General features: G+C 54.1%; 1 protein-coding gene across 3 annotated transcripts; it reads left to right on the plus strand.

Moving 5' to 3' along the window:
- Window positions 1-12,127: 12,127 nt before the first annotated feature.
- Window positions 12,128-82,336, plus strand: SPSB1 (splA/ryanodine receptor domain and SOCS box containing 1). Of its 3 annotated transcripts, none has more exons than XM_036831664.1 (3): window positions 12,128-12,261; window positions 71,617-72,459; window positions 80,310-82,336. In XM_036831664.1, exons 2-3 carry the CDS (start codon window positions 71,766-71,768, stop codon window positions 80,435-80,437), a joined length of 822 nt encoding a protein of 273 aa, XP_036687559.1. In that variant the 5' UTR covers window positions 12,128-12,261; window positions 71,617-71,765; the 3' UTR covers window positions 80,438-82,336. The 3 variants fall into 3 exon arrangements, with proteins under 3 accessions (XP_036687559.1, XP_036687568.1, XP_036687576.1); XM_036831673.1 differs by lacking the exon at window positions 12,128-12,261 and adding an exon at window positions 29,022-29,218; XM_036831681.1 differs by lacking the exon at window positions 12,128-12,261 and adding an exon at window positions 54,119-54,394.
- The last annotated feature ends 58,726 nt before the right edge of the window (window positions 82,337-141,062 follow it).

The following is a 141,062-nucleotide window of genomic DNA, read 5'->3' on the forward strand; positions in this document are numbered from 1 at the left end:
AATGGTTCTCTCTCGGGCCCTGGCAGCCCTGATGGGATGTAACTCCCAGGCCTCCCCAGGGTCCTGGAGGACCTACTCCTACTTATGGCCTGGAAGCCCTTGGAAAGCACAGGGCCTTCACAGGGTGTCGCTATGGAGGCCGATTTACCAGCAAATCTCTCCATCCAGCAGCCCAGCCCGGGCGGGGGCCACCCAGCCCCCCCTCAGCACTTGCCTTGCCCATGTGCCCAGACCTTCACCTCCCCGGGGGCACCCAGAGGCCGGAAGCCCCTAAGGGGAGATGGATCTTCTCTCTTGGGCCTTGTCTGTAGTCCCTGTGTCCTTCCCAGCCACCCCGGGGGACAGAGGAGACCTCCACACGTGCACAAGCTACAGAGTCATTGGAGAAGCTTCTTGCAACTGGCCCTGCTGGGCGCAGAGAAACGCAGGTTGACAATCCCGCAGACGGCCCTGGCTTCAGGCGTCCGCAGCAGAGTGTCTCCCAGATGTGGCTTCCACACAGCTCAGCTCACTCTTGGTACGTGCCAGCCGCCTGGGTGGTCTGGTATCAGAATGAAATCCAGAGGCCAGAAGGAGCCTGGGTTCAAATTGCCACTAATTTCCTGAAAGTTCCTTCTGGAGCTCCAGACAAACCCACTGGCTGAGTGGGGAAAAAAAGAGACCCTTCACTTAAAACCAGATGTCAGCATGTGTCCTGAACCAGCCCAGGAAGCTGGACACCACCCTGCCTTCCTCTCCCCGTCCCAACTCCGCAGGCTGGGTCAGACACCTCCCCGCCACACAGCAGACGAAGACCCTGTTCAGAGGAAGCAGCTTCTTAGCCGGCACCTAAAAATATTGACTTGGGTTTTTTTCTTTAAATAGAAAGGAAACTCAGCTCACTCCACCCCAGTCCTCCTCCTTCTGGGTAGTGAGTGGGCACCCTGGGGACCTCACCCAGACTCAGCTTCCCCAACACTGAGCGGTCAGGGGGATGGAACAAGGACAGGGTGGGGGACAGCGAGGGGCCCGCCCACTCCTGAGGGCAGATTCCTGGGGCAGGGCGGACCCAATGTCCCAGAGTGCCATCCATCCTGAGAGGCACTGGGCATCTCTGTGACACCTACAAGTCAGAGGACAAAGGCAACCAGGCGACCCATAAAATGCGAAGGGGGCTCTGATGCCCCGGGCCGCCTGGCTTACTGACCTCACCTCCCCTAGATCCTCCATGGGCCTGGAGGCCGGGCAGGAGCTCTCCTTCTGTGTCAGACACCCGGGCTCTGAGCTCTGCCTGGACCTGACAGCCCTGCTCCCATGTCTGGGTGGCTGGCTTCATGTGGATCCTCAGGCACTTGGGGAAGAGCTCTCCTGGGGCCCCCTCCAGCCGGGACACCTGTCCTGATTCCGAGCCACAGTGGAACACAATGGAGAGATGCTAGTGCCTGGACTGGACCATCTCCGAGAGAGAAGCAAAGGGAGAGAGCCGTGTGTGGTACGCAGCCCCCAGGTGAGAGCACAAACAGGTCTGGATGACACACAGGAAGCTGGCCAGAGGGTTGCCTTGGGGGAGGAGACTGGGGATCCCTTTTGTACTGTTTGAAGCTCCTTTTTTGGACTTGATTTGTATTTTAATCAAAATAATGCATGCAAATAGTTTTTAAAATATCAGAGTAAAGTAAAACAAGTAAAACAAAAAAACCCCAGCAATTTCCTGTCCCGCCCCTCCCCAGGCGCAGTTGCTACACCCAAGAGGTGGCTACTTGCAATTATTTTTAGCTGTTTCTTCTGAAATTTAGAACTGTATTTCTCAACAGCTTGCTAATACTATTGTTTCATTTCTTTTTTCACTTATAACATCATCCAAATGTCTAAAATCTAAGAAACTACATAGAATAATGGTTAAGATGCTGACTTTTGAGCCAGATTACCTGGGTTCAAATCCAGGCTCTGCACTTCCTAGTAGAACAACCATGAACAAGTTATTTATCTCATCATGCCTCAGTTTCCTTATCTATAATGTGGGATACTAGTACCTACCCCGTGGGGCTCATGTGAGGAGGAAATGGACCAACACATGTACTTTGGACCTGGCACGTAAGACTCTCTCAATAAGTGTTGGCCATCAACATCATCATGATTTTTACTGTTATTATTATCTTCCATCTATGAGAGATGAGAATCCACATTCTTTTCCTTCCAACTTCATAATTTAGTTATATCACCATTTTGATTAAATAAACATTTATTGTATCTATGGTAATGAGTATCCAAATATCATTTACAGCTGAGCCACATTGTATACTATTCCTTTCTGGTATGGATTTTGTTATGTTTTTCCTGTAGTTAATTATTGCCTTGTCTTTTAATTTCCTGTCACTAATTCTTCCCTTCAAATCCCTGAGAAAACTGTGACTCTCCTCTCAACACCGTCATCCACCAGCTCCACTTCTGGAGCCTTCCAGACTCCTGCTCCAAGCCAGCACGGTTGCTCCCTGAGCAGGGGTCCAGCATGGGCAAGGGCCCGGGAGAATGAACACCCAGATCCTGCGTTCTAAATATCCCTCTCCTGCAAGAGGAATCAGGGCTCCTTGGAGAAATGGCTGGTTGCAGGGTAAGCATAAAATGAGCCTGGAACATCTCGCTGCGTAGGAAAGGAAATGTTCAGAGAATGGTGGAGATTTGTCAAAAGGACATTACAGAAGACAGCTTGATGGGGGTCCCATTGGCCAAATAGGCACAATTTGAGCATTAAAATAAATCATGATAGTAATGGATTGTAATCCTCTGAAGTAGGAATCCATGAGTTCATACCAATATAAACAGAGAAATAAAATGAAAGTTTGACCAGAAATGGAATCTTTACATTGTCTCAAAGCACCTACCCACAAAATATGTGTTAATTCCAAAGGGGAAAAGAGTAACTTTACAATAGAAAAGTCTGGCAGACACTACCTTAATTACATGGTCAAAGTTAATGTCACCAGTAATGGGACAAATAAAAACCAAGCGCCACCTGACGGGAGGCCACGAGAGGCATCATTTCTGTGATCTTCCTGGCAAAGAGGCCCAACTTGAACTTAGCCGTGAGGAAACTGACAAACCCAGATGGAGGGACATCCGCAAAATAACTGGCCTGTCATCTTCCAAAGGGGCCAGGTCATGAGACTCAAGGAGAGATAGAAGGGAGCCAAAGAGATGCAACCACTAAAGGTGACACGTAATTGTGAACTGGGATTTCTGCTCTGAAGGCCATCATTGAGACAACTGGCAGAACTCGTAGGGTCTGAGGATGAGATGTGCTCACATCCCAAAGTGAGGTTCCTGATTCAGATGGATGTCTTGTGGTTAGGCAGGGGAGAAGCCTTCTTTTGGGAGTGATGAGGCATCATGCCAGAACTCTCAAGTGGTTCAAGAAAAAAAATTCTTTACACTGTTCCTGCAACTTTTCTGTAAGTTTCAGGTCATTGAAAAACAACAACCAAGGCGCAGTGGTTGAGAATCTGCCTGCCAATGCAGGGGACACGGGTTCGAGCCCTGGTCTGGGAAGATCCCACATGCCGTGGAGCAACTGGGCCTGTGAGCCACAACTACTGAGCCTGGGCATCTGGAGCCTGTGTTCCACAACAAGAGAGGCCGCGATAGTGAGAGGCCCGCACACCGCGATGAAGAGTGGCCCCCGCTCACCGCAACTAGAGAAAGCCCTCGCACAGAAACAAAGACCCAACACAGCCATAAATCAATCAATCAATCAATCAATCAATCAATCAATCAATCAATCCTCCTCTGGGTTAAAAAAAAAAAAGAAAAACAACAACCAAAATTATTGATAAGGGTAGAGAGTCATTACGGAAATGATCGTGCCTTCTCTTTGCTACAGCAGCCCACAGATGATGGAGGCCCCACTGGTCTGGGTCCCTTAGTGAGGGCAACATGGAGCAGAGCTTCCCTACAGTGAGATGAACAGGGAGTGTGGACGAGAAATCAATGCTCTGAGCTGTGGGGAGCTGGGTACCATCATAGCCTCGCCTCTCCTGACCGAATCAGAGACTCTGCTCAGATGTCTGTCATCCTTGGCTCCCCTTCCTGTTTGAAAGTGAGGCTTAGAAAGCTGATGGAAACTCAGAGTATGTGTGGGGTGGGGGGATGGGACGGTGGAGGTGGTGCTCATCGACTGTGGAGTGCCCTTGTTTGTCGAGGACCCTCAAATGTGAGGATCTGCAGGTCTTTGCTTTTGGACAGGTTAGCTTCCCCAAAAAAGCTCCCTCTAGTCTCTTGTCTGTGGGGAAAAACCTTGGTCACCAGTGCCCTGGGAGCTGGTGAAGGGGGCAGGGGTCCCACTGTTACCAAACCAAACCTGGCTTCGCTCGCCTGCCTGCTCGCAGTAAAGCCCGTCTACTGACACCAGGTTGTGGTGAAGGAAAGCACAATGTTTATTGCAGGTGTCAAGCAAGGAGTCCAGGCAGCTGGCGCTTAAAAGGCCTGAACTCCCCGAAAGCTTTCAGGGAAAGGTTTTTAAAGACAGGGTGAGGGAGGGGGGTTGTGGGGTGTGTGATCAGCTTGTGGACATTGTTCTGATTGGTTGGTGGTGAGGTAATCAGGAGTCAGAATCATCAACCTTCTGGTTCCAACTGGTCTGGGGTCTACATGCCTGTGGGCAGCATGCACTTAATTTCTTCCACCTGGTGGGGGCTTCAGTACCTGCAAAACAGCTCAAAGAACATGGCTCAGAATATTATGTAGAGTCCTTGAGGAGCAACTAAAGGTCCTTGACTTTGTTTAATGGCTAAACTATTATTATTTTGTCTTGCTTGACTGTTTTCCTCCCATCTGATTCCCACTCAGCAGTGGAAGTGATATTTGCAAAATGTGTATCAGAATTCTTAATGTGCCCACAAAGCTCTAGGCAGTCTGCCTTCTGCCTGTCTCTTCAGCCTGCATGGACGACCCCCCTCCCCCTCACCACACCTCTCCTGGCTCCTTCCTTCTACAGCTCCTCCAAGTGCCGTGCTCCCTCCTGCCATGAAGTGTTGCCCCAAGGCCTCTCTGACTGGATTTCCCTTCCTTGCCTTCTTCTCATAGTCATCCCCTGCTTCTCCTCCAGCTCCCAGCTCCCATCCTATCCAGCCTGATCCTATTTTCCCATTGCACACTATCCCATGTACCCCTTCCTCTGTACACTTGTCACAGGAGTTAGTTTCACTCTTACTTATCTCAGAACTTGGTACACCATAGGCTCTTGTATCAGTCAGCTGTTGCTGCATAATAAACCACCCCAAAACACAGTGGCTTCAAGCCACAACCATTTCTTCTCACTCACATGTCTGCAGGGTGGCTGGGGGCCAGCTGGTCCCACCAGGCTTGACTGGGTGACTCTGCTTTGGGCTCTAGGGCTCCCTGATGTGGCTCACAGCTGTGTTCTATGCACTCATCCCAGGGAAGAAGGGGAAGCGGAAACCCCTGGGAAGCTCTTCTCCTGGTTGTCACAGAGGTGCCAAGAAGGAAAGCCCAATGGTGCAAGCTCATTTCAGTGTCTGTTTGAGTTGCACATCTGCTCACTTCCCATTGGCCACACCAAGTCTGAGCTCCAGGTCACAGGGTGGGGAAGGACTGTCTCCAGTGGCTGGGGTGGAGGACAATAAGTATTTCTCTCCTGCAGTTTTCAAGCAATATTTGCTTGAGCAAGATTAGTCATGGGGAAATAAAGGGATGCAGAATTCCAGGAGGGCCCTGAATGCTTTGCAAGTTTGATATACCCAGTGCTGGCCCTCAGGAGAGTGTTTCTGGGAGACCTTGCAAAGGTCAGAGTTAAGATCCCGTGGAAGAGCGTAGAGATGCCGGTCCAACTTCATCACGGTGTGGCCACAGAGGGAGACCCTGGGGGTGGACTCGCCCTTCTCTTTCCTCACTGCTCCGGTGGTCTCTCCCCTCATTACACTGGCCCTGCTGATGTCTCACAGCTCACAGCTGGCCAGCGGTCAGCCCTGGATGCACTTCTCCAGAGAACGTGCTGCCCCGCTGGCCACACCAGCAGTGCCCTGCTCTCCCCTGCCTCCTTGTGATGACAGACGGCATGTTCCCGTGTCTGGGAGTTACCCCGCAGACCCCGTCCCCAGAGGCAGGCAGGAGGCCTACTGATGCTTCCCTGCTCAGCCTGGAACTTCGGCTGGGCAGACTTCCACTCTCAGAATCCTCGTCTGTGATCATGCTATAGGTTTGGATGCCTTAATTCTTTCTTCTTCCAACCTGATGCCTCCTGGAGAGGAAAATGCAGAGCATCCCCAATGAGGAAATAGGCCACCCAGAACGAGCATCACCAATTCCCAGCCAGAAAGTGCCGGGCTTTGTGCAGAAGGGTGGTAGGCCTGATGCTCTAAGCTCTTGGAGGTATTTTCCAGGAGTGAGGCAGAATGGGAGCTGATTCAGCATGGGAGCTGATTCATCTCATTCTCCAAACTGGTCCCTGTGGGATCAATGCTAACCTTAGAAGCTCCCAGCACAGAATGGGAGCTCACTCCCACTAAATGTTTGCTTAATGAATGTGGCAGCTGACCCCCTGGCTGGAAGATGGGGCATCCTGTGACGAGGATGGAGTAGAGAGGCCAGACCTGTGAGTTTGGACTCATTTTCAAGGTGTCTACCAAACATGGTAAACTGCTGTGGGGGACAGGAAGGAGATATGAATCCCTGACTATCGGAGGTCTGTGATCTGTCATTTGGGACAGAAGGGTTACCTTTCTAGAATCTTTACATAGAGTCTTTTTTTTAAAAAAAAATAATTAATTAATTAATTTTTGGCTGTGCTGGGTCTTCATTGCTGCGCACGGGCTTTCTCTAGTTGCAGCGAGCGGGGGCTACTCTTCGCTGCGGTGCACGGGCTTCTCATTGCGGTGGCTTCTCTTGCTGTGGAGCACGGGCTGTAGGTGTGCGGGCTTCAATAGTCGTGGCACGCGGGCTCAGTAGTTGTGGCTCACGGGCTCTAGAGCGCAGGCTCAGTAGTTGGGGCACACGGGCTTAGTTGCTCCATGGCATGTGGGATCTTCCTGGACCAGGGCTCGAACCCATGTCCCCTTCATTGGCAGGTGAATTCTTAATCACTGCACCACCAGGGAAGCCCATAAAATGATTCTTTATTATCACTTATTACTCTCTGAAATGATCTCATTTACTGTTTATTGTCTGTCTCCCTCACTTAACATGGAAATGGCCAGGAGTCTGGTCCATTTTGTTTACTACTTTCTCTTCAGCCTGCAGAAGAGTGCTGTTCGATATTTATTCATTCAGTTCCTCAATATTTAGTAAAAAATAAAATAAAACAAATACTTGGAGGGGTGCTTCACTTGTACTGTAGTTTTACTATAATATTGAAGATGTTCCCATGGGAAAAATAATACACTGAAGGACTATTGAAAACATCCAGGGAAGAGTCAAGATAGGCATTGAGGTCTCAGCTGGCTCACTTTTAAGTCACTGAAAGTGTTTTTGAATAACTTTACAATAATTATTGTCACAAGTCCAAGGTCATCTCTTTATTAATTTCTTCTCAAGGCCATAGGAAGTCTCCTCAAGCTTGGTTGCCACCCAGTGTCTCATTTAAAGCGTCTGAAACTTTGCTCAGCATCATCCCTTTGTTCTGATGACCGGCAATGTCTGATAGAGCTATGCTGCAATATCACACTCTGCCAGCAGGTGTCCCTGTCTACTAATTATGTGATCAAGAGTGAACCCCACAGATCTTTTAAGGCGGAAGAGTCTAAGAATCCGTGTACTAATTCATGAATGCTTTAAGATCAGAGTTCTGAAAGACAAGGTCTACTCTACTTCAGTTTCACTTCATGAACTAAGTATATGTCGTGTTAGGGATGCAAAATGGGCTTAAATTTTTAAAAATATGCCTCAGCGTTCTTTCTGTTTTGGTGGATCTTGCCACAATTTTGTGTTACGGATCCCATGCTTTTTTAGGAAACCTCTTTTTCTTGTTGTCAACAATAATATCTAAAATGTGTCTATTATCCTGACATTCCTCCAAACCCTCTGGATTTCATTTTAGCACGATACCTTGCACATGTTGTACTCAATGAATATTTGTGGAATGACTGCTACTCTTCCTTCCCCCGCCACCAAATCCTGGAAAACTTGTAGAGCCATTCTACAGGTGAGAAAACTGAGTCCCAGAAAGATTAAGTAACTTGCCCAAGCTCACACAAGCTGGTGAATGGCAGCACCGGGGTTTGCCCTAGGCTTGTCTAATCCCAAATCCCTTGCCCATTCACTCCAATCAACAAAAGGGGCTCAAAGACAATGGGAGCCCCCAGGAGGCAGGAGCTTGTGAGGGCAGCAGGATTCTGCTCTCAAGGCTCGAAGTGTGTCTGAGACATCATCTCTGGACAGACTTTTCATCATCAGAAAAAGCAGCTGATAGCTAATTTGCTGTCTAATAATTTCTCCCCATCATTTTCCCGAAACAGATTAGAGAGGTGAGCAAACAGTGCTGATGTAAGTGATGAAATGTTGAGTGGAGGTGGAGGTGGAGTTGTGGGGGGAGATGACACTACGAGGAGCCAGAGCCGCCCCTCTCCCTACTCACCCCTGTGGAACACAGATACTTGGTTTAAGACTTGAGTCAGTCTTCAAACTCCTGGATGGTGTTTATCAGCTGAGGTCACAATATGACAAGTTTATGTATCTTTTTAACAACAGTATCAGTGCTGATAGCATGAGTATACACCCCTTTCACACAATCTGGTCTCCACAATTGCTCAACGCTGTTCCAGGTCACTGCTGGATGACCAGCTTCCCAGCATCGATAGGCTTACCTGCCCATGCCCTGGTGGAGAGGAAGGCTCACTCCCCAGGGATTGCTCTGAGAAATTTAGGTCAGCAGGAGCTAATTAGCCAACTGGATCAGAGCTGAGAGGTCCAGATTAATGCTGAAGGAGGGTGGGGTGGGAGTGCTGCGGACTTCTGATTGGGAACGGTCTGTTTCAGGGCCCTCACATCAGAAGTGGGGCTCTGGTCCCAAATGGACGGACTCTGCCACTTGAATTACACTTGGTCTGCCCTGGAAGGTCAATAATAACATCTAAATATCGTCCAGGCTAAGGGCGAGGCCTGGAGGAGCTGCCCTCAGGAAGGCTGACAGCCTCACGGTCCCAGGCTGTGTGGCTGAAGCACCAGCCTCCCCCCACCCCCTGTCCCGGCCAGGAAAGCTCCTAGCGAGAGGTGCCCACTTCCCACATAACACACTGACTATGGTCATTCTTTAGAGGGAGAGGAATGAAGCACAGAGGCCATAGAGGCAGCTGTACTTTCCAGGGATTAGGCTACTCTGCGGTACACCAGGAACTCGGAAAGACTTCCTGCCACCCTGGATGTTTTTGAAACAGGGGGGAAGGCGGCAGGGCACAACCTTTAAAAGAATGACATAGCCATAGGACACAGTATAAATTGGTTAGAACCAACTAGGTCCAAGATGGTGGACGAGTCCACTTTCACTTGACCTTGAGCCTACACACTCACTGTAACACATACACTCACTGTACATACACTCACTGTAACACATCATACACTCACTGTAACACATCAGCAAGCTAAATGACACACCCACAGATGCCATGACAGTTCCAAGGCTGACCATAAAGGTCAAAAAGTGGGCAGTGGCCCAATTTCTGGAAATCCCCACTCCTTCCCCCAAATAGCTGGAACACTCCTCCCACTCACTAGCCTATGAAATTACCCACCCCTATAAAAACTGACAACCCCATACCCTGGGGCGGCTCTCGCCTTCTGAGATGGCCCACACTCTGTCCGTGAAGTGTCCTTCTCTCTAAATAAATCCACTTCTTACCCATCACTTTGTCTCTCACTGAATTCTTTCTGTGATGAGACATCAAGAACCTGAGCGTCATTCATTAAGTCCTGAGACCAGGTGTGATCTCAGTTAAAAGACCGTGGGTTCAAGTCCCAACCTGAATTACAAGGTTTCATTTTCATGGTTCTCCCAAGTCCCATTTCATCTTCGGACAACTAACAGTTCTCAAATTGCAAGCGGCTAAAGGGAGTCCGGTGCTCTTTTTAAATGCAAAGCACCCCTGGGGTGCTGGCAGTGGCTCCCTGCCTGCCAGGCCTGGGTTCAAGATACTAGACAACTCAGACCCAGAGTGTTAACCGAGGCCAGAACACAGGCCGGCCCTGCCCGTGACTGCTACTTGAGCCTCAGTATTTTTTAAATTCAAAACAAAACAAAACTGACTTTCAGCACCAGTGAGGTGAAAAGACAACAAACTCTGGGATCTCACAGAGTCCAGCTGGGCCCCAAGCGCTGCTACAGCAGGGCCTTTCACCAGTTACTGCTGATGCCGAAAGCTCAGCCTCTGTACACTGGTGCCGAATTGAATCTCCGAGACAGAGTTTTGGGTGAAGTAGAAAAGAATAGCTTTATTGCTTTGCCAGGCAAAGGAGGCCACAGCAGGCTCCTGCCCTCGAAAAATATGTGTCCCGACCCGGGAGGATTTGGTGAGGAGTTTTATAGCAATAGTTCAAAGGGTGGGGTTGCTGATAAGATTAGGGTGTGTGCAGGACCTGCACTGCTTTAATCTGGTCTCAGGTAATCTTTTATTTATTTTTAAATTTTTCGGCCGCACCACAAGGCATGTGGGATCTCAGTTTCCTGACCAGGGATCGAATCCACACCCCCTGCGGTGGAAGAGCGAGTCTTAACCACTGGACCGCCAGGGAAGCCCCTCAGGTAACCTTCTTGATGAGCTTCTCTGGTTCCTTTAGTCTGGCCTCAGGTGGTCTTCTCTGCTGTGGAGAACGCTGGCATCTTCCATTTGTTGGGTTTTAATTCCATAAAAAGGGTTTAAAGATATTATTCTGTGTGTCCCTTGAGGTGGAACCAGGACCCTGCCCCAAGGCTTTACGACTATTTCTTGGCTGTTCCTCCCTTGACTCTGCATGCCTTCTCTTCCCGGATTAGCAACTGTTCAAATCTGCTCTTTGGAACTCAGAGAAGGTCATGGAGGCTGCACAGAAAGGCTCCCTACACCCCGGAGCCCCTACAGGGTCCTGCTCGGTTTCACTGCTTCATCTTTGCAATCGGTGTAACAGTCCCGCCCTTATAGTTACGGTAGAGATGAAATAACTGTGGAGCCATGTTCTTCCCAACAGCTTCTCCAATTATGTTAATTCTCCATTCCCTTCCAGGGACACTACACACAACGAGGGGTGGAGGAATGTAGAGAGATTCTGGTCTTTGAAACCTTCTTTCCTTACAATCTTCCCAGTTCTAGGGTGCAACTGACTGCTCTGTTGAGGGCAGGGGAGGAATTTCTTTGGTGACCTAGAGAAGTCTTGGCGGAGTTGGGGGTGGTGGGTACCTTCCTTCCTTCATTCATTCAACAAACACTCATGCGAAGCCGCCTGCTCTATGCCCAGAGCCATCAAGGAGCTGGGGATGCCAAGGTGCCGGGCCCCCAAGGTCTGGGAGTCCCAAGACCCCTGTCCTTGTGGGTACCGAGACGGAAATGCGTCCGGGGACTCCGGCACGGCGGGGAGTCCCTGGGTTATCTGCCGGCCCAGGAACTCCTCTCCTATGCTCTAGAATTACGGAACTTTAAGCTGCTGGGAATTTGAAATGAGGCAAGCAAGGCCTTGCTCCCGAGGTTATTGAAACAACACTGATCCTCCCAAGAGATTACAAAAATTATTATTAGTAAGCCCCCCGCCCCCACTCCGGGCCCAGCGCCGCCGCGGCCCTCCGGGTGTTGCAACTCCGGCCTCTTGCCCAGCGGAGGCTGCCCGGCGTTTCCCAAAGACGCCTCCGGAGGGACCACAGCTTCGGCGCCGCCCCGCGCGGCAGCTCGGCCGCAGCCCCGCGCGCCCCGAGGGCCTCCGGGTGGGGCGGCGGCTGGGGCGGCCGAGCGAGCGCCGGGCACGTGACACACCGCCCTTCCCGCGCCCCCGCCGCCGCCCCCGCTGCCGCGCTCAGCGCCCCGCGAGCCGTAGCCCGAGCCGGAGCCGGAGCCGGAGCCGGGGGGCGGGGCGGGGCGGGGCGGGGCGGGGTGGGGCGGCCCCGCCCCCCGGCGCTTTCCTTTTTTTTCACTTTAAAGGCTACGGGCGCTTTTCCTTATTCGCACAGAAGTCGCGCTCGGCAGCCCGCGCGCTTGCAGGAACCAGGCTCCAGGCGCTGGCGCCGGGGCCGCGGGGAGGAGGCGGCTTCTCTCCCGGCGGCGGGAGCCTCCTCGGCCCCGGAGAGCGGGCGGCGGCGGCGGCCTCCCCGGAACGGTAGGCAGGGTCAGGCACGGGGACTGGGTGGGTGGATGGGGGGCCGGGCCGGGTGCGCGCGGGGATCGCACTGGGGGACCGAGTGGGCACCCGGGCGCGGGGCCGGGCAGTGGGGACCGGGTGGGGTCCCGGCTGGGGACCCGGTAGGGGTGCGCGGGGAGCCCTTCTCTCGCCGCGGGTCCCAGGAGAGGGGGCCGGGGCGCCGCCCAGCGCCGCTGCCGCCGCTGTCGCCGCAGGCGCGGGCAGGTCGCGCGGCCCCGGGTCCCACCTGGGGGGACGAGACGGGGCGGGAGTCCCGGCGGCCCCGGCGACCGTCGCACCCGGGATTGAGCCTCGGCGGCTGCAGGCCCAGGAAGGGGCTCGGGACGCGCGGCGGCCCCCGCCGACTTGTAGGTGCCGGCACTCGCGGGGGCCTCCGTTCCCGGGACCATCCCTGCGGCCGAGGCGGGGGGCAGCGCGACCCCGCTCCGCGAAGTTACTTTCGCTTTTCCCGCCATCCGGGGTCGCAGCGCAGCCCGACCAGCCCCCTCGGGGCTCCCCAGCTCTGCCCGCAGCGCCTACCCCGGGGAGCCCGCCGGGCAACACCCCGGGCGGTGCCGCCCTCCCCGCCGGCCCGGAGCCGCCGCGGCTTCTCGCGGCCACCAAGGGAGAGCCGAAGGGTTCGGTCAGGAAATCGATTAAAACGGAAAAACCGGAGAAGCCTGGGGCCGTCGGCGGTAATTGTCCTGTTCAAGTTCAAGGCAAAGGCTCCTCGGCATGCTCACGGCCCTGGCGGCGCGGTGGCTTGGTCTGCGGGGAGAGACTGCGAGTTGTATGTGTGAGTGTGTGGTGTGTGCTGAGTGTACGTGTGTGTGTGAGAGGGCTGTGTGAGAGTGTGTCTGTGTGAGCCCGTCTCTGTGTGTGTGTGCGCGTGAATACGTGTATGAATGCATATGTGCTAGAGTGTGCCTGTGTGTCTGAGTGCATGTGTGAGTGTGTCCCTGTGTGAGTTGGTGTGCCCCTCTGAGTGCCTCTGTGTGTGTGTCTGTGTGTGGTGAGTGTGTCTCTGAGTGTGTGTGTGCGTGTGTGCCATCCATGGTAATCTGGCAGGGGGGCTGCTGGCTCCTGAGATCTGCTTACCTTGACTTTCCCTGCTTGGTTCTCAAAAGAGCGCTGCGCTGGACCCGGGTACAGGGGCCTCGGGCAGTTCTGCTGGTACCAGCTGAGGAGGGCTCAGGCTCCTCCCTCCCTCTCTCTTTTTCTCTGAAAATGAACTGTACGGTTTGGAGGTGAGTTGGCAGGGGCTGCTTCCTGAGTGAGTAATATTTAATTAAATGCTCCAGCCAGTATCAGAAACTGGTCATGAGTTGAGTTTTGACAGGTGTTGATGGTAAAAATGCCATCTCTGCTGACTAAAGGTTGGTATCCTTGGAAGAATTCTCTCCTGGGCAGAACATTCTGGGGGGAGGCAGACCTGTAACCTTGGTCTGGGTGTGTGGATAGCGAGCAAGGGAGGGGGCGGGGCTGCCCCTACCTTCTCTGCTGCGCCCCCTCCCGACACTTCCCCCACTCCCGCCGTGGGAAGCGTGCTGGATTAAGTGTCAGCGGTATAGGCAGACTTCTCCCCCACTGAGGGGTCATGGGGCTAGGGAAGCCCTATGTTACTTATAGGGCATTCATCCGGGCCAACCCTTCCTTTCCCTGCAGAGGCGCAGAGAGGGTGGCTGGCTTACCCATACTGTACAGCCAGGGGCTGTGGACCAAAGTCTCCAGAGCCCTAAGCTGTTGCCTTTGGTTACTGTCACCAGTGCTGAGGTCATGGGCCAGGCACTTCTTATCTCCCCAGCTGTAAAGTGATGGGCTGGATTAGATCATTTTAAACACTTCTCTTGTTCCCTTACTGCTTTGTTTTCTAGTAGATGGAGAGAGAGAGAAAGTTCTCTCCAGTAGATGGAGAGAGAGAGAAAGAAAGAGAGATAGATGGGGAGGTGTGGAGTGGCCTAATGCAATAACTTTACAAACTTCCTTTTCTTTCCCGGTCTGGCTACCACCAGGGAAGCAGAGAGAATAAAAGCAGTGGCACGTTGACCACAGTGGCTCTGACAGCCAAGAGCAGGGGCAGGCCTGGCTTCAGGGAGGTCGGGGCTCTAGGAAGAATCAGTGGGTTCTGGGGGTTCCAGGCCTCTTAGGGAGAAGTGGTCCTGCCCGGGGTCCCGGGTGATGTCACTTTGGAGCTGGGCGAGGCTGCGTTCCTTGGGCTGCTCCAGTAAGGCTGAAACCACCCGTCAGTGGGCTCCCTTGGGTTGCCTGGTAAAACCCTGACACCCCCTGGGGAATCATCTTCCTATGGGTCGGGGGAGCGTGGTGGGTGTCCAGCTGGTGGAGGCCCGCGCTGCCCACTGCTCGCTGAGGATGAAGGATGCCGCGCTCCCCCGTGCTGCGCCTGTCCTTTCTCGCACCTTCCTCCTCCTCCTGGGTGAGCAGAGACTTGCCTGCTCATGCGTTTTCACACTTAGCAAAACCTGTGATTCTTACGGTGTTCAAGAGCTTAGTCTGGGAATTTTGCAACAGTTCTTCCCAAGAACTAGGTGGTGGCTGTTTTTCATGACCGATTTATCTTTTAGTTCCTGAAAAGTTTGAGAATGAGCATCTTTATCAGACAGAAGCGCAGAGCAGGTATAGGTGCGCCTCGGTCCACCTAGAGGTGGACCTCATCCTTCCCCCACGAGCCTGACTGATGAAATCCAGGCTTACAAGGACCTTTATTTTGGACTTTCAGCCGAGTGCTCTCCCATTTCCCTGTTATCTGATAGCATCCCTCCCAATCTAAGAGTGAAAATTCTGCTTTAGTAAGTGCCAGGCACTGTGCTGTAAGTGCTTTGTGGGTACCACCTTGTTTGGTGATGATGATGATGGTGATAACAATAATGATAATAACGACAGAGGGAAACAGTGTTACAGCCCTGCGCCAGTAGCAGACTCTGAGCTGAGTCCTTAACCCTTGTCCTCTTCCTAAGAACCCAGGGCAGTGAGTGGGTTTCCCCATCGTCCACCTTCTACTGAGGCTGGAACAGCCACGTGACTTGGCCAAGGTTAGAGTTTTGCTAAACCTGATTTTGGCACCCAGACCCTTAACCAGTAGTCTCCCACCTCCATCACCTTAGCCTTTTCTTCAGGAAGCATTTGTTAATTTTTTAATGAAAAATTGTTATTATTACGGAAAATTTCAAACATATACCAAAGTTGCGAGAAATATAAGGTTCCCTCGCCAGCTTCAAGCGTCAGCACACATACACACATACGTATGTGCACGCACACATGCCCACGCCCACACATGCACACACATGCACACACATGCACACATGCCCACGCCCACACATGCACACACATGCACACACGCATCCTGGGTCATTTGGAAGCAAATCTCAGACGTGATGTCAGTCACCTGTAAGTACTTTCTAAAAAGCATTTAGGGGAAGCATTAAGTCTCCAAGAGGTAGACTTTGGAGGGCAAGTCGGGGTAAGGGTACTCTTCCGGACTTGGAGCTCAGGGTCCTTCCTGGCAGTGCCGAGGGGAGGATGGCTCACGACAGGGGATCTGTCTTGTTGCCACCAAAGCTCCCACCCGCCAAAGCCTTTGGGAAGCTTCCTGCTGTTTTGTGTTTTAAAAATTCTCTTCGTTGCCCAACATAACAAATAAATGAGTCTGCTGGTCAGAAGACAGAGCACGCAGGCTCCCTGGGCCTCCCTTGGAGAAGCCACCAAGGCTGTGTGTCGTCCGTGTCCCCCCACTGAGGCTGGGCCCTTGCAAGGCAGGCATGGGCTTCAAGGCAGGCTGGGCGTCAGGGATGCGGAAATCGTCGGTCCACAAGCGCTGCCCCCAGCGTAAACCCAAGCTGAACCGTCTTGAACTCCCCCTGTGGATGATGGTGGGTGGGGGGCATGTGGGAGCATTGGCCGCCCTCGGGGTGCCTCTGGGGAAATGAAAGAGGCGGTGGGCGTTATGCGCCCAAGGCTGAGGGCGTAGCGCCACGCTGAGTAGGAATCTAGGGTCGACCTGGTGACACGGTCTCAACAGCTGCTCCAGCTGTGAACAGCCCTCGCCAGACAGGCTGCTTGTGGCCACACACAGCTGCCGGCTCTGCTCTCGGGGCCTCTGACTGTTAAAAATGTTTCCTTGGGTTACGCTGCGTCTGTTTTCCTGCCGGGCGGGGTGGAGGTGGCGTTTTCAGGGTGGAGTTGGAAGGTTTGGTAACTAGTTGGACGTGGGGTGTTAAAGAAGGGGGAAGAATTGTGGATGTCTGTTGGGGGGTCAGAGTGGACGGTGACCCTATAGCGAGGGCTGGGGGCTAAGGACACAGATGTGCCTTGAACCTGTCCCAGGTGGAAATGGTCTATGCCGATGTGTCCAGAGGGCAGCTAGGCCTGGGGCTCGAGAGAGAGGCCTGGGCTGGAGATAGAAACTTTGGAACCTTCTTTTAAAGGAGGTTAATGCCATCAGCAAGAGAGCATTTGGCATGAGATGAGGCACGCAGAGGGCATGGAACCCTCATTCCTGGCATTTCCACCTAGAACCAGGGAAGAGACCCTGGCACTAGAGCCCTCGGCCTAGTGCTCCTGTCTGGGCCTGCATGTCCTGGGAGGGTCCATCTCTGACAAAGAGGGTGTGTGCTGGGGTCTCCACAGTGGGCGTCAGGGTGCCCAAAGGCCATCTGGGGAGCTTTCTCTTGGCTTAGGGGTTTGATGCTTCTCTCTCTCTTTTCTTAATCATGGTAAAATACACATGACATCAAAATTACATCTTAACCATTTTTAAGTGTGTAGTTCAGTGGGATTAAGTACATTCACTTTGTTCTGCAGCGATCACCACCTCCACCTCCAGAACTCTTTTCATCTTGCAAAACTAAAACTCTGTCCCCATTAAACACTAACACCCCATCTCCCCCCTCTCTCTCCAGCCCCTGGCAATAACCCTTCTACCTTCTGTCTCTGTGAAGTTGACTACTTTAGGTCCATCATATAACTGGAATCGTACAGGATTGTCCTTCTGTGACTGGCTTATTTCACTTAGCATGATGTCTTCAAGGTTCATCCGTGCTGTAGCCCGTGTCAGAATCTCCTGCCTTTTTAAGGCTGAATAACATTCCACTGTATGCATGGACCACATCTTGCTTATCCATTCATCTGCCGTGGACACTTGGTCTCTGGTGTTTCATTGCTCTCCCTGAGAGTTACAGGCTCCAGGGAGGGGCCTCATCGTGGGCCTTTGGGGTCCCTGTGGGGATGAGGAAGGAGGGGGCTCTGATGGTGGGCTTTGGGGCTCTTGAGCCGCCATGATGTGACTGGCCCAGCCTCACAGCCTGCTGCCCCCTCCAGCTGGTCAGAGGTAAAGTGAGGCCCCTTGTGGGGACTTGCAGGGACCGGCGAGCCAGGGTTGCAGCAGGGAGGGGCCCCAGGGCTCAGGCTTCACTTGGCTGCGAGCCCCCAGAGGTGCTATCAGGGTGGGAGATGCGGCCCCTCCAGCCGCCATCCAGCCTCTCGTTCCCAGGGCAACACACACCTGGCTTCCACTTCCTCACTTCCCTGGCACTTCTAGGTCTTCCCAGCAGCCCCTGGAGGTCACCATCCTAACTGCCCTGGCTCGCGAGGACCTTTCAGTTCACGTCCACTCGCCATCCCTGCTGCTTTGGTTGCCCCTCTTTCCTGCGTAGAGAGAGCTCTTCCCCCCGCCCCGGCCACTGCTGCGCCCCTCCTGCTTCTGCTGCTGCCTCCTGGCCCTTCCTGCCATGCCTCCCCCACAGACCCCTCCCACCCGCGCGCATACCCCCTCCTCACATCTCCTCACTCAGGTCCCGCTCGCCCCTCCCAGCTTCAGTCACCTGCATCTGTATCCTGTTGACCCCTCCTGGACTCTCGTCACGGGGCCTGACTGCCAAGTTTTCAATTCACAGACCAGAATTTGCCCCATGGCTCTGTGGAAGGTCAGGAACTCCAAAACAGGTCTCTTCTCGTGAGCTGTTGTTGGACCGCTGGTGTTCATTCTTTCATTCAGACATTTTCTGAGCACCTACAGTATGCAGCCAGTCTGCTGGGGCTGAGGATACAAAGGATGGAAGGGGGGAATCTCGCTCTCAGAGACCTGTCTGTCTAGTGGGAGATGTAGGCCTGTCTCCCGTGATGACCTAACACCAGGACGTAGGGAGACACTGACAGGGAGAAGGTGGCTGGGAGGCAGGTGGGTATTTCAGGTGGAAGGATGGCAGGTGTGGAAGGTGAGCATGGACCAGTGTGTGGCTGGAGTGGGGCTGAATGCGGGCAGAGAGGCTGGAGAACACCAGGAGATGGGCCTCTGGGGAGAGGGGCCAGCACATTGGGGGATGCTCCCATGGGGAGGGGGAGGACATGGGGGATGCTCCCATGGGGAGGGGGAGGACATTGGGGGATGCTCTTATGGGGAGGGCGAGGACATTGGGGGATGCTCCCATGGGGAGGGGGAGGACATTGGGGGATGCTCCCATGGGGAGGGCGAGGACATTGGGGGATGCTCTTATGGGGAGGGAGAGGACATGGGGGGATGCTCCCATGGGGAGGGGGAGGACATGGGGGATGCTCCCATGGGGAGGGTGAGGACATTGGGGGATGCTCTTATGGGGAGGGGGAGGACATGGGGGGATGCTCCCATGGGGAGGGGGAGGACATTGGGGGATGCTCCCATGGGGAGGGCGAGGACATTGGGGGATGCTCTTATGGGGAGGGAGAGGACATGGGGAGATGCTCCCATGGGGAGGGGGAGGACATGGGGGATGCTCCCATGGGGAGGGCGAGGACATTGGGGGATGCTCCCATGGGGAGGGGCGAGGACATTGGGGGATGCTCCCATGGGGAGGGGGAGGACATTGGGGGATGCTCCCATGGGGAGGGGGAGGACATTGGGGGATGCTCCCATGGGGAGGGGGAGGACATGGGGGATGCTCCCATGGGGAGGGGGAGGACATTGGGGGATGCTCCCATGGGGAGGGCGAGGACATTGGGGGATGCTCTTATGGGGAGGGAGAGGACATGGGGGGATGCTCCCATGGGGAGGGGGAGGACATGGGGGATGCTCCCATGGGGAGGGGGAGGACATTGGGGGATGCTCCCATGGGGAGGGGGAGGACATTGGGGGATGCTCCCATGGGGAGGGGGAGGACATTGGGGGATGCTCCCATGGGGAGGGGGAGGACATTGGGGGATGCTCCCATGGGGAGGGGGAGGACATGGGGGATGCTCCCATGGGGAGGGGGAGGACATTGGGGGATGCTCCCATGGGGAGGGCGAGGACATTGGGGGATGCTCCCATCGAGGGGCTGGGACCCAGGGGAGGCACCTGGAGGGTGTGCTCTGACTTGAACCCCTCAGGGCACTGGCTGAGCGCCTCAGGGCAATGCCTGGTTCCTCTTGGCTGTCTTCACCTTCTTGGCCTTGGGTCCCTGCAGCGGGATGGCTGACTCTCATGGCAGATGCTACTTCCTGCTGCAGTTTGCTCATTAGGTCTTCACTATAAGTAGGCAAACTTTGACCGTGGAGAGGACTCTGGGCACAGCAGAACTGGTGTGTGTGTCGGAAGAGAACCCGTTTTCCTGCAGGATGCCTCCTATCCTGTAGCCCAGATGCGGGAGGGAGTGCGGGAGATGTGAGGGTAGGTGGATGGGCAGGATGGGCTTAGGGGCACTTGAACGCCAAGCTGGACACTTTGGACGGGTTGGAGTCACCAATGTAGGAAGAAGAGCCACACACAAGAGATCAGGTAGAGAAGGGGCAGCGTGAATGCAGGCATAGGCTGGGCTCGGAGCACGGTCACAACAGCCACCTAACGGAGGCTGGCTTGTGCGGGCGCACTCCCAGGGGCCGTGTGTGCGTGAAGTCGCTCAGTCTTCATAATGTCAGTGAGGCCTGTAGGGCAGGTAGATGCTGCCCCATTTTACAGATGAGGAAACTGAGATGAGTTCAGGGCTGCCCAGTAGCTGGGAGCTGAACCCTGCAGCTTGGCTCTCCTGGGTCTACACCCTTCATCACCAAGCTCTGCCACAAAGAAGGAAAGCAGCAGAAACGAGTGAGCTGAGAGACAGGCCAGAGGGTCAGATGTCTCCTGTGGCCTGATGCATAGGGTGTAGGGGGCTGATGTGACTCAGAAGTGGCTCCAGGTTTGAGGGGAAATGGTGACACCCCCCCAGCAGAAAAGGGATTGGTGGCTCCAGACTTCAGGAGGTCTCCATATGCTGATGTGCTCTGTGATATTGGCTGACTGTGGGGTTTGTTTTGTTTTGTTTTGTTTTTGTTTTTTTAATTAATTAATTTATTTTCGGCTGCGTTGGGTCTTTGTTGCTGTGCGTGGGCTTTAGTTGCAGTGAGCGGGGGCTATTCTTCGTTGCGGTGCGCGGGCTTCTCATTGCGGTGGCTTCTCTTGTTGCGGAGCACGGGCTCTAGGTACGCAGGCTTCGGTAGTTGTGGCTCACGGGCTTCAGTAGTTGTGGCTCGCGGGCTGTAGAGCGCAGGCTCAGCAGTTGTGGTGCATGGGCTTAGTTGCTGCACGGCATGTGGGATCTTCCCGGACCCATGTCCCCTTCCCGGACCCATGTCCCCTGCATCGGCAGGCGGATTCTTAACCACTGCGCCCACAGAGAAGCCCCTATGGGTTTTTTTTTTTAATTGAGGTGAAGTCCACATAACATAAAATTAGCCGTTTTAAAGCAAGCAATTCAGTGGCGTTTAGTACATTCACCATGCTGTGCACCCACCTCCATCTGGTTCCAGAACGTTTTTCTCACTCCAACCGGAAACCTTGTACCCATTAAGCAGTCACTTCCCGTGCCCCTCCCCCAGTCCCTGGCAAGCACCAGTCTGCGTTCTGTCTCTGTGGATTTGCCGATTCCGTACATTTCCTATAAATGGAATCATCCACTCTGGGACCTTTTGTGTCTGGCTTCTGGCTAATTATGTTGGGCACAGCACATTGAAGTGTTCCCTAGAAGGAAGCTGGATTTCCCCTCCTGGCTCACTTGGGGGCTACTCGAAAGTGGAAGTAAGAGCTTGTCTTAAAACATTCACCGGGAAAAAGCAGGAAACTGCAGATACCTGCCTTTCCCCCTGTATCCATAGCCACCAAAGACCCAGCCACTGCCCTCTTGCAGGCAGCGAACTTTTTCATTGTTCCTCATTTTTTCCATTTTTTAAAAACCAGGTATTTATTTATTTATTTATTTTAATTTATTTATTTGGCTGCATTGGGTCTTCGTTGCTGCGCGCGGGCTTTCTGTACTTGTGGCGAGCGGGCTTCTCATTGCGGTGGCTTCTCTTGTTGCAGAGCACGGGCTCTAGGCGCGCGGGCTTCAGTAGTTGCAGCACGCGGGTCAGTAGTTGCAGCACACAGGCTCAGTAGTTGTGGCACATGGGCTTAGTTGCTCTGCGGCACGTGGGATCTTCCTGGACCAGGGATCGAACCCGTGTCCCTTGCATTGGCAGGTGGATTCTTAACCACTGCACCACCAGGGAAGTCCCTCCACTGATCTTTTAAAAGTGAGCACCTGACAATGTCAACTTCCTTCTTAAAGCCCATCAACAGCATCCGTTGCTCTTAGGGTGAATTCCCAAGCCCGTGACGTGGCCTTCAGGGAGTGACCTGGTCTCAAGCTCACTTTGTGCACCTCCCCCTCCCCACCCCCGCCCCATCTCAGGCAGCGATGCCACATGTGTCTTTGTGGACCAGCTCAGAGGCTGGGGGTCATGGCGTGCCTTCTCCCCCAGCCGCCCCAGGTGGAAGCTGTTTCCAGGATTGGTCTCTGACAGCGTTGCAATTTGGTGCCACTTTCAAATCCTGTTGGCCCGTCTGGGAGCAGAGCTTCAGCTTTAGCCAGGCACTTTCTCTTCCCCTTTCCTCCCAGTTTTCTGAGACCTGACTGTCTCTGTCTCATCTGCGGTGTGACCGAGAGCTTCCTGCCCTGCTTTGGGGCAGTGATGCCCTGACCGGTGTCCACGAACAGTGGGGCCATTTGCTCTATGTCCATCCTTGACTAGGTCCTCGGCCATGGTGCCATGACTGTGGGTGAGGAGACACTTTGTAGACAGGCACAGAGGCCAGGCCGGGGGCGGGGGGAGGGAAACTTGCGCTGTCACTGCCCGAGAGCGCACTGGCCCTGTAGTTGTAGGAGCCCTCTGACAACATTTTCCTGCCTTTTCCTCCCATTCTTGTGCCAACACCTAGTTGAGGGTGTCTTGACTCCCGTCTGCTCTGTGTGTGACTCTACCAGAAATGGTCTCAGTTTATATCGAATGCCTCCCATGTGCCAGGCACTGTACTTTCTGCCTTAGATGGATTTCTCATCCTTCAAACAACCCGTGAGCAGGTATGACCTCCCCATTCACAGATGAGAAAAGTGAGCGTCAGAGACATTTTCTGTGCCGCCGGAGGTGACACGGCTCTGTGGATGATAGAAGGTTGGCCTGATCCACAGCTGTGTTCTTTCTACTGTGACTGCTGAACACATCGCGTCGTTTATTGGGCGCTTAATCTTTGCCAGACATCACGCTGGAGGTGTGGGACGCAGCCCTGGGCTCTCAAGAGTCTGGGGTCGAGCAGGTAGAGGTGACAGGTGTGTGCAGGAAACACTGGCTTGTTGCCGGGTGTGCTGAGTCGGCGCAGAGGGCCTCCTGTGGCTGTCCACAAGGGTTTGCTCTAGGCTGGGGGGTTTTCACAGAGTGACCCCGATGAGGACGTACTGGCTGGCACGAGGAGGATCACGGGAACGCTGCTGTGTGGGAGGGAGCCCTGAATGCCGGGTCCATGGGTTGTCAGTGGGTACGGGGTGACCTTGCAGCCCCGCCCCCATTTGCCCCAAACATTGCTCCTGTGAAGTGTGCATGAACAAGACACTTTGTCTCCATTTGCTGTGGGGTCAGCGCTCTGACCAGTGCCTCTTAAGAGCGTCAGTTCAGTGCCCCAGTCCTTTTGCCCGGATGCGCTGGGCGCCCACCGGGCAGATCATCAACCGTCTGCTTGGCGATTTGGCTGCAGGTCTGACTGAGGTTGGGGCTTCTGGCTGGGGTGGTGCTGCTCCTCTGTGGTCCTGCACCTTCCCTCGGGAGTGGGGGCTGATGGGGAGACCCCGTGAGCTCCCACACCCATGTGGGAAGGCCACACGGGAAACGGGCCTCGATGGTGGATCTGCCTGTTGGGTTGATGGCAGGGAGCCTCATGCAACCCCGAGATTAAACCGAGGATTCAGAGGAAGGCAGATTTTCAGAGGGGAGGGGCCCTGCCAAGTGCTGGGGGCACCTCTGTGGATTTCTGGAGGAGGGAGGGGTTTTGCTTGTCTGAGGGTCTCAGTTTGGAGCTTTTAAGAAGCTGTAATGAGACCGGTCACCCTGCCTTTGTGAAGCTTGGCAGGATCATCCTTAGGGGCGACACCAATGTGAAATCTGTTCTAATTACGTATAAATTATATATAAATGTCAGGGTCCCCTTAAAAAATCTTCCTCATCTTTGGAGAAGTGTGAGGTTCAAAAGATAGGGCTTTCCCGCCCCCCCCCCCGCCCCCCGCCCGTTCCTTGCAGTTCCAGCGTATTGGGCCAATTTTGAGCCGTTTTGTATATTTTATATCTTTGTCTCTTTGCCCCGCACCCCCTGCCTTGTGCCCTCCAAGGCCCCAGAAAGCCCATCTTCCTCACCATTGTGTCACTCTCAGGGGTGTCTAGACAGCTTGGGATAAAGGGTTTTTAAATCCCTTCCTCATTCACCAGTCTTCCCTGAATGCCCCCTCTGTCTCGGCTGCCACGGTGCCTGCCCTGGAAGGGGTCCAGACAGCGCCGACCCGGAAGCCGTGTCTGAGCCGCGTCCCGAGCCGTGACCGGGGTGTCTCCCCCTCCTCACCCCCAGGGCGTCTCACTCTGCTGAGGTTCTGCTTTGCAGTCAGTGTTTACATGTATTTTTTAATGGAAAAAAATTTTTTTAAATAAATTTATTTATTTATTTATTTTTGGCTGCGTTGGGTCTTCGTTGCTGCACGCGGGCTTTCTCTAGTTGCAGCGAGCGGGGGCCACTCTTGGTTGTGGTGCACGGGCTTCTCATTGCGGTGGCTTCTCTTGCTGCGGAGCACGGGCTCTAGGTGCGCGGGCTTCAGTAGTTGTGGCACGCGGGCTCAGTAGTTGTGGCGCACGGGCTTAGTTGCTCCGCGGCATGTGGGATCTTCCCGGACCAGGGCTCGAACCCGTGTCCCCTGCCTTGGCAGGCGGATTCTTAACCACTGCGCCGCCAGGGAAGCCCTAATGGAAAAATGTGAACACAGGCAAGGGCAGAGGCCAGTGTCTGGAGCCCCGCTTCCGCATCACACTGGCAGTGGGCACCACCCAATCATTCGGCTCAGCTGCGCGCAGGAACACATCCTCCTTTCTGGACAGATTGGGCTGAGGGATGACAATGAAGCCCCAGGAGGGTCAGATGGGGCTCTTGTGCTTTGGGGGGTTAAAACTGTGCTCTTGTTTCCTCGGCGGCTCTGACAAGGGGCACTGGGCGTCCCGGGACCCCCTGCTCGGGAGGCTGTGCAGGGCTCCGTCCCATGCCTGTGTGGACACCGCCTCCCCAGCCCCTGATTTCCCACAGAGCCTCAGGAACGCCACACAGAGCAGGAAGGCCGTTTGAACAGAGCACTTCAACTTTTCTCTTTTCTTTTTTTCTTGAGCGGGGTAGAGTTTTGTACAAGGCTTAATTTGGGGGGGAAATCATTGGAGCTGCTGAAAATAATTTTGGGAGCCACTCTCCTAGAGGCAGATTAGGGGTGGTCTTCTCCCACCCACTCCTGCCTCTGCCCTCCCTGCAACATGCGTCAGTAGACCTGTAGGAATAGATAAATGTCGGGACCAGGGTGAGCTGCAGCACCCAAGATGGTTCTGCCCGAGTTACCGCGTGTTGGGCACAAGATGTGGTTTTATCCACCATGTTATGGGTTTGAGGATGGGATCTCTGTTTTCTTCCCAGGAAGGTAGGTTTGGAGCCTCCATGGGGACTTCTCTCCTTGGATTGAACCACACTTCAATCCTAGCCAGATAAAATAGCTGTGTTCAGACAAAGTCGAAAAGTGGGGCTGGCTTTCCCTTCTTCAGTCACGGGAGACTCTTGAGGACCATATGTTGTGTTGGTGTAACTGCTTCCCCTGAATTCTTTATAAGACAAAGCAGGTAGTACCCAGCCTTTCTGGATATTGTAGCAGTGGGAGGCTGTCTCTTCGAGGCTCAGAGTGTAAACCGTAGGAGCTAATGCAGGATTCATTTCTCTGCAGGTAGGACCGAGGTAGGGGGATTGCAGTTTTCCTGATTCCGTAAGTGCTGGTAGCGATGTAGGCAGGTACGATCATGGAGGTTTCTTGGGCAAGCAGCTCATGAGCTGAGTTTTTTTTAAATTTATTTATTTTATTTATTTAGTTTTGGCTGCGTTGGGTCTTCGTTGCTGCGCGTGGGCTTTCTTTTGTTGCGGTGCGCGGGCTTCTCACTGCGGTGGCTTCTCTTGTTGTGGTTCACGGGCTCTAGGCGCGTGGGCTTTAGTAGTTGTGGTGCACGGGCTTAGTTGCTCCGTAGCATGTGGGATCTTCCCGGACCAGGGCTCGAACCCGTGTCCCCTGCATTGGCAGGCAGATTCTTAACCACTGTGCCCCCAGGGAAGCCCATGAGCTGAGTTTTGAGGACTGGACGACCTCACGTCTCGTCATCTCACGGAAGCGGTGCGGTTTTGGAAAGAACCTATTGAAGGCTGCTCAGGTGGAGTTTTGGGCTGTGTGGAGGATGCCAAGGTGAGGTGACCAGGGACAGTGAGTGCCAGTTGCTCAAACTGGGCTCAAGGCTGTGCGTATCCCCAGCAGACGTGCGCACATGGACCACTCTTTCCTCCTGTGTTTAGACCAGTTTGCTTAATGTTTACTGAGCATCTGCTATGTTCCAGGCATCGTTCTCGGCACTTTCCGTGCATTAACTTATACTGCTCCCAAGAACCCCGTTGAGTGGGGATTATTATGCCCATTTTACAGATGGGAAAACTGAAGCACACACAAGAAAACAAATCATTTGCCTGGGATCACACAGAGCCAAGAAGTCAAGCTGGACGCAGACCCAGTCTGTGCTCTGCTCTGAATCACTGCCCCACATGGCCTCAGGGCGTAAGGAGGCTCATGATCTGGCGGGGATGGGGAGTGGGTCAGGAGGCAGCAGTCACCGGGAGACCGCACAGTGGAAGTTCTGTGATACGGGTGTGCCTGCGGTGCTCCAGGGGGATGGTGGGGGAGAAACCTTTCTGGAGGAGAGAAGCCTTAGCCAAGCAAAGGAGAGGGCCCATGAAGGGTGCCCCAGGTGGAGGAGGCACGAGAGCCAAGGCAAGGAGGGGAGAACGGGTTCATGTGATGCTGCAATGCGGGGTCGAGGCAGGTCCAGCCTCGCCCTGCTGTGTCGCCATGGCTGGCCCTTTGCAGTGGAGGCTGAATTTGCCAAGTGTCATTGGTGAGGCAGGGAAACGGGAGATCCTGAGTCTTGACTTCTCCCTTCAGGAGGGACCCAGACAACTTGAAAATATCCTCAAACGTCCACTAGACAGTTTCAGCATCTCTGCTGAGCTGTGAGTAGGCTCAGCCGTGTCTGCTGAATCCTCTCTCTCCTGCCCCCTTAAATAAATGAAATAGCCACCCAGCTCGGAAAGCTGGGGGCTCCCCGTCCTGTGAGCAGCTGTGCTGGAACCCTCCTAAAGGGTCCTTGTCAGCGTCTTGACCCACTGCCCACCTTCTGCACATCCAGAGGGGCGAGATCCGACGAGTGAGCCCTCTTTGGCTTCAGAAGCCAAAGGAGAGGGAGGGAAGTTCGGGCAGTGAAGGACAGGACCCTGGACACATGCTTCTGCTCTTTTTCTAGTAAATCCCGTAAAGAATTTCAGCAAACTACTGCCCCCTGCCTGGGTTTCCCCTGGCCACAGTGGGGCATAAGTCTTCTTACATTGTCATGTCTTTCTCTGAGAAAAACCAGTCTTAAGCATCAGACTTTAATTACCTTCCCCAGGGACACTTCCTGTGGATATTTCCAGTGACAAGTGGCTGAGGTTGTGCTCCTAAATAAAATTAGGGTTTTAAACCGGGTCACAAACTCAGATGGCCCCAGGGACCAGGAAGGAGGTGCAAATGAAGCAGCCAGTGGAAGGCTATAGGGCGGAATGAGGACTGTGGCACAGAGCATGCGTGTGTCCTGTAGAGGCGGGGGCCTCTCCCACCCAGAGATGTGGAGTCCAGGGCACTATAGCGTCCACTTCTTTCTCCCCTAAGAGAAGCCAGGAATCCAGAATTTTTTTTTTTTAAAGTAGGCAAATAACTTAAATAACTTAGTGGGTTTTTTGTTTGTTTGTTCTTAAAGAAACAACACAGAATAGAATGTTTGTGCCCTTTCTGTACAGATGAGAGAGGCAGGGCCAAGGAACCCAGTGGAATCACACAGCTTGGGGCTTATTTATTTACTTATTTTTGGCTGTGTTGGGTCTTCGTTGCTGAGCGCGGGCTTTCTCTAGTTGCAGCGAGCGGGGACTACTCTTCGTTGCGGTACGTGGGCTTCTCATTGCGGTGGCTTCTCTTGCTGCAGAGCACAGGCTCTAGGTGCGCGGGCTTCAGTAGTTGCAGCACGTGGGCTCAGTAGTTGTGGCACGCAGGCTCAGTAGTTGTGGCTCACAGGCTCTAGAGCGCAGGCTCAGTAGTTGTGGCTCACGGGCTTAGTTGCTCCATGGCATGTGGGATCTTCCCGGACCAGGACTCGAACCCGTGTCCCCTGCATTGGCAGGCGGATTCTTAACCACTGCGCCACCAGGGAAGTCCCCAGCTTGGGGCTTAGGGTGCTGGGACTAGACCTGTACCTCCTGGCATCTGGCCTGTCCCAGTTCCCACTTGGCTGTGCCACAGCCTGGATAAAGCAACAGGGCTGGGAACCAGCTCAGCAAATTCCACTGCACCAAGAGGGACAGAGCTCCAAGGAACAGAACCCTAAGACAGTCACGTCGGTGCCCTCCTTAGCTCCCCAACGAAAGGCACCTTCTCAAGAGTCAGCATTTATGGCTGCCTCTCTAGCGCCAGGCACAAAGAACTTCCCCTAGATTGTCTCTGGTGATCTGACAACGCACCTGGCACCTTCTGTAATCCTCATTTTACAGATGAGGAAACTGAGACCTGGAGGTTCAACTCACTGCAGGGGGTGGGATTTGGAAGTGAGCCTGACCCTGAGCCTGGGCTTATCACCATTGCCCGTGTACAGTAGTGAGAAGTGCATTTCACCCTCCACCTGGTGCCAGTGGACTCACCCTCAGATGGCGAGGCATTCTCATGCTGACCCACCCCCAGGGCATCACCTGGACTTTGGAGAACCTGGCATGGAGGTCAGTGCTGCCCTGCTCCCCTTCTGGACAGGAACCTGGAGAGCACAGGCAGTTCCACCCACAGAGGGACCGCTCCTCTGCTCACAAGGTTGCTGACTAATTCTCTTTGCAAACGGTTCAGTTTCACATGCTTCAGTTTCCAGTAACTACGTGGGTGGATTTGTTTCATTTAAGGGGAAAACAAAACAAAACAAAACATGGAGGGGGTTTTCTTTCCCAAGAAGAGGACTCGCCAATTATGGGTTTACTGCGTGTGGCTCCGGGCATCCTGGTGCCGATCCGCGGCCAGCGGGGCCTCTTGCCAGGCGGGCTCCGAGGTGGAAATCGCTTAGTCATTTACCAGTGGGGACCAGGTGCGGGAGGTCAGGGAGGTGCAGCGGCCACTGGGTCCTGCAGGCTCTTCCCCGTTCAGCCCTGTCCCGCAGGGTTGGGGAGGGGGACCTGGGGAAGGTGCCAGGTGAGACAGCCGTCCTCGCCGGCCCTGGGGCTGGCTGCATCTCCCAAGGGACTGGGCCTGGGAAAGAGACACTGCCCAGATGGCCAGGCCACCTGCTTCAGGTGAGTTGGAGGTGGTGGTGTGCCCAGTCACGGTAGATTCTGCTGGGGAAGGGGTGAGAGGCAGCCCCCAGGGGCAAGGGGTGTGTGTGTGTGTGTGTGTGTGTCTGTGTGTGTGTGTCTGTGTCTGCCCACGCAGGCTCCACCGTGTGATGTCTGCATGCTGGTTTGGCGTGGGCACTGGCCAAGCAGAGCAGACTTGGCATTGAGGTTGGGTCCTGGGGCTCCTGCCATGCCAGTTGGTGAGGAGGCACGGGCTGTGGCAAAGGGGCTGATCAATGCAGGGGGCATCCAGGGCCTCAGAGAAGTCGCTGCTTCCCAACAGGTCTGGGAGTGTTTGGGGATCACAGAGCCCCCACGTGTCCCTGTGCCTCAGAGCACAAACGCAGGTGCTCTGCTGCCTGGTGTCTCTGGCCCACGGTTTCTTCTCTGGAGGATGCCGCCCCAGAAGCCGCGTCTAGTCTGGATGCGGGGGCTGGAGCAGTTATGAACCTGGCTTCGGAGTCAGATAGAGGTGGCCGGAGTCCTCCTGTGGTACTTCCTGCCTCTCTGACCTGGGCCTCAGTTTCCCATCTGTGAAAGGGGGGGTGTCAGAGGACCCCATGGATGGAATGGGTTGACGTGGGTGAACTGCCAGGTGCTGTCCTTTCTATAACTGGGCTCCAAGGCCTGAGGTGGGGTGGGGGCCTTACCATCCATGCGCTTTCCTGCTCCGAGGAGGGAACATGCCTTGGAATTTACAATCCTTAATCCTGGCCTTTGAGAGCTTGCTTCGTGTGCTTTCTGGAAGGGAAAAAGGGCAAATATACTGATAACTCTCAAACAATATCATGTTAGGCAGCGGGTAATAAAGGCAATGAGAGGTGAGTGGAGTTCTGGAGGATTTTGATGAGGTCAGAAGGTGAATCCAGGAAGGCTTCCTGGAGGAGGTGACACTGAAGCTGGCCGTTCAGATGTGTAAGAACTGGAGAGAGAGGAGGAAGGGAAGAAGGGAAGTGATCTTTCACTGGTGGCAGGGGATGTGCATATGCTTAGGAGCTTAGATGGTCCCCAGTGTGCAGTAAGCGCTTAATAAATACCATCATCAAAATCAACAGGACTCCAGGGTTTTCACTTTAGGTGTCTGGTATTTGGTGTCTGGTATTAGGTGTCTGGTATTTCAGTTTAGGTATTTTTATAGATGTGGGAACTGAGGCTCAAAGAAGCTGAGTAATTTGTCCAGGATCCAGGGTGGAAGGCAGAATACAAACTCATTGCCTTCGCAAGTCAAGAGGTGAAGGGGTGAAGTGTGTGTGTGTGTGTGCACGTGCGCGCATGCACGTGCGCAGGTGTGGGGTAGAGATTTTCAGGCCACCGTGTGGGAAAAGACGGTTTAGAAGCCGCACGCAGCTGATTTCCTGTGGCAAAAGGGGACCGATGTTTTTTTGAGCCCTCACAGATCCGTGGGCTTCTTGGGTGGATGCTTTTTATTCTCCATTGACCTTCCGGCCTCTGTCCATGTGCCGGGCTCCGTCCTGCCCTGGTCGCACAGACAGGAAGCGGGGGACACAGGCGAAAGCCTGAGGGGAGTCCCAACCGTTGTTGGGTTTTTGCGCCCAGGCTCTTCTGGGACTTCCCGGTGCCCCGGGCCTGCCCTGGAGCGTCCGGGGCGGGTGGGAGGGTCTGACCAAGCGTCCCCCGGGAGCCAGCGGGGAGCCAGGGGATGCCGTGGACGGTCGCACCCCTGACAGCCAGGTGGGGACCACAGGAAGCCTCTGCTCTCCCGCTTCCTTTCCGGGAAGATGCTGCGTGTGTGTATGGTGGGCAGGGGGGAGCCGGCGCTTCCTGTGGCCTGGTGAGGGCGGGGCCAGGGGGTCTGGGTTGATGCGGTGAGGGGCGAAGATGGACGTGGGAACCCAGAGGCCCTTGATGGCCCTGGGTCCTTGGCCGGGGAGGTGGCCGCGCGTGCCTCCCCCAGTCTGGCCCCCCTGGGTCTGCACTGCCCGTGCGGTCCATCCCCTCTGGCCCCTGCCTCCTCTCTGTGCTCCCCCCCCAGCTGTGTAGGCCCTGCCTGAGGCAAGGCATCTCCAGGCAGCGGTGGGACAGGAGGTAGGACGCGAGGCCCTCCAGCCATGTTCCTCTTTGTCCCCAAGGCCACCCTCGCCTCTGCTGTCAGGCTTCCAGCAGCCTGGGAAGACCATGAGTTTTGATTCTGGCTTTCATCCTGGATCCTGGGTAGGTGACTTAGCCTCTTTGAGCCTCAGTTTACACGTGTGTAAGAATGGGCGTGAGGATCACCGCAAGGACAAAAGGAAGGACTTAATTACCTGCGGCTGGTGCCTCGGAGGCCGTTGTTTCCTTCATTCACAGAACTGATCTTTGGTCGTCTGGCAATTCGGGCGGCTCGCCCAGGTCAGTGTCTCTGCCGGGCTCTGGACACAGCAGGGACCCCTGAGGATTTTCCGTCCGTGGTGGGGACAGTCATGTGAGCTGTAATCATAACACAGCATGACTGGTGCAGGACCAGCTCCAAGGAGGGACCAACCGTTGTTGGGTTTTTGCGCCCAGGCTCTTCTGGGACCTCCCGGTGCCCTGGGCCTGCCCTGGAGCATCTGGGTGGGCGGGAGGGTCCGGCCGCCCCCGGCAGGGTGGGCTGCAGCGCATCCTGGAGGGTAGGTGGGGACTGGGAGGTGGGAACCGAGCGGACAGTGCAGAGAAGACACCAAGCAGCAGCGGCACGTGGGCTGCAGGCAGAGGGTGGACCCGGCAGGCTGGCGAGAGAGACGGACAGGGCCACCACGGCCAGGTGCCGTTCACCCTGCCCGTGGGACACACCGCACCTCCCTCAGGACAGGGCTTCACCCCCAGTGGCTACTCCTCATCTGGGGCCTTGGACTGCAGGAGAGGAGGCCGTCTGGGAGGACGAGGACAGTGCACCCCCCTCCCCCCTCGGGACCCCGGGCTGACGCTGTCCCCCTCTGAAGTTGGGGAGGAGGTGGGGGCCACCCGGGGTTAGGAGCTTGGTGAAGTCCTGGCCTGCGAGGCTGATTGTGAGTGGGGAGAAGGCCTCAGGTGTCCACCCGGCTCAGAGAGAGGGGCTCGCAGGGGCTGGGAAGGGGCAGAGCACAGCTGGATTTCAGTGGCAGCGGGTGATGGATTTTCTGGGGCTTTGAAGTGCAGGCTTCCCCCAGGCCCAGGCGTGTCTGGTGTGGTTAGGGTCAGGGGTGATGTTGGTAGGGCCACTTCTCGAAGGGCGGGGCTTCAAAGCACTGTCCAGCCTGGTGGGCGGAGACAGGACAGCCCAGTTGGAGCGAGCTCCTGAGTCCACACCCGCTAGTGTGGCCACCCGAGCTGCTGCCTCCCCGCCTTTCCTGTCCCCGAGCATCCACCCCCAGACCTCCTGGGAGGACCCTGGCTGGGCCTGGCCCCGGGCTGGCCACCTGCCTGCTTGGTGCTGGAGTCGGAGGTAGGACTCTCAGAAGGGTGGAGAGGAGTCCGTACTTCACGCCCGTTGGGTCAGGTGACTTCTTTTGCACAGCCAGACTTACCTGCTCAGGACAGGGCCAGAGGTCTCCGCCAAGGCCTCCAGACGTCCAGGTGGGTGTCTGATTCTCACTGTTTCTGGGCATCCCCCCACCCATCTTTGGTTTCTGTTTGCCTCCCTCTTAAATTTACATGGCAGAAACCTCCTTCTATAAATATTTACTGAGCACCCACTATGTCCTGGCCATTGTTCTAGGCAGGGAGGTTATAGCAGCAATAAGATAGATTGGAGGGTGATAATTAACCATTATTGTTTCTCCGCCAGGACTGCCCTCTGTATGTTGGGTGCATCTCTATCTTCAGGGTCGACCCGTAACACCTCCTCCCTCCCTCCCTCCCTCCCTCCCCCAGCCAGGTGGATTCACCCCACGTCACCCTGGGAACTGGTGATACAGAGCTGGGCCTTGGGGTTTGTAAGGAATCCAGGAGGGGCCGTGGGAGTCTTGGGGGATGTGGTGGGAGCCCCTGAAACACCCTCCAGGGCGAGATCTCGGTTATCATGGTCCGGTCCTGGTGCCTGCCTAGCGCACTGGCTGGGACCTGGTGGGGCCTCAGTGGGAACTTGTTGGAGGAATGAATGAATGAATGAGCTAGCCAGCCTCTTCACTGACCATGGGAAAGTTAGCATCTTTGATCTAATCAGCTCATATTGGCTCAGATTCTGTGGACTGTCTGTCTCCACGAGGACGGGGGCTCCATCTACGTAGTTAGGCAGCCCGGCACCTAAGACAGTGCCTGGAACACGATGGGGCTGAATCAGCTGATTCGTTTTCAGCCATCACTTTATCCCGGCCGCAGGGTCTGACTGCACCCCTGTGTGGCTGCCCCCCACTCCCACTGATCACGTCTTTCCTTTTGACGGTGCCCTGGATGGTGGGCTCCGTGTCTCTTGTTTCCTTGTGGGGACTTTTCGTTTATATCACTGGTGTTTTTGAAGCCACACCTCCCACCGTGGCTGGTTTTCGTAGAACGGAATTACAGGAAGCTCTGCTCATGAAAGGCTGGCATGACCGGGAGGGGTCAGGCTCCAGTGGAAGACCGTCCTCACCTTTAAAAATAGTCATCTTGCTTCTCCTCTGCTCTGTTCACGTCTCAGTTCCTGAGTCCCTGACCCCCTCCCCAGGCCGAGGCAGTGGGACAGGTAGCAGTGTAATTGCAGGTACTGGAAATAGTCCTATTTTCTTTTGAACCTTCTTCTACACACACACACACACACACACACACACACACACACACACAGCTGAAAAAGGCTCTTAAACCTCCTCAGTTTAGTCTGCAGAGACATCACAGGCGGTGGGCCTTAAACATTTGCATTCCTTGGGCTTAGCCGATTCTTCAGAGTGTCGAGTTTCTGGGTTAGTGGTACATGAAGGGTGAAGCCAGAAGTCTTGACAAAGAAAGCACGTGTGTGTGGTGGAATTCCAAATATCCTGGATGGCACAGAATGGCCTCCAAGTACCTGGGCCCTTTCTCGGGGGGCAGCAGGCCCTGCACTTGATCTAAACTCCCCCTGACCTGTCAGGCATCACCTTGGTACCCGAGAGAGAGGTGTTCCAGCAGTTTGGTTCTCAGACCTTTAGTGAACACTGACTATTCAGCCAAAAATGGGTAAGAGAGCTGTTGCAGAAGCTCACGAACCAGTGCGGGAGACAGACACGGGCCGCTCGTTGATGCTGTATTTCATCACATCTATGACCCATCGAGAGGAAGGTTCACCATTCTGTAATGAGCTTCTGATTGTTGCTGTAACGAGCCATGGACTTCCACACTAGCCTAATCTCAGCGGTGTTACGATGTGAATCATGCTGAGTGGTGAGAGACAGGAATGGGGGCATTGTCCTGGCCAGGGGCATTGCCGAGTTCACGGGAGAGGTTTGTTCAGCTGCAGCGGGTACCTTGGGGGACAGTCCCTGGGCAGAGTGGGGCTGGGGATGCGGCAGCAGCAAGATCAGTGCCAGTGGGCACTGCTGACCAAGTGCTCGCTGTGTGGCCCTGTTCTGGGCCCTCACTCTTCATTTGTTCACTGCAGCCTCTCCCCCGCTGGGGAAGCAGCCACGATGAGTCTTGTCTCACAGGTGGGCAAAGGCCATCCCCGGTAACTCACACCTAGGAACGGCATCAGGCAGGGGGTTTCAGTGCCTGCTCTTCCTGAGCTCCCATCCTGTGAGGGTCCTGAGTGGCTCTTTACTAACGACCCAGACCCCTGGGGCTTAGTCCCTGGTGCCTGGGCTCCTTCTTCTTTGTCTTGGCCCCATCTCTGTAGCTTGTCATTAGCGAGCGCTCGGCGTGTACCAGGCGCTGGGACGCGTGTGTCCCGGCATCGTCCAAACCCTCAGACCCTCCCTGTGAGACAGGTGGTTACATCCTTGCTTTGCAGCTGGGGAAACTGAGGCCCAGAACATCTCAGGTCATAGCTGGGGACGGGTCAGAGCTGGGATTTGAGCTCCGGGCTGTCAAATCCAAAGCCCACGCCCGTCTCTCACTTTCACAAGTTGTCGACAGATTCTCATTTGTTATTCTTCCCCAGTTTGTATCGTGATGTGACCTCTTGGCAAAGTGGGATTTCAAAGTTCTGACCTGATGGTTGATTGAGAAGGGGTTTCTGTGAATAAGACCCAGGGTGACGCGTGTTTCTCAAAGCCTTGTGAGAGGTGGCATAATTGCTGGGGGGAGATGCGCTTGTGAGGTTCTGCGCCGAATTCTGGAGAGGCCAGGACCACCTCTGCTTCCACGGAGTATAAAAAGTGGCAGAATAATCCAGAGGGTCAGGAGAGCTAATGCAGGCGGGGGTGTACATCCGGTCCGGCTGCTCCGATGGTCAGCAGGAGGCCGAGCTGCAGCGGTGGGGGGGGCCCGTGATGGAGGGGCGTGCCGCGTTGGACCATCAGACACCTCCAGCCCTCCCCGCCAGCCCCCTGTCCTTTGTTGTCTGGCTGCGTCAGACGTCTGGGTTTGCAGGGAGGTTCCTGAATGGGCCTTGGACACAGGTCACTCCCTTCCCGTGCTGCCGGCACTGACCCCCGTGTGACCTTCCCCACGGTGACAGTGCCTGGCCGTCATTCTTTGATGCTGTCTGCGGAGGGGCAGCGCATGTTGGGGGGCAGGCGGGCGGCCCCTCCCCTCGCTGGCCTTCGAGGACTCTGTCGCCCCTGCAGCAGCGCCTGCCGGATGCGCCTGCCGGTGGCCCTCCTTCCCCTGGCCGCATCAGAGAGAGGAAATCCACACTCCCGACCCTCGGTCTGAGCATCCGACCTTTTCCGCTCCCTGAAGTGTCCTAGCTGGGCTGGCAGCTTTGACTGTCTAGATGGAACAGACTGATTCCTGCTGGGCTGAAGCCGAGGGCATGCTCCTTCCGCAGAATCGCTGGGGTTTTTCTGTTTCTCCCCCTGGCTGGCCTGGGGGGCCATCCCTCAGGGCCTGCTGGCAGAGATCATGGGGGGTCTTGGAAGAGGCTTGCTGTGTGGCCCGGGCGCAAGGCTGACCCCGACGTCGCCTGGTGCCCAGAGTCAGTGCTGGGCGGCATTGCCCCTCCCCCGGGCCTGGAACCCTGTCTGCCACAGAGGGCTTAACTTGGGCTTAATTTTCAGGCTTCATGGAACCCAGATGCGCACAGAGCAGAGAAGGGAGAACGCCAGGCCCATCTCCCTCCAAGGAGGTGGTTTCTTTCTCGCACCTGGCCGCCCCTGGGTCGTTGGGCACCAGGAGCCCAAGCTGGGCAGATTCTGGGGAAGTGGCCTTTGCAGATCCTTAAAGCACCCTGGGCCTGTGCAAGACAATTGATGATGTCCTCACCATCGACATCCCGCTGCTGGGCTCCCATGGTGATGAGCAATACCTTTCTGCTGCAGTGCTCGCAGACGGCAGGGGCCGAGCGCCAGACCTCAGAACCGTGGGACTGTGGACCTCTTGCCTCCCTCCTCTCGGATCCTTCCTCCCTGTGGCCAGTGGGAAATTCGGGGGGAGACTTTTCCTGCAAGAAGGAGAACCAGGATACAGACCCCAGAGAGGGGTTCGCGTGCAGGCTTGACGTGTACCAGCTCCCCTCGGCCGCCTGAATTCTTCCCCGGGGCATCCTGGTTGCTCCATTCGGTCACAATTCCTAGGGTTTTTTCCATTTCTTTTTTCCTAGGTTTTTTAGGCCATATCTTTTTTGTGTACCGAAGTAGGGGGCTGAAGCCCTGCTGGGTAATCACACGTTCATGCTTTTCTTAACTAGCTGGTGTGTCGGATGCAGTTGAAAGGGGCTCCAGGTGGACGGCGCTTTGCAGGTACAGCACCAGCACGTAGTGGGGCTCTCAGCAATTCCCAGCATCAGTGAATTGGCCTAATTAGCTTTGTCACATCTGCCACCCTCCTCTGTAGCAGGTTCCACTGCGATTCCGTTGCTCAGTGCATAGTAGGTCCTCGGTGAGGTTTTGGTGGGGAACATCCCTTGTGCTGTCTTCGGTGGTGTGTGTTGGTGCCCAGCCTCGGAAGGGTCAGCTTGGAAGGGCTTGAGTCCTGGACGCCGTGTACCCAGCAAGGAGGCCAGCCCCGGTGGGGATGGGCAAAGTCAAGACAAAGGCCCGGTTGTGCCCTCAGAGAAAACCCAAACCTGAGTTTCCCTGAGGCCGAAACTGCCAGTGCCCGGGCCCGCCTTGTTCCCATAAAGGGAACTTTGTGTGTGGTTCCCGGCGGTGGACAGGCAGCCAGCATCGCGCCCGGCGCCCAGACGCTCCCTGGGAAACGGGCGTGACCGCCTCGGAGCCACAGCTCTCTGGGACGATAACTCCTGTGACCCCTGACCTCTTAGAGCCGACGTGGGGCCAGACAACGTCCAGACAGTCGTGTTTGGGACAAGTCTGTTCTCCGTGTCTCGGGGCCGGCATTGTCGGGGCCAGACCAGACACGTTCTTTCTTGGAAAACCAAGTGGGTGAGGGCGGCAGGGATGGGGCTGTGATGGGAGGCATCTCGTGAGCCAGTCTGTGCCAGCGGGCAGTGGGGGGCCGCGGGAGCCCCGTCTGGGAGCCAGCGCCCCGCCCCGCCGGCTGCTGCCCCCTGAATGGAGGGCTTATGTGGACAGTGGGAGCTGGGGCGCCGGGGCTCGGGATGTATAGCTGGCGGAGCTGCTTCTGCCCCGGGTTTCCAGCAGAGAGGACCCGGTGCGGGAGGAGGGAAGGGACCGAGGCTGCCCCTGTCTCTGGGTACCAGCCGGCCGGGCACACTGAGGATGGTTTGGGCTGTGAAGGAATGAGCTCTTGCCGTGTTTGGGGACTGAGTTCTCAAGGAATAAGGGGTCTGCAGGTCAGTTGGGGGAAGGTTCCAGAGCAGGTCAGGGGCAGATATATAGGTGCCTGACCACCCCATTTAGGAAAGTGGTGTAGGAGGGGACCCTAGACCCTGCTTCTGCGGAGCATGGTGGTGAGGGCAAGTGGCTTCTCAGAACGGAAAGAGCCACTCTCATTCAACAGGTATTCCCTGAGCACCTACTGTGTGCCAGGCGCTGCTCCAGGCCCTGGGACACAGCAGTGAACAAGACACCTGTCCTCATGAGGCAGGTGTTCTTACAGGGGGACAGGTCCTAAGCAGACAACCAAGTGGATGTCACTGGAAAGTGTGGAGGCAGGAGTTCTGGGGGCAAAGAACGGTGGCCATTTAAAGTAGCGTGGCTGGAAAAGGTCTCTGTGATGAGGCGTCCTGAGCAGAGGCCTGATGGAAGTGAGGGAATAGCCATCTGGGTACCCAGCCTCAGTGTACCAGGCAGAGGACTTGGGAAGTGCAAAGGCCCTGAGGTAGGAGCTTGGCATGTGGCAGGAACAGCCAGAAGGCCAGTGAGGCAGGACACAGCGTGGGAGGGTCAGGGGGGAGGAACAAGGAGGTGCAGGAGGCGGGGCTGTGAGGCACCTCCTCCCCCCTGCCCTCCCCCCAGCAAAACCACAGGGCAGTCAGGGCAGAGGAAGCTGGTGCTGGGGCCAGGGAGGGAGCAGCGAGGTGGTGAGGGTGGCCGGGTTCTGGATAGATGGATGGTCCGGGGTTTGCTCCTGGACGGGCTTGGATTTCTGCCCCTTCATCGCACACAATGCGGCCGTGGATAAGGTACACCACCGAGAGGCAGGGTTGCTCCCTCCTTCTGCAGACATTATCCTGCTGTGTGCCCAGTGAGAGCAGCCTGGTCCCTGCCTGCAAGGAGGGCGGGACAGGTGAGAAAATCAGTAGTCACAGCATCTCTCCACCTGGACCGAGCTGACTGAGGGCCAGGGCTTGGCTGTCCAGCACATATTTGAGGAACTCGTGAACAGACAGAAAGAGCACATGGGTGCAACAGCGTAAGACACAGCATAGGGGCATCGAAATGACACCGGGGAGAGGTTGGGAAGGCTTTCCAGAGGGAATCTGAGTCCAATCTCAAAGTACACATGGGAAAAAGCCTGATAAGAAAGCCTGGACGTTCCAGGTGGAAGAAACAGCATGAGCAAAAAAGTGGAGTCTTTAAAAAGCTTGGCTTTTTGGGTCGGTTAGAACTTTCCAGTTGCAAGAGATAAAAAAACTCAATCCACACAGCCTAAGCAAAAGGCAAGTGGTTTGCTGAACTGTAAGCGGCTAAAAAGTCAAGGGATTTCAGGCGCAGCTGGATCCAGAAGCTCAAACCCTGGCATCAGTAATTACCTCTCTCTGTTTAAGCATCTGTTTTCTTTCTTCCTGGCCTCATTCTCAGAAGGTCATTTGAGCAAAAAAAGTTTCAGGACTGGCTCTGACTGGCCTGCATACTCACTGTCACAAGGGTGGGTGATGTCCCCATGCAGCAGACCGAGGCTGTGTACCCACCCCTAGAGGCCGGGGGCAGGAGTGGGGTCAGGGAGTCCAAGACAGAATCGAGCTGCATCACCAGAACAAGAGAAGCCCGGTGCTGGGCAGACGGCTCAGCTGCCCACCCCAACTTGTTAGGGACAGCGTGCATATTTTCTTCTGGTGGGTGTTCGGGAAGGGCAGGGGCAGGGAAGGGGGCCGGGATGAGGCCAGGAAGGCAGTCAGAACCGGGTCATAAAACGCCTTCATATGTGAGAGTTTGACCATCATCCTTGAGGTGGCCCCGTGCCTGGTACATAGCAGGCACTTGGTAAACTTGCCTAGGTGACCTGTGTGTCTCGTGGATGCCCTCCAGATGGTTTTAATCAGGGAAGCAGTGCAATCAGATGAGCGTTTGGGAAGACCCCTAGCGAAGCCTGGGCCGGGCTGGGCTGGAGGCCGGCTGGGAAGGGGCCTGGGGCCAGGACCTCAGGTGGGCCCAGCGCAGAGCCTGGCCCCGGGCCCTGGGCGTGGGGTGGGGGGAGCCCCTTCGCCCTCCCGCTTCGTCCTGTGACAGCCTGGCATGCTCACCCCCGCGGCCCTCTCCACATGAGGCTGTCTGGACACATTTGGGTGGCGGAGTTGGATCCTATCATTAGCTTTGCCCCCAGCATCCTCTCAGCCCTCGTCTTATCCGGAGAGCTGTTTCGTTCACTTCCCTCTTTTAGCTGCCGACTAATGTTTGTGGCGGACGAGCAGGGTGTGTTTCTAAAAGCAGCTGGCTGCCCGGTGAGGCCGCCTTTTCACTTGGGTGGCCCTGCTTCCTGGGCTGGCACAAAACTCCCTGCGGTTGAATTTTTTTTCTCCATAAAAACTCGAGGGAAGAGGTATCCGGATCCCCTCGTCTGCCCTGGCTCCTCCCAGGAGCAGAGAAGATGCTACAAGGAGTCTGAGGTCTGTGTGGTCATAGTAACCCGCCCGCCACCCCCCGCACCTCCTGTGTCCCGTCTGTCGCCAGGAGCGCGGCTGGGCTGGCGGCTGGCATTGGAGCGGTCCAGCAGAGTATTCTCTGTGGGGCTGAATTTGCTCTGCCTGCCTTTGGTTGCTTGGGGGGGGGCTTTGGAGCTCATGAGATTTCTTGGGTAAGGAAGCATCACCCCTCGGAGCCGCCCAACGTGCCGGCAGAAAGTCAGTGGGTGGGGTCTGAATGGTGGCCCCAATGGCCCCCTGAGCAGTGGCTAAGAAGGTGAGATGGGACCTCCCTCCTCTAGGGTCACTGCCTGCCTCTGGCCCAGTGTTTTCCTGGTGGACGGGCTGGCCTGGAATGATGGGAGTGAGGGGTGGGGGCCCCAGCCCAGGAATGGGGGGGGCGAGTCTGAGGACCCTCAAAGCTGCCGTGCCCACTGGCTCTCTTGCAGCTGCGGTGCCCACCTTCCAGAAAGGAGCCGCTGGGCAAGGTCACCCTTGCTCCCCTGCCCCCGGCTCCCCAGCCCCGCCGGCAGCCGTCTCCCCTCCCACTCGCCTGGCGGTGGTAACCCCCCGCCGACGGTTTGGAAGGGGCTTTCCTCATTACTGCAGTTTAGTCTGCGTTGGTTTAATTTGAAAGACTTATTGCCTCTGAGTCAAAACATAAAAATCCCCCTGGATGCGCCGTGGTGTTCACTGCCTTGGGAGCTGCTGGCGCCTTCTCTGGGGGGGTCCTTAATCCTTCCCTTCCTGCTGCAGCCAGGTGGGCGAGGCTCCTGGGTGCTGAGATCCCAGGCCTCCCCCACCCGGGTCTTCTGGGGCAGACGCTCAGGGCTGGGTGTCAGGATGAGTCCTTATCCTTATCTGCTGCCGCTGGTTGGGGAAGAGCGTAGCCCCCTTGTCTGAGTGCTGAGCGCCTGGGGGCGCCGAGTGACACCGTGAGCCAGCCGCCTCCAGAGTGGCCGCTTCTAAGATGGTCTGCCAGGGTGTGGGTAGAAATTTGTAGCTTTATTTTTTTTTTTTTTTTTTTTTTTTTTTTTTTTTATTTATTTATTATTTATGGCTGTGTTGGGTCCTCGGCTCGCGCGAGGGCCCTCCCCAGCCGCGGCAAGTGGGGACCACTGTTCATCGCGGTGCGGGGACCGCTCCTCATCGCGGTGCGCGGGCCTCTCACCATCGCGGACCCTCCCGTTGCGGGGCACAGGCTCCAGACGCGCATGCTCAGTAGTTGTGGCTCACGGGCCCAGCCGCTCCGCGGCATGTGGGATCTTCCCAGACCAGGGCTCGAACCCGCGTCCCCTGCATTAGCAGGCAGACTCCCAACCACTGCGCCACCAGGGAAGCCCTGTAGCTTTATTTTTACTTTTATTTCCTCCTGTTTAATTTCTGTCTTTTTGGGTGTGTGTTTCATAATGCATGTCATCTATTGATACAGAAGCATGTGAGTATAATGCATGCACAATATATGTCTTTCAGAGGATACGTGCTTAAAAGTTGGCAAATGGGGTGCATAACCAAGAAAAGGCTGATATATTGTGCTGTAAATGAGCTCTGGTTTGTGAAGGGAGGGGCATCACTGGGGTCCAGGGGAGGCTGTGGCGGAGGACATGCGGGTGCAGGGGACGGATGGCGTGGGCGTGGGGTGGGCAGACGACAGGATCCTGGCTCTTCTTTCCCGTGCTTTGGTCACTGTGTGTCATCCAGGTACACGTGGACACGAGGGCCTGGGGATGGTAGAACAGGCTCTTGGAGGAGTTTGGGGGAGAAGTTTGGCCCCTGTAGACACCATGGTAGACACCATTTCTTAAGGTCTAGATCAAAGGTTCACAAACTCTAAGGGCCAGATAGTAAATATTTAGGCCTGTTGCAACTACTTGACTCTGCTGGTATAGCGGGCGAGAAGGAATGCCAGAGGCAACCTGTAAACCAAAGGGAGTGGCTGTGTGCCAATAAAACTTTATTTACAAAAACAGGCCGTGGGCCAGATTGGCCCATGGCATCATCGTTTGCCAAACCCTGGGCTAGATTAAGAGGACAGGCCCAGCGAGGCACAGAACCAGCCAAGATGACCCACCAAAAAAGCAAGCCCTTGACCTTGGTCCACTACCCTCGGGGGTCTTGGGGGCAGGGGCGGCCCCACAGAGAGTTGGCAGAGCAGGAAGCAGCCCCTTGTATCACCCTGTAGAACATGCAGCTCGGCAGCACGCTTCCACGCCTCCTTTAGAGCCAGAGAAACATGGCTATGGGAGGAGGCGGGGCCCTGCTCATTGTAGAATCGAGAAGCAGCAGAGCCAAGAGAGATTCAGAGGCCCTCCAAACTGCTGTCCCTCAGGATGTGGCAGGGAAATGTGTGGGAAGAACGTCCCCTTCTCTAACAGGGCGGGAACCACTAGAGTTGAAATCTGCCAAGCTCCTCGCCTGCAAGACTTCTCAGAGCCTTTAAGACGCGGATGGGCCCTGGGAGTCTCTAGGAGGGGGTATAATATTTCCCCAAACTCAGAAACAGTTTTTCAGGTGCTTAAGGATCTGTCCAGACCACTTTGGGGAAGAGCTGATCTCCTTCGACTCTTTGTTTTATAGACGTGGAAACCTCATGCCCGAATGCGAGAGGCCGAATGTCTTGCTCAGGATGACAGGGGAGGCTGGTGACAGTGTTGGGATGTGTACTGAGTTCCTACTCAGCCGCCTCCCTCCAGGTGTGGCCTTGCCCTGACACAGAGTCACAGATACGGGTGTCCGGGGTTGTGCTTCTGGCCACACGAAGGCGGTTTTGTCCCAGGGATGCACTGCATCCTTTCATCCGAAGCCCACTCTGTCTCTGGCTTTCTCAACCTTGCACTGTTGACCTTACGGGCAGGATAATTTTTTTGCAGCATCCCAGGCCTCCACCCACTGGATGTCACCCCGGTTGTGACCACCAAAAATGTCCCCAGACCTGGCCAAATATCCCCTGGGGGTAAAATCACCCCTGTTAAGAACCACTGTTCTATCTTAAGCCAGCACGTGTGGAGCCTGCATTTCCTGGAGTTGTCGGTAAATGGTAGAAAGATTTGCCCAAGCACTGATGGAGTGCAGGAGAGTTCTCAGGGGCGGGGGCACGGGGCGGTGGGGGAGGCGTCCCAGGCAGGTTGCTGGAAGAGTTCCGAGGGTGTGAAGAAGGACAGGGGGAACCAGAGGTGGTTCAGTTCTGCATTAGGGTCGGGTGGCCCCAGCTGAGGGGTTCCCAGGGCGAGGGGGGCGTGCAGGTAGAGAGGAAGGCAAAGGTGAGATCCCAAGTGGATGGAGGGTGTGTGCCCCGCGGTCAGAGGACTTCATGCCAGACCAGGAGGGGAACGACCCTGTGGGTGGGGAGTGTTCTGGAAAGGCGATGGGGGTGGTGGAGGGGACAGGTGAGAGGGTGCAGAAGGCAGTGGGGTGGAGATTGTCTTGGGAGGTGAGCCTGACAGCCAACCAGAAGTCAGGGCGGAGTCCAGGAGACCTCCGAGATCTCGGCCTTGGAGGATGGTGGGCTTGAGTGCGGACGTGTGCAGTGGGAGGGGTGTGGAGAACATTCTGCAGCTGGTGTCATCTACAGACATTTTCTTCTCGAAACGTTGATGCTCTGGAGGTTTTAGGGTGTTTTCTGGGCCTGCTGCCTTAGAGTCCAGGGAGGAGAATTGCCCTGGATGATGGACAGCTGGTTCAGAGTAGCCCAGGAGCAGGCGGCCACACATCTGTGCAGAGAAAAAGAGAAACCTGATGGGCTGCGTGGGTCTCGGGCCACCGTTTGGGGGTACACGGGGTGCCCTTTCTCACCAAAGTTTTTAATCGGTCGCTAGGTGTCTGCATTAGGGCGCCAGGCACATGGGGAGGGTTTGTTTCAAAGTCTAACACGAGCTCACGGAAAGGTGAGGGACCGCGCCCTGTGGTTGCTTAGTTAGGTGTTTAAGGTGATGGAGAACGTGCAGAGTGCTCCGGAGGGTCTGCCTGGTTCTGTAGTGATGGTCTTCCAAGCGGGTGGATGGCGTGGAGTAGCACGGACATGTGTGTGAGCCAAACTGGGGGGCAGGAGCAGCTGTAGGAGCACGTGAACCGTTTGAGAAAGCCGCTCTGTGACAAAGCGGGCTGAGGTCAGTGTGGGAACAGTCTTCGGTGCTTGTGTCAGAAGTTTGTCTTCGTGATCTTGGGCTGAAAAAACAGAATACTCTAGACAAGGCTGCTTCAACAGCAGACATTTCTTACAGTTCTGGAGGCTGGGAAGTCCAAGATCAGGGAGCTGGTAGAGCTGGTGTCTGATGAGAGCCCTCTTCCGGGTTTGCAGACAGCTGTCTTATTGTGTAGTCACGTGGCAGCGAAAAAGAGATCATCTCTCTTGTGTTTCTTCTATAACGGCACTAATTATATTCGTGAGGGCTCCACCCTCATGATCTAATTACCTCTCAAAGACCCACCTCCTAAAACCATCACTTTGGGGGTTAGCATTTCAATATATGAGTTTTGGGGGGACACATTGAGTCCATCTTTTTTTTTCTTTTTTCTTTAAATTGAAGTATAGTTGATTTACATTGTTGTGTTAGTTTCAGGTGTACAGCAAAGTGATTCAGATATATATATTTTATATATATATATAATATATATATTCTTTCTTAGATTCTTTTCCATTATAGGTTATTACAAGATGTTGAATATAGTTCCGTATGCTATACAGTAGGTCCTTGTTGCTTATCTATTTTATATATAGTAGTGTGTATATGTTAATCCCAAACTCCTAATTTATCCCTCCTCCCCACCTTTCCCCTTTAGTAACCATGTTTGTTTTCTATGTCTGTGAATCTGTTTCTGTTTTGTAAATAAGTTCATTTGTATCATTTTTTAAGGTTCCACATATAAGTGATATCATATGATATTTGTCTGACTTGCTTCACTTAGTATGATAATCTCTAGATCCATCCATGTTGCTGCAAATGGCATTATTTCATTCTTTTTTATGGCTGAGTAATATTCCATTGTGTGTGTGTGTGTGTGTGTGTGTGTGTGTGTGTGTGTGTGTGTATCTCACATCTTCTTTATCCATTCATCTGTTGATGGACACTTAGGTTGCTTCCATGTCCTGGCTATTGTGAATAGTGCTGCTATGAACATTGGGGTGCATGTATCTTTTCGAGTTAGAATGTAACAACATCTTAACCATTTTTAAGTGTACACTAGTGTTAAGTACATTCATGATGTTGTGCAATTATCACCACCATCCAGCTCCCTAACTCTTTTCCTCTTGCAAAATTGGAACTCTGTCCCCATTAAACAGCAACTCCATTTCCCCCTCCCCCAGCCTTTGGCATCCACCATTCTACTTCCTGTTTCTATGAATTTGAGGTACTCTTGGTACCTCATATAAGTGGAATCACACAGTATTTGTCTTCTTGTGACTGGCTTATTTCACTTAGCATAATGTTCTCAAGGTTCATCCATGTTGTAGCCTATGACAGGATTTCCTTCCTTTTTAAGGTCAATTAATATTTAAGGTCAAATGGATTTACACATTTTGCTTATCCGGTCATTGGTTGGTGGACATTTGTGTTGCTTCCACCTTTTGCCTATTGTGAATAATGCTGCTGTGAACACAGGTGTACAAATATCTGTTCGAGACCCTGCTTTCAATTCTTTTGGGTCTTTACCCAGAAATGAAATATGGTCATTCTATTTTTAGATTTTTGAGGAACTGCCATACTGTTTTCCACAGTGGCTGCACCATTTTACATTCCCACCAACAGTGCACAAGGGTTCCAGTTTCTCCACATCCTCGCCAACATCTGTTCTTTTCTAGGTCTTTTTTTTTTTTTTTTTTTTTTTATTTATTTATGGCTGTGTTGGGTCTTCGTTTCTGTGCGAGGGCTTTCTCTAGTTGTGGCAAGCGGGGGCCACTCTTCATCGTGGTGCGCAGACCTCTCACTATTGTGGCCTCTCTTGTTGCGAAGCACAGGCTCCAGACGCGCAGGCTCAGTAATTGTGGCTCACAGGCCCAGTTGCTCCGCGGCATGTGGGATCTTCCCAGACCAGGGCTCGAACCCGTGTCCCCTGCATTGGCAGGCAGATTCTCAACCACTGCGCCACCAGGGAAGCCCTTCTAGGTCTTTTTAACCTCAACCTTTTATTGAGGGGTAAGACATCCCGAGTAGCTCCATACCTTCCTGCCTGCCCAGGCATATATGTGTAGGTATCTCTGGGGACACCGCTATTTGATTAAAATGGACTTGCCTTTCATATTCTACCCTGCTCTTCTCACTGAATGCATGTGGAAATGCCCCCAGGCTCCAGTGTGGTTCTACCTTGTTTTTTCATTGCTGTGTGATGAATGGTTCATGGTACAGATGCACCAGAGTTGTCCACCTGATGAGTCAGATATGATGGAAACACTTAATTTGGACTGGCAGAAAATGGCAGTGCCTCTGTAATAAACACATGTACAGATATCCTCAGTACAAGTGCTTTTATTCTTTTTTTTTTTAATTTATTTATTTTTGGCTGCATTGGGTCTTCGTTGCTGCGCATGGGCTTTCTCTAATTGCAGTGAGCGGGGGCTACTCTTCGTTGCGGTGCGCGGGCTTCTCATTGCGGTGGCTTCTCTTGTTGCAGGGCACAGGCTCTAGGTGCGTGGGCTTCAGTAGTTGCAGCACGTGGGCTCAGTAGTTGTGGCTCGCGAGTACAGGCTCAGTAGTTGTGGTGCACGGGCTCAGTAGTTGCGGCATGCAGGCTTAGTTGCTCCGTGGCATGTGGGATCTTCCCGGACCAGGGCTCGAACCCGCGTCCCCTTCATTGGCAGGTGGATTCTTAACCACTGCGCCACCAGGGAAGTCCCCGGGTGCTTTTATTCTTGTGACCCAAGCCCCAGGAGTGGAATTGCTGGGTCAATCCCCAGTTTGTTTCCCCAAAGCTGCAAGATTTCAGATTCCACCAGCCACGTGGGTGCACACTTCCTCCCCTGCCCGCCAGCAGTAGGCGCCATCTGTCTACTGACTGTGTAGTAATCTGGGGGGCGCAAGGCGATAGATAGCTCGTTAGTACTTAATTTTTTTGTTTCCCTGTTTGCTAGACAGATTGGGCGTCTTTTGGTACAAGTTTATCTGCCATTTGCATTTACTTTTTTCCTCTGAGTTGCCTCTTCAAGTCCTCTGACCATTTGACTAATGTGCAATAAAAGGACCAGAAGCAAATGCGACAAACTGTTGACAGCGGTTCATTTTAGGTGCTGAAAATGTGTGTCTCTTTTGTACATGTTTGAATTACAAATTTTCAAAATGAAAAAAAGACCAATACCTAAATGAGAGTGTTTTAGGAAGATCGGTCGGGGTCAGAGAGGTGCTGTGGGCAGGGAGACCAATTTGGAGACTCTTGCAATAACTTTGCGGCTGATGATGACTTGAACTGTGAGAGTGGGGACAGATTTGGGCAATTATAGGGGAATTTATACCAACTGGTGGTGATGTAGGGAGCCAAGAAGAGAAGAAATCCAGGAAGATGAGGGGTTTGAATCTGGGTGACCGACCAGGAGAACGAGGACAGAACTTGGCAGAGATGCAGAGGCTCGGAGGGGGCTGTGTTGGAGTCTGGAGAAGAGCTGAGTGGGAGCGAGGGGCAGGGTTGCCATAAGAGTGATGCCGTTCAATGATGCAGTTGCCATAAGGGTGATGTGTCAAGTTCAAGGAGAGATGCTCCCTGGAGCCACGAGAGCAGAGGAGCCCGTGGAAAGAGGGCCCCTCAAGAACATCTGTATTTAAGGGGAGGAGGAAAAACTGGCGAAGGAGCTGGATGGGAGCCTTGCAGAACAGGGAGTACACCATCACGGAAACCAGTGTTTCAAGGTCAAGGTCACAGTCAGCGTTTTCAAATGTATTTGTGAGGCAGAGAAGATGCTTTTTTTAGGCCGTTCAATTTATCGATTAGCAGGTCATAACTTGGAAGAGCACGTTTCCTAAAGTGGCTGGGGCCTGAAGTCAGCCTACTGGGTTCTGCAGCCTGAGTGCAGGGAGGGTGACCGAGGCCACAGGAAGTGAGGCTGGCTGCAGGAGAGTGCCCTGTCACTGGGCTCTGTGGCATTCTGGCTTGGTTTCAATGCTCTTCACCCGTGACTGTGGATTGAGCTGCCCTTGGGGGCCATGCTAGGCACCTGCCACTACAGGTGTCCAAGACGGGCTTGACAGGCTCAGGGTCTGTGGGGGAATCCACCAGAAGCCGCCTTCCTCTTGAGAACCTCAAGAACCTTGATCTATGCTGTTCAGTGTCTGTTCCCAGAGCAGCCCCGAGGGAACAGGGGAGACATGAGTCATTTCCTGGACAGCAACCTGTCCCAGCTTCTTAGCCATTTTGGGCTTGGCCTTTCATAAATTTATCTTCCTTTTGAAGTCCACCTCCATTTCCTGCCAGTTCTGTCTCCTGGTCGGGTCTGTGAAGCACCTGCAGTGAGAAACAGCATGTGAGCACGCCTGCGAGTATTCACGTCCTTCTTTTTCTTGTTCCAAATGAAAAGAAGAGAGATTGGCCAGGAGGTCTAAGGAACGCATTAGCCAAGTAAATGGTGACATTCTATCTCTGCCAATTTTCCTCTCCAGCATGACTCCTGGGAAAACAGCTCCTTGTCTGGACCGCCTTGGCCATTGGCTTAAAGATGCAGATGGGGTGGGACCAGGGATGGCTGCCAAATGCCTTAGCTTTGTTCAGCGTTTGTTCCCGTAGCGTCAGGATAGAGGGACCCCCCTTTCATCACTTTCTGTGCCTCAGGGTTTTTTTCCTTATTTTCATATAAAATGAAGCATTTTTTATTGTGGTAGAATATACATAAAATTTACCACTTTAACCATTTTTGAGAGTAGAGTCCAGTGGCATTAAGTATATTGTTGTGCAACCGTCACCACCATCCATTTCCAGAACTTCTTCATCTTCCCAAAGTGAAACTCTGTCCCCATTAAATACTAACTCCCCATTCCCTTTCCCCATGGCACCCAGCCTTCCACTTTCTGTCTATGAATTTGACTACTCTCAGTGCCTCGTAGGAGTGGAATCACACAGTATTTGTCTTTTTGTGATTGGCTTATTTCACTTAGCCTCAGGGTGCATCCATGTTGCAGCGTGTGTCGCAATTACCTTCCTTTTTAAGGCTGAATGACAGTCCAGTGTGTGTGTCCACACTGCTTATCCGTTCATCTGTCGGTGGACACTTGGGCTCCTTCCTCCTTTTGGCTATTGTGAATAACGCTGCTGTGAACACAGGTATACAAATATCTGTTCGGGACCCTGCTCCCAAATCTTTTGGTTCTATACCCAGAAGTGGAATTGCTGGATCATATGGGAATGGTAATTCTATGTTTAACTTTTTGAGGATTTGCCTTACTACCTGCCACAGCAGCTGCACCATTTTATAAAATGAAGCATTTTTATTGGGTGATCTTTAAGATATCTTTGTGCTTTAAAAGCAGGTTGTGGTTGTACGGTTCCGTGGTCAGTGGTTGGAAGATGACCTTTGGAGTTAAGATTTGCTCCCCGGAATGTCATGTGGCGGTAATAATTACAGCCACCACGTAACCCATTAATACATATGAAAGGCAAGGTGCCCAAAAATGCCTCACATGTCGTGAGGGCCGTGTAAGCATCCAGTATTGTCTGAGGACCTACTGTGTGCTGGGAACTTTTTGGCCTCTTTGAGTATATTCATTATCTTTGCAGAATAGGTATTTATTATCTTTCTCATTCGTTTTTTTGTTTTTGTTTTTGTTTTTGGCCATGCCTCGCGGCATGTGGGATCTTAGTTCCCCAGCCAGGGATCGAACCCCTGACCCTGGCAGTGGAAGCCTGGAGTCTTAACTACTGGACCGCCAGGAAAGTCCCTCTCTCTCATTCTCGCAGGTGAAAAATCAGTGATGCTTTCTCATGATGTTGGTTTGAAGTGGTATTTCTTGGGCTGTTAACACACTTCAAATTTTCTGTTTACCTAAAAGAAATGTTCTAATTCTTTCTTGCTGGTTCTTAGCCTGCCTCCCCCAAAGTATTTATGGAACTGCTCCCCTCACAGCACTTTTTGTTAAGCCGTGCAAGGGTAGCTGCTCTGTGGAAGGAGGGGACGTCATCTCTCCGTTTCGGGTGCTTTCTGCTTCCATCCGGCAACCCGGCGGCGGAGCGGGGCGGGGTGTGGGATGAACTTTAGGAGCAGGCTTTCTGATCTGTCGCCTCCCCACCTGGCCCCAGTGCCTGAGTCCTGAAACCCCATCATGACGTTCAAGGCCCTTGCCGTCCACACCGTGTTCCTCTCTCTCCCTCTCTCCAGTTACTGCTCAAATCTTCCAAATGGCATTCTCATCACTTGATTACCCTTCGGGTCCCAAAGACAGCTGCCCACCTCTGATGGGGGGCAGGGTTCTCTCACCAGGGGGTGGAGGGGTCTGCGTGCTTCTTCCCTCAGCTCATCTCTGTTACTGAAACCCCAGCCTTGGTCAGGACCCCTCAAAGGGGACTTCCCTGAGGGTCCCACCCTTCCTCCACCCTTCCTCCACCCTTCCTCCACCGCCACCCGTCTCAGCAGCCCCCCAGGTGGTGCATCCTGCTTCTACTGTAGCTCTCTGAAGACATCATCTCTCCTGTGAGGCTGTGGGCATCAGGCGGCTTGCTGGCCTCAGTCTCCGCACGCGCCCCCCCCGCCCCCCAGGCTCTGCCTCGCGGGACAGGCCGTCGAATTTGCCCAACGGATCATTAGTGGTTAGAGAAGAGCAAGGCTATGTCGAGACTCTTTTTACTTTTTCCTGATGGTTTAAATTTTTCTTCACTGTGTGAGAAGAAAGACTACAAGGAGAAAGTCGGTCTGTGGGGGCTTCCCCAGCGGTCCAGTGGTTAAGACTTCGCATGTCCACTGCAAGGGGCACGGGTTCGATCCCTGGTCCGGGAACTAAAATCCCGCATGCCGCGAGGCATGGCCAAAAAAAAAAAGAGAGAGAAAGCCAGTTTATGGATATTCAAACATAAAATAACACTAAGGGGCTTCTTCCCTAGCTGGGCTCCTGGTGGGTAAAGCAGCAACGGTTGCCTTAGCCCACGTCCCCAAAGGGAGGCAGAGTTGTGGAGGGGGGCACACCAAGGAGGGTCTGGCGTCTCAGTCCAGTGATTCTGGGCTCCTGTCTTCCCCCTCCAAGATCAAAGTCAACACCTGAAGGTCTGGAAGAAACTTCTCCATCAACTCAAGTGAGAGGTGGAGGGGGCCTTTCTGGTAGCTTCTGTCCAGTTGTCCTAGAAATGCCCCACTTCAGTTCCCAGCGCACCAGAGCCAGGTCTGAGACTCTAACCCCGGTATGACTCCCGCTGCTTGGCGCCCCCTAAAGAATAGCTCTATGCGTCTGGGGTGGGGGCGGCCGGGGCTGGCCCCCAGGTGCCTCTGAGACGGGCAGGGACTCGGCTGGGTGGGCCGGGGGACCTGATACTCAGGTGAGCCAGGCCTTCACCGCCCAAGGTACTGGTTTGATTTTTTTATGAAGGGGGCCCCTCAAGGTGACTGGCCCACCCAGGGGAGCTGCCACTGCTGCTGTGGCCACTGTTGGTTCCCCTCCCCGTTCCAGAGCACAGCCCAGGCAGGTCCTCGCACCCACAGGGGCCCAGGTTCTCACCCCGGAGCCGCTGGCCTGCCTGGCCAGGGAGGTCGTTGACTTGTTTTAACTTCAAGACCTTCCTGGTTTGGGGACAGGACACCCTCTCTGGGGGGACGGGGGAGCAGGGTGAGGCTGGAGGGGGGGCAGAGGTGCACCCCAACCTCCTGCCCTGCCCCAGCTCCCCCCCATCCCTGCCCACACCCCTGGCACCACGGGAGGCAGCTCCCACTCAGAGCCTCAGCCCCGCCCTCCTGATGGGGACGCTGGGCCAGCCGCGGCGCGGAGCCCAAGTCTGTTGAGGCTGCAGGGTCTCCACCCTCCTGCTTCCCACTCCCTTGCTTCCTTTCCACTTCTTTCTCTGTGTCTCTCTGTCTCTGTCTCTCTGTCTCTGCTTCTCTCTGCCTTTCTGTCTCTGTGTGTGGGTCTCTCTGTCTCTGTCTCTCTGTCTTTCTGTGTCATTGTCTTTCTCTGTATCTCTGTATCTCTTTCTCTCTGTCTCTTTGTGTGTGTCTGTCTCTCTATATCCATGTCCCTCTATATCTCTACCTCTGTCTCTGTCTCTCTCTGCTTCTGTGTCTCTGTCTCTCTGTGTCTCTGTCTCTCTGTGTCTCTGTCTTTCTCTGTCTCTGTCTCTCTTTCTGTCTCAGTCTCTCTCTCTGTCTCTGTCTCTCTGTCTTTCTGTGTCTTTATCTTTCTCTGTATCTCTGTATCTCTTTCTCTCTGTCTCTTTGTGTGTGTCTCTGTCTCTCTATATCCATGTCCCTCTGTATCTCTACCTCTGTCTCTCTCTGCTTCTCTGTCTCTGTCTCTCTATCTCTGTGTCTCTGTCTCTCTGTGTCTCTGTCTTTCTCTGTCTGTGTCTCTCTTTCTGTCTCAGTCTCTCTCTCTCTTTCTCTCTGTCTCTGTCTGTCTGTCTCCCTCTGTCTCTGTCTGTCTGTCTCTGTCTGTCCCCTGGGAGGCCAGTGAAGCCAGGGTGGACCCTTCTCACCGAGACCAGTGTGACTTCAGCAGGATGGGAAAACTGAGCAGTGTGCCCTGTGGGGTGGGGTGAGGGAATTCAAGAGGGTGAGACGGGTCCTGTTTGTCCGGGGTTTGGAACTGCTGCCACATTCCCCATCCAAGATCAGCAGTCTGGCCCCCCAGAAGGTGCCCCACCTTCCCAGTGAGGGAGCGGGGAAGAGAGGGAGGCTTGAAACTGGTGCCTGGAGGACCTTGAGCCTCAGGGGGTGGGGGGAAGGAAACCTCTTCCTGCCTGTGCCCCCACCTGGGGGAGACCTGGGGATGGGGCTGGGGTGTCACTCAGCTCTCCCCCTCCCCCATTTCCACTGGGGCCTCCCCACGGTGTCTGCTCCTGGGTCTGGACACAGCCAAGGCCCTGGGCGCAGGGGGCGTCCTCTGTTCCCAGCAGGAGGTGTGAGACTGGCTGGGGGGTCTCAGGTCTGCTGACCGGCGTCAGTTGGGGATCAGAGCCCAGGCTGTACCTGAAGCCCCTTCCCTGGGGACAGCCGTTGGCCGTTGGCCGGTGGCCACGGCCCAGGGGCAGTCCTGGCAGATGGCCCACCAGCCCCGGCTGCAGCCTGCTAGGCAGGCGCTTGATTCTTCGCTGGTGAGTTTCTGTTCGTTTCATGACAAGTTGCTTGGGAACAAGACAGCTGGTCGTTGCTGGGAGGGGACGTGGGAAGGGGGAAGTGGTGAGTGCTGTCGTGAACCTGCCCCTGCATGCCGGCTGGGGTCCACACCTGCCAGGCTGGGCCCACCTGTTGTTCTGGAACGTGCCTTGGGCACTGAAAGGGCGCACTGCCTGCCCGTGACTGTTTGCCTCGCTGCCTCTGTGACTCCAGCCTTGCTTTGCTGGGCGTCCCTGAGTGGGGTGGAGGGAGAGTCCCTGGGTCTCGGGGAGGATGCAGCAGCAGCAGGAAGGGAACGGGTTACAAACCAGCCTCCCATTGGGCCTGCAGCCTCCCTTCTGGAGGGCTTTTAAAAACTGGCCGGTTACCTTGTAATTGTTCCCAGCAGTGAGGAGCGAGTCCAGTGTTTGTTTTGCCTTCTGTGTTCTCCTGGCCAGCGGTAACCAAGGGCCGCTTCCCCTTGGTGACGGCGGAGCTCGCTCAGGCCAGGGCTGATCCAGCCCGGGCGAGGGAGGCCTGGGGACCCGCAGGGCCCGGCCACTGGCAGGGAGACACCCTGCTCCCGGGGCACCAGTGAGCCGCCTGCACTCCGCTTCCTTCTCCCTGGCCTGAGGACCAAGGGCTTCCCTCCTGCGGTTCCCCACCGACGCTGCCTGGGCACTGGCCCGAAACATTCCAGAACTCCGATCCTCCGGTAGGTGTCTGGGAGACCGTGAGGCCACTTGCTGGCAGGCCTTGTGGGGCTGGGTCGAGGGCAGGGTTGTGGACCTCAGCCGGGATGCTGCTTGGGCCCGGGGGTGACCTTCATTCTAGATTCTGGCAGAACCCAGGATCCTGAGCTAGTTTTGGGGGAGACTTTGCAGGGAAATGGAGACCTGCTGTGAAACAGCCCAGGTCGTGGAGGCCGGCCAGGGAGGGCTCCGTGGCCGAGAGGGACCGATCCTGGATGGCCGGGATTCTGGTCGGGTGGGGTTGTTTGAAGTGAAAGGAACGGCGTTGTAACAGGTGTGGCTGCAAGGAAGCGTGAGGCTCCTGGATGCTGCTGGACTGGCTTGGCTGGTCGGGAATCGGGGATATTTGGAGGAGCGGAGAGAGCTGAGGAGGGCTCAGAAGGAGCTTGGGGAGGGGGGAGGGGGCCCCGGAAGTGGTGTTGCCCCCACCTTGGTCTTCCCAGACCCCGAGTGACCGGGGGCTTCCAGAACGTCTGGGCCAGGGAACCACAGCCTGTTTTGTGCACCCGACGGGGCCCTGACAGGCTCTGCCCGTGACTTCTGTTAAACTCGTCGGCTTCTAGATTTGGTTTGTTGGGAGTCAGAGACGTTTCAGGACTGGCTTCCTGAAGAGGGATGGACGGGCCTCCATTTATCTTTCTTGCTGATGTGTTTCCTCCTGGCCTCTGCCTTGGGGAGGGCCCACAGCATGTCCCCCGTCCACCTGGGCACACAGAGCACCTGTGTTAGGGCCGTCCGGAGGCAGTCTGCATTTCCAGCGGGCTCCCAGGTGATGCCCCTGCTGCGGGCCCACGGGCTCCCCAGGGCGTGACCGGATGCAGGGCACGTGGGGTGACTGGCTCCCTGGCTCCCAAAGGGATCACTTCCCCAGGAGGGACTCGTACTGCTCCGCGCGCAGGATCTCAGGCGCGTCTGCTTTTCCGTTTGGGGGCCTGGAGGGAGGGTGCTGTCAATCAAGAGTGGGGCTATCTGGGCGGGGGGGGGGGGGGGGGGGGAAGGGGCTGGGACACGGCGCAGGGGGAGGGGCCTGAGCGCCTCTGTCCGACTTTCACACGGATTCCTTCCACCAGCCCAGCTGTCGATACTGTTTAACCTCAGTGATTCATTGAAGTGTGTTTCAAGGGAAGGCGTTGTGTTACAGAAACGCGGGTCCCAGCGGCTTGTTTTGTTGGCAGGTCTTGCCGCCTCAGCAGAAAAGAGGCGCTTTTGATATGGGAACGGAAACTTGGGACAGCGTTAGAAGCACTCAGTGTGCTGGGCGGGAGGGGACCGTGGTCTTCCTGCAGTTCTGGGACCGCACTGCCAGGCTGCCCACCTGGGGGTGGGGAGGGCTCCCCACACCTGGGTCTGGGGTCTGTGCCCCCCGCGGCTGTGACGAGGCTGGCCTTCCTTGACACTGAGGGGTGGGGGACACGTCCTCTGCTCCCCATGTCGCCTGTGAAGGTGATGCGCTGCTGTCGTGATTTTATGGAAAGTCCAGCTTGCAGAGGAAATACCTTTCTGAGCGCGGTCTGTATGGCGTCGCAGAGCAGCCCTGCCGAGGCGCGTGCACGACTCCTACTAGGTACCGGGGCCCTGGTCCAGCTCGAATGGCCCATCCTGGGCTTGCCTGGTTCCAAAGTGGGGCTGACAGGTTTGCCAGACAGGCAAGTGCCTCCGTCTGGCTTCTTCCTCCCTCTGCCCTGATTGTCACCCCGGACTAGCCCATTAAGTGAATATTGGACCAATTTCCCTTTTTCCACTTCCCCTTTCTTCCTTTTGTGTTCTCAAATGTGATAAGTGGACCAGGCTCACCCCAGATCCAAGTTGCTTTCCCAAGAAACTTCTCCAGATGTGTCTGTCCCGGCTGCCTGGCCCCAGAGAGCACAGAGGCATGGCACCCCACCTCCACGGCTGCCACCCCCATCACCCCCTTCCCGGAGCAGGCACAGCGGGGAATGAGGAGGAGGCATCGGGAGAGCTCTGCAGAGGCAGACAAAACCACTGCCAGCCTCGGGCTTCCCGTGGAGACCTCTGTGTCGCCATTAGTGAGCCTGAGACGGCGAGAGGCAGACACAGAGCTGGGTCACGGACACCCCGAGGTGGCCGTTCTCTGGGAGATTGCTGAGTTTGCAGTGGGGAATGGGTGTCAGGATTTGCATGGCTCTTTCTACCGTTGGGGAGCTACTGGAGACGCCTTCTCAAGAAGCCCTCCCTCCCTTCCTTCCTTCCTTCTCCTCAGACCACTAAACTACAAATACATGGCCAGTGCTGGCTCTTTTATTAAGTGCTAAGCTTTTCATGGGATCCTCACTTAATCCTTAAAGCAAACCAGTAGGGTTGAACAGTCATCGTCCCCATTTCAATGGATGAGGAACCTGAGGCTCAGAGAGGTTGGAGCACTTGCCCAAGGTCGCCCAGCTTGTGGAGCTGAAGGTTAAGCCCAGGCAGCCCAACCCCAGACTGCAGTCTTCTCCATCTTCTCCTTGATCCATCGTGTTTCAGTTCCAAGAAGTCTTGGATAGGGGCCTCAGGGCTACTCAGATGAGGATCCCAAAGGGATGGACTGGACCCTTGGGGTCATGATGGCACATCTACATTTTGCAGGTTCAAGAACTGGACTTCTTCCCCCAGTGTATCCAATATTGATACAGTTTAGAGATATCTACCAAACTCACAAGAGACTGATGTATAAACCTGAGGTGGGACACTCGGTGTACTGAAGATTTGCGTTTGCCTCTGAAAGGGGCAAATGGGAGGCACTGAACCGGAGCTCAGGGGAACGGGCAAGAGGCCCTCAGGATTTACGCCTCAAGCTTTGTAGCCCGATATCCCTGTTGTCACAGGAGTAGATGGAACAAGAGCTGGAGTCCTTGGTCCATGGATCAGGCCGCCATCTTCCCGGGTTCTGTGTCTGTGTCCTCACTCACCGCCACCTTTTAAGCTTAAGCAGTCCTTTGCTTAGGCAAGGTATGATCTCATCTATGGGATTATAGCTAGTTCGGGTTACATGCTGGATCCTACCACTTCCCAGGATCCCACCCCCTGGCCCAAGCTGCATCCTTGCATTGACTCCCTAGCTGGTCTCCAGCTGTCAACAGCCTCTTCTCAGCACAGCAGCTAAGAGGAATTCTGTTAGAAGGGAAGCATTGCGCCCTCTGCCTGCACAAAGCCCTCTGCCGGTTTCTTGTCACACTGAAGACAAAATCCAAAGTCCTTCTTTGTGGCCCTCAAGGCCTGGTGTGCCTGCCCTCTGCACACCTTGCACTGTCTCCTCAGTCTCTTCCTCTCTCTGCTCTGGCCATACCGCATCTCTGTTTTTCCCCTGCCATGCCACGCATGCTCAGACCTCAGTGCCTTTGCACGTCCTGTTCCCTCTGCCCAGAACACACTTCCCTTTGAATAGTCACATGCTTTTCTCCTCCCCTTCCCCCAGCTCTCTGTCCGTGTATCACTGTATCAGAGAAACCTCCCCTCACCACCTTCTCCCATCCCTTGCTCTGTCCTCACTACTCTGCTTCATTTTTCTTTAACACTTATTACCTGGCCCTATGTTAGATATTCATTCAGTCAACGCTTGTTTCTTGAGCACCTGCTTTGTTCCAGGCAACATTCTAGGCGTGGGGGCTCCCACCGTGAACACACAGATAAGAATCTCTGCCCTGAAGCTTGCATTGATTGTTCAAGTGATTGTTACGATGGCTGTATGTCTCCCCCACTAGACTGTAAGCTCCATGGGGGGCAATGATTTCTACCTATAGAGTAGGTATGTGCATAAGGTATATAGTAGGTGCCTAATAAATATTTTTGGAATGAATTCCAGCCCTAAATCACCTTATTTGGACTTGGCTGTTTTCCAAACACTCATCAGCTGAACATTTACAGACCACCTCTCAGATTGGATCACTTCTGCAGGTGTCTATCTTGTAGGTTTTGTCAGTTTTTGCTGGTTTCCACCTGGGGAAGATGCTTTCTGGGAGCGTAGGTAGAACATTCTCCTACTTTCCCAGACACCGACCATCTGTGGCCCACAGTTTTGAATCATCCACTTTATTGAGGTTCTCGGGGACTAAGGAACAAAGAAAGGATCTCCGGAAGCCCATGCTCCCCGACTGGGGTTTAGCAGGTGCTTGTGGGACGGGTAAGTAAACAACTCAGGTATTTATGAGCACCTACTGTATACACATAGGCCTTGAGCATGGCCCTTTGAGTCCCACTTTCTGTGTTTTCCACGAGCAAGTCTGGCCAGAAGGGGTCTGTGGGAGATGGTAGTACCTGGCATGAGAAGCTGGGGTCTCTCCAGGTCTTGAGCGACGATCTTCATGAGAACACAGAAACTCCACCCGTTAGAACAGGTTTGCATATGGCAGCAGGTCCGGTCACACTGTGCGTTAGCCTGGGGCCCGGCTGGCCTGAGCCAGAGCCCTGTGGTGTGGCATCTTAGCTGGCAGACAGGCACCGACAGAGGGAGTGAGCAGGGGCTGAATGGCTGGGATGGTTTCCTGATAACACACAGAGTGCGCCGCCTTTGCCAGTTTGGCCTCGGGGTGTTGACCTGCTCTGTGAAAAAGCTGGGACCTGGGAATCCTAGCGCTGCCTTGTACCCAGAGTCAGGTGTGTGTGGACGAGGGGTCCCCAGCGGCAGCTGTGCATGTGTTGGTCAGTCTCTGCCTGCACCACGTTTCGGGTGCAGACATGAGGATGCAGGCCCGCATTCCGGATTCCTCCAGAGAAACTCGATCTACAGGTGCTGTCTCAAGGCAGCGGGGTTGCCAAACCACAGCTCTGCGCTTTTTCTTTCGGAGGAAAGACAAGGGGGGTGGGGGGGGGGAGCAGAGAACTCAGCTCTAGAAGGCTTCACACTCCCCACATATGAATATCGTTAGCTGTGTACCCGTGCGTAACCCTGGCTGACGGGCCTGGCTCTGCCCGCCAGGTCTCTGCAAGCTCTGAGCTCTCTGCTCTGCACCCCTTTCCACACTTGCCTCCTGCCGTGTGGATTTTGGAGAAGTGCGTGGTTTTCATCCATTTATGTTTTTTTTTATTTGTTGCGAAATTCACATAACAGTGACCGTTTTAAAGAGGACGGTTCTGTGGCATATAGTACATTCACGATGTCATGCGGCCACCACCTCCATCCAGTTCTAAAATGTTTTCATCCCCTGCACGAGAGACCCTGACCCATTAGCCGTCACTCCCCATTCCCCCTTCCCTGGCAACCACCAATCTGCTTTCTGTCTCTATGGGTTTACGTATTCTGGCTATTTCATAGAAGCGGGAGCGTCACTATGTGACCTTTAATATCTGCCTTCTTTCACCAGCATAAAGGGCTGGAGGTTCATCCATGTTATGGCAGGTGTCAGTCCTTTATTCTTGTTTATGGCTGAATGATATTCCATTGAATATATATTCCACAATTGGTTTATCCAGTCTTGCATTGATCGACATTTGGATTCGTCCATTTATGGTTTTGTAACAACAACAGGACAACAGTAAGGAAATGGGAAAGAAAGGGAAACCCATAAGCTCATCACTCTAAACAGAGAAACATCATGCTTCCACCTTCCTTTTCATCTCTTTTCCTGCATGTGCCTGTGTAATTTTTTCTAGATTTTACTCTTAGGGCAGATACAGCTGTGTCCTTCCTTTTACTTAAGATAGCAAACCTTTTTCCGTGCCTGTCAAAGAGTGATCGTTTCAGCTAGCATCTTGGATGGCTGTGTCCATCTCCATAGATATAGCTGGGGAGCCCCCTTCCTGCCTCCTCGCATCACCCCCGCGTGACTAGCTGGTGCCGTGGGAATCTAGCACCCGGACCCTTCCACTTGCCTGGAGGTTCAGGGTGAATTTATCCGCCACCTGTGGGCTTGCTGAGCCCCCTCCTCCCCGCCTTGTCGAGTTATCAGCCCCGGTGTTCAGGACTTTCCAGGTTGACAGGATTGGAGGAGGAAGACCAGCAACCTAAAAGAGGAAGTTCCTGCAGGCTACTGTGGCTTTAAAGGATATTTAAGTCCTTTTTTCACCAACCGGCCTGTGAGGCCCAGGGATTTACCTCTCCCTTGGCATCCTGTTGAGTTCCGTGAAATCCCACCCAGGGTACGGTGATTAGGTTGCACTAGGAGACACACTGCCCCATTCCTTTTAGAATCCTGTCCAAGTTCCTTGGCTGTGGTCCATTCAAGGTCCAGTTGACAAACCTTCAGCCCAACTAGTTGCGCAGAAACTCCTGAGCGCCTTCAGACCCCACGGTCAATTCCAAGATCAGGAAGCCTTTTGGTAGGTTACTTTCACATTTGATTTTCTTCTTCGAAAAATGGACAGTGGGGTGGGGGGTTCTGAGGGCCCAAGATTTTGAGGGTGATGAGAGGAGGGGTGGCTGTGAAAATGAAAAGAAACACAGGACTTCCCTAGTGGTCCAGTGGTTGGGACCATGCTTCCGTTGCCGGGGACATGCGTTCAGTCCTTGGTCGGGGAACTAAGATCCCGCAAGCCACACTGCGTGGCCAAAAAAAAGAAAAGAAACGGCTCTAAGGCCAGCCTGTTAGGGAGAAATTCTTAACCTCCCACACACGACCATCTTTACAGTCAAACAACCCAGATGTCCTTCTATAAGGGAAAGTTACCAAAATTGTGATAATGGAATATTATGCAGCTACTAATGCATAAAATTGATGTAGGAGCTAATATATTATGGCTTGGAAAAAGTGTGTGTGGTGTGATCCTTTGCTATAAGTGGACGGTCCCTGTATCTGCACTTGATTGGGAGGGGGACACTTTTAATTTATACTGTATACATTTCTTTGAGATTTCTTATGAGCATGTATAACATTTGAAATATTTCAAATCAAGATAGAACAAGAAATTTTTTTAAATTGTGGTCATCAATCCAAGCCTGTCAGTTCTCACTTAATGTGGATTTGAGATTCCAAAATGTTGAGCTATAATTCCTTTAAACCAGCAGTGTCCTAATGCCCTGGAGGGCTCATTAGTATGCAGACGGCTGGACCCCACCCTCAGCGTCCCTGATTCAGGAGATGAGGGCTGGGGCCCAAGCCTTTGCGTCTCTAACGGGTGATGCTGGTCTGCTGATCCGGGGACCCCACTTTGAGAACCACTCCTGTGAACCTGTTTGCAAGAGAGCATCCCTACGGCCTCTCCCCACTGTAGACGTTTTACGGGACTTCTGCCCCTGCTTTTGACCTAAAGGGTTTACGTTATTTAATGGGGTTTGAGAGGTTGTACAACCACAGGTGGCTGTGCTGGAGCGGTGGTCTTACACGAGGGGGCTGGGCTCCTTGGGCCACCCTGTGAGGCCTTAACTCGCACCTGTCTTGGTGTTCCCTGGCTGAGTGCTCTCTTGCACTTGGCATTCAAGATTCCATCCTTTTTTTTTTTTAATTAATTAATTAATTTATTTATTTATTTTTGGCTGTGTTGGGTCTTCGTTTCTGTGCGAGGGCTTTCTCTCGTTGCGGCGAGTGGGGGCCACTCTTCATCGCGGTGCGCGGGCCTCTCACTGTCGCGGTCTCTCCCGTTGCGGAGCACAGGCTCCAGACGCGCAGGCTCAGTAGTTGTGGCTCACGGGCCCAGTTGCTCCGCGGCACGTGGGATCTTCCCAGACCAGGGCTCGAACCCGTGTCCCCTGCATTGGCAGGCGGATTCTTAACCACTGCGCCACCAGGGAAGCCCCATCCTTTTTTTATCTCCTCATGTTAAAAGGAGGCAGGAGGGGGCAGGGAGCGGCATGTATTAAGCACCTACTGTGTACGCCCGATGCTGTGTTGAGTGCTTTAGCTACGCTGAATGCTGCCCTTGCCCCTCTTTTACACCCCCGCGTGGTTTGAGAGCATCACCTGGGTCTGCCGGGTGGGATAAGGGGACCCGGGCCCCTCTACCTCTCTGTGAGCTGATTCCTCTCACGGCCTTACGTCTCTCCCTGGCCTCCCTCCTGCTCATTCTTCCTGAAGGGATGTGGGGTGACCCACATGACCACTCTCAGAGGTGACCTTTCCCAGTTGGCACATCCCGCTGAAAGAGGCCAGAGTGTCACCTGCTCCCACTCAGGCCTCTGGGCCCTAAAGCCTGGGCGTGGCCAGACTTTGTTCCAGGGACCCCTGATGGAGGCCAGCGGCCGGTGGAGTGAGCGGGTGAGCGAGCATCCTGCGGGAGGCCAGGGCCTCCAGAGAGGACCCTTGTTTCCCTGTGGAGCCTTCTCCAGGCGCCCACCTCGGGGAAGGTGAGCCCCACTTTTCTCGGGACCGGAGTGAGGTCACTGGGGCCACCAGGCCACCGGGGATTGTAGGCTTCTGCCACCAGCCCAGTGGGGTGAGGAAGCACCTGCATCCCCGAGCCTTTCCCCTTGGGCACCCATGGGCTCTCCCTCGGAGGTGGCCATGGCACTGTCCTCCGTGCTGCCTTCCTGCCCCCTTTCCACGGGGCCCCCTCAGCTCCTGCGTGGACCAGGCAGGCCCAGTGTGATGGACCACCCAGCCTGAGCAAGGTTGGGGGTCACCATCTAGACTTTGTTCCCACTGCCGCCCGAAGGCACATCTGCTGCTGTCTCAGAAAACTTTCAGGAAGGTCTCTGTGTGTCACTGTGTGTCACTCAGCTCCCTCCAAAGAGCAGAGCTTCTCATCTGAACAAAGCACAGGCCGTTGCCGTTATAACCTTGACTCGGCTGCAGCCGTGACTTTTTTTTTTTTAATTTTTAGTCTCTGAATGAATGTTGATGCTATTTCCCAGCGACAAGGCTCAACTGATTCGAGCCCTTTCTGAAAGTGCCATGAGTAATCTGGGTCCTTCCGTAGGTGTTTACGGCAGGTGCATTTTTTGGTCTTTTGAAGTCAGAGGCTAGAGCTCCGGCCCGTGTGGGATTTTCTCTCTCCAGAATCACTCGTCAGAACTTTCCAGAAAGGTCCAGTACTTTTGGTTGATTCTAGGGGCAGACACTGACTTTTACATCCCTGCTTGAGCAAGAAGACAGCTTTCCTGGGTCTTCCCGGGCCTCCCTCCTCAAGGGATGGGGTAGGGTTAGGGTAACCACATGGCTCTTGTCCTCTGGTTGGTGGCACCTTGGCTGGGGCTCCGTGGCCAGGCTGCACGGAGCATGCCCACCCTGGGCGCTCCCACCACCGAAATGTGTTCTGGAGCCCCGGCTGATGAAGCACAGAACCCTAATATGCAGGCTGCAGAAGTGGCACCCTGATCTAATAACCGATCGCTCAGGCCTGCTTCTCTTGCAAAACCCTGGGCTGCAACCAGCGATGTGTGAGGTGGGGAGGCGGAGGGAGGGAGCTTATTTGATCTGCAGGTGAAAGGAGGCTTTATAAATAGGTCACCTTGTTCCACATCCTGAATTTTATTCTTTCCCCATCTTGGGTCGAAACAATGGTTTTACTGTTCTGGGGTCAGTCAGACGCACTGAGGGGGAACTGAGCTGAAAGGGGGTGAGTGTACGTCTGCCGCTCCTCAGTGGCCGCCTCTGTGTGTCCCCTGCCCCCCACCCCTGTTCCATCCATTTGTCACCGGTCACCTTGGACCGTGTCTCCAACAGAGGGTATTGCTCGTTCAACAAACCTTTTTTTTTTTTTTAATAACAAAACAAAAGGATAATTTTTAGTAGTTCCAGGGCCAATTGATCCGAACGTGCTTTTTTGGAAGGCGGAACTGTGGAGCTGTGGCTTTAATTGAAGGGACAGCGTCAAGTTACGGGCAGGTGCTGAGTGAGCTGTCCCAGCTGAGCCAAGGTTGGCATTCTTGCCCCCTCCAGCCTCTGCTCCCCCTGCCCCACCCCTGCCGAGGTCCTCCGTCCTCACCTCCCCTCCTGGCCTTGGCAGGGCACAGAACCACATACAGCTGCCAGGGCTGGGTTTCCCATCTGAGCATGGAGCAGTTCTTTTCTTGCTTGGGGCCCACGGAGACAGATAGCTACCCCATTTTTGCTGGGAAAATTAAAATTTGTGTTGTGGAAACAGTGTAATTGGAAGTCTTAGGAGAACTCGTTATAGAAATACTGTCCCCTTTGGGGATGGCCCCAGAGCTGTAGCTGGGAATTCTTGTCCTTTTATTTTAAATGCCCTACTGTCTCCATGTGTATCTTCCTGGGTAAATTAAACATTTATCCTGTGCTTGCTTTATAAGAAGTGACACACGTGGAGAGCCTGTAGGAACAATTGCTCTGGGGACAACTTGTGCTTGTGACTGTAGTGCGTTCAATCAGTATTTTGCAGACTTTTATTCTTTTTTCTTTGCTTAAACATTATTTTCATTGCAAAAGGGAATACATGCATTAAAAATTTTTTTTTCATTTCAAAAAGTCCTTAAAGTGAACGCATCTTTCCTCCCGCCCCACCCTCCAGGACTAACCGTTGTGGAAGGTTTGGTGTTTATCCTTCTAAACCTTTCTCTATGCCTACAGACAAACGCGCACAGATAGCATCTTTTAAAAATTCTGTTCTTACAGACATGGGATCTTGCTCTGCATGGTGTTCTCTGATTTGCTTTTTAAAATCTAACAGCGTGGTGTTACATTTTGTGTAACAAAATGTGTTACATTTTTTGTGTTACATTTAAATCAGCACATCTGAGAGGCTACCTCCCTGTCTCCAAGGCTGCTGGAGTTCGTGGTGCAGGGAGCGTCTTTGCCCACATGCCCCTGGGCAGGGCTGTAGGGTTTTGTAGACCAGACCCCTGGAAAGCTGGTCGGTGGGTGATTGCGGCGTATTTTACACCCGGATGGGGACTGCCACATGGCACCTGCACGCCGAGAAGCATGTCCCAGTTGGGGTCTCTCTGGGATACAAGCCCACACCTGTACACAAATGGCCTTTTCCCAACATCCTTTCCAGTTCCCCTGAACCTTTGTTAACCCTGTGCATCCCATAAGGCTCACTGGTCCCCCGTCACCCATAGAACTCTGCCAGCATCACTTTTCTCTGTGACTTGCATAGTGAAAGCCGTGGGTGTATCCAACAGGCGTTCTCCACCACATGTGCCCAGGAGACACGGATATGAGCATACCCTTCCCTCCCCCTTCAGAGAGAATCACTGCCTTAGGTCATTAAAGGCTGGGTGCCCTTCACCCAGCCCACTGTTCAGACCCGCAAACAGTGCGCTTCGGGGGTGTTTCTTACTCCTCGCCACCCTCTGGGGTTCACTCTCCAATCCTGGGCTTCCTTCCCTGCACGTCTACTAATTCTGGATCTGGTTGTCCCTCCCTCCGAGGGCACAGAGAGGCCACCTGGAGGAGCCCAAGAAACTAGAGGGAAGGTGGCTTGTGAGGCTTTGGTCTTCCTTCCTGTGGAGAGCTGTGGTCCCCAGCAAACCCTCTCTGAAGCAGGGCTTTGGAGTAGGAGCACGGGTCCCCGGACCCTGAGCAGAGAGCACTTAACGGGCTGCTGGCGGCAGCAGCGGAAGGAGGTTCATCTGCTTAGAATTCCGTTGTGGATGGGTGGCTCTGGTGGCTTCTTGGGGACACTGCATGGAAGGCTTTTGCCCGTTAGAGGGTCCAAGTGGCATCCCTTTTCACAGTGAACCATGAACTGACCTCTGACCCAGTGAGGATGATGTGTGTGGCGTTGGGGGAGAAGGGGGTTCTCAGTAGGCGGAAAGTGTCCAACCAAGTCAAGCCATAGGGCTTCGCAGATGTCCCTCCCCCTCTGTCCCAGAGCTTTTGATCTCATTCACTCTATTGAAAGTAAATGCAAAATCCGAGAAGCCTTGCCAAGCTTCTAGGGTGTGTGTGTGTGTGTGTGTGTGTGTGTGTGTGTGTGTGTGTGTGTTACTCATTTGTACACACATATTCTTGGTCCTGGTTGAGATACTCATGCTGCTGTATTTGACGAGGGTAACGACCCGCCCACCAAGCACGAGAGCCCCCTGTCCCGCCGGAGCCCGGGGCATGTTGGGTCTCTTCTCACCCCTTTCTGGGTATGGCATCGGTCTTTGGGAAGCACCAGGCGCTGGGACCTTGTTTGCAGCAACCTGTCCCTGCAGCCTCAGGGACTGAGGACAGTGAGAACAGTGTCTTATTGGGGCGATCAGAGGTTGGGGGGCAGGACTTTGTTGTCTGAGGGTTGGCTTGAGGCAGCCGCGAGGAGGAACGGGCGGATGTGATCTTAGGAACACGTAGCTAATGTGCAATGCTTTCTGGGAAAGAGCACTGCCATCAAGGCACTTAAGGGGAGTGGGGACCACTGGCCATGGCGCTGCCTGGACCTCCTTGCCTCCCTCCTGCTCCTTAGCCCTGATGCCACCACAGCTGCTGGAGCTCTGAGTGTGCACACACACACGTGTGTGTGTGTGTGTATGTGTGTCTGCGTGTGACTGGCGGGGAGTGGTGGCAGCAACAAGGCCACCTCTGTCCCCCACTTCTCTCTTCCAGCCCCACGGGGCAATACACGGCCACCCCCTCCGCCCCCTCTGTGGCTTTGCTTCTCCCAGGTGGGGATGAGGGCTGGGTCCTCCCACCTCCTGGGGACTCACCAAGGACCTGCTGAGCCAGCCCAAGCCCTGACACTCCTGTAGCAACTCTAGGCCCTGCAAAGCCTGGACATCTGCATTTATGTCAGACACAGGAAAGGGGGCTGGTCCCGGAGCTGGGGCCTGTACTGCTTCTCCCACTTCCTACCTGAAGTTTGGTGCCCACCGGGGACTCCCGCCTTGGCCCGGCATTAACAGGATCTGCACAGGTCAAAACAGCATCTCCATCACTCGGCACTTTTGGGTAATGTAACCTACTTCCCCTCCCCCCTGCCCCCCCCACCGACCTTCATGCCCAGGTATTTTAGTGAGAGTGTCAGCAGTTTTGCTTGGGTTTAGAACAGGGATCAGTAAGCTATGGCCCCTGGGCCAAATCCGGTCCCACTGTCTGTTTTTATAAATCAAGTTTTATTGGAACATAGCCATGCCCATTCACTTAAATATTGTCTAGAAAGCCTAGAATATTTACCATCTGGCCCCTTATTTCCTGGCCCCGGCTTAGAAGGGACCTTAAACTTGATCTGCTCTAGCTCAGCATTCCAAGCACTTGGGCCTGGCCCAAAGACAGCGTCCATCTGTAGGACCAGGTATGGTGACCAGGAAGATGGCTAGCAGTGATCTTCGTTCAGTGTACGGAGCACGGTCTAAAAATAAAAACAAAAAAGTGAAAATGCCAGTTTTCCAGGTCCTCTCGGGAACATTGTCTCAGCTGAGTCTTAGGTAAGCGTGGGACACCCGTCTTACAGAGGAGCAAACTGAGGCTCAGAAAAGCTCAGGACGAATCCTAGGCAGAGAAGGCCGAAGATCGGAAGCTGGGGGCGCAGGGCTGTTGGAGGAATGATGCAGAGTCAGGTGGTGAGGTTGGGGCGGAGCCTGGAGGGGAGCGCCCTGCCAGGCTACAGTCCCCAGAAAGAGGGCTAGTGGATCTCTGTGGCCACATTTGGAAGTAGACGGAAAGTGGAGGGCAGCTGGATGGCTTTAGTGGCCTTGCGTGGCAAGGAGGTGGCTGTGTGTGGACAGCAGGAGGTGTTGGCCTGGACATAGGGTGGGGTTGGGCAGGTGACAGGTGAGTCAAGAGTGGCCCTAGGGTTGCCACAGTGATTGACCACCTAGGAGGTGACTCAGATGGCAGGATGGCCCAGGAACAGCAGAAGAGGTGGCTCACGTCCCTGGCTAGGCCCCAGGGTGCCCTCGTGTGGGAGTGGTCCCGAGATGCTGCGGGCATCTTTGCCTGACCTCTCCGCCCCCTCTCCCCAGCCTCTTCCTCCCAGGGACCCCCCTCTGCTCAAGGTCACATGGTCCAGGGGCCAGAAGGGCTCCCCGCCTTGGATGGTTCCCAACATGGGGGACCAGGAGGGTAGGAGCTTAACACAAGGGCCATGTAAGTAAACCTGCTTGGCAACCAGGAGGTAGAATCTCAGAAAGGGAAGAAGCTGGTGGAGCTCACCTGGACAGACAGCCGACAAGTCACTGTGAGGTTACGTTGTCTTTTCTGACCCCGTGTTCTGAGGCTGGACTGACCTTGCTGCCACGAGATTCCTTTTCACCTCCGTCTTGTGCTTTCCTACTGCAGTGATCCCTGTGTAGGGCCCTTAGTCTGGCTCAGGAGTTGGCCGACTACCTGCTGGTCTGTTCTTGTAAATAAAGTTTTGTTGGAACTCAGCCAGGCTCACTTATTTATGCATTGTCTGTGGCTGATCTCGTGCTACAGGCAGAGTTGAGTAGTTGCACAGAGACTGTTGGGCCCACAAAGCCTAAAACATCTACTAGCTAGCCCTTGACAGAGAGAGTTTACTGCCTGGTCCAGCTGAAGTAGGAGTTATATGTGTGCACAGGCCCAGATTTACTGGCCCATGAGCCCCTCTCTCCCTCTCTTCCCTGCTCGTCCACCACCCCTTCAACCCTCCACCCCGCCAACCTCTGACTTGTCCCCAACCTCCTTGTTGTGGTCTTTCTCCGTTCCCACCCATTTCTCTCCAAGTATTTTAAATTTATTTATTTATTTATTTTTGGCTGTGTTGGGTCTTCGTTTCTGTGCGAGGGCTTTCTCTCGTTGCGGCGAGTGGGGGCCACTCTTCATCGCGGTGCGCGGGCCTCTCACTATCGCGGCCTCTCTTGTTGCGGAGCACAGGCTCCAGACACGCAGGCTCAGTAGTTGTGGCTCACGGGCCTAGTTGCTCCGCGGCACGTGGGATCTTCCCAGACCAGGGCTTGAACCCGTGTCCCCTGCATTGGCAGGCAGATTCTCAACCACTGCGCCACCAGGGAAGCCCTCCAAGTATTTTAAATTAACGTGTTGGCAGGACTTTTCCCCACCACCTTCCCTTCGCACACAGCCCACCTGCCCCGGGTCTCCTCTCCCCCGACCCCCAGCCTCCCCGTCACTTTTCCCACCTGTTCCCATGGGTCGTGGGTGGAGTGGGATCTTCAGTGCCATGAGATTCTGGGAGAGAGGTCCTTCCTGCCGTGAGGCCAGAGCCAGCCGACAGGACGGTGACAGACTGCTTCACTCCGGGAAGCGGTAAAATGAACTCTCTTCAGATATTAATTCCCTGCTTGTCCTCCCAGAGAGCTGACCTGTGTCCCCACGGGGTCCGGCACAGAGAGGTTGCTGGGCACCAGCCAGGGTGGGTATCCAGACAGAGATGGGTGTGGGTGCTTCTGACTTTGAGATCTGCCTTGGACCAGCTTTCCCCCGGCTCAGAAAGATGCCGTTGGGGAGGCGTGGAAGAGGGGGGTCAGGGAAGCAAGCAGCCAGTCTCTGCAGTTACCAGGACCGCGTTGCCACACCAAAACCCAGGCTCTCCGCATCCTGGTAATCAGGCCCCAGAGCCATGGATGCCCGCTCAGCAGGGCCCTGTGGGGAGTCCTGGAGGTTTCGATGGCTCTTGAGAGTTGATGGGACTGAAAGCTTGAAATTGGGATTGTCCTGGGAGTTCTAGATCATGAGGTCATCATATCCACAGAACTTTCCAGAACCAGGGTGGTCTCCCGGCCGCCGAGGGATCCCTCAGCTCTGTACAGCTTTGCAAACATTTGACACGAGGGGTCCCAGCCCCTCTCTGAAGCAGTGCCCATGAGGGAGCCTCTTGTTCCACACCACAGAGGGGAGGGCAAGAAGGGTGACCCGCCCACTGAGGTAAGGAGGTCCAGGCCAAGGGCTCCCACTCAGGTGTCTGCCGAGAGCCAGTCTCCAGGGGCCCTGGCCACCCTGAGGACAGTGTCTCACGGGGTCTCTTCCCAGCTGAGAGGAAGGCGTCTCCAGGGCAGCCAGAGACCAGACCTGCGTCCGGCCCCGTGCAGGTCCCGCCCCTCCTCCTGGCCCTGCTGGTGCCTGGGCGCCCGACAGGGAGGCCAGTGTTCCCAGGTTCCCAGATCTCCTGCAGCCGGTGCCTGCCCTCGTCCCCCGGCAGGCGCTCTGTCTGCTGCCGCAGTGGGACAGCGACACGCCCGCTGCAGCCCCTACACTGGGCTCCTTTGTTTCCTACTTGTCCCAGGCACCATCGTGCTCCTTGGAACAAGTGACCCTGTGATGCTTCTCCAGCAGCCAGGCACCGATGGCCTCTCGCCCAGCTCCTCTGTGTCCCCGTTTGGTTGTGTTTATGTAGCCAGGAGCCTGCCTGCTCCCTTGCCTGGTCAGTCCTGGGAGCCCATCCCCCCCACACCAGGCAGCCAAGAGTCCCTTCTGCGGGCCGGGGGCGGGGGTGGGGTTCTGATGGCGGGAACCACCTTCTCTCTTGAGTGAGGCTCGGGAAACCCAAGTAGCTCGTGATTTTCCCTTCTCCAAGGCGGACACCGGGGACAGGCGTGGCAGGGATGGCCAGAGTCCTGTCCATCGCACATTTCAGCCCCTCCTCCTGGGGCTGCCGACACAGAGGACGACGGACGGATGCACTGAGATCTCTCTTCCAACCCAAGGCTCCGATTTCCCTTAAAGGAGCCAAGGGATGGTGTAGCCAGGGCGGGAGTGAGGCATCTTGGAGTGGGACTTCCTCCCCAGATGGGCTGTGGGGACCTGAGGAGCCAACCATTAGCTGCAAGTTGAAGAGTGTGGGCGGGAAGGGGTGGCCGTCTACGAGTTGGTCCAGAGCTACCGGGGGTGAAAGCCTCTGTGCCCACCCAACTCCGGGCCAGCTGGGGGGTTGCTGCGGCCTCAGGGACTGCTGATCAGGGGCTTTATGCGCACTGGGGTTCCCTTCCCTAGTGGGAACCGGTGGTGCGTCTTCGGAGGCGGCTGTGCCGGAAGAGAGAGGGACTGGGAGGTGGCATCTCAAACGGCTTCTGCTGCCACTCGGGGATTCACCTTCCTTCCAAACAGCAGGCGCAGGGAGTAAACTTCCCCTTCGACCAGGAGAGAGGCCCACTGCGCTGGGCTGATGTCGGCACCGGGCCAGCTTGGCCTTCTGCCCTGAGAAACCGTGATGAGGTATTTGGTGAGCCTCGGGCTGGGCACCCGACACAGTTACGAGCAGTGCCCGTCCCAAGTCCGCCTGTCCACGCAGACCGTCAGGTGGACGGCCTCCCTCCTTTATGCCAACCTAGCCGTGGGGACAGAAGGGAATTTCACTCTGTGCCGAGGCTCTGGCCTGCCCGGAATCCGGTGTGATAGGAGCCCGGAAGGCAGACTGCTGGGGCGTGCCGGCGTGATACGAACCGAGTTAATTTCTCCCCTTCTCTCCACACCTCCTGCTCACTTGGCCTCCTGTTTCTCCTTCCATCCACTAGGCAGTACCAGATGCTCCACACCGGGCAGAGGCCGCCTAGCAAACTCCCTTAGGAGTGCCGTCCAGGCCTGATTGGAAAACTGGAGAAGAGGCCCCGTGATTGATGAGTTTGCCTTGGGCGTTGGTGACCAGGTGAAACGGGAGGCCGACATGGGTCAGAAGGTCACTGGAGGTATCAAGACGGTGGACATGAGGGACCCCACGTACCGGCCCTTGAAGCAGGAGCTCCAGGGTCTGGACTACTGCAAGCCCACCCGCCTGGACCTGCTGCTGGACATGCCCCCCGTGTCCTACGACGTCCAGCTGCTCCACTCTTGGAACAACAATGACCGCTCGCTCAACGTCTTTGTGAAGGAGGACGACAAGCTGATCTTTCACCGGCATCCGGTGGCCCAGAGCACGGACGCCATCAGGGGCAAAGTCGGGTACACGCGCGGGCTGCATGTGTGGCAGATCACGTGGGCCATGAGGCAGCGCGGCACCCATGCCGTGGTGGGGGTGGCGACGGCAGACGCCCCCCTGCACTCCGTGGGGTACACGACACTCGTGGGGAATAACCACGAGTCCTGGGGCTGGGACTTGGGGCGCAACCGGCTCTACCATGACGGCAAAAACCAGCCAAGCAAAACGTACCCAGCCTTTCTGGAGCCGGACGAGACGTTCATTGTCCCTGACTCCTTCCTGGTGGCCCTGGATATGGACGACGGGACCCTGAGCTTCATTGTGGATGGACAGTACATGGGAGTAGCTTTTCGGGGACTCAAGGGCAAAAAACTTTATCCCGTAGTGAGTGCCGTCTGGGGCCACTGTGAGATCCGCATGCGCTACTTGAATGGACTTGACCGTAAGTGTCCTTTGCTCTGTCCGAGGTGGCAGTGTCCCTGGACTCCCTGTGTCCCCTTTGGTCCTCGCTGGGCCCAGCTAGAAGTTTACAGTTGTTGAAATTTAAATGTCTTTAAGTAGACATCCCAGCATTCAGATCCTCAGAGGCGACTCTTGCCTATCTCTGGTTAAGTGAGGACTTCTAGCCAGAGTCTGCAGATTACATGGCAGCATCTTGTGGACAAATGGATGGATGGGTGGATACGTGGGTGGGTGGATGGATGGATGGATGGATAGGTGGGTGGATGGGTGGCTGGATGGATGGATGGATGGATGGATGGATAGGTGAATGGATGGATAGGTGGGTGGATGGGTGGATAGATGGATGGATGAGTGGATGGATGACTAAAGGAGTGAATGGATGGGTGGATGGATGGATGGGTGGATGGATGGATAGGGGGATGGATGGATGGATGGATAGATGGATGGATGGATGGATGGATAGGTGGGTGGATGGATGGATGGATGGATGGGTGGATGGATGACTAAAGGAGTGAATGGATGGGTGGGTGGATGGATAGAAGGGTGGATGGATGGATGGATGGGTGGATGGGTGGGTAGGTGGGTGGATGGATGGATAGGTGGGTGGATGGATGGATAGATGGATGGATGGATGGGTGGATGGATGATTAAAGGAGTGAATGGATGGGTGGGTGGATGGATAGAAGGCTGGATGGATGGATGGATGGATAGATGGATGGATGGATGGGTGGATGGATGACTAAAGGAGTGAATGGATGGGTGGGTGGATGGATAGAAGGGTGGATGGATGGATGGATGGATGGATGGGTGGGTAGGTGGGTGGATGGATGGATAGGTGGGTGGATGGATGGATAGATGGATGGATGGATGGGTGGATGGATGACTAAAGGAGTGAGTGGATGGGTGGGTGGATGGATAGAAGGGTGGATGGATGGATGGGTGGATGGGTGGATGGATGGTCTTTGATAAACATGGTTTGTTTCTGGTTGACCTGCCTCCAGGTTTGATCTGCAGTTGACCACATTCTAGCACAGTAACCAGCATATTATTGAGCTGGGTTTTGCAGCTTTGGGGGTACTAGGGCCTCTCACATAAATGAAAGCCAATGGGCTCTCATTCATTAGACAGGTTTAGGGTCTTTCCTGGTGCTGGAGGCTTCTGAATGGGCTCCTTTGGGACACAGTGCCCTGCGGGGGGTTTGTTCAGTTATGATGTCAGGAGGCCTTTGGAGAGGAGAACATGGATTAGAAACAGGCTGAATCAACGGCAATTTCCACCTGTCCCTTTGGAAAAGAGAGTGGCCTTCCTCAGACCACGTGTGAAAATAGCCTACCTGTGGCAGCACTGCCCTGGTTTGGGAAGCGGAGGGCTCTGTGGCTTTGTCCCAGCCAGGCGGGGCGTTTCCTCACCTGTGCAGCCAGCACCCTAGGTCCTGGGACTCCTGGCAGGGGCAGCTAGGTGTGCATCCAGCACGTAACCTCTCTGAGGAAGTAACCTCAGACCTGGTCTAGGGAACCGGCAGGGCGAGTGCTGTGGGTCTTGTCTCTCCAGGTGACAGGGTAGAAGGTCCACAGCCACATCTGCCCTGTGTGGGGATGGGCAGGGATTGGAAGCCCCAGGATCTAGGGTCTCAGGGGACCCTGCCTGCAGCTCTGTCTCCCTCTTCCCAACAGAGAGTGACCACGGCCCCAGGGAGTTTAATGCCCATTGTGTGCCGACACATGGGTGAATTGTTGGGTCCGCTGCCTTGTTGCCAGGCCTCTGAGACTGTTGGCCTCTACAAGAACAGGGCAACCCTGTCCCCTCCGGAAACAAGTCCATCAGTGCTGGGGGTTCACACGGCTTCACTGTTTACATGCCCAGCTCCAAGGCAGAGCACAGAGCCCGGAGCGGCTGGGATGGGGCTGGGGCCTGTTCCCCCCGTGGCAAGTCAGGGCACGAGCAAGCAGAACTGTTCCCCTGCCGAGTCAGGACAAGGCTCAGCCGCAGTTCTGTGGAAACAGTCCTGGAGGCCCAGACGGGCGTGATCAGTAGATGCCCTGTCAGCTCTGCATAAGATGGGAGGTCAGATGCTTTCGCAATTTTTCTTGTTTGGGAAACTGAAAAGGGGGTTGAGGGGGAGAGGAGTAGCATGGGCGTGCACTACGAGAGGCTACCCCTGAGCTGGACCCGGGGCGGGGAGGACCTGGAAGTGCCCAGAGGCTTGGGCCCCCTCGACAGTCTCGGTTACTGATGAAGACGCCTCTCTCTCCCCACCATAATGCCAGGCAGTGCCGGGGCCCCCTTGGCTTCTCACCTCCCCGCTCCTGGTCAGACATGAAAGAGCCCCAGTCTGCACTGCTGGCTGACTTTGGAGGATCCGGATGGGAAACCCCGTGAGGGTGGGGCAGGATCCCCAGCCACTCAGGATGTTAGATCTCATGTCCTAGAAGGGTCACTCTGGCTCCTGTGTAGAAATGGACAGTGGAGGCAAGAGTGGCCGCCGGGAGGTCAGGGAGGAGCCATGACGGTTGTCCAGGGGGAGAGGTGATGGGGGTGAGGGCCAGGGTGGGTGCCGTGGATGTGTCACTTCCCCGTGGATGCGGGGAAGTGACACATCCTGGTGGCTCTGCGGGTCTGGAGACAGGGTCCAGGACACTGGTCAGTGGGGATGGAGCTGAAACCTGCAACCCCTGGATGAGGTCACCAAGGAAAGGAAGGAGGAGAGGGCCGTGGCCAAGCCCTGGGGTGCGTCACCGGGTGGACGATGGGGAAGGAATAGCCGTGGGGCTGGAGGGGAGAGTAGTGCCCTGAGCACCCAGTGAGGAAAGGATACTTCAGGAAGGACACAGTGATGCCAGGGCAAGTACACTCACGGCTGAGACTTGTCCATCAGCTTTGGCAATGAGGTGATCACTGGTGACCTTGACGAGGGTCATCAGGATGGGGTGGGTTCAAAAGCCTGAGGGAGGGGCTGGTGTAGAGAGGAGAGGAGGGTGGTGTGGTCATTTCCTGGGCCCCAGGAACAGATGACCGCCAGCTGGGCAGCTTAAAGCAACAGAAATGTGTTCTGTGCCAGTTCAGGTGTCCGGAACCAAGGCGTGGGCAGGGTCGGTTCCTTCTGAGGGCTCGGAGGAGAGTCCGTCCCACGCCAGGACGCCTTGGCTTGTAGACGCATCGCTCAGTCTCTGCCTCTGTCATCCCGTGACCTCCTCTGTATCTGTCCTCTTCTTATAAGGGCAGGGCCCATCCTGCTCCAGTATGACCTCTTCTTAACCAATTACATCTGCAAGGACCCTGTTTCTAATAAGATCACATTCTGAGGTTCTAGATGGTCCTGAATTTGGTGTGGCGGGGGGGGGGGCGGGGGGGGGAGGGGCGGTGCTACTCCACCCACAGCACCTCCCCCTCCCTGTGCTACCACCTGCAGGGGAGACCAGACAGTGACAGACAGAGCCCAGCGCTCAGATGGTGGAGTGTCTGTGGAGTGAAGTCAAGGACGCCCAAGTCCTCTGCCCAGGAGGGTTTGCTTGGCTTTCCACTGCAGCTGAGGAAGGAGGAACGTCAGGGTCCCCCCAGGGGGAGCAGCCCGTGACAGGCAGAAGGCCTGGCCAGATACATCTTCTTGGTGTCAGGCCTGGGCCGGGCTTTGCTCTCACAGTCTTGGAGGTGATTCTGACCTGTTAGCGCTCCCTGGGTTGTCTGGAAAGTCTGCTCCCTCCTTCCCCGCCCAGCCCCACCCCACCCCAGCCGCCAGGTCCTGACCTCAGCAGGGAGCAGCTGTTTGCAGAGCGGGTCAGCCGGAGTCACCGGAGGCCTGTGCCCGGCCCCCTCCCCTCCACCCCGGGTGCTGCGCTGGGCATTTTGTCCTCCCAGCCCGCCTTCCCCGGGACGCCAGGTGTACCCTCCCCCGCAGAGTCTCTGCCCCAGTGCTGGGGCCATGGGCTGAGCTGGCCGAGGCCAGAGCAAAGGCAGCGTGTCCCTGTGTGACCTCCACCACTGTCCAACCACCTCTGATCACAGGCTACTTGTTCTGACTCTTTCTAGGGGCTCAAGACTTCCAGGGCTAAGGCTGCAACCACAGGGGTTGCTGTGTCATCTTGCTCTTTTCTGGGGTGAAGGGGCAGCGCTGGTCATTGTAGGCGGGGGACAGGGCCCAACTTGACCCCTAGGCCTGCCCACCACGCTCCCTGGAGATGCAGGAGGGAAAGGACTATTTGCAAGCAACAGACTGGCCGTCACCCAAGGGAGAGTCCCTGACCCGTGGGTCCTCCCTCCCTGCTCCCTCCTGCTTTAAATGGCGCCTCCCACTAAGGAAGCATTGCCCTGCAGTTCAGCATTTTCAAATTCTCCCCTTTTTTGGCTCCCGGATACATTTGGTGTGGTTTGTCATGATTGCGGGTTCAGGGAAGGCCCACCTCTTTTCCTGCTTTTTGCCTTGGTGACCTCCTCCTGGTGTCCTCCCAGCCTCCTGGGATGCCCACACCTGACGCTGGCTCCTTCCTTCCCCCATTCCAGCTGGGCTCTGGGCGAGCTCCTCGTTGGGGGGACTGATCACCCTGCCCTGCAGGGGCTTCCTTCTGGGGTGGGGGGAGGTCACATGAGGGCAGCACGTTCTCAGAACTGGGGGGCAGAGAACCAAGCGTGCCCACGTTACCTGACCGGGCGTCAGGCATCCTTCCCCAGTTGGCAAAGACAAGGGGTTGGTGTTTTCTTTTGCTTCTTTTTTGTAAAAACGCCTTGAGGTAAAGGGAAAATACACACGGGTCCCGGGATGGTCATCCTCCACCCACGACTTTCTAGAAAACACTTCTGGGGCGTTTTCACGGCAAGCTGCTTGCAGGAGGGAGCGTAGGGCCAGTCCCGGCAGCTGTGAAGGCGGCGGGCGGGAACGTCGCTGAACCGGGCACTTCCGGGCTTGAGACGTTCATCCTTGACCTCACAGACCCGAAGTTCATTCACAGCCTGTGAACTGGACCCAGCGCCGGGCTCTGGGGCTCCGGCTGGGTTGCAGTCTCTCCGAGAACTGGGAGGTGGCCCCGGCCGTTCGTGTTCAAACAGGCCACCAGGTGGCCGCTTCTCCTGGAGATATGGACGTGGGCGCGTGGCCTTGTCCAGTTGCTCGACCTTCTACTCCCAGGAATAGCGCCGGTCTCGCTTTCTGGTCCCTGAGCACCACCCCTTCTCATTCATATAAACCATGCGCAGGAGCGGGCACCTGGGCTCCCCAGAGGTGGGCGTGGCGGCCAGAGGCCCCTCACGCCTCCGCGGAAGAGCGGTGGGCACCGGCCACGTGGATGGAGCCGGATGCACAACCTGCAGCCCCCCCAGGCGAAAGGACTGAGGTTGTCGGGGAGGCCTTCTGGGTCCTGTGAGCGACCAACCAAAATCTGTGGGACAGACGTTTTCCCTGGCACCGTGCCCATGTCCGTTTCTGTAGCCTCACGCGCGGTCTCTGCGATCAGACCATGACCCTGGCCATCGCTGTTTTGCCTCCTGCAAGATCAGTGGGGGTGGGGTGGCAATGACCTGCTGTTTAGAAACGTTTCTTCCTGAGGGTGTTGGTGAGTTGACCCGAAACCCATTTAGCCAAGAGGTGGTGATGGGACCTCCCTCTTGGCCCTCCCTCCCCGAGCCCGGCAGGGCTCTCGGGCCACAGGCAGTGGCTCTTGAAGCTTTCTCAAGTGCCTTCAGCCGCCAGGGGAAGCCCCTCTGCCTCCCCGTGGGGCCTGAGCCACATCCTCATGGGAGGAGGTGCCGGAGGAGAATGGAGGAGAGCTTCTGAGTGGAGGAGAGGAGCTGAACTCCCCCCCTCGATTGCTCAGAGGACCACTCACTCCTCAACCACAGGTCCGGCCGAGAGCTGCTGTGAGGCGTTGCTGGCCTCCAGGAGCTCAGCCCATAGGACTCTGGGGAGCCTTTGGTCCACATCCTTCATCTTCCAGCTGGGGAAACTGAGGCCTGGGTGGAGGGAGCCATCTGCTGGAGGTCAGGCTGCTGTGCAGGGTGAAAGTGAGGGGCCAGATCTGGGGCCACCGAGGCAGGTCGAGGTCCAGTGAAGGAGACCCAAGTCTCTGCGGGCTGGCAGGTGGGAGGATCCCAGCCCAACCCACCAGGTCTGTGGAATCCTTGACCCACAAAGATGGAAGGTCATTTAGTTCATCCTCTTGCCTCCAGGGAAGGCCCCGTTTCAAAGCTTTCCATGAAAAACATTTACTACTTCCATCCCATCTCCTGTGACTGCCCATGGGAGATGAAGAGCCATTGTTTGTCTTCTTTCAAAGCCTGGAATTTAGTAAATGCACTATCAAGCCTAAGATGTAATTTTTGTTTTTAATGACAGCTTTATTGCGATATAATTCACATGCCGTGCATTTCACCCATTAAAGCGCATGATGCAGTGGTCTCCCGCATGCTCACGGCTGTGTAGCCGTCGCTGCGGGCCATCTTAGAATGCTTTCATCACCCCAAAGGGAACCCCTACTCAGTCGCTCCTCATTTCCCCCAATGCCCCCAGCCTTAGGATTTGGTCTTCAATCACCGAATTTTAATTACTTTATTTTATTTTACTTATTTATTTATGGCTGAGCCATGTGGCTTGCGGGATCTTAGTTCCCCGACCAGGGGTTGAGCCCAAGCCCTCGGCGGTGAAAGCGCCAAGTCCTAACCACTGGACCGCCAGGGAATTCCCAATAACTGAATTTTTAAATGTTATTTTTAATATTCTGAGACACACTGGTGAATATTACAGAACTTTCGTCCACTTTTTATTGGTGGAATGGGATCTCAAGGGAAATGGTGGGGGGTTTCTCAGTTTTTTGGCCTGACCTTTATTTTGTTCACAAAGGAGTTGGGGGAGACCGTGGATGAGGCCACAGATGCCCTCATTTCGCCTCTCTGCCTGTCCAGGGCACCGTGGGGGGGACCCCAGGCTGTTTCGGTGGGCTCACCTGTACGAGAGCTAGGAGGAGTCAGCTCCAGGAGGTCCTGGTGAGCAGGGCCCACCATGCTCCCAGCAGCCTCCAGGGCCCTGGAGGGCATGACTTTCCAGTTCCTTCTGGAGCTGAGAATTTATCTGAGGTGCGAGCTGCACGGAGCCTCTCTTGCAGGAAGCTAGGCCCCAGGCCCTCCGGGACACAAGGACAGAGGTGCCCTTACAGGCTGCAGCTAGAAGCCCTTCTCGAATCCAGATTCCTGAGGCAGCTCTGCCGTGAGCTGGGCCCAGACTGCCGGGATTTGGATCCCAGCCTGTAGCCCTGGCAATTCGGTCTCCTCTGCGCCTGAGCGCCCTCAGCTGTAAGAGGGACTGGAGAATAGCCCCCGTGAGCAGTTGGGTTAACACGACACAATTCCCCTCCTAAAGGTCCGCGTGGGGTCCGGTGCTGGGGGTACGTGCAGGGGAGAGTCCATCCTGTGTGCCCCGGATGGACGTGCACTGAGGGGGCCTCTAGTTTGATGGGTTAGAGCAGGGACGGCCTGGCTTGGAATGCTTGCTCCGTGTCCTACCAGCGGCGTGGCCCTGGGCAAGTTATTTGGATTCTGTCCCTCAGTTTCCTCATCGGTAAAATGGGGCTGATGGTCATGGTATATCTCCCTGTGATTATCAAATCATTCATAATAAACCACTGTGAGGATTAAATGAGGGCTTACAAAGGGGCCTGGTCCAGTGAGTTCTCCGTGCTAGCAACTAATAATTCATATAAAATGTAAAATGAGTTAACCTGGAGTCATCTAATCTGGGAGTTAAAAACTAGTATTAATGATGCTATTGCTGTTGTCAGTGTTGTTTGTTCTAGAAGCACCTAGAGCTGTGCTAACCCAGTGTCCTCTGTCTCTCCTCGGTCTCCGCAGCGGAACCCCTGCCGCTCATGGATCTCTGCCGCCGCTCGGTGCGCCTGGCCCTGGGGAAGGAGCGCCTGGGTGAGATCCACGCGCTGCCGCTGCCCGCCTCCCTCAAGGCCTACCTCCACTACCAGTGATGCTACAGCCGGGACCACCAGCACGACCGCCCCCACCCACCCCGGTGCCAACTCACTGAGCCACCGCCGCGCCCCGCGCCCCGGACCGGCGTCTGCGGCATGGAAGTCCTGCTCTTCCTCCCCAGCCTCCCCGGCTGCCCCGCCGGACACAGACTGCTCTGGACACGGGCCCCTCTGTCCCCCTTCCGGACACTGGCAGAAGTTCCCCGCATGCCGCATCACCGCCCCTTCTGGGAAGAGGACCCAGAGGATAAACTCCTACACTGAGCTCCGATCTGCTCTCGGGGTGGCCTGGGTGCTCCCGCACCTGCCGGGTCCCACGGCGCCGAGAATAGATCCCGGGGGTGCTAAGAGGTGCTTAGATGAGGGCCGGTGCCCGCCCAGCGGGGCAGCCGCGCCGGACGAAGCTCAGGACGTCAGAAGCTCACCGTGGCCACCGAGGCAGAAACCAAACCTGGACCTTCCCCAGGCACGTGAGCACCCAGCATCAGTCCTGGCTGTCGGTGCCCCTGTACCCTGTATTTATTCTTTTAACAATAACAAAAGCCATTTATTTATTCCATTTAGAAAGGACACCTTGTTCGGGTCACCTCTCTCTGGAGTGTTCTGTTGCTTTTCTTCTCGCCTGCCCCTCCCTGGGGTGTGTGTGGCCTCACCTGGCCTTTCGCTGGTCGTGTCTGTCGTGTGTCCCCACGTGGGCACAGGGGTGTCTTTGTTTGGGTCCCTTGACCTACAGTTTCCAGGGGGCTCTGCTCCGAGTGCCCGCGTGGGCCCCTGAGGGGGCATCAGCCTCACGTGCAATATGAGTGCCTTGGGGGACCCGTCTGCACGGGCAGTGGCGGCTCCCCGTATCTCTCCAGGCAGCCACCCATCGCTAGGGCTCACCCGTCTTTGCACGTGGTTTCATTTCTTTAGTCTTCTGTGGGGTTTCTCGGCGTGGGTTGGGTTTTGTTTTTGCTTTCCTACCTGAGATTTGCCACATGCATCCTCGGAAGCTCTAGCGTCCCTGAAGACCACCCGAACCGAGACGGGAGGATGAATGAGTCTTCATCCCCTGAGAGGCCGGGGGCAGGGCGGGGTGGGGGAGACCAGAGCGGAGTTGCGTGTCCTAGAAGCCAGTGCAGGTCTCCGCTTGGTGCCCCTGTCCGGGTTCATCACGGTGCCCCAGAGCCGTGAGGTGGGGCAGGGGGGTCGGGGCGGGCAGCCAGCAGGAGAGGGACGCACCCTCCCGTGCACAACTCCCCCATGTAGCAGACCCCAGCACCTGCCACCACAGTCACCGTTTCTTATGTCTTGAAGTCGACTCTCTTAGAATCTGCCTTCTGTTCATTTCTGTACAGGTACAGTAGATGACTTTATTTGTTTAAAATGTTTAATATATATGCATATATATTTGTCTGTAAGAATTATGTTTTAAACAGCTGCTGTAGGGTACCTTTAAAAAAAAAAAAAAAAGTCTTCCAGTGGAGTATATTTTTTAAAGCACAAAATTGGTGCCAAGACTGGGTGAGGAATGTAAATTACCCCCTTATTATTTGGAGGTTTTATGTCCCCCAGCGGGTGGGGGGAACCTAACCTGTAAGACTTTTAAAGATTTTCCTCACTCCTGTTTCGGGGTGGGTCATGTTCTGATGAATGTTACACATGAGAGGGTCTCACTTATACAGATCCCAGCCTTATCGCCTTGACCCAGCAGTCTCCCACAGACGCTGGACAAATCACCGGGCTCCTTGTCATCTCTCTGCACCTCCCGCCCCCCAGCTCCCTGAACCTCGACCCCACCCTTCTTTCCTCTCAGCCCAGAGCCTTGTGGCCTGTACAGTTTTGAAACTCCCGTTGATATTTTATGATGGTTGATAATAGTCAGTAACCTAATAAAGGAAAGTTTATTAAAATACACAGCCACTTTGGAGTCCCTCTTTGTGCTTTGGGGGAAGGGAAAAGGGCAGGTCCATGGTTTTCAACAGATAATTGGGTGGTTCCCCCCCGACCCCTTAGCAGAGGGTGGGATGCCAGCTGGAGCCCCAGATGGAGGAGGAGGAGAATCCCAGAGGGGTGATCCTAGACCATCCCCATCCTTTTTCAGAAGTTTGTGAGCCTGCAGCTCAGAGTAAGGGAACTGGTGACCTAGTAGAAAGGATTCTGCCCATCAGCAAGCACCTCTGGCTTGTCGTTGAGTTGACTGGGCTTTTTGGAGCCCAGATGTGGGCTCGGAGCCCAAGTGCTGGGCACTCAGTGGAAGGAGCTGGTCCTTCATTCGTCTTTGTGCCCCCAGAGCCAAGTGCACAAGGATGCTGAGTGAACCCGTTCTGCCAGCTGCTGTGGGCAGAGTCCCCCCAACTCTACACCCCAGCAGAGAAGACAGGAAATTCTGGCTTAGAGGGTTGGCAAGTGATACAGTGAAGAGTCAAGAGGTTTACTAGTTATGATCCGTGACTGGTTTCCAAAGAATTAACGAGTGCATTCAGCTCCTGTGGCACTTTAAATTCTAAAGGCATTTAGGATCTGGTGGTGCTGGGAAAAGTACCCTGGTCTGAGGGCCCAAGACCCCTGGCACCAAGGTCCCGTGTCCCTTTCTCTGAGAGCCTCCTGGCCAGCTTTCCTCAGGCCACCTGCATCAGCACCAGCTGGGAGGTGTTTGTTAAGATGCTCGTCTCAGTGCCCTGCCTGAGATGGACTGAATCAACATTTCTGGGGCCAGGCCCAGGAATGTGCAGTTTTCTCCAGCTCCCCAAGTGACCTTGTCTAAGAGAGTTTGGAGACCACTGTTGGCGACTGTGTCAGCTCTGTCTCTGGAAAAGTTGCAGGGTAAAGGGAAATCCTTTGGGCGTATGGCTGGATTGAGGCCTGCAAGGGGCACGTGGCCTCCTGAGTCAGACCTGGGTCCCAGTGTTGCTTTGACCCTCACGAGCTGTGTGATCTGGGATGAGCGTCTGCAAAATGGCAGTCACCGTAGTGCCCACCTCGGAGGAGGGTAGCAAGAGCGGAATAAAGCTTTAGAACAGGGCCGGGCCTATTAGCAAGCATGCGAACAAATGCCTTCCTAGCTCCTGCACTTCTGGAAAATGGCAGCTCCCGGATTGGAATGGATCTCTGAGAATGAACCAAACATTCCTCAACCAACTTCCTGACAAATACTCTTTCTTCCCAGGTAAAGTCTCCAAAGATCAAGATGCGTATTGAGAAAAGGGACCCCTAGATGCCTTCCCCAGATGCAGTTGGAGGAAAACGGGGGGCTGAAATTATTTTTAGGTTGGAGTTCATGTCTGGATTGGAACTCTAGCTTGCTTACAAGGGGATGACGGGGAGGAGAAGGGTGAGGTGGGGGGGGGCGGGGCATGGGGCGGCAGTAGAAGCACAGGGAAAATAAGGACCTTTGTGCTGCCAGGAGACTTCTAGGGGAGCAGGGTTTTGTGTTGAAGGGAGTGGTCTTAATAAAACCATCGTGCAGACTGGCCCATGTGGTTGTAATTAATACCCTGCCTTCGAGCAGGTAGCAGGCTCTCGGCTTTGCCATAGATGGGAAGAGCCCCCTCCTTCTACACACGTCCATCTCCTGCACACGGCTTCCCACCCGCCCTCCCTCCTGCTCCTCCTCAGCGGCGAGATGAGGAATGTGGATTTACTGAACCATAAAGTATGCAGGGGGAGCTGGGGAGGGGGCCGAAGACAGAGCAATTAGTTCATGCTCCAGTCCAGACACCCAAACATGGTTGGAGGCCAGCTGCAAGGAATATTTGAAATAAATGAGCTGCCTGGGGCCAGGAGTTTGCTGTGTTTTCTGTGCGGGGCCATGGCAACCAGGGAGGAAATCATGAGCTAGGGATTGGGCTCTAGAATCAACAAATGATGTCCTGGCTTAGCAAGTTTGGAGGAAGCCGCTCAGGACACTTGGAGGGTTTCTTGGGGTTCAGCTGCCGCCGGGCAGGGCTGCCCGAGCCTCCTCCTGGGGTACTCAGCAGAATCCTGTCCCAGCTTCGGCCCTCCGAGCCCTCCATGGGGCTCTGACTTTTTCTTTTTTCTTTCTTTCTTTCTTTCTTTCTTTCTTTCTTTCTTTCTTTCTTTCTTTCTTTTCTTTCTTTCTTTCTTTCTTTCTTTCTTCCTTCCTTCCTTCCTACCTTTCTTTCTTTTTTTCTTTCTTTCTTCTTCTTCTCTTCTTTCTTCTTTTCTTTTTCTTCTCCTTTCTTTCTTCTTCTTTCTTTTCTTCCTTCTTTCTTTCTTTCTTTCTTTCTTCCTTCTCTCTCTTTCTTTCTTTTCTTTCTTTCTTCCTTCTCTCTCTCTTTCTTTCTCTTTCTTTCTTTTTCTTTCTTTCTTTCTTTCTTTCTTTCTTTCTTCCTTTCTTTCTTTCTCTTTCTTCCTTCCTTCCTTCCTTTCTTTTTTTCTTTCTTTCTTTCTTCCTCTTTCTTTCTCTTCTTTCTTTCTTTCTTCCTTCCTTTCTTTTTTTCTTTCTTTCTTTCTTTCTTTTCTTTCTTTCTTTCTTTCTTTCTTTCTTTCTTCCTTCTCTCTCTTTCTTTCTTTCTTTCTAAAAGAGAAAGCTAACACTTCTCTGGGACTTTTCTTCCTGGTCCAGAGAACAGCTGCTGGTCTGATAATGCTATTCCTGGGCAGAGGTGATGTTCCTGCCAGAAAAGCCCAGGCCGAGGGCAGCTGGCTAGATGGAAGGTGGCACTGACCTTGCCCCGGGTCTGTCTTCCCACCCAGCCCAGCGGCAGCCTGTTTGGGTCTACTTTGTAAGCAGAAAAGGCAAAGGCCTCACGAATCCCTTCCCTGGCTCTTCTGAGGGTGGACCTTCCAGCCGCCCCTAAGAATGTGTTTTAGAGAAGCACAGGAGTAAGAAGACCTAGTCTGGGGACCTTAACTTGAAGTTCAAGTACCTCCTGCATCTGAATCACCAGGTGACCTTGGGGAGAAAGCAAAATCTCAGAAACTTTGATGCAGTAGGTGGAGCCTGGGAATCTGCATCTTGAAACACCCTGTAGCTGATTTTGAGACGTTGTCCCCTGGGGCCCCAGAGTTTCCCGCAGAGCTGGGCCCATACAGAACCCCCTGCTGGTCCTCATTTCCTCAGAGACCTGCAAGGGGCTGTGACCTAGAGAAGCTTGGCAAGCACTGGTGTGGAAGGTTCCATGGGAATCAGCTCCACCCATTGTTTCAGCCTCAGAGAGCTCACCCAGGCGCAGAGGCCCTTGTCTTGGAGGAGTGACGGAGTGGGTCAAGGGGAAGCACCGGAGTGGGGGCGGGGAAACCTCAGGCCCGGGCTCTTCCCCTGAGCCTCGGTTTCTCCATGGAAATCAGCCCCTGGACAGCTGAACCAGGATCTGAGAGGCACCATTGCCCTCGTGCCTTCCATCAGGGCCGCGGACACTCCGGAGATGCTCTCGGCTCCTTCCCACAAGCTCAGCGCCCACCCAGACCGGCGACCCCGCAACCCGCCCCTGTCTCTTCATGGCATGGGGAGCAGACGTTCCATTCCCCCTCCCACCTGCATCCCTAGGCCCCATCTTTTGAAAAATTTTCAACCAGAGCCCGTTTATGAAGTACCTTCCCAATGATTTCAGTTAAGCAAAGCCACCGTTGGGCTGCTGATGACCACGGGTAGAGGGAACTTCAGCCAAAAAGCAAAGAACCTCACCTTCCTGCTGGTTCGCGTGTTGACAGGGGAAAGGCCTGGACTCCGGAGCCAGGACAGCCCGGGATTCATGCCCGGTTACCCTCCTTACTGCCCGGAAGGGAACAGGAACCCCAGGAGCCTCGTCCCCATTCGTGAAGTGAGAACAATACTTTCCTCCCGGGGGAGTCCACTGAGACACGGTGTGCTTAGGGCAGGGCACATCAGGGCACCTGGTACAAGGCACCCCTGCCTCTCCGCTTTCCAGCTGGCTCTTTTTAGAAATTGAGGTGAAATACACAAAACATCAAATTCACCATTTTAAAGTGCATCTGTAAAAAACTTAGAGCACTGCCCGGCCCATAGTCAGTGGTCAGTAAAAGCAGCCGATGTGATTATTCGCACACGGCCTGGGGCGCCCAGAGACTCTTGCCTGTGCTACAAAATCTCCTGAAGCCGCTGTCAGAAACTAGGCTTTCCCAGGAAGGCATCTTGCAGGGAAATTGCTTGGGCCTGGGAGCTTCTGTCCTTCTGGATGGAAATGAGGTCACTTTTCTAAAAATCAGCCTCATAATCAGGGCGGCAGACTACCCAACAGTTAAGAGCTGTGAGGTCTTGCTCTCTCTCTCTGACCCCCAATCTCCACATTGTATTAGTTTTTGGAGGCTGCCACAGTGAGTTACCAGACACTAGGTGGTTTAAAACAACACACGTTTATTCTTTTACAGTTCTGGAAGCCAGAAGTCTAAAATCAAGGTGTGGACAGAGCCGTGTTCCCGCTGAAGGCTCTCGGGGAGAATCCTTCCTGCCTCTCCCAGCTTCTGGTGGCTTCAGGCTTTCCCTGGCTTGGGGCTGCATCCCTCCAATGTCTGTCCCCATTGTCACACGCCCTTCTCCCGTCTGTGTCTCCCTATCTATCTGATAAGGACAACTGTCACTGGAGTTAGAGCCCATCTGGATCATCCAGGATGAAATCATCTTCAGATCCTTAACTCGATGGCATCTAAGACTCTTTTTCCAAATAAAGTCACATTCACAGGTTCCAGGGTTGGGACACAGACCTATCTTTCTAAGGGCCACCATTCAACCGTCTACACACATCTCTAGAACAGAGTTCATAATAATACCCACTCATAGGACGACCGTGAGGATTTATGAAATGATGAAGGTGGAAAACAGCCCAGTGCCAGACCTGTGATGGGTGCTTCCAAAAAGGCAAGAATTCCCAGAGTTATTAGCTACGGTACCATGGCCCTTCTGTCCCAGCCTCTGATGGCCGGTCCCACAAGAGCAGATCTGCTCTGGAATTGATGGATGTCTTCTATGAGGTGGGTGCCCAGGCTGTGTGTGGAAACCACAGAGGATGTGGAGAGAACTTGAAGCTTGACCACAGACAGAGGATGTGGCCCCTCTCTCTGAGTCTCCCTCTGACCAGCTATAGTGAGCGGGTCGCAAGGTCTGGAAAGGTGTGGACATTGCTCAGGGGTCATCGGAAACCGAGCCAGGGATGGGAGGCCCAAGTGCCAAGTTCCCCGTGGGGCCTTACTGCCCACTTTCCTCCATCTTTCTCTGGGAAGGGGGGTGGTGCATCCCTGCAGCCTCTCCAGCCAGGCCCCGCTTGTGCTGATCGTACAAGGAAATGGAATGCGAACCCCGGGCTATTTAAAGAGCAAGAGAGACGGGGGCGAGGCTGGGACCGGGCCAAGCAGGGTGTCTCAGGTCGGCCCAGGGCTCCTCTTTGCACATGGTTTGATTTACTGGAGGGCTGCGAGCAACTCCAACTTCAGACAGAGAACTATTTGAAGCAGCTGCCAGATGTTGTGTCTGAGTTGGGTTTTTACAACTTGCTTACTGGTTAGCAGTCGGCCTCCCGCTGGAGCTCAGCTTGCCCCAGCGGGCTCGGGGGCCCTGGCACTGGCCCATGGGCCTTTGTTCAGCGGCTCTGCCACTTCCCCCCGCACAGCCCAGGCCCGCTCTTCCTTGAGTGGAGAGGGAGTGGGAGTCCGATTTCCAAAGCATTCCACCCACCTGGGGTGGCAGCGTGGCCCTGACTTCAGGGCATCTTGCAGGCACCCGAAGCTTGTGGAATGTTCCCCTGGTATAGGCAGGGTCTAAAACCAACCTCGACACCCCAAGGACAGCTTGGCAGTGAGCGCCCCTTGGAGCAGGCCCTAGTTCCAGGGCTGTCCCCTGGGAGGCGTGGATACAGACCTCACCCTTTCTTCCCTGCTTTTGCATCCTGGTCCCACTTTGGGCACCTGATGCCAGCCTCTTCAAATGGAGCACAGAAGGCCACAGGGGACCGGGGCTGAGACCACAGTTCATTTTAGGGGGGTCGTTCTGGAAGGTTCCCAAACCTCTGGAAATCCCAGTGAACCAGGGAAGTTCCAGGGAGGCACCAGTAAGACCAACCTTTGGATGGAGGCCACCGTGTCAGGCCAGAGGCCAACCCCATCAAGCAGGCCAAGATGTCCCAGCATGAGACTGTTGGGGTCCACAGGACTCAGGGCTAGGGGGTGTTTCTCATCCCCTCTCCCCACCAAGGAGGCCTGTGGCGAGAGTCACATGATCCAAGTGTTCACTTCCTGAGGCCACTTGGAATGATTTCTCAGAAGTTTGCTCTGGAGCAGAGCAGGCGACCAAGGAAAAGGGAGGGGATGAGAGGTGGGGCGCGGAGGAGCCGGGAGGGAGGGGGGCAGGGAGGGAGGTTGTGCAATTAATCTTGGTGCATGTGAAAGCACACTTGTGTCCGTCCAGGAATCCCGAAGGCCGCCAAAGTGGACAGAGTGTTCAGTCCCCTACTGAACGCGCCAGAAATGTTTTGTCCACTGGGCAAGAAAACATCCTCTGCTAGCGCGCCCGTGTCTGGCTCGCCCTCGAATGAAACGCCTCTGAGGGCTGTGCTGGGAGGGGCGGGGCGGGGGGGTGGGTGATGGGATGCGGGGAAGGGGAAGCAGCTCGCCGGCCTGCCACCCTGGGGTACAAGGGGAGACTCCCCAGCCTGCCCGCCAGCCCTAAGGCACCCACCTCTGCACCACCCATTTGCAGCCCTGCTTCCTTTGAACTTCTGAATCTTCCAGAGAACCAGAGGGAGGTGGCGACCAGCGTGCCCTCTCCCAAGAGCCCGTGTTCCCAGTCCAGAAATGGTGACAGAATTTAGGAAGTCCCCAGGCCTGCCCACCACAGGGTGAAGCCCACAACAGTCTACAGACGCACAGAGAGACCCAGGCAAGGGGGCGGAAGGGCTGGGGTTTGGGATTTAGATTCAGAATATCAGTTGCCAATCCCGTGTCTCTTGGACACTCCTATGGAGCCTCAGTTTCCTCTCCTGTAAAGTGGGAATAATGATACCTTCTAGCCAAGCTCATGGTGTCGCAAAAATCAAACGAGGCCTGGGTGTGAGGCAAAGCCTGGAGAAGTTGCAAAGCCCAAGCATGCCTGAGGTCTGATTGTTGTAATATCTGTTTACAAGAAAGTGGGAAAAATAAGCATCTTAGATAAGACTGCCCCTCCCAGAAAGCACCCGTCCTTCTGGTCCTATGGCTTCTCCTCGTGCACCCTGCAGCCATCCCTGGAAGCTGGAGATCCCCTCTGAGTATACCCCACCCGTAGCTTCCTGGAAGGGTGAGCTGGGGATGAACTGAAGCAGCAGCCTGCCCAGACTCACCTCTGGAGGACAGGCCCCTGAAGTCATCCTGGCCACCTAGGAGGGAGAATAGCAACCTCTTCCTGCAGGAGGCCCTGTGGGAATGAGGAGAAGAGGTGCCACAGCCTTTGTTATCCCATTAGGCAAGCCCATCTTGACCCCTTGTCTGTGCCAGACACGTGGGGACACCAGGGATTCAGACAGAAAAACTTGGGAGATGGGGCTCTGCATCCAAGTGAGGCAGAGTGAGGAGCAATGGACTTCACCAGGTGATCAGGCCAGGGGTGACCTAGCAGGGTTTTGAAGGATGAATAGGAGTTTTCTGGGGGGAAGGGGAGTGAGTTCATTTGTGTAGGTTCCTCTGTAAAATAGGGATGGTGATAGGACCTGCCTCATTGAGTGGCTCTTTGTAAGGTACAGGATTCAGTTTCTGGCATATAGTGAGTGCCATTTAAGGGCTGGGTAGAAACAGTAATACTACTACTCTTAATAATAATAATGCTGTCTAAGCTCACAGCCTCTCTGCCTCCCACGGGCAGCCCCTTGAAGGAACCTTAAACCCAGAAATTCAGGAATCCAGGGTCTTTTATTCTGCTTGCATACAGAAGTTCTTCCAGCTTTGGGCAGCTCCTGGTCTAGGCTCTGGCTCTGAATTCCCCTGGGTGCTCCAGTCTCAAAACCCACCGGAGTCTATACTCCTGAGAAGAGCCCAGGCCTATCTGTGTGGCTCCTTGGGCCCCGTTCTTGGTGTCTGGTTTGTCTGGGAGCATCACGGTGGCTGCGTGGAGCCCACTCAGCTCAGTACAGAGTGTCCCGGGAAGGGGGTCCTGTGCTCCCAGACCTCTTCTCAGCACGGTGACCGTTCCCTTGGGCACCGGGGCTGTCAGTGGGTCAGCCCCCAGCGATGTTGCTGCTGTACCTTGGGGTGTGGTCGGGGGAACAGGGCCCAGCATCCCCAGGTAAATCGAGGCTGCCTTCCCCCTAGAGTCGTTCCTGAGCAGGAGTCCAGGAGGAGCTGGGGTCTGCCTCTCCTGAGGGATGTGGGTTCAAAAAAGGACTTAGAGTGGAGACCTGGGCTCCAGCCCCAGCTCTGCTACTGGTTGGTGATTCTAGGGAAATGACCCACTTCTCTGAGCCTCTGCAGCCACCCTCCAAAGCAGGTGTGATCACAACGTCTACGTCTAAGCAAAAACGCAACCCTGAGAACTCGCCCTGTGCCAGCAGACTCTCTTTGCACACATTAACACGTGCGATCCCGTCAGCAGCCCTCTGTGGCAGGAGCTGCCGTGACCTCAGATGCTCAGAGAGGCTCATTCACTTGCCCAAGGTCACACAGCTGAAGTGGTGAGGCCAGAATTCAAAACCAGGCCTCCCCGACACCAAACCCTGGACTCGTCACCCCAGGCTCTACCGCCTCTCTCAAGAAGTCGAGAGCTTTCTGCCACCCCTGCAGCCATGCTCCCATTCATTCAGCAGGTGTCCCCCGAGCCCTTACTCTGTGCAGGACGCTGTGTCGGGCCCTGAGTGTGGTCCCTGGGCACGGAGCGGACTTGACCTGCCACAGGAATCGGAGGGCGGGCATTGTGTCTGTCTGGCTTCCTCCTTGAACTTGGCACGTAGTAGATGTTCAGCAAATACACATGGAGTAAACAAGAGGCTGGGATGCAGGCCTCAGCTCTTGAAGGCCTGGAGGGCCAGCAGGAGAAACCCCTGGGCTTTCTGAAAGTGAAGGAGAGGCAGCCAAGTGTTCTCTGACCACAAAGGCCCCAGGCCCGGGGGATGAGGCAGGGGGCCACGTTAGGATGAGGACTGGACACTGAGAAGCCAGGGCAGCCTTTAAGACAATGACAAAGAGGGAACTTGTACCTTCAGCTGGCACTGGGTGGGGGCCAGGGTGGGAGAGCCAGTCTGCCTGAAGGGTTTATCTGTCATGGGCTGTCACGCCCTGGCCTTCTGTTCGTGGGAGAAGCTGGGACCCAGGTGCCCAAGCAGCATCCTGCGCTCCCAAGCCCCGGGTGCTCCATCCCCGGCAAGCCTGCGGGGCAGCCACTAGAGTCCCCATTCCTCACAAGCAGAAACCGAGGCTCTGAGGGGTGCCAGGATTTTGGGGCAGAGCTGGTCCTGCCGTGCTTAACCCCACGGGAGCTCTCTCCTGCCCCAGTTGGACCCTCCAGCTCTGCCCCGCTGTGTCCACACAGCAGCCTTGACAGCAGCTGCCTTGCCCCTTGCGGAGGCCTGGGTCAAGTCCACTCTTGCTGCCTTCTCTTCCTTCCCTTTTCCCAGAACTGACATTTCGGTGTTTGGAGCTTAGAAATTGATCCCGGAGCTGCTCACAGAGAGGGAGACTTCCCAGCAATCCTCCCCCTGTCACTTGGTTCGTGCCATCAGCAAACACCCAGCTTGCAACTCTGTGTAGGCCCCGAAGGTAGAAATTGGATCAAGTGACAACACAGAGCAATAGTAGGGCTAACCCTGGGACGTCCTCACGGCGTGCCAGCGCTCTCTTATCCATGCGGTCCTCTCCCCGAGGTGGAGGGTCCAAGTCATGCCCATTTTACAGATGGGGACACTGAGGCACAGGGCAGCTGGCTGCACTGTCCACACAGGACTAGGAGGTTCAGGCCCCAGCCTGTCGGGCTCACACGCACATGTGCTCAGCTCCCAGGCTCCCCCCCAGGATCTCAGAGGGCGAGGGAGACAGTGAGCCTTCACAGCCCACAGAGGTGGCAGTGAGGACCCTTGCCTGGGGTGGGAGCTGCCAGGGCTTCAAGGTGGGCACGTCTGGGATGGGTGCCCTAGGTGGGACCTGGGGAAACACCATCCAGAACAGAGTGAGCAGCCCGTGGACAGGCTCCGAGGAGGGGAAGGGGGGCCCTGGGGAGGGTGGTACTCCAGCATCGGGCTGAAGGGTGCAGACAGGCAAGCAGGGGGTGAGGACTGAGGAGAGATGAGGCTGGTGGTGAGGAAGGCTGGGCTGATGTGCCCGCCTCTCCCTCATGGGTACCAGGTAGCCCTTTAACTAAGGGAGCAGTAAGGTCAGATCACTCCAACATTTCTCTCCAGGACACGAACCTGTGTTTTCACGTCTGTTTCCCCTCATGTCCCTCTGGAAGCATCTTGAAGACAAGACCTGAACTGCTGCCTGGCCTGTGGGAAACGCTCAGTACACATTTGTGAATTGATTGAATGATGAACAAATGAATGGATAAGTGAATGAATGAATGAACATAGGAGGTATGCCCCAGACACGTGTGTCCTTGATCAGTCACCCAGAGCCTGGCTCTCTCTTGAAGCCCAGATAACTGGGATGACGGGCAAAGGCCTCTTCGCTGAGGGTGGGAGCCCCAGGAGACAGCAGCTGGGAGCTTGGCAGCCCCGGGGAGGCAAAGGTTTCTGCAGAGAGAGTCCTGGCTTCTCCAGAGGCCTGTCCTGGCCAGGTGGCAGTCCTTTGTCTCCTCCTGCCCCTGAGGGGGAGACTCTGCAGCTTCCCCCCGCCCCACCCCCATGGATCTCTGCCGAGGGGCACCAGCAGAGCTGCTGGCTTCGCCAGGGCCACATCACTCCTTGTTTTCTCTCAAAGCATCCCCATGTCCAAAACAAATGAGGACCATTGACCTAGCTGGGTTACCTTGGTCTTCCTGGCCCAGTGCTGTTCCCAGCTTATTTTTATGAGCTGTTTAATCTGCACACTGTCTTCTGTTCTCAATAAACGGGGTTGTGCATTCCAGGATGGCCTCGAATGATAACACCAGCTGTCTAGACGGAGGCCAGCCCACTGACACTGTCATAAATAAAAATAGCTTTGTCTTCCAGCCTCTTGCCAGAGCCTGGGGAGGGGTGAGCAGACGCCCTGCGGGCTGGCTGGGGTGCAGCTCCCCGGCGCCCTACCTGCCTCTGCCCCTGCCTCCAAACCCCAGCCCCGCACCTGGGGGGCCGAGGAGTCCACACTGCCTGGGGGGGGGGGGCGGAAGGAGGCCAGGCGCCCCTGGAGGGGCCCACTGGGACCCCAGTACTCCCTTCTCCACGTGGCCTGTGGCAGCTGCTGGAACAGTGGACACCCAGGTGGCCATTGGAGGCTTTAACTTCGGGCTCCAAGGTCAGTGCTCCACCCACTGGTCCCTGGGCCCAGGTCTGGGCTGGGAGAGGCTACAGACCCAAGCCCAGAACCACCTGGGGTTAAACCAAAAGACAGGGCGCTCCCTCCACCCAGCCCACACCCCAAATAACCGAGCAGGGTCCAGAGCTCTGCTCAGTCCAGGAAGTCAAGGCACAAGGTCAGGATTTTCAGCCGCTTGCCCGCTCCTTTTGTCATCATTTGCCCCAACTGTCACTTGCCCCCTCCTTCATTCATTCATTCGCTTATTTGATCTCTGCTTGTCCCTCAGACTGTGACTCAGGTCTGCCCTCGGGGAGCCCTGGGAGCAGCAGGCAGGTGGAGGAAACTCGGGGCATCCCCCAAGCTCAGCGGGGGATGGCACAGCTGTATGTGTGTGTGTGTGTGTGTGCCAGGAGTGTGCAGGCACCTCTCTGAGGGTGTCCAGGCCAGTGTGGGGCTCCCCACAAGCACAGGCCTGGATTCTCACACTTGCCCACATGGTCTCATATAGGTCAGTTTATATCTACACTGACAACTGTCCTCACAGGCCAGGTACCCTTGTGCAGTACACAACCTGAACATCTGTACAAGGCAGCCCTGTGCCACTTCCTCTCTCTTGCCCCAGGCCCAGCCAGATTGAGTCTCTGTAACAGAAAATCTAGCTCCTCCATGGTCAGAGTGGCCTCTGGTGTGGGCTAGGGGAGTCCTGAGGGTCATTGGGTGAGCAGAAAAAAGATTTACACAGAACCAAAAGGCAGATGCTTTGACATGGACGCTGGCCTCAGGGAGTTGTGAGCTGTTCACCGTGTGCCCAGCCAGGCCCATAGAGGCTGGGCTGCTGGTCCTCTGCTGTCCCTGCCACCCCAGCGTCTTCAGTGAGTGCTTATTGGGAGGCTCCATCCACACCGGGCAGGACCTCTGGGATCCAAGTCAGAGGAAAATGGGGGCCGCAGGTAGAACGGGAGGGGTCAGTGCCATGAGACTCGTGCACCTGGGCCGTTCCCCAGCTCCCCAGAGAAATAGCCGGGCGGGTGCAGGGGTGTCTTCCACGGGGGCTCTCTGGCGTATCGGAACTAAATGGCATCTTTAGGCCAGAATGTTCAGTGGGCAATTCCCCAAACCATGCCAAGCAGCTCTGCCATGAGGAGGGACCATCCCACTCGCCCCTCTGGCTGCAGACAGGTCTCTGCCAGGACCGCCTCAGACAAAGGGGCAGTCCTGGCAGAGGCCTTTTTCTCTTTGGGAAAGAGACTGCACACTCCTGAGAGTTTTTTCTCTCCTCCCCTTCTCTCTCCCTTCACACCGACAGACAGCGTGCACAAAACAAGGGGATTTCTGGCCCGAGCATTCGGTAGTAACACCATGTTATAAGGGGAGAGTGAGTGAGACGCTTCCTGTTGCCCCAGATTACACCCGCCCCCAGTCATACAGACAGACTCCGACCACCAGGGCCAGAGTGCCCTCACCTTACTGGGGGGCCAGCCCCCCCCAGGCATCTTCCTTCCCTGGCTGCAAGGAAGGAGGTCCGGGGAAATTCTGGGGAGGGAAACAAAGAAGGGGAGACCGGCCACTCGTCCCCCCATTGGATGATTCTCACGCCTCCAACCTGTTGATGCCGGGTAAGCAGAAGGGGGAGAGCAAACGAGGAGACCGAAGAATGAGCACGCAGAGGCCTCCGCTTTGTAAAACTGAAAGTGATTGAAAATCTGTGAGTCAAGGGCCAGGAAGGAGCGGTTTGACAGTGCACAGCTGGGAGGCAAGTGACGGGAGCAAAGTCCAGGCCAACCTCACCAGGCTGTTTGATGAGCCAGCCGCGAAGCCTGCGGCTCGGCGACCCGGCCCCTGCAAGGCACTGGAACATTCTGCCTCACTTACAAGCTGCCGCATTTCCAGGAGCTTGGCTGCCTGTCCTTGTTTTACAGAGGAGGAAACTGAGGCCCAGGGGGGAAAGGCTGGCCCAAAGCGAGACTTGCAGCTGGGAGGAGGTGGGGGGGGGCCTGGGTTCAGACAGAGGCGGCTCTGATTCCAGGCTGCCCGGCCCCTGCGCCTCTCCGTGTCCCCCACTGCCTGGCACCGGGTCGGAATAAGACATGTTGCTTCAACGTCCGACCCGGAGAAAACAGAGCCGTCCCCGCCCCGCTCCCACACGTCAGCCTCCCGACAAGCACTCATCAAAGACGCCGGGGTGGCAGGGACGGCAGAGGACCAGCAGCCGAGCCTCTATGGGCTTGGCTGGGCACACGGTGAAGAGAAGGACACGGAGGGGACCGGAAACACAGACCTCAGCTGCAGAGCACCAGCCCGTCACAGGCCTGGAGGTGGAGCTCAGAGGTCGGGATCTCAGGCTCGGACAGCGACAGGGTGCTTGTGAATGTCCGCTGAGGCCCCCGGCAACCTTTTCTCATCCAAAGTGTCCTACTTAGTTGTCCCGACAAAGGCAGCGGGCCTCCTTTTTACAGCAAAGGAAACGGAGGCCCAGAGGGCAGAGGGGCCAACCCCAGGTCACGCAGCGAGGATGCGGCAGACAGGGGCCCGGCCTGCTCTCTCACTGCCTCAGAGCCTTTGTGCGGCGCAGCTGGGGAGCTCTAGGGGCCCGCGGTGTCTGGCGCTGCAAGGGCAGCCGTGAAGAAGCAGCCCTGTCCCTCGGGAGGGTTTATGGTGTTGAAGTCCTGTCCACCTGCACCCAGCACCCGGGAGCTTGCACCTACCCCCGCCCCCGACAGACTGCCCACCTCCTGCTTCCCGGATCTCTGGCCAGGCAGGACCCCGGCACGAAGGAGGAAGAAGCCGCAGGCCCACGTCTGCCCGCCCCGCCCCCACTGCTTGCAGGTGACTGATAAAACCTCCGCCCACCTACCTCACCAAGCTGGAGGACGCTGCACCTGACCTTTCCAGAAGTCTCCATGGTACCCTGACTTCCCCTCGGTTGGGGGAGGTGCCTGCCCGGCATGGGATCCAATCCACCACTGTCTTCCCTGGGACTCCTGCAGGCTCTGGTGGGAAAGCAACTCTCTGCTGAGAGGCTGACGCTGGGAGGATGAGAGCCACCTTGGCCCTCCCCGGGCAGAGCTGCTGCAGGATGGAGCCAGCACAGGGGGACGCAGAGCTGAGAGAGGGGAGGGAAACACATCTATTCCAGGCCATCATTTGCACACCTGAATCCAGAAGCGCCTCAGCCCAGGCCATCCCCGGGGCTTCTAAGGCACGTGAGCCAGTAAATTCTCTTCTTGCCGAAGCCTGTGAGAGCTGGGCTTCTATCACCTGCAGCGACAAGAGTCTGGAGCAGTCCAGGTGGTCAGACCCCACTCTCCCTGCATCTCCACACCCTGAAGGACCCCTCTTGGAGGCAGAACTGGCTTTTCTGGGACCCTGAGAGAAGGAGGGCACTGCCCGTGACTGTGAAGCCCAGAGAAGTCCTACAGCCCCGCACCTCAGCCGCACGGCTTTGGGCAACTAATTTAGCCTCGTGGAGCCTGTTTCTTCTTTCAAGTGGGGATGATCCTAATTGTGGGGACGGGAGGAGATGGAGTAGGGGCTCAGTGCCCGTCATCGGCATCCTAGCGAGAAGCAGATGGCTCCTTTGGATCCTTCAGGGAGCGCTTATCACAAGCTGGGGAACCTCAAGGGAGAAAAGGAGAACGTGGGAACCAGGGTTGGCACCAGGAGAGCCGTTACCACCCAAGGTCCAAGCGGACAATGATGAGAGAGAGGTGTGCAGGGCAGGGCACCTTAACGGGCAGTGACCTTCGGGCAGGGGACACAACCAGTCAAAGAGGGCTTATCCCCCAAAACTCATGTCCCCCCCGAACCTCAGAGTGTGACCTGATTTGGAAGTAGGATCTTGGTGGCTGTAATCTGTTAAGGATCCCGAGATGAGATCACCCTGGATCTCGGGTGATCCTAAATCTCTACCTGGCGTCCTAATGAGAAGAGGAGAGGACACACAGAGGAGAGGCCGTGCGGAGATGGAGGCAGAGACTGGATGATGTGCCACAGCCAAGGAAGAGCTGGAGCCACCAGAAGCTGGGAGACGCCAGGATGGATTGTCCCCTAGAGCCCTGAGAGACCGTGGCCCGGAGGACACCTTGATTTCAAACATAATGACCTCCTGAACTGCGAGAGAATAAATGTCTGATGTTTTCAGCCACCCAGTCTGTGGTGCCCGTGGTGACGACTCCAGGAAACTAACACAGGCCTTGAAGGGAGGGGCCCGGGAGAATGAACACCTTGTCTCAGCCTCTCCCTCCCTCTAGCCTGCGGTGGGGCTCCCCAACCAGAAGGTGGAGGGCACAGACCCGCTGTGGGTTATCGCAGAAGCTCCCGAGTCAAACGGTCCAAGGAATAGGGCAATACTTCCTGATTACCCATGACAAGCACTGAAGTGGCTGCCGTCGGGATGAGGCAGGATGAGGTTGAGGAGGACTTCCTGCGCTGCGGCTGTGACTCCATCCCTTTCTCTCCCACCTGAGAAAACGGACCTCAATACAAATGGCAGGGGGTGACATCGTTATTGCAAGTGACAGAATCCCACCTCAAACTGGGTTAAGCCAGTCGGGGGCTCTAGTGGTTCACGTGCCAGCAAGTTCAGGATCAGGTTGCTCGGGGCTTGACCAGGAGCTCAGGAGGCACCTGGACCCCCTCTCAGTTCTGGGTCCCTGATTTCTTGCGTGGGCTCCATCTCGAGGAGGCCCCTCCCCCTGCAGTGGCCAATGGCCGCCAGCCCTCCCAAGTCCCGTTCATCCTCAGTGATTCTCCTCCACGGTTTCTGCAAAAGTCCCAGGACAGAGCCTTTTTGATTCAGGTCACCTGCCCTGGGGCCGGGGAGATGTGATGTTGTGATGTTTTCACTTTCTGGTCACCTGCTCCACTCAGGGGCTGGGGGCTGGGGCCAGTTCCACCCAACACAGGGAGGGAGTGACAGCAGGGACGGGAGGTTCCCAGAAGAAGGTCCAGGAGACGCCACCAGGGAATGGGGAAGGATGGCCAGACAGGCCAGGGCAGACCTCGATGACCCCTGTGTTAGTTTTCCGTGCTGTTATGACAAACTGCCACAAAATGACCTAAAGCAACACAAATGTATTATTTTACAGTCTGGAGGCCAGAAGTTCTAAAATCAAGGTGTCAGCAGGGCTGACTTCTGGGGCTCTAGGGAAGAACCCGTTTATTTGCCTTTTCCAATTTCTAGAGGCACCTGCATTCCTTGGTTCATGGCCTCTTCCTCCATCTCCTCTCTCCCTCTCTCCTTCTCTTTCTCTGTCTCTCTCTCTCTGCTCAGGCTGCCATACAAAATAGCACTGACTGAATAACTTAAACAATAGAAATTTATGTCTCACAGTTCTGAAGGCTTTGAAGTCCAAGACCAAGGTGCTGGCCAGTTTAATTCCTAGTGAGAACTTTCTTCCTGGCTTGTAGACAGTCACCTTCTCACTTTGTCCTCACGTGGGCTTTCCTTAGTGTATGCAAACGACGACGGGGTCGGGGGAGGGAAGAGAGAAGAAGAAAAAGGAGGAGGAGGAGGAGGGAGGGGGAGGGGGAGGAGGAGGAGGAGGAGGAAGAGGAAGAGGAAGGGGAAGGAGAAGGAGAAGGAGAAGGAGAAGGAGAAGAAGAAGAAGAAGAAGAAGAAGAGGAAGAGGAAGAGGAAGAGGAAGAGGAAGAAGAAGAAGAAGAAGAGGAAGAAGAAGAAAAAGAAGAAGAAGAAGAAGAAGAAGAAGAAGAGGCTTCTCTGGTGGCACAGTGGTTAAGAATCCGCCTGCCAACACAGGTGACACGGGTTGGAGCCCTGGTCTGGGAAGATCCCACATGCCGCGGAGCAACTAAGCCTGTGCGCCACAACTACTGAGCCTGCGCTCTAGAGCCCATGAGCCACAACTACTGAGCTCTCGTGCCACAGCTACTGAAGCCTGCGCACCTAAAGCCCGTGCTCTGCAACAAGAGAAGCCACTGCAATGAGAAGCCTGCACAATGCAATGAAGAGTAGCCCCCGCTCTCGCTGCAACTAGAGAAAGCCTGCATGCAGAAACGAAGACCCAACACAGCCAAAAATAAATTAATCAAATAAATAAAATTTTAGAAAAAGCTTATAGAAAAAAGACTTAAAAAAAAAAGAAGAAGAAGGAGAAGGGGAGGGGGGAGGGAGAGGGGGAGGGGAAGCATGGGGGAGGGGGAGGGAGGGGAAAGAGTGCAACCTTTCCCATGTCTCATAAAGACACTAATCCTACCTGATCAGGGCCCCACCATTATGACCTCATTTAATCTCAGTTAGTTCCTTAGGTGCCCCATCTCCAAATATAGCCACACTGGAGTTGTTGGGGGTTGTTAGGCCTTCAACACGTGGATTTTGGGGAGACACAAACATTCAGTCCATAACTGTCTCTCTCTCTTTCTGACCCTCCTGCCTCTCCCTTGTAAGGACCCTTGTGATCACATGGGGCCCACCTGGATAATCCAGGTTTATCTCCCATCTCTAGACCCTTAACTTAACACATCTGTAAATCTCTTTTGCCAGGAAGGTCTCATATTCACAGTTCTGGGGATTCGGAAGCAGATGTCTCTGGGCAGCTCTTACTCTACCACATCCCCTGCGAGGATTAGCCTCATATCCATCTTAATGTTCAAGCCCTAACTCTTACTAGTGACAAATTATTCAGTCTTGCCTCAGAGAACCATCCTGCCTGTTAGATCCTGCCCTGACTTTTGACCTATGCAAACGGGGCCCAGCACTCAGCCCAGTGGCAGACAGAGAACCTTCTCAAATAACACCCCAGGGGTGGAGGAACAGAGACCCAATGCTGCTGAAAGCCAAGAGGACACGGTGCCTGGTGCATCACTATCCCCCGCTCCCCAGGAAGTCACAGGAAGGTAAAGCCCAGGGGAAGGACCCGCTGGAAGGAGGGAGGGAACCCAGTGGCTCCCTACACTTTCTCAGACCCACCTACGTGGACTCAGGTCAGAATTCCAGACTCAATAAAGAGATTTTTAAAAAGAAGAAAAAGTGAGTGATTTACAAGAGGAGAAGGGGGTGGATTCCGAAATGGTGACCCTTCCCTGAGCTGGCACGTCCAGGACAGACTTGCACACTCAGCAGTATCCTGGCGGCCTCTGCTCAACCATTGGGCTCCAGCAGTGGTGTTTGTGGACAAGGGGCTGGGCCCTGCTGAAAGGTCCTGGTCTCAGCTAACCCCAGGAAGGGGAAGGAAGGGAAAGGGCTCCCAAGAGAGCATCCCGGCCGTGACTGCTGCCCTGCTGCTTTCTGCCACCCTCGGGGCCACTCTGTAAAAGCCCAGCACCACCCACCCCGGGTCCTGTCAAGCTGGGCTCCAGGGGACTGAGGTCTCCACAGCTTAAGTCCCCAGGCTCGGGCTGGGCCCTGAGGTTTCTTTCCTGGGAAGGAATAGGTCCTGCGGGGCTGGGGGCTGGAGCTCTCTCAGACCCAGCAGGCTTATCCCTTGGGATGGACTCCAGAGCCCAGAATCCCCTGTTCAGCCCTCAGTGACCAGCAGCTGGAGAGACTTAAAAGGACTCTTCAGTGAAATCAGTGAGGTCGAGCAGCGCCCTTGTTTAGGGTGGACAAGCCCGGGCACCGCGGCGGCTGCTCAGCTGGCACAGGGCCTCTGGCCAAGGCCAGCCGGCCACACCCTTGGACAAGCCAGGTTTTTCCTGAGTGGAAGCAGGGTTCGTATCCCATGTGCTCTGCAGGACCCAAGAGCCAGGCAGGCCATCCGGGTCCCATAGGAAAGGTGGGGAATTCTGGCCGGCAGCCGGGGAGGGGATGGGAGAGGATGCTGAGATGCTTCCAGGCTGCTTCTCCACCCTCTTGAGTCACACGGGACCATTTGAGACCAGGAGGCAGGTGGCTGGGGGCAGGGGGGAGGGGGCCGGCAACCAGCGAGTGAAGCTGGAAAAAAGCTGGGAGGAGGGTCCAGCTGTAGCTTCAGCCTATTCACCCCTCCCTCCTTTCCAGGGACGTGGCCCACCAAAGACCTCATTCTCTGGATACACTGGCGGGCCCCACCCACAAGGACAGGGGACAAGCCTCCCCATCCCCAGCCGATCCCAGGGCGTCCCACGGCCTGGACTCACATCCCGCCGCTCTCTGCCACCCCCGTGGGCTGGTCCTCCTTCATTCTACCCCCAGCATCCAACACCAGGCCAGGCAGGCAGTTGGGGGGCAATAAGTGCCAGTGTCCTCTCCTCCTTAATATCATGACACAGAGTCTTTCCAGTGTCCACTTTGCCCCAGTGGGGTCACTCACAAATTAGAAAGGAAATAATCAGCCAGAGCTGGCTTGCGTGCCCTTGGAGGAGGTGACTGAGGAGCTGCCTGGGCTCCCCCCGCCCCGGCCCTGCCCCAGGGAGACGCTGGTGGAGCCCCTGCCTGGGCCTGTAACCGGAGCCGCCCTCAAGCCCCACTCCCTGGGAGGAGCCCGCTGTCACTCCGATCCCCAGGCTGCCTCTGGGCACCGTCCTTGTTTGCAATTTGGCGCTTCGAGCAAGCAGAGCCCTGTTTTGCCAGCTGCCGGACCGGCAGCTCAGCCCATCCTGCAGCTGGGGGCCCAAGCCGGGAGCCCGGACGAGCCCTTTGAAGTCCCTGTCTCGGCTGACAGCCCTTCCCTCTGGCCTCCCACTAGGGGATCCCACTGCCTCTGGTGTGGGCAAACACCCCCAGAGCTCGGAAAAGAGCAACCATCTTTCCAGAAAACACGCAGCCAGGCTGGGCCTGCTGGAAACCGCCGCATGCAGTTCTCGGGGCTGCGACCATGGGGGCCATGGCTCTCTGAAAACTGACGTGGGCTTTGGGGTGCAAAGGGGAACCATAAGACCTCAGGGTGTCGAGACCAGCCCGTCCCAGCCACCTCTCGCACAGGCAGGGCTGAGGAGAACCTGGGGGGTGGGGGGGACATTTAGTGCCAGCTGCTGCCTTGTACCCAGAACTAGAGGTCGGGCAGCTGGGATTAGTCAGAGATTCCGAGCTGGGTCCTTGGCCAGCCCAACCATGGGGATCTTCTCCAAGTGAAAACCTCGGCCCAGGCTTGGAAAGAAGTTGGCTTATGAGCTGGAATCAGACCGGCCCACCTGGCTGGAGACACCGATGGCCCAGACCACGTGAGCCTCCGGGGGTCTGTAGGGAGAAGGAGTTTGGCTTTGAGATCTCTGGCCCCTGGAGGAGAGGGGTGGGCTCCTTCCTGCCAGGACCCAAGAGGGGTTTGGGGACCAGCAGCTAAGCCTCCAATTCAACCAGCCAACAAATGTCCCTGAATTCTGCTCTGTGCCAAGCCCTGTGGTTGGTTTTGAGATGTGGAAATACACAAAACCAGTCCCTAGCTTAGAGGAATTCCCTGGAGACAGGTAAAATAACCGCATCGCAGTATGTCTGCACAGGTGCACAGAAGCCCAGAGAAGCCTCCAGCCAACAACCTGAGAAGTGCCCCCGAGCTGGGCCCTGCACGACGGGCAGACTGGGTCAGCAGGAAGGGGTGAGGATGCTGGAGGGAGGGCTCTGCAGGGGTGAGGGGGCCCGGGGCTCATTTGTTCAGCCGTCCCTCCCTTCCCAGCACCCACAGTTCAGGCCCTAGGAGGCGTGAGCCAGTGCGCAGGCCCCCGCCCTGGAGCCTCGCCGTCCAGGAGGCCGCAGCTGCACCTGCCCGGCCGGCGGCCAGGGGAAGTGACTCGCCTCCCAGGCTCCTGCCGGCCGTATCCCGGGGGAGACCACAGGAAGGAGTTTGCAAGTTTTACGGCCACTGAAGTCAGCTCGGGCCTGGGCCGGGTGCGGGCCAAGCCGGCCGGTTCTAATTAGGGGATTGGGCTCCTTGCAGCGGTCCTCAGGGCTGGGGGCCGCGCCAGGTTTGCAGAACGGCCAGCACTGTTTTGTACCGGTGTCTCCCAGCAACGGGGGGCACTCTGATGCAGGCTGGGGGCGGGGGGGGGGCGGCACCCCGGGAGCTGGTGAGAGCCGAGGCCAGCCTGCTGCACAGGCCTGTGAGCGGCCAGGCCTGGACACCCTGGGCTGGAGCTGGTACTCCCACTCTTGCAGCCCCCTTGAGGGCTGACCTTGGGGAGCAGAGGTCCCTGTTGGGCTGAGGGAAAACTGCTCTCCCTTGCCCAGGGCACCAGTGCCAGGACTCAAAGGGGTGTGGGCAGGGCCTGGTTCTGGGATTTACTTTATTGCCTTGGGTTGCCCTGAGCAAGCATTCTAGTACCACGCCTGGCACACACATTACAGTAGGTGTTCCAAAAAATGAAGGACAAATAGCTGGAACCTAGTATCCAGACAATGCCTAGCACACAGTAGGTGTCCAAGAAAGGTACACTGAAGAGCTAAATCCAGTGCTTAGAACTTTGCCTGGCACATAGTAGGAGCTCAATATAAATGTGTTGAACAAAGAAAAGAATGAGGTTTGTCTTCAGCAGGATGCAGTCGGCTAGAAGCAGGTACCCTGCTGTGCCCCCCGCCCAGGTTCCCACACCCAGAGTGCCCGAGCCTGGGCAGGATGGGCCCCAGCGAGGTTCCTGCCCTGCTGCTGGGGGTGGGGGAAGGGGAGACGCCGGCAGGCAGCTGGTCAGACAGTGTGAGTCTGGACTTCGAGTGCTATTCCCGGCAGTTCCTCTGATTCACAGCTGTCCCAGGAACAGTCATGGCTGTGTCAATAAATATTGGTGACTCTGAATGACCTCTCCATCTTGCAGGGCCGTTAGGGCCTTCCTGCCCCTCCAAAGATCAAGTCCAGGCCATTGTTATTCCAGCCAGCATGTCACTCTTCTTCTTGCTAGTGAGAGGGCCTTGGAGAATGAATGACCCGGCGAGCTGATAATCCAGGAAGCGTGTGCCGCGTCCCAGCTTTGCGTTTTCACGTACCCAGAACTGCCCAGACCTTCTGGGAATTCATGAACCTGTGTGCAGAGGGATGGGTGACACTGTGAGGCCCAGCCTCAGAAAGACCCAGAAAGAAGCTCAACTTTGACCCTGCCCTTCCCCCCACACCCTTGCCTGGGTGTCCCTTGCTTCCCTCTGTGCTCCAAAAGGACAATATCATGTCTCAGATGGACGCCACGCACCGGGCAGAGACAAGCTGCCCTTGCTGTTCTCAAGGTTCACACTTTCCATGGTTTAGACTGAGAGTTTGAATTCTCAGTATTTCCTCAACTGCTCTCCGTTTACAGGGTACAGATTTTATCATGAAAGGAAAGGATAGTTGTGAGCACACAGAAGTAACTGTCGTCTCCAGATTCAACTTCAAAAAATACTGATTGCCTGCTTTCTATATGCCAGGAACTCCGGGGAACACAGTCAGACCCAAGACAGGCTCGGCCCTGCCCTCAGAGAGCGTGCAAAGCAGAGGGTTAAAGAAGCCGCTCCGCAGAGCCGCTCCATGTGTAATTCTTGGAGTGGCTTGGTCAGGTGGGGGCGGGCTGGGCCAGCCTCAGGGATCGGGCTGGGTGCCTGGGTCCTTCCCGGCTCCCTGGAGGCAAAGACCTTTCCCCCACTATATAGTCACTCAGCACGTAATTACTGAGCACCTACCGTGTTCCAGGCATCATTCTAGATGCTGGTAGAGGAGGATTAGGGCTTTGGTGGGCAACCTCTGGCAGCACGAAGATGAAAAGGACCTGCGACCAGACACCATGTGTAATTCTTGGTTGGATCCCGGATTGAAGCAAAATAAGGCCAATCGCTAATTTTAGGGACTATCGGAGAATTAGATCATGGATCGTATAGTAGATAATATTCCTGCATCAAAGTTAAATTCCTGGGCATGAAAATGGAATTTGGGTCATGCAGGAGACTGATCTCGATCTTAGAAGACACTTGTTTACATATTCAGGAGTGAGGGTAACTGTGCCTGTGATCGGCTTGAATATCTACGTGTTTTTTGAGGAGGCAGGCACCTGCAGGCTGAGAGGAATTCGCTGAGAAAAGCAGAGAGAAGGTGCCCAGGACAGAGGGCAGCCTGGCAGAGGCCAGCACTCAGGGGTGGCTGCACGGAGAACAGCTTGGGGCTGGGGATCTCAGGACGTGGCAGGCAGGATGCAGCAGGATGGAAGGACGGGGATGCTGGTGGTGGGTGTGGAGAGAAGCAGGGGCTATCTGGGACGTAGAATCGACAGGGCTTGGTGTTGGCTTGTATGTGGGGAGAGATAGGGTGTGGAAAGATCGAGAGACCTGGTTTCCGGCTTGAGATCCAGGACGATGGAGGTGCCACTGTCAGAGGCGGAGACCCGGGGAGAAGCAGATTCGGAGTGGGAGAAGGTCAGAGCTCGGTTCAGACCCGCCAAGTTTGGGGCTTGTAGGGCATCTCTGTTAGCGTCCCAGGAATTTGAAAGTGCCTCTGGCCAAATACCCGGGAAACCAGAACTCTGACCTCCGGCGTGGGCCGTGGGATGCTGTGTCCTTTGGCAACACCAGCCGGGCAGGCTGGACACTGCAGAGCCGGGGCCTGATGAGGACGGACAGAGGGACGTCTAGAACAGAAACTGTGTGGCTGCCCATCCCACATCTGTTTTCCCAGGTTCCTCTTCATCTGCCGGGAGGGATGGGTTGGGCTGGGACCGCGCCATCCCTCATCCCCACAAGGCCCTCGACGGGGGCCAGGATTCTGAGATGCACCCAGAGGCCCCCACCTCCTGTCACGGGTCTGATTTCCCAGAACTCTGGAAACGAAGCCATGCATTTCAGCCTGGATTTTCTACGTTCCCACGTGTGTTGTTTATTTATCACCAGGGCAATGCCGGGTGGCTTGGTCAGGTGGGGGCGGGCTGGGCCAGCCTCAGGGATCGGGCTGGGTGCCTGGGTCCTTCCCGGCTCCCTGGAGGCAAAGACCTTTCCCCCACTATATAGTCACTCAGCACGTAATTACTGAGCACCTACCGTGTTCCAGGCATCATTCTAGATGCTGGCGATAGAGCAGTAGGCAAAACAAGAGGCCAATCTACAGTAATAATCATTTGTTATTGTGGTAAATAATTAACATAATATAGATAATAAGGGGTCAGTGTATGGTCATGGCTACTATTTATTGAGAACTCAGTATACGCCAGGCACTGTGCTCAGCTCCCTCCTTCCCCTGTAACCTTCACGACCACCTATTGTGTAGTGTTAGTGTTCTGATTTGACAGATGGGGCAACATGGGCTCAGAGAAGCTAGCTGCCAGCCCGCCCTTTGGCAGGTGGGAGTTAAGAAGTTTGAGACCAGATCCTGGTTCAGGTCCAGGTCTGTCCCCAGAGGTCCAGTCTGACACATCACTTCTCTGCGTCCTCCAGCTCCTGGGCTCCTCCTGGAGCCTGGATCCCCACCCAGAGGGATGGCTGGAGAAGACAACCCAGGGGCCTGTTCAGGTAGGTGCTGGTGGCACAGAGTCGCCAAACATCGCGAGGGATGTACTTAGACTAAAAAGTTATTTGTCGTGTATCTGAAATTCTAATTTAACTGGAAGTCTTCTTTTCACTTGCTAAATCTGGCACTCTTAGGGGCGGGACTGCAGAGCAACGTGGCAGTTCTAAGCAGGAGGGGGCAAGGGAAGGGGGTTTGGATGAAATATCCTGGGAAGATTCACCTTTGGGCCTGCTATTTATTTATCATTGAAGTCTAGTTGATGTACAATGTTGTGTTAGTTTCAGGTGTACAGCAAAGTGATTCAGTTATACATATATGTGTATATATCTATATTCTTTTTTCAATTCTTTTCCATTATAGTTTATTACAAGGTATTGAATATAGTTCCCTGTGCTATACAGTTAAGCCTTGTCGTTTATCTATTTTATATACGGTAGTGTGCATCTGTTAATCCCATATTCCCAATTTATCCCTCCTCCCACCTTCAGGCCTTCACCAGCCCCCCCGGTGCCAGTCCTGCCAGGCAGGAGGTGCGTGATCTTAGTCGAGGACCCACTGCACCAATCATCCTCCCGGGTGGACGGGTCCTGCCACCAGGGAGGTGCTTTTAGCTTGTGCTTGCTCAGCTGGGGGTCCTTGCAGGCTTTGAACCTCCTGCCTGGCTTACCCTCCCAGAATGAGGCTCATGCAGATTCTCAGACGTCTGAGAACCTTTCCTTCCTGCCGCCTAGAAGTTCAGGTGTCAGCTTCCTGCCTCCTGATGGTTTCGTTCAACCAACATTCGCTTATGAGCTTTACTAGTAAAAGAGTGACATGCAAGCCTGGCTTAGAGCTTACTGTTTACAGTGGTCACTGTGACCCTTCTTCCCCATCTAGCCCTGCACGTGCTGCCACTCGCCCATCCTCCACCAATTCCAGCCACGCTCTAGAGCTGCCGGGGCCTGTCCCTTCTGCCTGGAACACTGTCTCCCCAGGAGAAAGAAAGATAAATGAGCTGGGTGACTAGCACCCAGCCCAGAGCCGGCACAGACAGGATGTTTTTTGAATGGTGTTTGAATAAATGAATGACTCAGTGCAAAGGGCCTGGTGCCCAATATTTTGCCTGCTAGGCTGGACTCACCCTGAGTGTGCCCCTCGAGGTCACCCCCCATCCCCAAAGGTCTCCTAGGCCCACATCCTGCCCTTCCCACCAGCTCAGCCCAGGTTCACCTGGGGTCTCTGGGCCATCTCCCAGGATAGGTGGGCACTGGACCCGTCCAAACCAGGAGGCCCTCACCTTGGGTTCTCAGACGCCTCACCGGCGCCCAGGACACAGCCTGTGTGTGTGCCAGGAAGCCACAAGGATGCCCAGCCGAGGGGTCTTGATGGGCAGGGAGAGTGGACCCTGCAGGCCGTGGCTACAAGAACGAGTCCCCACCTCAGCTCAGATGCAGGTCCCCTTCCCACGGGGCTCCGGCTGCAGGGCCATCGGCTGAACTGACACTGCGGATGAAACACTGTCTCTGCGTTAAGAATTTTGACATCCACGCTCACGTTCCGCGCTGTGCTGATAAATGCTTTACAACCGGCTCTCTGGCGGGGGGGGGGAGATGTGCCCATAAATATATGTACATAAGTTTAGTATAAATTCTACTACAAATAAGTGCTTGATTACCATCCACCTCAGCAAAAGAAATCATTCACGTCATTGAACAGAGAGTGCTGTTCTGACCTGAAGGTTGATTAATATTTCCACTTATGTTAATTCATGAGGAAGAGTGAAACAGTGAAGATATACATTGGAACTTCACTTTTTTGCTGAATTGCATCACAGTGTTTGAACACAGGAAGAATACGTCCTTAATTTTTTGTGCTCTTCACGATGCAGCGACCCGAGACACAACTCACTTTCAAGTTTAACCTGCATTATTACCATTTTTTCCATCACTTTCTTAAACCTAGAAAATCAACAAAACAAGAAAGCAAGCCCTGACTAATAGTGTTTACCCACTTCCCTGGTGTAAAGCTGCCACCAAGGCTGATTCCAAGCCACCAAGGAGGTGTCACTGACCGTGGAGTTGAGAATAGACACATAGCAGCCGCCGTGGTACAATGTTTCCACCACGCAGATGCGGCAGATGTAAATAACCTTCAGAGCATAGACAATAGTAAAATGTAGTAAAATAATGAGGAAGTGATGAGTTTTGAGTATTTGCTTTTCTTTTAACATAATTTATTGAATTGTAAGTTTGTAAAACTGAATTGTTCATGATGGCCATATTTAACCGCTGGCTCACGAAATTCCTGGAAACTGACGATTCCACCCTCATGAGCCGGTTCAAGCTGGCTCCAACCATCCAGTGAATGCACATCTCATCCCCCTACAACTCCGTAGGGTAGGATTTAGTCTCCCCGTTTCACAAATCAGGAAGCTGGGGCTCAGAGGCCACAGGACAAGGGCTTGTGCCCAGGACGGTCTGACGCCATGGTGACATTAGACATGCACCCGTCGCTCAGTGGGGCTGACGTGAGCAGGGACTGAACAACAAGTGTGTCTGGGGAGTTGCTATTGTGTCAGGAATCCATGAGCACACTTCTCTCAGTCTGGTGTGGCCTGCAGACGTCACAGCCCCAGCACGTAGAATCCACTAGAACAAAGTTAACAACAGGAGACTTCAAAAGAAGATAACATGGTGGCAGATTTTTCCTTTCCATAACACAGTACAGGAGAGCTTTGCCCATCTAGTTCTAAAAAGAAGGGTCAAATCTCATAACCCAAATGCTGAAGAGCTTCAGCCAAAAATATTGAATAGTTCAAAAGCATGGAGTCAGGCCTCAGGGTTCCTCAAGCTCAGGACTACTGACATTTGGGGCTGGTCATTTCTTTGTTGTATTGAAGGGAGCTGTCCTGTGCATCAGAAGATATTGAGAGGTATCCCTGGCCTCTACCCACCAGATGCCCTAGCACCCCTCTGCACCCAGAGTTATGACAACGACCAAAAGTGTCTCCAGACATTGCCAGGAGAGGAGAGAAGAACCACCCCCATGTTGAGAACCGTCGGGCTTGGGAAAGGAGGGGCAGGGAGAACCCAGCTCAGAGTGGACACTTTGAGGGCACAGACTGATGAAGGGGCTACGTGTGCCCTGGGCCCCAGAGTTGGCCTTGGATGCTGGCTGAGCAACAGGAAGGCTTGGCAAGAGTGGGAGGACCCAGGGAGTGGGGGGAGCCAGCAAAACACACTCTGACATATCTGCCAGCCTTGAGTCTTGAAGTCTGGGCTTTTTCCAGAATGGCAGCCTTAAGGATTTGTGTGAGAGCGAGGCCTGGAACAGTGGACTTCTTTCAGACTCACCCACTGTGTCTCTGATTAATTTAAGGGCTATGGAGTCCACCGGGTGCCTGACACTGCCAGGTGCTGGGGATACACAGCTGAGAGGGGAAGAGACCCTGCCCTCTGTCCCCTGCTGGAACAAAAGTTCCACAGGACAAGAATGTTGGGTTTTGCAGAACCCATAGTAGGTGTTCAATATATACCTGCTGAATGGAGGAATGAGAGATGGGAGTTTTCCGCCTGACTGGGGGATGGATACGTAAACACATAGTTATACGGAGCCAAGGAAAACTTTGCGGACCCCTGAGGGGAATCAGGAAGCATCGGAAGAAGCCAGTCAGCTAAGAGTGCCAGGCAGAAGGCACAGCATGTGGGAAGACATGAAGGTGAGAGAGAGAGAGAGAGAGAGAGCATTGCTGGCTGAGTGTATTAGTTTCTTACTGCTGCTGTAACAAATTACCACAAACTTAGGCACTTAAAACAACATAAGTTTATTCTCTTGTAGTTCTGGAGGTCAGAAGTCTAAAATCAGTCTTGCTGAGTGTTATAGACTAAATTGTGTTCCTCCTCCCAAATTCGTATATTGAAGCCCTAATCCCCAATGTGACTGTATTTGGAGAGAGGGTCTTTAAGGAGATAATTAAGGTTAAATGAGGTCATAAGGGTGGGGCCCTAATCCGATAGGACTGATGTCCTTTTTTTTGGCCATGCTGCACGGCTTGCAGCATCTTAGTTCCCCGAGCAGGGATTGAACCCTGGCCCTTGGCAGTGAAAGCGCAGAGTCCTATCCACTGGACCACCAGGGAATTCCCAGGACTGGTGTCCTTATAGGAAAAGGAAGAGATACCAGAGAGCTCTCTCATTTTTTCTCCATATGCACAGAGAAAAGGTCAGGTGAGGGCACAGCAAGAAGTCAGTCATCTCCAAGCCGGCAAGAGAGCCCTCACCAAAAATCAAATTTTCCGGCTCCTTGATCTTGGACTTCCAGCCACCAGAACTGTGAGAAAACAGATTTCTGCTGTTTAAACCACCTAGACTATGATATTTTGTTATGGCTTACCCAGTGACCATACCTGGGGCTAAAAGCAAAGTGTCAGGGTTATGTTCCTTGTGGAGGCTCTAGGGGAGAATCCGTTGCCTGGCCTTTCCCAGCTTCTAGAGGCCACCTGCATTCCTTGGCTCATGGTCTCTTCCTCAATTCGCTCCAGCCTCTGTTCCTGTTGTCACCTCTCCTTCTCTGACAGTCCTGCTTCCCTCTGATAAGGATCCTTGAGATTACAGGGGCCCACCGGAATAATCCAGGATACTCTCCCCATCTCGAGGTCCTTAACTATAGTCACATCTGCAAAATTCCTTTTGCCATGTGAGGGCACATAGTCATGGGTTCTGGGGACTGAGATGTGGACGTCTTTGGAGGACCCTTATTCTGCCTACCACACTGAGGTCAGCCAAAGAGAAGCTTGTGCAGTGTGTGTGTTAGGGGCTGGGGGTGCCATGAGGACACAGAAAGGATCTGGGTCAAGACTTTGTGTACCAGGTCTAGTTGTTAAAAAAGTCAACTTGAATCGGTTCCTCCTGAGGACCCAAGCCATATCCAGCAGAGTGGAGAAGCAACAATAAGCCCTGTGGTCTTCTCTCTTACTTAATAGTACCAGAAACCCAATTCATTCTAGCTTAAAGGGGGAAAAAACCTATGAGCTTTGATCTGAAAACTTCACGATGGGCCAGTTCAGCTTCAGGTACATCAAGATCTATGAGGTCAAATGATGTCATCAGGTCTCCATCCTTCTCGAAGATAAAGTCTCTCTAGGAGCAGATTCGGGGGGCGGGGTCACCTGAAACCTAAAACTTGCCATTTTTCCAATTCACCTGCCCTCACCAGTAGGAAGGAGAGCTCCTGCCCAGCAGAAAATTCCTGGGAGGGCTCTGATTGGCCAGCTTGGGGCATGTGCTTATGCCTAAGCCAACCACTGCAGTCAGAGGTGTGAATGGGTACCCTGATTGGCAGGCTCTGAGTCATGGGCCCACCCCTGAGGAGAGGAGGGCCGGGTCTTGGAAATGCTGGGAACAGCGTGATAGTGGGCTGTTGCTACCAGGGGATGGGAGGGGTGCTGGTCCTGCAGAAACAGCAGTGCCCCCTGGTTGGGGTGGCCTTGTTGAGGCTCCTCCCAGCTTTAGCTGTGCAGTCATCCTTCCAGTGGACCCCCCCAGTCTCTGAGGACCTTTCTGTCCCTGAAACCAGAAGAGTCTGATCACAGCACATAGGGTGGTTCAGGCCTCCTTCCTCTGCCTTCTGGGTCACCACCTTGTCCTGGGTGAGCGGCCACCTTGTGGGTTCTGCCACTGATTCTGGGGCACCTTGGTGTCTGAGGCCCCCTCGTACCACCCACAAGGATGTTAGAAATACAATCTCAACCTAAAATAAATGTCTAATAGATTAAAGGGAATGTCGCTAAGAAGTTTTACTTAAATTCCAGCACACCAGGCCTAGACAGGAGGCCAGGTCTACAGAGCATCACTCCATCCCCTGAAGGGCCTAAGACGTAAGAGACAGCATGGCTCCAAGTCTGGGCTAGAGGTGAGCAGTGGGATGGCAGAGGTTTCCTTTGAAAACAAACCATATATCCTGCACCCAGTAGGTGATTAGCAGATGTTTTCTGATGGATGTAGGCTGTTAGAGAATGGAACCAAAATAATTCCCATCACTGAAAAATAAAAATATGGCCATATCCTGTGCCACATCCCCTTGGGCCTTGGGGAAGAGCATCTATTCTACAAAAGGACTCTGAAGTTCCTCTGTGTGCCAGGCTCTGGAGGGCAGTGCAGAAGGCAGTTCTTGGGTGCTGTGTCCCTCCCTCCCATGCCTGCTCTGGTCCCTGGTCCCTGGTCCCAAGCCCAGGCTCCCCACCCTGTCCTCACCCTGACCCAGCAAGCAGGGCTTGGCTAGCCTGACCTGTTTTGCCTCCTAAGTGGAAACAGTCTGCTGAAAAAGAAAGTCATCTCAGGGCAGAACCCGGTAACTCTTGATTCATGTTCACCTCTGACCAAGACAGAAACCCAGCTGTGGTTATCAGAGAGCAACTGAGAGGCTGGGAGTGGGGGTGGGGGGCAGAAGGAGGAGGAGGGGTACAGGGAGGGATGTTGGGGGGAATAGAGAGGTTCTGAATCACGGGATCTTATTCATGGGGCAGACGTGGCCACAGGGTGGGATGGGGCGAGGGTAGGGAGTCGGAGTCCTATGCCGAGGGCAGGCTGCACGGAGCAGGGCTTCTGCATCCCCTGCCTCCCTCCTGCCCCCCTCCGCAGAGTGCACGGCATTTCCTAGGAAGAGTGGAGGCAGCAACTCTCCCTGAGATCAAGGGCGTGGAGATGGTCCCAGGCCTGGGAGGAGTGAGCTGGCCTGGTCTATGGGGGTGAATGAGTCAACAGTCACCTGAATCCTGCTAGCAGATTACCAGGGGACCAGGGAGGTGCCCTTGGCAGAGCCCTGGAGCAAACGTCCCCACCTGAGCAGGGCGAGGCCAGGCAAGGCCCAGCAGGCCCGGGCCCCACTGAACCCCCAGGGCCAAACCTTCCTGATGGGCCAAACCTGCCTGATTGGCCAACCCGTGGAACTGAGATGGAAACCCCCAGCCTGTGGCCAACAACTGCCAAAACCATTTGAAAGGGAAAGTCTCCCACTGGTTAGAAACTTCAGACTTTGCAAAAGTCAGGATTAATTAGCAAATCGGTTGCTTAGAGATCCTTAGAAGGGCAGTGGAGGAGGCAGGACCAGGAACTTGAGGCCAGAATGGAGAAGGTGGGCCTGGGGGCAGCCCGTCAGCAAGCTGGTTCCCGGGGGGCAGCTCTCAGGTTGGCAGTGGTGGCCTCACCCTGGCCCGAGACTCCACGCAGGGAACAGCTCTCGTCCCAGGAGCCTGAGCCAATGTCCTAACTCTTCCCATAGCCACAGGAAACTTCCAGGGAACTGGGACCTCCAAGCCCAGAGAGAACGCCTCCAAAATTCCTTGGGATTTTTCTTTTCTAGTCAACCGAGTGTCTATTTATAGATGTGGAAATATGCATGGAGAAAGGACTGGAAGGAAATACGTAAATGTTAACATGCTTGTTTTCTTCTTTTTGGTGCTGTTTTATAAATTTAAAAAAAGACTCTCAAGATAAGAAAAAAGATTTTTTTAATAAAATTAATCTTGATATAAGTATTCATACTTGTTATAGAAAAGTGGAAAGGAGAAATTAGAAATCACCCACGGCACTGTCAACCGTTAACATCTCACTGTGTTTTCTTTCACTATTTCTCCTATGCAGACATGTCTGATGTAAGGTTGTTGTTTGTTTCACATAGCCCTGATCACCTTACATTATTACAAACCTTTTTCATGTGACCACAAAATCATCAAAGCATCTTTTAAAATGTCTATCTAATATTTATGCAGTAGATAATACCATTACTCCTGTAGCCATTCTCCCATGTTAGCATATATAGGTAGTTTCCAGTTCTTTGCGGTTATAAATAACACTGCTGTGAACATCTTCATCTGGAGAAGTCTTTCATTTTTGGAGATTATTGTCTTCAGATTCTCACATTTCCAGATGTGGGATTACAGTGTGAAAGGTGGCCACACATGAAGCAACAGGGTGAACTTGAACCAAGTTAGTCTCCCTCCCAACTCCCCAGCCTTTAATCCTAACAAAGGGTGTTGAAAGAAAAATAGGAATGAGGCTCCTCTGGGGACAGGGCAGGGGTGGGATCTCTCCTGCCTCCCCCATGCCCCCTCCCCAACCCCATCCGCCCAACACGTGTGGTTTTTATCGTTAGCAGTGGTGTCGGCTGTGAGCCCAGCCCTGCCACATTTGACAGGATGCTGCGGGGGGTGAAGAGGACTGAAAGACTCCCCACAGAGTTGGGGAGCTAAGGTCTTAAGAATGAGCAGCTTGGACCACGAGGGAGAAACCCCTTGTGCCACGAGTGGGAAGGCTTCTCACACATGACGCGCCAGCCACATCTTCCAAGGTGGGTAGGGTTCCTGCTGACAGAGCCGAGGAAAGAGCACTCCCAGGGCTGGGGCCCCGGGGCCCCGGGTTGGCAGTTAGGGCTCATGCAGAGGAACCCAGGAGGTAAGAAAGCAGTGAGAGGCCAGGCTGACAGAGGGGCAAGTCAGTTCCAGGTGGGCACGTATGGAACTTGTCCCCCAGTACATCCCCAAGGACGTGAGGCAAAGCCCCGCCCCCCTTCTTCAGTGTCTTGGAGCATTTCCGAAGTTTCTTCACCTTGCAAGCATCCCAGCCCCTGGTCTCCCCCTCCCCACTCCGGGCCTATCTCCCACCCGACCCTCGCAGCCACTGCCTCCCTCAGGTCCCTCCCTGGTTCCCGCTGTTCTGTGGAGACCACAGCATCCTGTCCTGGCCCAGGAGGTCTGCTGCATATGCCGAGGGTGAGAGACTTCCTGTCCCAGCCAGACTCCGCGGGGGGTCCTGTCTCCTGGCTGGCCCGGCCCCAGAACAGAGGGCAGGCTCCCGCTCACCCACACACACTCACTCCCACCTTCACACACCCTCTCCACCCTCCCCGTGCCTCAGAACACCTTGCCCTGCTGCCCCACGAGAGGAGAAGGGTCCTGGTCAACGGGACCCGCTGGTTGGTGGCCACTGCCCCCAGCAGCTGCAGCCCCCGCCTCAACTCCTGCCCCCTCCATGGACACAGGGGGACACGCCCAGAGGAAGGACCCAGGTCCCAACCCCGGTCCCACCACTTGGTAAGAGACTGGGCTCGGATCCTGTTTCCCTGCCTGCAGGAGGCTTGGGCAACTGAAGGACATAATGTGTGCTAAGGGCTGGGCATGGTGAGAGCTATGTGAGTCACACGGATTGTAAGTGGCAGAGTTAAATATCACCACCATTAGAAGACCTCACATGTTAGGTACCAGGCTGGTGCCAGGGCCCCGGGGCTGAGCACCCTGCCACTGCTCTCTTGTGTCCCACGCTGAAGCCCAAACCCAGCGGCCTGGGCCCTGCCCAGCTTCCTGCCAGCCAGACACACCCAGACAGCACTCATTCCCAAACTGGGGCAGCTCTGCCCTCGATCTGAGGACCCCTCGGCCCCTCCCGCCCAAGGGCCTTGATCAATAAACATTTTATAACTATTTTTTTTAAATTTTTTTATTTATTTATTTTTGGCTGTGTTGGGTCTTCGTTGCTGCGCACGGGCCTTCTCTAGTTGTAGTGAGCAGGGGCTACTCTTCATTGCGGTGCGTGGGCTTCTCATTGTGGTGGCTTCTCTTGTTGCGGAGCACGGGCTCTAGGTGCACGGGCTTCAGTAGTTGCGGCGGGCGGGCTCAGTAGTTGTGGCTCGTGGGCTCTAGAGCGCAGGCTCAGTAGTTGTGGCGCATGGGCTTAGTTGCTCCATGGCATGAGGGATCTTCCCAGACCAGGGCTCGAACCCATGGCCACTGCACTGGCAGGCGGACTCCCAACCACTGCACCACCAGGGAAGCCCTATAACTTTTTTTTTTTTTTTAATATATATGTTTACCTACTTTTTTTTTTAATTAATTTATTTATTTATTTATTTATGGCTGTGTTGGGTCTTCGTTTCTGTGCGAGGGCTTTCTCTAGCTGTGGCAAGCGGGGGCCACTCTTCATCGCGGTGCGCAGGCCTCTCACTATCGCGGCCTCTCTTGTTGCGGAGCACAGGCTCCAGACGCGCAGGCTCAGTAATTGTGGTGCACGGGCCCAGTTGCTCCGCGGCACGTGGGATCTTCCCAGACCAGGGCTCGAACCCGCGTCCCCTGCATTGGCAGGCGGACTCCCAGCCACTGCGCCACCAGGGAAGCCCTATAACTATTTTATAACTCCCCTCGGCTCTTCCTCTTTGATCACTGTGGTGCTTTTCTTCCCTCCAGCCCTGGGGTGCCCGCTGCCCCCTCCCCCTTTTCTGGCCTCAGAGCCCCTTTCTGCTCCATCTTTCCCCTGTCCTCTCCGTCCACGTCCCACCCCGAACCGCCTCGCCACTTCACACCCATCCCCTCCTCCCTCTCCCCTCCTCCCCCTTCCTCCACACCTGCAGCCTCTTCCCATGACCTCCTCCCCCTCCCCTCTAACGGCTGACCATCCTCACCACCTAATCACACCAAGCTAGCTCCCTGGAACCCGGCCAAAATTTCAGCCCAAGAGAGTCCTCTCCTTGGAGGACAGCCCAAGCAGTCTCTCCGCAGATGAGGGCTGCGGTGGGGAACGAGGTGATTCCAATGGGAGCGTCAGGAGACCAGAACCGGGCGTGACCAGTGTGAACCGGGCACAAGGGCCACACCTGTGTCCATCCTGCCGGGAGCCCCAGATGGCTGGGGAACTCTCGTTGGCTCTGCCCTCCCTCTCTCTGGGGCCAGGCGGTCATCCGAGAGGCACATGTTGGGGCAGACCAGGCTGAGGCCTCCTGCCTGTCCTGGAATAGCGCTCCTGCCACACTTGGAGAGATGCCCACAGCCAGGGACAGTGCAAGCACCCAGCCACTCCTGCAGAGCCGTGAGCCCATCCCAGGCTGATCTGGCCCATGGCAGCTGGGAGGTCCGGCTCTGCCCCCAGCAATCTCCCCAGGACCTTCCTGTGGGCTGCAGGTGGGGATCCGTACCTCGGCTGGGAAAATTCTACCCTGGCCGTGGTGCCCAGGGCACACTCACATTGGTGGCAGGCATTTGAAATTCATCTGCCCAGGATGGTTCACCTCGTGTGGGGCTGCTTATCATGAATTCAGTGCCACCAGTTGAGAAACACAAATGCAGTTCACTCTGCTTTGCACTCTGTGCAGCATGGAAGCCAGGTTTGGGACCAGACAGACATGAGTTTGAGGCCCAGCAATGCCTCTTCTTAGCTGTGTGACCCCAGCGAGTTACTTAACCTCTCCAAGCATCAGCTTCCTCATCTGTAAAATGGCGATTGTCAGAGAACGTACCTCTAGGATTTGGAAAGTGAAATCAGCTCGTGCTTCTAAAGCCAGGCACAGGGTGCGCACTCAAATGTCTCCTCGGAAAGAAGTAGCAGTAGCTGCTGTCATCGATATTATTTCTCAGTTCGGAGTATAGGAAATGAGGCGTCGTCCCAGACGCCCAGGTGGGGACAGCAGCCTCAGAGCCCCAAGCCAGGACCGAATGGTGGGATTTGAGCACGGGGCCTGACCCAGGCTTTCCCCGTCTTTGCAACCTGGAGCCCACCCTCTCCCACAGCCCAGAGATAGAAAGGGAGAACGAGTCCATACCGGGTTTGTTTCCACTCGCCCTCAGAGGAACAGCAGGCCAAGCTCTGCGGGGCTGCCCATTTGCTTTGGTCAGCATTGCTGCTCTATAAGGCTGTTGTCACTGGATGAAGGGTCGCGGTAACCCTGCTGGTTTCCAGGGCTTGAGAGGGAGATAACACCCGACTTCCGCTCTGCTTCTCCCGCTTCCACGAGGGCTGTTTCCTTCCATCCTTCCTTCATCCTTTTCTTCTCCAAGAGGTCCCAGGTGGTAAACGGGTGGGTGGGTAGACATCACAGTACAGGTGGAAGCAGGAACCGGTTGTTGTGAGAGAGAGAACCGTCCTTCTAGTTTCACCTTCTTTCCTATCTGAGCCTTCGCCCGGCAGAATTAGGTATGAGAAAACTACTCCCACCCACCACACACATGCACCCCAATTTTTAAAAAATTTTTAACATCTTAATTGAGATATAATTTACTTACAATAAGCTGTACCCACTTAAAGTGTACAACTCAATGAGTTTTAGCAGATGAATACACCTGTGAAACTACCACCACAATCAAGATAAAAACCAAATCTATTTAATTGGCTATGGGTAGCCCATTTGTATTATTCACGGCGTTTTTATTGGCAGATGGCAGGAACTCAACTCACACTACCTAGGCAAAGAAAGGGGAATGCTGATTTGTGTAACTGGAACATTCAGGGATATATCAGCTTCGGGTATGACTGGACTCAGGAGTTCAAGTGACATCATGAGTGTCCCTTTGCTCACTCGCTTTCTCTCTAAGAAATTCTCTCCCTGTGGCTGACGAGATGACTGCTGAAAGCCCCAGAATAACATACTATCTCTTTGTCAGTGCCAAGGGAAAGAAATGGTCTTCTCTGATAGCCCTAAGAACTCTGATACAGCCCCTCTGGGTCACGTGCCCATCCCCGGATGGGGCAGAATCAGCACCACTGATATGCTGTGAAGGTTCGGTGATGACATGTTTGTAGCTTGAAACTGGCCATGGTGGGAGCACAGGCAGACCTCAGAGATACTGCGGGTTCGGTTCCAGACCACTGCAATAAAGCAAATATCACACTAAAGCGGGTCACATGACTTTTTGGTTTCCCAGTGCATATAAAAATTATGTTTACACATAATTTTTATATAATTATGTAGTCTATTATAGACTACATAATTATGTAGTCTATTACGTGTGCAATAGCATTATGTCTTTAAAAACAATGTACAAAGCTTAATTTCAAAATATTTTATTCCCAAAAAATGTTAACCATCTTCTGACAACGCCAGGTTGCCACAAAACTTCAATTTGTAAAAAACACAGTATCTGTGGAGCGCAATAAAGCAAAGCACAATAAAACAAGGTGTGCCTGTATTTACACCATGGAAATTGGCAAACGCTAGAAATCAGGGCTTCCCCACTCCACCCCCCAGAGCCGGCTGTTGAACACAAACACACCATGGAGTCGGCCTACCTAAACCAATGAAACAGGTTCTCCTGAGGAAAGACACGTTCTGTTACCGAAAGAGGGGAAGTAGAGGGGGGTCAGACAGAAAGAACAGAATAACTCCACTTTGTTCATGCAGAGCTGCCTAGAGCAGATTTCAGAAAGGAATCTTCCAGGGTTTCCTCCCACCCAAAACCCTCATGAGAACACTGACCGGGCCAAGGCTGGACCCGCCACAGAAACAGTCCAGCCAACGTGCAGGAGAAGTGTCCAGGCTCTGTTCCCCAGCCTCCACCTCCCCCCACCACTGCCAGTCACGGAAAATTCAGGAACTTTCTGAGCCCACCACTCTCTGCAAAGCCATACCAGCAACCAGACCCATGATTTTCAGCTTGTTCAGCTATTTTAAAACAACTCTTTCAAAGCAGCCCAGAAATGGGGGCTGTGGCTTGATTTGAGGTTAAACAAATAAGTGCCATTTATCCACCGACACTCTAGGAATGAGAGATTTCTTAAGGCAAATCCCCCAGCTATGTGCTCCAGAAAAACTGCTGCCCCAAATTGCTGGGTTCTAGTCTACTGTTCTCTATTTCTGAAGATATTTGGGTTGCTTTCGGCTGCGCTCTGCACAGAGCATTTGGACTGAGGGGTGGGGTTGGCAGCTGGGCACACCGCCTCTAGGCTGTGTCAGCCTCCCACCCGGTGCCCACAGGACCCTGGAGCTCCGGGGTATTTCTTGGCCCGCTGGCAGATGGCTCCCCTCCAGCCAAGGAAGCCAGGCCAGACTGCTGGCTATTTGAAGCAGACTGCGTTTCTTCCCATGTTTTGAGGGTAGGCAAGAATGAGAAAAAGGAAGAAGAGAAAAAAAAAAAAAAACAACAACCACATTCTCAAACAAATAAAACTCAGCTCCACCAGACAGGAAAGCTGAGCTTCTCAGCACATAGGGTTGCAGGAGCAACTCAACAGAGAAATTTTCCTTTTCTCTCTGAGAGATAGCAGTCTTTGGGCCCCTGCTGGACATCTGGGCCAAGAGTTTTCAGCTCTCCCTACTCTACGCGCGAAGTACCCGGCAGCAGAAACAATGGTGCTCCCCAAGTATGCCGTTTGCTCCCCTGCCTTTCCCAGCTGTGCCGTGTGACTAGTTTTGGCCGATGAAATTGAGCAGAAGGGATGCATGTCATTGCAGGCTGAGACAGTAGAAAGCCCAGGCCGTGATCGCTAGTCTCTCTTTCCTGGCCACTCTGACCATGGAAGCCAAGTGCTCCAGATAGCGTGGCTATAAGATGATGGAGCTTCTGCCCGCCTGGGTCCCTGAGTGAGTCTGTGAAGCAGAACTGCCTGCTGATCTGCTGGGATGTACAGCGTGAGCAAAACCCTTGTTGTGTTCAGCCACTGAGACCCGGAGTTGGTTTGTTATTGCAGCATTACCTGGCACGCCCGGACTGATTCAAACTCTGGTGTACTTGGCCATGTTGTCACTGGGAGAGCCCAGCATGCAAGAGGTGGAAAACCATACTTCCTCCCTTTCTGGCCAACAGCCTTCACCCAAAGGATTGCTTATATTCAGGGGCCCACGGTTCCCTGTCTCACCAAAGATTTAAGGAACTTCTCTGAGGCTTGGGCCTGGGTCTGTGCCTTCCTTTGAATTTCTTTACAGCACTTGGTTGAACACAAGCATAGAAATGGTCATCTCTCACATTCTCTCATTGAACAGGAAATGAAGCACTGTCACTGGTGATCCCCCAGGAGGAGGGTGGGATTGCCTTAATTCCTATGTTAAAGATGAGAATATTGAAGCTCAGAGGGAGTTAATGTCCTCCTGAGGTCGCACAGCTAATTAAGGAACTTGAACCTGACTGTGCCTGTCATCACAACACCAGTATTTGTCAAAATGTAGCTCACAGACTCCGAGGTGGGGCCTGGGAATATGCATTCTCAGAGCCCAGCGTGCTAACCATTACACCATGGAACTGCACAGGAATCTGCATTTTCAAAGCTCCTCGGGCAATAATGACGCTCGCTAAGTCTGAGAACCTTTACACCACCTGCTTCTGTCAGACAAAGCCACCACCAGAGTGGTGGGGTTTGAGGGGCGCAGCAAAGGACCACCTCTCCAACTAAAACAACATAATGTCTCCCCTGCCAGACAGCTCGTTGAAATTCTCCCCAAAGAGCCCTTTCTTTGGGTTCAAATACAAGTTGTCCTAGAAACACTTGAGGCTTTCTCGTGAATTAACTCAGATTATCCCCAGCTAGGAACAACCGTCTGTAAGACGTCACTCTGCAAGGGAAGTTTCTGCAGGGAAACAAGACCTTGCTCTGAAAGCATGCATCCAGCTGGAGGCTGCAGACGGGGATGTCTTGGACTGCAGGAAGAGGCTGAGCCTCATGGGGTTGGGGGTGGGAGGAGGACTCCAAGGAGAAGAAAAAAATGCAACTGCAGGAGGTGGTTAAACCCTCACACACGAGAAAGAATCAGAAAGAACTGGAGTAAAGTCTCAGCCTTACTATTTACTACCTGGGTGAACTTGCAAAAGTTACTTCATCTCTCTGAGCTTCAGTTTTCTCATCTGTGAAATGGAACTACTCACAGAACCTACCCGTAGTTAGGCTGCTGTAAGAATCAAATGCATTTGCACATTCATAACAGTTATCGTTTATCCATCCCTTACCATCTGCCAGCAGCCGTTCTAAGTGATTCACACATATTAACTCACTTAAACATCACAACTACCCCATGATGTGGTTATTGCTTTACCCATTTTATAAATGAGGCAACAGAGGCACAGAGAGGTGAAGTAACTTGCCCAAGGCTGCAGAGCTCATAAGTGTCAGAGTCAACATCTGAACCTAGTTGGTCAGACTTCAGAAGCAATGACCCTGGGGACTTCCCTGGTGGTTCAGTGGTTAAGACTCTGCGCTTTCAATGCAGGGGGCGAGGGTTCAATCCCTGGTCGGGGAACTAAGATCCCAAACGCTGTGCGGTGCGGCCAAAAAAACCCCAAAGAGGCAATGACCCTAATGGCTACATTCAGGGTGTAAGTGGGAGCCTTATCTCAAAGGGAAGGATACCGCTGGAGGAGGGCTGGAGTGGAGTCTGTTGAAGGCTGGAGTCCCTGTTGCCCACGTCCAAATGCAGTCTGAATGGCAGCCATAATTATCGACACAAATACCAGCACTCTTGCTCTGCCTCCAAACCAGGCAGTGTCCTGGGAACAATGTTTTGGTTGTTGTTTTATCTCGTTTGCCTTTTTTAGTGCATCCCCTTAAATAAACTGCAGTGTGGCAAGTAGAAAAGGGAACCAGCATCTCTTGAGCAGTTACTACAGGCAAGATTCCATATCAGGCAAATCCATGTGTCTCATTGGGCCTCACAATTTCATGAAACATATTATTGTCTCCATTTTACAGATGAGGAAAGTGGGCCTAGAGAGGTTAAATGACTTGCAGCAAATCAGTAGCACGGTGCTGCTTCAAACCCTTGTCTGTTGAATCCAGAGCCACTTATGAGAAGTGATGGCAAGCCAGGGCTTTTAGATCCAAGCCCCGAAGATGAAGGTCCCTGTCCCTCATCCATTCCTCCATGTGCTGAGTGTTTTTGAATGGCTGCTCTATGCCAGGCACCGGCTTAGTGACCGTGGCAACCCGGCTTCGGCTTCATTCTATTCAGCAGGGATGCAGGTCTATCTTAATAGTATATTTGGACAGATTTCTATTGTCCCCGGGATCTGTGAGGGCCGACCATCAGCCCAGGGGCTGCTTCGTGGGGCTAGGGGGGACTCAGCCTCCTCCTGGGAGAATCCAGGCTCTGGGTGTTTCAGGAAATGTCTGACCTGCCAGGTTTCCGTGTGACTGATCAGTTAGAGCTGAGGAAGGGGGGTTGGCGGCCGGGAGGGGAGGTTTCCCGTCAGCCCAGCTTTTGTCTCTCACATGAGCCCGAGACAGACAAACCACAACCACAGACTCGACCAGCTGTGGAAGCATCGAACAGGAAACCCAGACCATCTGGTGCTCCACTTCCTCTGAAGGCTGTGCAAGTCTGGGTGTGTGTGTGTGTGTGTGCGTCTGTGTGTGTGTCCCCGCCTGTGTGCACGTCTGTTTTCTCTCCCTCTGTTGTTTAGTGGGACGGGGATGCAGACAGGGTTGGAAACCACAGGCCTTGTGGTGACAAGGACGTCTGACACCCGCTCCCCAACCCTTACGGTGTCTCGTCCCTCCTCAGACAGTGACCCAGGATCCGACCCACCCTAACAGGCCACCCTCCAACACCTAGCTTCACATCACCACGCACTTCAAGAAAAGGGTCTTTTTTCCTTTTGGATTTGGGTGGTTTTAGTGGAACTTGTTTGGGGATGAGGTGGGAGGGCTCTGCTTAAATCTAACTTGGCCTCAGCACACAGACTCACAAAAAGCAGCGTCTGGATGAAGGCTGTTTTTAAAACAATTCGAGGAGAATCCGTGGATGACCTCTGAGGCTGTGTGCCGGTCAGGGGGCTGTTTTCCCACTAGTTGTGTTGTCCTCTGTGTAAGGCCTGAGAAGGACAGGCACTGAGAAGGGAAGAAATGTAAGGAAGTGGAAAGAATACCCCCCCACCCCCCCAACCACGGCATGAAGTTGAACTCTCACGTCTGTCATCTTTAGGAGGTAGGATTATGCTCATTTTTACAAATCATGAAATTGAGGTGCAGATGGAGTTCATAACTCACCCAAGATCATTCAGCAAGTAAGGAGCAGGCCCAAACATCAAGATCAAACCTGACTCCTGGCTGCACTGTATCTCCTAGATCTCACTTCATTCTTTCAATGAACAGTAATCATGCCCCGCACACAACTGGTGCTCAATGAATGTTTCTTGAATGAATCAATGAAATGAGCTGTCACAGATGGCAGGGGCTGGCCTCATCACTGTGTCCCCAGGGCTCAGCACCAGTGGGTGCTTCCTAAGTTCCAGAACAGTGACACTTCATTTACCTGGAGGTCATTTACTTAGCCAGGTCGACTGCTTGGATCCTGGCTAAAAGTCTGAAAGAAGGTAGAAGGAACCACAAGCTGTCCACAGAAGTCGCAAATCCTTAAAAGTTCAAATAGTTGTCTCGGAGACCTTCTCAGGCCCTCAGTCGGAGTCTGGTTACCCTTACTTTACAACTCGTGCTAAAAAGTTTGCTTGCTGACCTTACAAGCGTTGGCTGAAAAACTTCCTGCTAGAGGAAGCTTGCTGGCAACACAATCTGGGAATTCAACTAGCATTTTCAGACTAATAGGTGGCATTATGGATGGAACAACGCACCAGGAGAGGTAACAGGAGAGACAAACTGCCCGATTCTCGGATATCTGCTAGCTTTGAGAAAGCCAGTTGGAACTATAGCATCTCTGACGATTCCTCTGGCCAAAATTAAAGGAACAGCAGCGAGAGCACGCAGACCTCAACTGTGCTCGCTCACGACTTGGTGTTTAAGAGCTACACATGCGCCAGCCTGAGATGACACACGTGCAGTGTCCGAGGCCGTGCTCGTTTTCATACCTGCTGGTCGGCAGAGCCCACTTCTGAGCTGGGGCTGACGTCATGCAAGCGCCGCGGGGGCATGACGTCATCCGAGTGCGCCTCCCACGGTGCCGAAGCCCCCGGGCTCCTACTAAGGTGTTGCTGTGGAGACGGGGCGTCGAGCCCCACCCCCGAGACGGGATTGGAGGAGAGCTGGTCATCTGACGTTGGTGAGGTTTCGAAAGCGCGCGGGAGGCGCTGTGGGGCGCTCTCTGCGCGGGTTCTCCTGGCAAGTCGGATACCTTCCCGAAGTTCAGCCTGGCAATTTCCGGGAACGCCGCCCCCCCCCCCACCCCAAGTTAGAGTCAGAGCCCAAAATTCAGTTTGAGGGGCTTCTTGACTTACGGTAGTAAATTTCGGATGTACCTCTTGTCCAAGTAAAGTACAAATTCAAACTGCCCTAGATCCTATTCTGCGTGGGGCAGGAGGCCCCGTTAAGGCTTAAGTTTATCACTTAAACAGCGTAGGGATGGGAAGGAGTCTGGACCAGAAGACTTAGTCCTAGGGGTAACCTAAACTTTTTTTAAAATAAATTTATTTATTTATTTACTTATTTTGGGCTGCGTTGGGTCTTCGTTGCTGCACGTGAGCCTTCTCTAGTTGCAACGAGCGTGGGCTACTCATTGCAGTGGCTTCTTGTTGTGGAGCACGGGCTCTAGGTGCGCGGGCTTCAGTAGTTGTGGCTTGCAGGCTCAGTAGTTGTGGTGCGTGGGCTAAGTAGTTGTGTCTCACGGGCTCTAGAGCGCAGGCTCAGTAGTTGTGGCGCACAGGCTTAGTTGCTCTGCGGCATGTGGGATCTTCCTGGACCAGGGCTCGAATCTGTGTCCCCTGCATTGGCAGGCGGATTCTGAACCACTGCACCACCAGAGAAGTCCCAACCTAAACTGTTTGAGTCTCAATTTCTTCTCCGTGAGATCTTTCCCATAAGCATATAAATATATTATTTCTTCCTTCCTAAGAAATCCTTCCCTTGACTCCATTTCTCCCTCCAGCTCACACCTCATCTCTCTCTCCTTTCTCTGAATATCAGAGCTCCTTGAAAGAGCGCCTATAGTCACAGTCTCCAGCTCTCCCCAGTCTTTGTCGAACCCTCTTCCCGCATACTCAGTTTCTTCCCCATCTTCTTCTCACCTGCTCTGTCAGCAATGTTTGAAACAGTTTATCACCTCTCCTCTGAGAAACACTTTCTTCACTTGCCTTGCAGGACTGCACACTCTTGGTTTTCTTCCTTGTACTTCTCAGTCTCAATTTCTGGTTCCTCCTCATTCCCCTGACCTTTCAATGTAACAGTACCCCCAGGACTGGCTCCTTGGATTTCTCTGTCTTTTCACTTAATGTATCTTGGTGACCTCATGTAGTTTCATGACTTTAAAGACCATCTATATGCTGATGAGAGCCTCTCCCCTGAATCTCAATACCTGTGTTTACAACTACCTATTCGGCATCAAAACTTGGATGCCTAGTCAGCTGCTCAAACTCATCATGTCCGAACGGAATTCCTGAGCTTCTCCGCCAAAAGATACTTCACCCATGCTCTTCCTTATCTCAGAGAATGGAACCTCTGTCCTTCTAGCTTCTCAGGCTCCAAACCTTGTGTTCTTCATCCCGCATCCAATCTGTCAGCAAATCCTACTGGCTTTTTCTTTAAAATATACCCAGAGTCCTACCTCCACTGACACCACCTTAGACCCAGCCCCTCATCTCTCACGGATTATTGTAAATGGGTTGTTGTAATTGCCTCCAAATGGTTCTCCCAGATTCTACCTTTACCCCTCTCTTCCTCAGTCAATGTTCACATAATGACAGCCTGAGTAATTCTGTTAAAAGTCATATCATGTGGCTCCTTTTGAGCAAAACCTTCCAAAGACTCCCCTCTCACTCAAGTAGAAGGTAAAGTTCAATCATGGCCAGAAATGTCCTCCACCACCCGGCTCCTGGAAGCTTGCTGAGCCACCTCTCCTAACTTCAACTCCCTCACTGCCTTTACCGCAGCCACGTAGGTCATTTTGCCAGGCTTCCTTATGCCTCCAGGACACTGGACTTGCTTTTACCTCTGCATGGAGCTTGTCCTCAAATAGCCCCAAGGCTCCCTCTCTCAATGTAGACTCAGACATTCTTTGCTCAGAAAGGCCTTCTCTAACCTCTGATTTTAAGTTACACATCTGACTCCGTAATCCCACATTCCCATTGGGCTTCATGGCATTTATCACCTCCTAATATACCATTGAAACTTACTTCTTTATCTTATGTGACATCCCTCTCCACATGAAGGCAATGATTTTGTTTTGTCATGGCTGCATCCCAGGTTCCTAGACAGAGGCCAGCAAGTGATAGGTGCTCAGGAAGCATCTGCTGGGTGAATGGATTCAGAGGGTTCAGTACTGGTTTCAAGCCAGAGCTTTAGGGGCTTGTGTTCCAGTCCTCCTTTGCCACTTAGCTGCTTTGAGGCCTTTAGGAAGTTTAACTGAATCTCAATTTCCTCATTTTAAAAAATTAATTAATTAATTAATTTGTTTGTTTGTTTGTTTATTTTTGGCTGCATTGGGTCTTCAGTGCTGCGTGCGGGCTTTTCTCTAGTTGCGGAGAGCGGGGGTTACTCTTTGTTGAGGTGTGTGGGCTTCTCATTGCAGTGGCTTCTCTTGTTGCAGAGCACAGGCTCTAGGCTCACTGGCTTCAGTAGTTGTGGCTCGTGGGCTCAGTAGTTGTGGCTCGCTGGCTCTAGAGCGCAGGCTCAGTAGTTGTGGCACACGGGCTTAGTTGCTCCGTGGCATGTGGGATCTTCCCAGACCAGAGCTTGAACCCATGTCCCCTGCATTGGCAGGCGGATTCTTAACCACTGTGCCACCAGGGAAGTACTCAGTTTCCTCATTTTTAATGTCAGTAAAATAATACTTCTTTCATTCAACAATATGGAACCCCCCCCAGCCATGTGACCAGCAAGCACTGTGCTAGTTGCTGGAGACTCTACAGAGAACCTAAATGCACATTTCCTCACTGCTCTGGAGTCTAGAGCCTGAGGAGGGGATACAGACAATATCCCTGTAGTCCTCCAAATAAGTGACTGTTTGCAAACTGTGATAAGTGTGACAGAGGAAAAACAATATAGGGCTGAAGGGGGAGGGGTGGGGAGGATCTCTCTGGGGGAGTGACTTCTTAACTGTATTAGTCATCTTGGGCTGCCACAACAAATACCACAGGCCAGGTGGCTTAAAAACAACAGACATTTATTTTCTCCCAGTTCTGGAGGCTGGAAGTCCAAGATCAAGGTGCTGGCAGGGTTGGTTCCTCCTGAGGCCTCTCTCCCTGGCTTGCAGGAGGCTGCCTTCTCCCTGCGTCCTCACATGGTCCTTCCTCTGTGCACTTGCAATGCTGTTGTCTCTTCAGATGGTTCTAATCTCTTCTTATAAAGACTCCAGCCAGATCGGCTTTGGGCCCACACTAATGGCCTCATTTTAAAATACTTAACCTCATTAGAGGCTCTGTCTCCAAATGCAGTAACATTCGGAGGTCCTGGAGTTAGAACTTCAACATGTGATGGGGCGGGGGCCACCATTCAGCTCATGGCATTAATTAAGATCCAAAGGATGCTGGGCTTCCCTGGTGGCACAGTGGTTAAGAATCCTCCTGCCAACGCAGAGGACACCGCTTCAAGCCCTGGTCCAGGAAGATCCCACATGCCGTGGAAAGACTAAGCCCGTGTGCCACAACTACTGAGCCTGCTCTCTAGAACCCGAGAGCCACAACTACTGAAGCCCGTACACCTAGAGCTCGTTCTCCGCAACAAGAGAAGCCACCACAATGAGAAGCCCGTGCACTGCAAAGAAGAGCAGCCCCCGCTCACCGCAACTAGAGAAAGCCCGCATGCAGCAACGAAGACCCAACGCAGCCAAAAATAAAATGAATAAATTAAAAAAAAAAAAAGATGCATAGGAAGGAGAGATGGGACAAGGGGAACCCCAGGGAGACGGAAGAATACGCACAGAAATCCCATGGCTGGAAGGAGTGTGACAGCTTGGAAGAAATGACAGGCCCATGTGGCTTGAGCTCGGGGTGAGGGGTCTTGGTAGGAGATACACTGGGGTTTGAGGGGAGCAGCCCACACAGGGCCCTGGAGGCCACCTAGGCGTATGGTTGGTGATGTGATAGGTATTGTCTTATGAAAAGATTCCTCTGACCACGGTGGGTGGAGGGAGGCTGTCCCCAGCTCCAGGGTTGTGGTGTACTGAGGACTAACTGATAGATGACACGGTGAGTGTCTCACTCCAGGGCTCAATAAAGGGTTAACTGTGAGTGTTTTTAATAATGCCCCCCCGACACAGTTGATGGGGAGACTGATGAAAAAGAGACCAGGCAGGGGCTTAATAAACTGAAGTGATAAACACACAAGCACAGTAAGGAGAAGCATCCAAAAGGACGGGATCTCCACATTTGGGGGCTCTGGATATAATACAGCTTAGACAGATGTGATTTATGATTAAAACTGAGAGTTTTAGATGAAACTAACACAGAAGAGAAAAGGTGTAGATAGAGCAGTTGAATGCTTACCCCCTATGTCTGTCTCCTGGAAGCCAAAATACAGCGGAAATGATTTGGTGAGAAGGGGCACTCGTCTTTTTTTTTTTCAGGCCCAGCTAAAATCTTCCCTTAGGTTTTACCTTGGGGGAATGGATACACAGCAGGTAGTCCTAAAAGACCTGGAGGGAAGAAGGGGTGGTTATCTCCCATAGGCTCTCAGTAATGATGGGGGAGTGGGCTGTGTTCTCATTTCATTCCTAGAATTCGTATCAGGAAGTGAAACCCAGTGTCACTTCCCTCCCACCTTCAACTTGAGTGGTGAATCTGCCCTCTGATGACTTAAGGCAGCAAAGACTCATTGCCTGTTTGCATTGGAGGGAACCAAGATGAGCATTTCATCCCAGTGGCGAAAGAGCAATAAGTATCCACTTTGATACTCTGGACAGAGGGCCATCTGCCAGTGATTGGGAATCTACAGGGCAGCCCATCCTAATTTGGGGCAGAATGAACTGTTAGAATCTGCTTTGTAATATTAGGCCACATCTATGTCTTGTAAGTCTTGGCCTGGCCTTGAGGAGCTACACAGACCATGATCCCTCCTCTTTACAGTGTCAAGTATTTGACAATAACTGTATGGTCCCCTTCTGAGGCCTCCAAGACTTCTGTCCCCAAACTGAACACCCTCCCTCCCCCCAAAAGTGTTCTTTTCTTAACAGTACTTTTATGAATATCCTCGTACATAAATCTTAACATAACTGTCTTTGGATACATTTCTATAAGCTTAACTACTGGGACAAATGGTACGTTTTATAGTTTTTGCTCTGTGTTTCCAGATTACCCTCCAGAAAGGGTGATTTTGTTTGTACGCCCACAATCAGTTTACCAAAGAGCCTGTTTCCCCACTCCCTCGCCACCAAACTGGGGAATTTTCATCCTTTTAATCATTGCCAATCTGATAGGGGAAAGTGATTATCTCATGGTTGCTTTAATTTGCATTTCTTTGACTACGGGTGAAGTTGGACATGTTTTCCAATCACATCCTATACTTTTGCAATCAAGTTTTGGAGCTAGACGCAGGAGCTTACATGTATTCCAGTTAAATTTTATCTTGCTGGATTCCACCAATCATTCCTTCCTGCTGAGATAATTTGGATCCTGATTCTGTGATTCCAACATATTGGCCTTCCCACACAGCCTTGTGTTATTTGCACGGTTGATAAGCAGTTATCTTTGGCTTCATCCAAGTTGTTGATAGAATGTTAAAGAGTTTAGGGCCAAGGATAGAACGGCTTGGCGGGTCACTGGAGAAATCCTTGGGAGGACACTGCCCCACGTGCTGTTAGGATTCTACCTGACCACGCCCAGGAGCCATGGCCTGTGGGTGGAGCCTTCACCTGGGGCAGGGGCCAGGCACAGACTCCAGCCCGGACACTAATCGACTGTGTGGTCTTGAGCAAGTGGTGTCACCTTAAAGGGAGATGTGACACATGATTATCTATTTTCTCTTCAGGCTCTGGTGGCCTTTTTGTCACTATTTTGTCCATAAAGATTTCATGAGAACCTTTCAAACTATTGTCAAAAGTCATCACTCTGGGACTTCCCTGGAGGTCCAGTGGTTAAGACTCCATGCTTTCACTGCAGGGGGCACAGGTTCGATCCCTGGTCAGGGAACTAAGATCCTGCATGCTGCACGGTGCAGCCAAAAAAAAAAAAAGGATATATAGATATAGATAGATATACAGATATAGATATAGATATAAAGTCATCACTCTATGGCAAAACGCTCACCAGATTTACTAATCTAATGAAAGACATTCCTTCGATTATCAATATTGACCCTTATGCTCGCCCTTTCTAAATGCTGGTCAACCATTCATGTGATTATCTGCTTTAGAATTTTGCCCAGGATCAACACTTAGCTCACTGGCCTTCCATTTATCCAATTCGTAATTTTTTTAAATTTGGGACATTTGCCTCCATTCTGCATGATTCCTGAAAGTAGTCTGAGCGTTGGAAGTGTTCCGTGCTCCCTGCGGAGACAGGTCGGTTCTGCCACCCTGGTTCAGTTTTCTTTCATATCATGAAGGAGCAAGTCACTGGGATTGTCTCCTCTGCTCCCAGCATAGACAGAGGGTCCAGGGAATCCGAGGAGGGTTAATAGATAACTTGGACAGTATTGACAAGGAAGCAGGTAGAATGGCCCAGTTTGAGGGGAAAGAGGGTCTTTGTGAGGCTGAGGTTTGCCAACTGTTCTCGTCATTGGCTGAAGAAACAGCTCCAGTGGGCCTGGAAGAGGGGCCTCTGGTTATCCAGCTCCGGGCGTAATGAAGAAAACAGGCATCAACAGAATCGTCTTGATGACACATGATGGCAATTTTCTTTGAATGGCTTCCATATCAAAAATCAGACAAGACTATTCTAAGGAAGGAACAGTAAACACCCCCATGTAACAGATAAAGAAACTAAAAGAGAAATTAGGTCACTGATTTAAGTGACATAATGAGTCAGTCCTAACTCTGGCCATCTGACTTCCTCTAGCCATGTCTGCGAGGTAGTTGTTGATTTTCACCTTGTAAATTTACCACTAATGGACATAAAAATGGTCATTCCTTGCCGTGTGTTCTTGCTCAGACTAATAATAACCACAAGAATGATAATAAAGACTGATACTTAGCTCTCCTGTATGTGTGCCAAGCACTGTCCTAAGTGCTGCACATGAGTTAACCCTTTAATCCTGACAGCACCCCTGAAGGGTCAGTGCTGTTTTCACTTGGTTTTTTCACAGATTATGAGATGGAGGCATAGCTGCGACCTGCCTGAGGTCACACATCCCTGAAGGGGCACAGCTGGGGTTGGGACTCAGGCAGCCCAGCTCCCCAAGTCAGGAGAGATAAGTAAATGAGGACGAAAATGGAATAGCTAGTGGAAGTTATTTCTCCCCCAAATTATGAATGTCTTGTCAACAGTGGTCTCAACTGCTGTGGAGGAACAAACCGACTCTTTCACCCCCTGAACGAGCTGCGTGAAAAGGAAGGAGGAGCCATGTGGAAACAGGAACTCGGGATGTGAATAACCTGTCGGGTGGGCGCACAGGCTCTGCGGAATCCTGAGGGGACGGCATAAACCGACGGTGAGTGTGACCATGATGTGGGACACACAGACACCAGGACCCAGGATTATAACCAAGCCAGATCCGTGAGACGGGGCCTCGCTCCACGCGCCCCCCGCCTTCCAGTAACAGGATTGCGAGCGCAGTGACCACTGGCACAGGGGAGGGAAGGCCTGCAGACCCGGCCAGGCCTGGGCTCTGATCAGCAGAGTCCCAGTATTGTCTTCCAGTTGCTAGACGACGCTGCTTTCCAGTACATGATTAGGGATATAAAAACTAAAATGTAAGGAAAGCATTTTCATACAAATAATTTCAACCGCAACGAGGCAAACTGGCTTCTGATGAAGTTGGCAAGGGCAGGTAATGAACTCACTCCAGTTGACATATTGAGAGTTGCTCTCTCCAGATCCAATTGGCAGCATCATAATTATGGAAACGTCCGTGTTGTTTCCACTTATCCAGGGTTAGGCCTGCTGGTATCTGATTCAGTGTTTACTTCATGAATGAGGTCAGTTCCCAGCACAGCTGGGGTTTCAGCAAAGGAACCAGAGCCGCTGGTCAGCAGACAGCGTTCCCAATCACCTCTGACCGTGGATGTCAGGGCCGCCTTCTCACAGCTCACCCACGCTAGCCACTCTCTCTGGCATTTTCTGGGGCTTGGCTCTCCTCCCTGCTCTGCTGACACTTCCCTGTAGGAGCAGACGGAACCCGAGCTGCAGCCTGAATGTGATGAGATCACGTCCAAGTTTCCCACAGCCCAGCGGTTCACTCTTCAACCTGCCCCCCGGTATTGCGACATCTCGCCCCTTCTGAGTTTCAGAACTGCCAGGAAACCGGGTCGGTTTTTAAAATTATTTATTCCAGGATGGTTCCACTTGTGTGGCGTGAGAGTGACTCAGAATACCTTGGAAGCCACCTCCAGAGGTAACTATGTCCCACAGGCCAGAGCATTCTCTGGGCCAACTCCCCACACTGGTGAAAACAAGAACAAAAGCTCACAAGGGCTCAAAACACTCGTTTACGGAGTGACATCCCCAAAGTTCACGGAGGTGACAGGGAAACCTGCTGAGGGCAGAGAGGAGAGGAGACGCTCCACGGCAGGGCTCAGCTCCAGATGACTGCAGAAGCAGCAGGGGTCTTCAATGTCATCGATCCGCTCCCCTGCATCCTGAGCTGCAGCCTTGGGATGGCAGCAGCGACAGAGTGTGAGGTCCAAGTCTGAAGCGGCTGTTTCTCAGCTCTGGCGGGGATGTCTTTATCTCAGTGAGAGAAGGTCGTAGGAAGCTTAGGGACAGCAATTTGGTTTGGATTCCACAATGATCATGGGAATCACATGCTGAGACAGTTTCACTCAAAATCTGTGGGCTGTGGGGGGAATCTGGAGTAGGAGGTGGTTTAGGAGCAGGAGGCAAAGGCAGATTCAACAAGGAAGCTTCCTCTTTCTCAACATCGACGAGGCAGAGTATGTGCCACGACCCACGTTCTCACCGCCTAACAGACCAGTGGCTGCTGACACAGATGCGAGAGAGCAGCATGGAGGAGCCACAGTCCCAGATGTGAAGAGGTGAGCTCTCTCTCCCACTGACCTCCGCAGAGGGCGTTTTAGGATAAAGACTTCACTCTCTCTCTCCTCCCAAGGGTTGGTCCAGCGGCCACAGGAGACTTCAGAACGTCTCTGCCCACCGGAGAGTCTAAAGAGCTTGTTCGACTCGAGTCAGATTCAGATCACTTCCCTGACGTGCTCCCTCAGGAGCCCAACCTGTCTCAGCCCCAAGATGCTCCGTCCACCCATTCCTGTGACCCGGACCCCCGTTACTTGCTGTCGATTCTGTTGGCCGTTGTATCCACCGTTGTCATGTCAACTTCTAATCTAAATGATCTTTTCCCTTCAATATGCTTCTGGAAGTTTTGGAAGATGAGGCCCTAAACAAAGTTCTTTCCTTCACCCTCTCTGGCCTCATCACCTTGGCTCTCTGTCCACTTGGCTGCAGCTGCTGACACTTGAACGTACCAGACACACACGCACCTCAGGGCCTTGGCACGTGCTGCGTCCTCCGCCTGGAATACTCTCTCTGGGTTGTCCACGTGGCTCCCTCAATCCCTTCCTTTAGGTCTTCATCCACATGCCTGCTGGCCAGTGAGACCTTCCCAGCCACTCTCCTCCCCAGACCCTCCCACGTGTGTCCTCCTTCCATACATGTTTGTTCCCAGAGCTTTTAACCCCATCTCAAACAGCACCCACTACCTGTCTGGTCTCCACCTACCTCCCCCATTGGAACGCCAGCTCCACGCCGGCAGGGGTTTTTGACTCTTTTGTCCACTGTCACAGACTCATACCCGTAACAGTGCCTGGCGTATCCACCCTGAAATATTTACTGAGTGTTCCCTGCACACCAGGCACCAGTCTAGACACTGGAAGTTTTTGCAAAAGTTTGTCCAGTGATTGAGGCATTGACTCTACTTTAAGGAGCTCAGTAGGTCCAATAAGCTGAAAGAAGCTGTGTGTCTCTTGATTCCTCGCAGAGATTTGAGGAGTTGGATAAATACTTTGCCTCTCTCCCTCTCCTTCGCTGCCCCCTTGATTCGGTATATTCTACTTTCCCAACAGTCACAGGAAAGGGGGCTCATTCCAGAGGAAAGGCAGAACCTCCTATGATTTAGGAACACAGGTGTTCGCTCTGCCGGGGCCAAGCGAGCCTGCTTTTTACGAGCTTCTGAGGAGGAAATGCATCTGACGTGTTGTCACCTCCCGGTTGTGAACAGAGAGCCCTGGGACTGGTCGAGCTGTGGGCGAGGCAGCCACATGCAGGCGGCCGGGCCGTTACACAAGCTTTCCAGAGAGATTGGGGTGGGGGGGTGAGGTTGGGGGGGGTGGTGAGCTGATGCCTCAGCCACAGCAGAGGGACGGAGGCTGCAGCCAGCAGCCCGGCTGGAAAGTCTGCGTAAAGGACACCTAGAGGAAGAGCGGCCTCCGTCCCTCTCCGCCCCGCTGTAGCCCTGCCTTTCTCACCCACTCCCCACCCCAGAGATTTGCAGCCCAGGAGGCTCACTGCATCTTGATCATGTAAAAGCTCACTGGTTTCTCCCAACAAATCAGAACTTCTTTTCTTTCCTCCCTTTTGAAAAGCCTTTTGTGAGAGTGGGAGTGACCCAAAAGTAACCTCTCTGTTCCTGTCTGAAGGGAAAATATTTCCAGATCAGATTGAGCAGTCTGCAGTGCCAAGCCCGGGCATATATGAATACTCGATTATGCCTCCTAAGCCCCCAGCCGGTCACAGTTTCAGAAACGAACCATAAGCAGAGCAAAGAAATTGCGAATCAAGAGGTTTATTATTTTCCCCTATGAAGTATTTTGAAACCGAAGTTTCCACATTTTTAAGGGTTTGATGTCATAACATTCCCATGTATGACTGCATTTTGAAAAATGGAGTCATTGTGTGTGTGTCGGAATGTGAGAGGTTTAGCATATAACTTAGAACCAGGAATCTGAGATGCACAGACAGGACAGGCCACTGGGCATTTGCTGTCATGAGTTCATGTGATGGTAAGACTGTTCTGGAACCGTCTGGAAGTTAAGTGTCAGTCTTCTGAAAAGAACTGGGACCTCTGAGTGCCAGCTGTTGTTATGACAAGTGCAGTGTAAGCAGGTTTCTATTTAAAACGTTCACAGCTGGTACTTGACTATTTCTTGTTTTCCAAAGGGTACCCTTTCTCCCTCGGATTTTTTTCCACGCTAGTCTGGTTTAACCCAACCTACTGGGTTTAACCCAACCCAAAGGCATGAAGAGAAGGACATTTATAAAAGGAGCTGGGAAGTTGTGGTCTTGTGCTGCCGGAACCAGGCTCAGATGAAGACAAGACACCCTGGAGACAGTGCTGGAGGGTGAGGGGTGGAGAGTGGCCCGAGATGGCGAGGAAGGAGTGTTTCCCTGGCTTTGTGTGAAAGAGGAGGTGAAGGCAGACACCCAGGTCATATCCCTTCACAGCCTGTCTAGTAATGCCCTTGGGTGCCCCCTGGGATCCAGGACGCCTAATCTAAATAAACTCCAGACCTGTCGACAACAGTTGCCTGTGGGGGGCAGGGGACACTCCAGAGAGGAAGAAGGAGAATTTAGAAGTGGGGTGAGCGGGGCTGGGAACGGGGAAATGGAGGAATCTGCAGCACGAGCAGTCGAAGGCAGAGACCAAGGATGAGCTGGGTGTCAGGACGGGAGCCCAGAGCCTTTATTATCATTTAGGTCCCCAATCTTCCTCGCCTTAATTACGGAATGAAAAGCGGTGAGGCTCGGATACTCAGGGACCGGGGGTTTAAGGCTGTGGATTTTGTTCCTATATTTCCCCAGCTGTGTAAGACTTCTCCCTTCTGATCTTCAGAGGGTCCTCCTCTTCGTCCTCCTGCCTCCATCCTCCCTCTTCCTTCCTCCCTCCTCCTGCATCAGCCCTCCTCCCTCTCTTCTCCCTCCTCCTCCTCCTCTTCCTCCTCCTCTTCTCCCTCCTCCCTCCTTTTCTCCATCCTCCTTCCTCCCTCTTCCTTCCTCCCTCCTCCTGCATCAGCCCTCCTCCCTCTCTTCTCCCTCCTCCTCCTCCTCTTCCTCCTCCTCTTCTCCCTCCTCCCTCCTTTTCTCCATCCTCCATCCTCCCTCTTCCCTCCTCCCTCCTCCTGCATCAGCCCTCCTCCCTCTCTTCTCCCTCCTCCTCCTCTTCCTCCTCCTCTTCTCCCTCCTCCCTCCTTTTCTCCATCCTCCATCCTCCCTCTTCCCTCCTCCCTCCTCCTGCATCAGCCCTCCTCCCTCTCTTCTCCCTCCTCCTCCTCCTCTTCCTCCTCCTCCTCTTCTCCCTCCTCCCTCCTTTTCTCCATCCTCCTTCCTCCCTCTTCCCTCCTCCCTCCTCCTGCATCAGCCCTCCTCCCTCTCTTCTCCCTCCTCCTCCTCCTCTTCCTCCTCCTCTTCTCCCTCCTCCCTCCTTTTCTCCATCCTCCTTCCTCCCTCCTCCCACCTCCTCTCCCTCCTCTTCCTCCTGGGCACAGCCAGTCTCAAAGGGGCAGGAGCAGCTCAGAGTGACACCAGTGGGGACAGAGGTGTGCTGGAGCTGGGCCTGCAGCAGTCAGCCCTGGAACAAGGCAGCACTTGTGCATATAGAAGCTTTTCAAGGCGGTTTCACAGATACAGGGACGTTGGAGCGAGAGGAACAGAGAAATTCCAGAGATTTTTCACGTGCAAGCGGATATTTCCTTTGAGAGTTCGTAGACTAAATACTACTCCTTGTGTCTGAGGGACGGTGTATACTGCTGACCTGGCAATGTTCTCTGCGCGGAGCAGGCACCAGGAGCCCCACGGCGGCCTGGAGGGCGATGGAGGCAGAGGAAGGTGAGGCCGCCTGAATAAATGTCTTTATGGAAGAACATCGCGGGTGTTCTCCCCCTGCCGCACAAGACGTCCATTTCAAATATGGAGGAAGAACTTGTTGGCAGATCTTGGGAATGAAATGGGCTGGACTTCTCAGTATAAATATACCCAGGCCTCTCTATTAACCATTTTCACGTATGTACATATATTTTAATCGACTTTATTTTTTAGAGCAGTTTTAGATCTACAGCCAAATTGAGTGGAAAGCACAGAGAGTGCCCATGTACCCCCTGTCCCCACATGCACAGCCCCTCACTATCAACGTCCCCACCAGAGCGGCACATTCGTCACGCTCAACAAACCTACACTGACATCACTGTCACCCAAAGTCCATACCTCACGTTAGGGTTCACTCCGTGTTTTGTGCATCCTATAGATTTTGACAAATGCATAATGACATGGTAGTGTCACACGGCCTAAAAATCCTCTGTGCGCCCCGTATTCATCCCTCCCCTGCCTCCAACCCCTGGCAAACACGGATCTTTTCACTGTCCCCATAGTTTTACCTTTTCCAGAATGTTCTACAGTTGGAATCATGCAGCCTTTTCAGATTGGCCTCTGTCACTCAGTAATGCATTTAAGGTTCCTCCATGTCTTTCGTGGCTTGATGGCTCCTTTCTTTTTCGTGCTGAATAATATGCCATTGTTTGGATGTAGCCATTTTCATATACATTTAAGCAGCCAGATTCTTTAATGGGGTGACATAAGTTACCAATAACTACTATTGGAATAAAATCTGTGATAAGAGAAAGGCAACACTTGGCTTAAGTGGAACAACCTCTATATCAACCCTATTAATATGAGGGCTATTATCATCCTTCTGGTTGTAATAAGTAAACTGAGGCACAGAGAGGACCTGACAGTTAAGTTAGTGTGGGGAGATCCATAAAAAGAACGGAAGAGTCTAGAATCCCGGCTGTTTGCTCTAGCTCAGATCAGAGCGTAATAATACGTTAGTAGTGTGTTTTTTTTAATATAAATTTATTTATTTATTTTTGGCTGCGTTGGGTCTTCGTTGCTGCGCGTGGGCTTTTCTCTAGTTGCGGCGAGCGGGGGCTACTCTTCGTTGCGGTGCGCGGGCTTCTCATTGCGGTGGCTTCTCTTGTTGCAGAGCACGGACTCCAGGTGCGCGGGCTTCAGTAGTTGTGGCTCCCGGGCTCTAGAGCGCAGGCTCAGTAGTTGTGGCGCACGGGCTTAGCTGCTCCGCGGCATGTGGGATCTTCCCGGACCAGGGCTCGAACCCGTGTCCCCTGCATTGGCAGGCGGATTCTTAACCACTGCGCCACCAGGGAAGCCCATTAGTAGTGTTTTAAGTTGATAAATGCGGGGAGGGGGATGGACCCTTACCCTCAGCTCTTCAGGTTGCCGGGCAAAGGGAATTCCTTAGAGTAACACTCCTTGCCTCTCCCCCTCCCCGAACCACTTCCTCCTTTCACCCCAGGGGAGGAGGAGCCACTTTCCCAGTTGGGCAGATGGGGAAGAACTGGGCATGCTCAGAGTATCCCCCAGCTCCTCTCTGGGATAGCCTGGCTGTGGAGCACGCATGGGTCAGCTGGTCAGCTCTCAGCCAGCCTGCGTAAACCAGGAGGTCCAATTCAGGAAGGCAACATCAGCAAGCCCACTGGCCCACACACCCAAGCCATGTCCTACAAACAGGTTCATAAAAATAATGACACTAGCATCCCAATCTCATTTTCTCTGACTCCTGCCTCTGACTGGTTGTCCTGATTTAAGTGGGGAGGACACCCACTTCCAAACCTATAATGTCATCATGAGTGGCTCTGACAGGCTCTCAGCACCTTATCAGCCAGATTCTTACTGGTGCCAAAGTGTCTCCACCATCACTGAATCTGGTAACTTTGACGCTATTTTAGGCCCAAGGGACAAGTTTTAGTGAACTGAAGTAGTAAATTACATTAAAAGCACTGAACTAGCCTGGAAGCACAGCCAGCCTACTTTCAGGTAATCATTTGATCCCTTAGAGAAATCCAACTGAAAAACTAATTTTAGACCAGAAATTTAACTACTTACAGCCTATACAAAAAGTCCATCTGGAAAGGTCTACATAGAACCAATTGCAAACTAAAATTTCCATGAAAGAAAACAGATATTAAGGCTACATCCAAATTTTTATCAGGAGTTGCAGAAAACTTCCCTCTTCTGTCCTAATGAGTTTTTTTTTTCCTAAATGATGTTTTTAAAATTTATTTATTTATTTATTTATTTATTTATTTATTTATTTTGGCTGCGTTGGGTCTTCGTTGCTGCGCACGGGCTTTCTCTAGTTGCAGCGAGTGGTGGTTACTCTTCGTTGTGGTGCGTGGGCTTCTCATTGCAGTGGCTTCTCCTGTTGTGGAGCACGGGCTCTAGGCAC

Source organism: Balaenoptera musculus, chromosome 1 (genome assembly GCF_009873245.2).
Source record: "Balaenoptera musculus isolate JJ_BM4_2016_0621 chromosome 1, mBalMus1.pri.v3, whole genome shotgun sequence".
Lineage (NCBI taxonomy): Eukaryota > Metazoa > Chordata > Mammalia > Artiodactyla > Balaenopteridae > Balaenoptera > Balaenoptera musculus.

Coding starts and splice junctions, on each gene's coding strand:
- SPSB1 (XM_036831664.1), top strand. CDS start 71,766: ATGGGTCAGAAGGTCACTGGAGGTATCAAGACGGTGGACATGAGGGAC. Junction 72,460..80,309: donor CTACTTGAATGGACTTGACC/GTAAGTGTCCTT, acceptor CGGTCTCCGCAG/CGGAACCCCTGCCGCTCATG.